Genomic DNA, 126,427 nt, shown 5'->3' on the forward strand with positions numbered 1-126,427 from the left:
AATATTTAATGCACCCAAGAAAGCATTTTGTCTATGTTGTCTATTCAGAAATAAAAATGTTGTAATTTATTATGTTTGTTATGTTCTATTATGTTAGAAATAATCAGCTGCTGCAGTACAGTAGCAGCCCCACCATGCCATATCCTGTCTGTCTATTGACAGCAGTAGGCATTAGCGGTAGTGTATGATTGTATGGCCTGGTAGTTGGTAGTAGTAGATAATGACCTCATGTACACTGACTTTGATAGATGGCTAGAAGCATGAGCGGATTCAAGGGATTCCCTGGTATTCTCAGGAATACCCAACATTTTTGGGACACCTTTAAGTATATATGTGTATTTGTAATGTTTTTGGTATTGCTGCTTGAGTGAGAATCATATATTCCTTATTGTTTTTTGTAGGAAAGAACTAGTGTGGCCAGAGTTAGATCAATTGCTCCGCGACGAGGATGACACAACTGGCGCATCGACTCCATATACTGCTGCTATTCCTGAATACAGAGTTGTTTTCATTGATAAATCTGACCTGTCATTCCAAGATAGATCATGGACACTAGCCAACGGTACTGGTGTGATTGATATTCAACACCCTTGCAGGTATTTGGATGCCAGAACAATTTGCTAACAACATCCTGTTTGCCATTATAAATTTTCTTTACAATAATATTATTAATTGCTAGGGCTAATGTTGCTGTTCGGAAGGAGCTGCACAAACCAGCTTCAGATCGCTCTTGTATCCATCTTGAGTTCGACATTTCTGGCACTGGTCTTGTGTAAGTTTCCTGATCTGCATATTCCTTTTCCTCTTATATTCCTTTATTTCAGTCTTGATCCTATCTACTCTCTCCACAAATTGTAAGTCATTCCAAGAATCTTGGAGAGTCAAACCATCTTAATTTTGACCAAACATGTGATAAGATAATAACATTTACGATGTCAAATAAATATCATTAGATTCTTCATTAACTATATTTGCATAGTATACTTATTTGATGTCATAAATGTTTTTAATTTTCTCTAAAATTTTGGTCAAACACTTGAGATGCTTTGACTCTCCAAGATTCTTGGGATGTCTTATAATTTGGAATGGAGAGAGTATGTTCCACTGGTTCCCTTGTGAAAAGGATGTTCATTTTTTTCCTTTGCTAGGGACATGCTACATTTCCATTGGGTATTATTCAATATATTCATAGTATTAAATCTTGTACTTATGTACTTAGCTTAGCCTACTAATGGGGTGTTTGGTTTGATGAATGGAGTGATCCATCACCGAACTCATGATATTATTGCTTGGTTTGGGAATGGAATGGGTTGATCAATCACCACCTCATGGCTCATATACACTTCATTGGGATTGAGTCCTCTCATCACATTTTACGGGACAAACTCATGCTGAACCCCTCTCCATTTAGGATGAGGTGATCCCTCTAGCCAAACACCCCGAGTACAGGTCCTATGCCAGAATATCCATTATGACTTGTGAGCATGATTCAGGCCACTGCAGATAACCTAAATAATTTGCACTACAACACATCAGCAGAACCTCACTTGGTCCTTTGATATTTTTCACCAATAAACTAGGAAATCTTTCGGTTTCATGAATTGGGAACGACTCAGAGGAATTTGTGGTACCATAGGGATGACATATTCCATGTATTGAGATTAATGATAAGTAGGGATGCAAGTTCCACTCGTTTTAGGTCGATCCAGAACTTGCTAAAATGAACTAAAGGGCTGGGATGCCACCTAATTAGTTTAGGGGAAGAAATGAATTAATTTAGGCCTTAGGGTACCCACTTGCACCCTTGGAGATAAAAGGTTGCTAAACAGAGCATTTATTCATGTTAATCTTCAATCTCTCATACTTAGGAATGACTTGGATCAAAGTGCAAAATATAGCATGAATAGCTTGTTACCATCAAACTTCTGCCTTATTTTTGTAACTGGACTAGGATATCGGCCAGCCAAGGATGGAATTAATGTACCTTCATGGTTTCTGGCATCATTTACACAATCAAGTAGCAAAGGAACATACTGGATTCTGGTAGTTTGGCGATTGGTTTAAGCGCCAAACTGTGGCATGATTAGGATGAGCTCTAATCATGTGAACAATGTTGTTATTTGGTATCATGGCAGTCAGGTTGATGTTGACATGACAAAAAGGAGATTAGTAGATCCTATAATGTTTTCAGTTGGTTGACTAACTTATTAACTGGCTTATTAAATCATTTTATTTTCTTCTGTTTGATTGCATTGAGGTGACAGTTCAGTCACAATTGTTCCGCAAAACTCAAGATGAAAGAAACAGCCATGTACTCATTTGAGTACAAGAAGAATGTCTTTTAGTCTTAGGCAAGTTGGGGTAGGATGGAAATGAATTGCCCATGTACTTTGATTACTGTTCAACAGGACAGAACTCAAAACCCAGTACTTGTGCTACATCAAACAGTTTACCTTTGTACTGATTGTTGCATAATGCTTTGTATTCTAAATTTATTATCGACATTGTCCAGAGAATTCTGTTCAAGGTGTGAGTACTAGAATCCCCCCCTAATCTATAAAGACTACAACATATCTGACATTTCTCAAATGCTTGTTTCAGGTATGAAACCGGAGATCATGTTGGTGTATATGCAGAAAATTCTGTTGAGACTGTGGAGGAGGCTGAAAGGCTACTTGACCTTTCTCCAGATACGTTCTTCTCCATCCATGCAGATGCAGAAGATGGATCTCCTCGTAAAGGAGGAGGTTCCTTGGCCCCACCTTTCCCATCTCCATGTACCTTGCGGACTGCGCTTCTACGATACGCTGATCTACTCAATCCACCGAAGAAGGTCCACATGATTTTTAAGAATTTTCCTTCTTTCTATTGTTCTTGTGATTGTTTGACCAATCTTTGAATGACATAATCATCTCAGGCTGCTTTGCTTGCTTTAGCTTCTCATGCATCTGATCCAGCTGAAGCTGAACGACTTAGATTCTTGGCTTCTCCCGCTGGAAAGGTTGTCATCCTTTCAGAATCCCTATATTATGCATTTAAAGTGGATTTTTCTCCTTTGTTGACTAATAGAATTGTATGTAGGATGAGTACTCTCAATGGATAACTGCTAGTCAGAGGAGCCTTATTGAAGTTATGGCTGCATTCCCTTCAGCTAAGCCACCACTGGGAGTGTTTTTTGCAGCAATAGCTCCTCGTCTGCAACCACGATACTACTCAATTTCATCATCTCCAATGTAAGTATACATTTTTTTAACTATCAGTGTTCATTTCCTCTATTTTCAGCCTTTACCTACGAGTTTCAAACAATACATCTGCATTACCCCCCCCCCCCCCCCCTTTTGGACCTGGGGTCCATGAAATTATTTAAATTTTAAACTTCAGGCACCAGCTAAGCTTAAGACGGCGTGAGTTTCCATATGTTATAATATTGGACTGTCTTGTTCATATTGGTGTGGCGTGCTTGAGGTGGTGGTATGTACCTTCCATTAGGGAGGCCTCTTGACAGCTTATAAATGTTTCTGTAGGATGGCTCCCTCCAGAATTCATGTAACATGTGCATTAGTTTATGGGCCTTCACCAACAGGAAGGATCCACCAAGGAGTTTGTTCAACATGGATGAAGGTATGCTCTAAAAAAAAATCCTTTTGGGGGCGTTAATCTCCTGAACTACCAGCAATAATGAAGTTTCCGACAGTCTGATTTATTATTTCTGTGATTTAATCAATGCTTGGCAGAATACAATTCCTCTGGAATATAGTGAAGAAAGCAGCTGGGCTCCCATCTTTGTGAGGCAGTCAAATTTCAAATTACCTGCTGACCCATCCACTCCGATTATCATGATTGGTCCTGGGACAGGACTGGCCCCTTTTAGAGGCTTCTTGCAGGTTTGTTTTGCCAAGAATCCAGTGGGTGTATATTTGCAAGTCTGCTTGAGAGTACCTCGACCCTAGTTTAACTTATCCTTCCACTCCCTCCCTCTTGGCAGGAAAGGTTAGCACTGAAACAATCTGGAACAGAACTGGGCACTTCAATCCTTTTCTTTGGATGCAGGAACCGTAATATGGTAAGGAATTAAGGATTGCTGGTTAAGACACAGTTCCTTGTGTTATTGTTGTGTTTCTCAGCAAATATTGATGGAATTCAATCTGAATTACCACCCTTCAGGACTACATATATGAAGATGAGTTGCAAACTTTCCTTGAGGAGGGGGCTCTTTCTGAGCTAATTATTGCATTCTCTCGGGAAGGGCCAACGAAAGAATATGTGCAGCATAAGATGGTAGAGAAGGTCAGCTTCAACATAGACTCTTGCTTAATATGCTGTTACTTCTCGAGTGTTTCAAATATTCAATGTCCACTAGAAGGTTTGCTCAACTACATTTACTTCTTTCTGTTACCAGGCCACAGAAATTTGGAACATCATCTCACATGGTGGTTACTTATATGTATGCGGTGATGCCAAGGGAATGGCTAGAGACGTACACAGAATGCTTCATACAATAGTCCAAGAGCAGGTAGATAACCGCAATTGATTGTCTAATAGATGGCTATAAACTTTACTATGTTGTTTGTAACATCTCATTTGTGTTTCACTTCAGGGATCTTTGGATAGCTCCAAAACCGAGAGCTATGTAAAGAGCCTGCAGATGGAAGGCAGGTACCTCCGTGATGTATGGTGACACATCACCCCCAATCAGCCATAGCTTCTAGCGTGTGGAATTAAAGCTGGCTTTGCGTGTATATGCCAATCCAGTCGTCAGCTTTGGAAATGAAGCGTGCCATTGATTATATACTGAAATGAGTTGATCAGTGTAATTCTTTGACATCTAACTATTTATTATTATATGAGATGGGAGGAACTGAGGGAGAGAATAAGTGCTGTTGTAGATTTGTAGAACTTAAAAATTTATGTATCCCTGACAAGTTTGTAGCCAAGGGGATACATCATACAGTTTGAGATGAGGACATTATGTATACTGTTTGAGACGAGGACATTATGTATACTAAGTACTTTAGAAGGCCACCTAAAACAAATTTTGCATCTGTTTTTTTAAAGGCTTGTGTTTGTCATGCTATCCAAGCTTGTTCGCTTGTTTGAAAAGCCGTGACTGAAGTACTATTATCGCTGATTTATTATGAGAGAACAATATTGATGGCTGATAGAAAAAGTATGTTTTATAAGACAAGCGAATGGATGTATATGCAAGTAGGGATGCAATGCAAGTTCTAGTTGTTGGGTCGACCAAAAAAGTTGCAGAAATGAATTAGATTGGTATTTCACGTATTTTGATTGAGAAAATAAATAAAATCATATTTGACAGTAAAGTTGGCTAATTACTAAAAAAACACGATTGGATACCACTTGCATAAACACCAAAGGTATCTGGTTTGGCAACTCTGATTCTATCGGTGCTTCGAACCCGCAAAATTGGATAGAATCAAACCGAGACGGAGTAAAAAGGGGTCATTCTAATTCTATTATAAGCCAAATTATTTTTAAGTTTGACCAAGTTTATATAAAAAATAATATTGAAAAAATACATTTGTCAATAAATGTAATGATACTTATTCGTTATATTAAATACTGATATATTTCTTGTAAACTTGGTGACTTTTTTTTTTGACTTGGAACAAAATGATAGTGTTTTTTTTTCCTTTTCGTTTTTCTTTCGGAAGAAGTAGTCCACAATGTGCTTTGTTAGAGCAGTGAGCTTGCCATGGGCCGACTGCATCCGGATCCACACACACCAAGCCCTCGGAAATATCTAGTGGGCTTTTCTGTGATTAGTCTTGTGGGCTCGATTAGAGAAATGGGCTTTGCACGACACTGGATTGGCAATGACCACGGCACGTAACACCGTCCATGCCGCACACTGATAGTCTGTGTGTCAGGCTGCCCAGCACGAACCGTAATTGGTTGCTCCGAGGCTCCGAGCCATTTGTTTTTGGACAAATTTTGGTCCCTGCTGCCGACCAAGTTCTTTATACGGGCAAACCGTATGCACTGACTTGGTTCAAGAAGGATGCGTATTGTCTGTGTCAGCACCCAGCACTCTGCACTGGCGCTTGCCGAGTCCGTCCTTCCACATGGTGAGAAAAATAGGGTGCACGACTACAGAGTACAGACCAACAACGCAAGGCCAGTGTGATGCATGCGCTGATGCCGCTGCCGCCGATGGAGACACTTGTGTAGCCGCACTTGTGACTTGTGAGAATCGGCTCTGTTCCAAGAAAGTCATAGCCGGCCGTTACAGTGCCTGCCAGGATGAGCTCGATGCAGAGACTAGTTTTTTTTTTCCCTTGTCATGCGTTGACATTCGTTGGCACGGTGCAGGTGCCTCATCAAAGCCTGAAACCTTGGCTTAGTTCAGGGTTCAGAGTTCAGATACAGAGAAAATCTAAGCAACTAGTCATTGCCCTCTTTTATTGATCATATATTATAACTAAGGCCTTGTTTAGTTCCCTCCAAAAAAAAAAAATCAAGATTCCTAGTAACATCGAATCTTGCGGCACATATATAATGCACTAAATATAAACGAAAATAAAAACTAATTACACAGTTTACCTGTAAATTGTGAGATGAATTTGTTAAGTCTAATTGATTCATAATTAAACAATAATTATTAAATAAAAACGAAATCGCTCCAGTACCGAAAACCAAAAAAAATTCAGAACTAAATAAAGCCTAACTGTATAACAGGTGCTTGGTACACGCGCTTGACCAATGACCACCACTCCTCGCATTTTCCCCTCCCTATAGTTTCTTCTACAAGGCAGCCCGCAGGCATGTGAGTGTTACTTTGTGAGGTACGGGAGATGTCGCAATAGGACTAGTGGAATATACGTACGTGCCTGGCATGCATGGCGTCCATCGATGCCCGCAAACGTGCAGCACACTTCACGCGCGCGCACGCACGCACGGTCAAAGACTGGCAGATTGTTTATGTCAAAACTTAACAGACCTGAAGCTACACAATCGTTGACTGTCGGCGCTGCCGTTTACTTTCGCCTTCAGACGGGACCAATCGATCGAGATGTGTTTTGATCACCTCCGAGCTTTTATTCATACTCCAGATGGTTGTGGCAAAAAGAATCATACGCATGTGTGTTTATATATACTATACCTAGCAAAATTAAAGGAATATAATACTAGGCTAGTGTTCATCTACACCCATTTTGTCGCCCTCCATCTTCACATGCGTCGTCTCGAGCATCGAAGCTAGCTACCAAAAAAATCGTCCCGAGTCAGCTTGCAAGCTTGTTCTTATCATACTTAGGACCCATTGAAATATACTGTACTTTCTTGACTTAATAATAGGACAAACGTGTAGTATATCAATAATAATTATGATGATTTTGTTAATCTTAAAATCTATCGACCGGTTTAGCCATTTAAAGGTGCTCACGTACATAAAGCCTGTATTTTGCGTAAAGGTTAAGTATATACATGCATGTATATTATAAGTGTAACTAAAAGCAAAAGAATCCGTATTCGAAACGGCCCATCATTATATAGTTTCCATTCGCTTCCTCTCGCGCAGCACATGCAACGAGCATGCATGCGAGAGCACACACATTTGACGACACACTGTTTTGGCCTCCAAAGTCTCGGCTTCCCGGAGGATTCTGCCGTAGTTTTGTGACCGTACTGTAGTTACATAAACTTTACCAAAAAAAAGAAGAAGAAGCATATCCACTTAAAAACCTGGCAAGTTGTGGCCGGCGCGCCCTGCAGCTAGCAGATGTTGGTGTTCAGTACGCTGTAGCTACATGCATATACAGCGGCGTGGAGCGGAGCGTAACGGGAGGGAGGCTTCGCTAGTCTGTGATGCTGGGCCTGGGCATCACGTGCAGGCGCTGGGCTTTCTTCCGTCCGCGCGGCAAGCATGAGGTGTGAGCTCGGTTGGCACGTACGGGAAGCAAAGGCGATCAGGCTGCTGAGGTGTTGCGTTGCGAGTGCGAGCATATCCCCTTGGCCTTCTTCGCTTGAGGATCACACACTCGCGCGCGGATCAGAATCGGGAGTAGTTAATTAAACGCCCCGCCGGCAAGCTGGAATGATCGGCCGCCACCGCCATGAGAGAGTACACTGTATTAGTGTATTGGCAGGCAGCTTTAGCTTTATCTAGCTCCATCCGTGATCCGTCCCTATCTTCTGCGGGTCGATCATTCCCTTGTGACGTGCCCCTGTTAGAGGATTTGTGTCTGTGGTTTATCCGCCCGTATAGGACACCTACTTTAGCCTTTTTAGGCTATATGCCCACGCAGCCACGCTTGGATAGTGTGGCTTCATCATTCCAAGCACAAACAAAACATAGTACTCTCCCTCTGTCTCGTCAAATTATATATGATTTTAACTTTCTATCAAAGTCAAAAACATCTAAAGTTTAACTAGATTTATATAATAAAATAATAAATTTATGATACCAACACTACTAGAAAACTGTACTTTGCCGAGTGCCTCAGACTTTGCCGAGTGCAAAATTTTATGCCACTCGGCAAAGCAATGTTTTGCCAAATATAGCACTTGGCAAAATTTTGCACCCAGGTGCTCGGTAAAGTAGGGCACTCGATAAATCTAGACTTTGCCGAGTGCCAGGCACTCGGCAAAATTTTGGCGAACCGTGATGACGGCCATCTACCGTTAACTTCTGACGAACCGTCAAACACTCGGCAAAAAATTTATTATTATTTTTTTAATAAACTTTGTCGAGTGTCATCCTTAGACACTCGGCAAAGTTTTTTTATTATTCCGAAAAACAACTTTGTCGAGTGTTTTCTGTCATAGGCACTCGGTAATTTTTTTTGAATTTTTGAGCAAACTTTGCCGAGTGCCGATCATGGGCACTTTGCCGAGTGTTAACTTGCACCGGCATTTGCCGACTGTTCCCCTTTGCACCCAACAATTTTTTGATTTTTGATCCAATTTTTTTTTGTGTAGCCTTATGACAGTATTTGAAGCTCTAATCTAAAATTTAGTGAAATTTTAATTTTTTGGTATATTTGGTTAATTTATTTTGTTTGATTTATTTTTTTAGTGTATTTCAAATTTGAACTGCATGTCAAATAATGAAATTTGGTCATCCAAAAAATGATATTCATAATATTTAGCGTATGTTAAGGCCATATCCAAAGAATTACATGAAATCTCGCGTATCTTGTTGACGTAACATGTCGAATTAGTTGCGGGAAAAGTAATTTTAAATTATATGAAATTCAAAAGACCTCCGAAAATTACAAAACTTGTGGACGTGTTTTGTTATCGCATGCCGAGGTTGTGGTAAAAATTTGAAATGATTTAGATCAAGTTGCGACGCACGATGTCTAAAACTCAGTCTCCACATGTGAGAACTTTGTATGAACATTTGCCATACTATAAAAGATAATATATTTTGCTATCAGCTTAATAAAAATACTTTAATGTAAAAATCTTAGTGTACTTTTTTTGGAAACTTAGTTAAAACTTTAAAATATATTTCAGAATAAACCTAAAAATGAACTTATATTTTGGAACGACAGAGCAAGTATTACAGGACGTGATCAGAAGATTGTACATCCGCGCTAAAAAAAAACGCAGACCTGCGTCTGCGTTGTTGAGTGGAATGCCGCGGCGCGCCGATGTGAAACTGAGCTCGTACACCGAGCGAATTCCGCGTGTAGGCCGGGCGCTTAAAAGACGGCCACGCCCACGTGACGCCCACCCCCTTCTGCGCTATCGCTGTGGCTGTGTGGTAGTAGCAGAGACAGAGAGTGCATACATTATCCCAGCCGGGCGTGGCGTGGCCATGCGTTTTGTTTGACCAGATTCCCCGTACGTACGCCCACCCTTCCGGTAGAGGATTCGCTGCGGCAACGGCGGGGGCACTGCACCTGCACGGTGGCGCCGCTCCTCACGTGCGCCCTTGGAACACGTGTCAGAGAGCATCGCCGCGGCCAGGGCAGCCCCCAAGAAGGCTGCAAGGCACCGGCACCGCCGCACCCGCACGCGCCCCCTGCCGACGTGCTCGCGCGCCGGGGTCGGTCGGTCGCCCAAGCAAAAATAGAAATAGCCGACACTGTGCGCGACACTGATATGATTTGGCCCCTCGGCAACGGCAAGTAGTTCCGCGTTCCACGACCCGAGAACATGTAGCGGGAACACGGCGTTCCCACGGGGAGAAACAACTGATTCTGACGGACGAGCAGGCGAGCTGGTGGATCGCCGATTGCCGATCGATGGAGCCGCGGTGGCCGGGGAGCGCTTCGCGGGGGCAGGGCCAGGCGTGCGGGGCAGCGCATGATTAGCGATTGGCCACGCGGGGGCGGCAGGGGCGGTCCATGTCGTCCATGCATGGATCTGCCCAACAAAGCGAGAGGCGCCAAACAAAGGCACGTCGGCGGGGGGTCTCCCTGCTGTGCTGGTGCCTCCCCTGCTGCTTCCTTGCTTCCTCCACGCGATGCATAAAGCCCCCGACCATGCGCTCTTTAATCAGTCTTGTTGTGGGTATATTAGCCAGCGTGTATAGCCTGTCAGAGAGCTGAGAGCTACACGACGACGTACGGCCGGCTGCCTGGCGACTGGAAAGTTTTGTTGCCTCCACTACGCCATGTTTTGAGGCTGCGATGCTATCACGCGTTATTAGGCTATCTCCAACAGGGAGATCCATTTGGCAACCCAAACCTAAAATGAATCTCCAACACAATACCTATAGCCTCCAATAGAGTACCCATACAGAAGACCTATTTTGGGTATCAGGAGAGACATAACCCAAATTTGGGTATCCTCTCTCCTCGAGACCCATTTGCAGATAGTGTTGTCTTTTAGGTCTTGTTGTTGGAGAAGACTAAAAATAGGTATGAAACCTTTTACCTGTAGCGCTACCCAAAGGACAAATGGGTCTTGTATTTTGGGTGACGATTGTTGGAGATAGTCTTAAGCAACTCCAAAAGCTCGGTTAAAATTAGTAACCAAATTCTATTATTTAGTATTTTTTAAAATAGATTTTTTTTTAAGAAAAGAAGAAGTCTACAATAACTTTGTTATTTTTACAAAGTCAGATATGGTTAGCTATATATAGCCACCAAAAATCAAGAGATAGTTAACCTTTTATTTTATAAAAAACAGATAGCATATATGTTGGATTATACTTTTTGCTAGGCAAATTCTAAATTAACCTCCAAGAATAGTCAAGCTCTTCAACCGTGTGTTTGGTTGGGGGTTGAGTGAGTTGGGTTGGATCCAACCCAGTTTTTGGGGACGGAGTCAACCCATCCAGTGTTTGGTTGCACTTCTGCTTTTGGGGACGGAGCCAACCCATTTTAGTGTTTGGTTGAAGGATTGGGGACAGAGCGGCTCCATCCAGTGTTTGGATGAAGGAATTCAGTGTTTGGTGGGAGCCGACCCGGTTGGAGCGGCTCCGTCCGCCAGATTTTGAGGGACGGGTCCAACCCGCATCTGAGAGGAATATTCTACCCTGAAGCCAACCCAACCCTCCTATCCTCCAACCAAACAGCCACGAGAATAGGTTCGCTCCGACCCAGCTTGCTCCGCTCTCCGACAAACACACGGCAAGTTGCTCTATCCTACTACGTGTGTGTCGTCAACGCATATGCAACCTTGCTTGCTGATGTCCGATCCGAAAAAGGTGCATACTTATATGCAACATATGCGCGCCAAAAGAAAAGGAGTAAATTGATATTAATAGAAAGGAGTAAATTGAGGGAAAAAAACAGAGACCAAATGATATGATTCTATATATGGTCCACTGGCTAGCTAGGCTGAAGTGAACTTGGCCGGTACTCCCTCCGTCTCTGAAAGCTGCAATTTCTAGAGTTGTTCTAAGTCAAACTTTTACAACTTTGACCAAATTTATAGAAAAAAATGCTAAGATTTATAGTACCAAATTAATACCATTAAATTTATTATAGAATATATTTTTGTAAGATATTTATTTTATGTTATAGATATTGATACTCTTTTTTATAAAGTTGGTCAAAGTTAGAAAAGTTTGACTGGCACGGATTCTAGGAGTTGAAGCTTTCGGAAACGGAAGGAGTACTGGCATGTCAAGATTGAGACGACAATATTAGCGCCTCCCCGTAATCTCGGCGTTCGTTGCAATTGATGAAGCGAGAGAGGACCAGCGACGAGCTAGGCGGCCGGCCAGTCGCCTATGTGCATAGTGCGCCACCTTTTGGTCGCCGCTAGCTTTACGATCGATGCCCAGCGTATACAACTTTTATCACTCCTGTCATCTTTGACTGTTTGCCCCGTCCCGTTAGATACGGAAAAACTGTGCGATAACGACGCTGCTGATCCATCGTCTGGAGTTCCTGGACGCAGGACGACGCCCCACGACCTAGCTTGGAGTACAACGCACACGTACGGCGTGGTGTGTGATCAACGGCAGTTGGTTCATTCATTCATCCAGAAGAGAGGACATGCTGCAGATAAACACGAGCTGACTGACACTTGATTGCACATTCTAGCTAGCATTGTCTCAGCGGCCAGCCAGCACTTTTTCTGCATATGCTAGCTGCACGCAGCATGTCGTCGTACCTAGCCATGCATCTCTGGAGGTTTCCTTTCCTGGGCCGGAGTTGTTCAGTATACCCCCTGTGCTTGTGCATGTGCCACGCGACCATGCATGCATGTTGCTACGTTGCGTACGTAGCGAGCATATATATATTTGACTTTTCGAGTCTTGTCGTTTTCGTCCTCTATCTACTACGGCGTCTTTGCTTACCCAACCGGTACGGTAGTGAGTAGTCACGCCCACGGCACGGCTGTGAGAGACTCAGAAGGATGGATAGCAAAGCCCTTTTTCAAGCACCATGATCATTGAGCCGGGACGCAAATGCTTCACTTGTGTAATCTACACATGGCGCCAATGCAAGCTACCTATATAGCAAGTAAAAAAAAAAACCGAGTAGCCTAGTAGCGATGGTACCAGCAAAAGGCAGAGGAGAGAGGAGACGAAAGCAGGCCGCCCCCCTAGCAGCATGCATGGCATCGGGCGCCTGGCAGAGCCGGAACGGAGGGCAGCAGCCACAGTCCAGAGACATGATCCGATCCGTGAGGGAGGCAGAGGCAGAGCAGGGGGCTGCCATGGCTTGCGCAAGCACAGCACAACAGGCCACAGGCGGCCTACCCCTTTGCTTCCAATGCGGTCAAGGATACCGCCCCGGTCGCCCACTGCCACGCCTCCACCTGTAAAACGCCCGCACCGCTGCGGCGCCACCCGCGCCGCGGTACGCAGCAAACAGAAACGCCCAAAAACCAAACGCCCACTGTAGACAGAGCCGAGCCGCGGGCGGACGGCGGCCGGAGTCGGGAGGGGGAGTCCTGGAGTGAAAGCATCTCTCTCTCTCCTCGAAACCAGCATATTAAATATACCGCGCCTCGTTCCCCGTGCACGCTCTCTCTCTCTCACACACTCTCTCATTCTCTCTCCTCCGTGTGCGAGCGCCGCGCGCGGAGCCAGAGCCAGCTGCCGTGTCATCTCCTTCCTCTATTTTATCACCCTCCTACGCTTCCCCATTCTTCACCACCCGAGAAATCCTCTCCCCCCTGGTGGTAGTACCACTACTCTAGTAGCACCGTCGGTTTCTCACCTTCCCCGACCCCGAGCTCGGACAAGAAACTCACCTCGACAGCCACAAGTTACCGCGTCGCCGGTTCCCCTGCTTCGATTCTCACCGCGCGTCGACATGGACACCTCGCACCACTATCCATGGCTCAACTTCTCCCTCGCTCACCACGGTCAGTATCTCCCCCGTACCTCTCCTTCCTTCCTCCCTCCGTCCATCCATGCATCTCAATCTCCCCGCACCTGTGTTCCTTGTAATTTTCTTTGTAAGATAAGATTTATTGTTTCTGCCATGAACGAGCTCGATCGAGGTGTTCTAACTTCGTTCTATCTGCTGCATGTGTATGTGTTTGTGATCGATCGAGCAGGTGATCTCGAGGAGGAGGAGAGGGGCGCAGCCGCCGAGCTGGCCGCGATAGCCGGCGCCGCGCCGCCGCCGAAGCTGGAGGACTTCCTCGGCGGAGGCGTCATCAACGGAGAGAGCGCCAGAAGCGGCGGCGGTGTTCCGGTGGCCGCGCCGGAGGTGTCGGCGCCCGCGGAGATGTACGACTCGGACCTCAAGTTCATAGCCGCCGCCGGGTTCCTGGGCGGCGGCTCGGCTGCTGGACCGGTGGCGACGTCGCCCCTGTCTTCCCTCGACCAGGCCGACCCCAAGCTGGCCTTGCCTGCGGCCGCCGCGGCGGCGCCGGCGCCGGAGCAGAGGAAGGCCGTCGACTCTTTTGGGCAGCGCACGTCCATCTACCGCGGCGTCACACGGTAAGCTAGCTGTCGCAGATCGATCTAATCCGTGTGGTGATGTAAACTTTAAAAAAAAGGTGTGTACTCCGTATTTGTGTTTGGGTGTTTCTTGTCATGGACTGATACTGCTAGTACCATGATGCTATCTGCATGACTGCATGCAAAGGGGTGCACCTGGTGTTACTTTGGTGTGTGGCGTATTGTCCATATCACAGGCATGCCTAGTTCATACTTCCATGGATTAGTAGATGCAGAAAAGTTGGGGTTTGTTCTTGAAAAAACCATTGTTGTGTCGTACTCGTTACCTGCTAATTTTCTCAAGCCTTTTGTTTGATCATATAATAATAGGGCAGAAGCAAGTGATTGGTGATTGTATAAATATACTAGGACTATCGAAGTTGGTGATTGTTGAGTAGGTTTATCTTCAGTTTCTCAACATTTGGAGAGTTTTGCCAATGTTTCTGCTGTTTTTTAAACAAGCAGTCAAGCACCATAAATGACGAGTTTTTCGCTCTGTCTAAAATCTTCGGTGACGTTTACTTTTGGTGATTTCTAGGCACCGGTGGACTGGCAGGTACGAGGCACATCTATGGGACAACAGCTGCCGGCGTGAAGGGCAGAGCCGCAAGGGCCGCCAAGGTACATAGTTGGTCTGTTCCATATGCCTCTGCTATAGATTTGTGTAGCAACTAACTCTCGTTTTTGCATGTTGGCTTGGTGCCAATACTTGCTGGCTCATATATATGATGCTTCTGGTGTTCAGTGTATTTGGGTAAGAAAGATTAATTAAACTTCAGGTTTTCATTTTCCATGTATGTAGCATCTCGTCAAGAAGCATCATATTGATGGTGATTTCTTTTTCATGAAACTGAAGGTGGCTATGATAAGGAGGAGAAGGCAGCCAGGGCGTATGATCTTGCAGCTTTGAAGTACTGGGGTTCTAGTACCACCACCAACTTTCCGGTAAGCACATAGATAGACCTACCATTCAAAACTATAAAAAAAACTGAGGCAAGTGTGCAGCAAAGCACCAAGATAGATATCTATGTGCAGGATGTGTCGTCTTTATGGGGTAAGCATTCTTTCTCAGGTTGCTGAGTATGAAAAGGAGCTCGAAGAGATGAAGACCATGACTCGGCAAGAGTTTGTTGCTTCCCTTCGAAGGTGATCACTATTCTCTGATGCTGTAACAATATAATACTCCTTGCAGATTTCATTTTCAGATTCAATGCATGCTCTAGATTTATATAGCTTTATCAGTAAGTGTTTTTTTTGACCAAAAAACATACATGTTTTATGCAGGAAGAGCAGTGGATTCTCCAGGGGTGCTTCTATTTACAGAGGTGTAACCAGGTGAAAACGCCTGCTTGCTCTCATCTTTCAATTGCAGTCATGTTTCAGTCTGTCCTTTTACATGTTGTCTAAAGTCTCCATGTCCATGCAATCGGCAGACATCACCAGCATGGGCGGTGGCAAGCAAGGATCGGAAGGGTGGCCGGTAACAAGGACCTCTACCTTGGAACATTCAGTGAGTATATGCATACCCTTAGGCCTTTGCATCTGCCAAACAATAAAGATTTCTCAGATATATCGACTTATTCAATCTGGAAACTCCGTGAAATCCACAATGCCAAAATCTTATCGTTTCAGCATGTTACTGATAGAAATACAATGATGAGCTTTTGTGTATGCATGCATATGATCGTCATATACATATATGAATAAAAAATCTGTGCATGCATGCAGTTTCCTTTTTCAAAATGAGACAAGTTGTTGGGACCATTCAGTCAAAACTATTTTCTTGGTTTCCACATTACAATATACACTAACACCTTGCACGTAGGTCCCCGGCCCTCTTTTTCAATGATTTGTACGTACAATCCTTGTAGCTAGATTCGCCTACATAATTTATGTAGGTCAAGAACATCTACTTTGACCAGATGTACGCATGTGTAGCGCCGGGTTTGATTTGAGTTTGTCATCTTTTGCCCCCATGCATGATGGGTTTGGGGGCTTTATGCAGAGGAAAAAGAGGGACCGTGCATGCATTTTGCTTGATTGCATTGCAACCCTGAACACTTCCTTTTCTTTGTGCTCTGCGTGCAGTAACCTGTGTTGGATATTTTGTTTAGTGTTGCCTCTCGGTTTTCCATGTAAAGCATGTGGTTGTGGTTAAAGTAATTGTACGTTCTGAACCTGCCATTACTGCCCTCAATTTTTTTTTACTAAGCTGCTGTCCCACGCATGGTTCTGTCAGCTTATATTGGTCAAAACATCTAAGATCTAACTAGATGCTGGTGCTGTAGTTGCATCCATTGCTTTATTTGCTAAGCTCAGCTAGTCCATTTCATCTTTTTTTCAGTTCTTTTGGTTGGGATAGATGATACGTCAGACACCTTGTCCCATCTGTTTCACAAAAATGATTTCTTTTTTTCTTTACGTCGGAATAGCAGAAATGTTCCAGGACTGATGTTGCCTTCTATGCTATTCATTTAGGCACCGAGGAGGAAGCTGCGGAGGCCTATGACATAGCGGCCATCAAGTTCAGAGGCCTGAACGCTGTTACAAACTTTGAGATCAGCCGGTATAACGTTGAGAGCATAATGAACAGCAACATTCCAATGGGGAGCATGTCGGCCGGTGGCCGGAGCAACAAGGCACTGGAGTCCCCTCCATCGGGCTCACCTGACGCCATGCCCGTCGAAGCCAGCACGGCGCCCCTGTTTGCCGCTCTTCCGGTGAAGTATGACCAGCAGCAGCAGGACTACCTGTCGATGCTCGCGTTGCAGCACCACCAGCAAGGGAACCTGCAGGGGCTAGGGTTCGGCCTGTACTCATCCGGAGTGAACCTGGATTTCGCAAACTCCCATAGCACTGCTTCGTCGATGACCCACTGCTATGTCAATGGCGGCACGGTCTCCTCACATGAGCAGCACCAGCACCACCAGCAGCTGCAGGATCATCAGCAGCAGGGCGAGAGTGAGACGCAACAGAGCTCCAACAGCTGCTCCTCCCTCCCATTCGCCACACCGATCGCTTTCAATGGGTCCTATGAAAGCTCCATGACGGCGGCAGGCCCCTTTGGATACTCCTACCCAAATGTGGCAGCCTTTCAGACGCCGATCTATGGAATGGAATGATTCGGTGTCGTGGCTACTGGCCCTGCTGGCGTTTCGCATGTGCAAAAGGGTAGAAGCCATGAGACCAAAGATTCAAGCACAAAAAACATAAAGGGACTGAAAGAGAGATTACCAGTAGAGACAGTAGTATGATGGAGACATAGGAAGCAGCGAGCAGTGTGCTGCAGGATACATCACTGACGATCGAGCCAGAGACGGAGAAGGAACAAGACTCGATCTTGCTAACAACAAAATGGTCGTTGCAGCTAGCTATAGCATATTTGCGCTTTTCCCTTTCGTAGCTTTGGTCTTTTTTCAGCTTTGTTTGCCCCCTAGCGCCGTGCATGGTGCATGCCTTTGAAGCTTTCTCTTTCTACTGACATGATTCTGCAAGTGCCATCATAGCTTTAGTCAGCCCTGTACAATGGAAACAGGAACGTCGTCTTTGATCTGTAGCTTTCTTTCAACTTTGTTGTTTTTTTTTCTTTTTGTGCTTTACTTTCTGGTCACTTTAGTTTGGCCCCCTGTTCTACCACTATGCTTCAGAGGGGATAAATGTTCAAAGCTCCTGTCTTGTACTGAACAAGTTCAGCAAACAGATATAGCAGCATGTAACTCTAAAATCAATGTCAGCCTTTCGTATTTGATGAATCTCTCCCATTTACTATCTAAATAATGCATTCATACTACCACCATTTTGTCTACCTCGAATCTACAATTTTCCATTCTGCTGTTGATTTCTCATTTGTAGCATTCTGTGTACATACTGAATCTCTAAATAATGGCTGTATGCCTTGCCTTTAGAGCATCTCCAACAACTTGGTATTTCAACATGCTATCCTACCAAATTTGCTAAAAGCATAAAAATCCTCCTCCAACAACTCCTTATCTCAACTTGCTAAATTTCTCAAGTTGCTATCCAGAGATTTCTACTGCCGAGATTTGTTAAGTTGCTATCCCAAGTTGTTATCCCGAGCGCAACTTGTTGGAGACACATATTCTTTTACCAAGTGAGCGGGTCCTATCTGTCATCCTCTATTTTTACCAAGTGAGAATAGCAACTTATTGGAGACACATCCTTTTTTCTTTTGCTAAACAAATTAGCAACTTGCTATAACTCAAGATTTGACAAGTGAATTTTACCAAGTTGTTGGAGATGCTCTTAGTACTGAACGTCATTTTGCTGTCGATTTCTCATTTCCATCATTCTGCATGCCTTGCCTTGGAGTACTGAAGAATCTATGGACTGGACCTATATGAACAAAGGTCATCGTATATGTCCACAGTAACTTTTTCAAGCATCTATCTAAGCACTAAACCAGCCCTGATTTTCTTGAGAAGAAAAAGAGGGAACAATTCAAAACAATGGACTGCTACTCTGTGTCATCTTACTAGAGGGAGTTCTTCATCGAAAGGGCATCAAAAGAACAGATGAAAGAAGTGTGAAACTTCAATCTTTCAGACAAGCCGTCTCCGTGGACGTACGACGACGCAATCATTGGTGTCATCCTTTGCCTCATGCTCATGCGAGGAAGCAAACATTCCGCATTTCCGCTCCATTCTTCGTTGCGTGTCTGCAGGGAGTTTGTGAGGAAGTCTCCTCCGATCCGGCTTGCCGGTGCCGGCCGTACGTCGGCAGGGAGCCAGGGACACTCTACAGCTTGCAACCATTCAGGCCTTTTGCCCTCGGCTTTTTCTTCCTATATGCTATGCTCCGGTCGAGTGGTCGACCATGCTGCCTTCAGCTGTAGAACAAGCAAGGACGGTGTCGCGTAGCGCTCGCCGCTCGGTTCGCTGATACTCTACTACGTGGTGGTAGGCGGGCAGGTGGCAGCGGTGTCGACCTGCATGCAGCAGCACGTGGCTAGAGTGCACGCGACGCGTCGCGTTGGGCCTCAGGCCCATCAGTAGCCCAACTCGGATCACACATTTTGGTTTGGACTTTGGAACCAATCGTCCGTGGTCGGAAGTTGGGCACCGAAAGACCCAATGGGCCTTGCTAACGTATCGTCGGCCGTGGCGCCGGAACAGACGTTCCATCCTCCTCTCCGTGCACCGCGCTTCCGCTTGTTCCAGGCAGGCCTCCAGCTAGTCTCGTGGGCTCGCGAACAGTGCACCGCGGCCCACGGCCTTTGACGCACTTCTTCATTCGCAAAAAGTTCAATTTAACTACCTTACTAATTATGAACGATTTTTCTTTCTGATATATATAAAAAGTTTTATTTAACCTTTCTCCACTTTTGAAAATCGTTTTTTGCACCCTAGTGGTAAATTTTTAGGAATTAATAAAATTATATAAATATATTTTTTATTAGGAATCCTAAGCTATTTGTAAATCCATGCAAAATTTTCTCTCAATGGTTCGCGTTAAAGAATAACACCATTTACGCAGCACGCACGAGGTCTATCCGTTCGGTCCACGGACTAGTTGAAGCGCGGGCACACGTCTACGGGCGACAGATCGAGTGGGGCGAGCGTTCGGAGTGCAATTCCCTTTGATATCTTTTATTTAGGTGTAAATAGATTGTCATGGACCATTTTTTTTGGCTTCACTCGTCGCTTTGTGAAAACAAAGAAAAAAAAGTAGGAACAAGGATCAGAGACTCATACATCTAGTACTTTTTTTTTTAAAAAAAAAGGAGGACATCTAGAGTGTTTTAGAAGAGAGAAATGAGAGCCCTTCGTCCCTTGGAACGGGGATGATGGAGTGACGAAGCGTGTCGGGCGCAGCTGAACAGTGAGTAGCACCGCAACGGCCGTGTGAGAGCACGCCAGGCCAGCTGGTTCGCCAACTGCTCGCACCTGCCCAGTAGCTAGATAGGGCGCTCATTTTCCTTCCCTCCCGGTCCCGGCGGCTCCCGGGCCTTCTTATTCCCCTCCATGTCGCCTGTTAGCTCCACCTTTCACAACCGCAGCATGGAAAAGCCCATCTCAACTCTAGCACGCTAGTGTTATCCTCGCCCGAGTGTTCTCTCCGGGCCTTGTTTATTTTCACCCTAAAACTCAAAATTTTTCAAAATTCTCTATCACATCGAATGTTTAGACGCATACATATAGTATTAAATATAAATATAAATAAAAACTAATTATATAGTTTAGTCGAAATTTACAAGACAAATCTTTTGAGGCTAGTTAGTCTATGGTTGAATAATAATTATTATAAACAAATAAAAGTGCTATAGTGTCACGAAATTTTTTCTATCAGAAAGTAAACACGGCCCCGGTGGAAGTGAAAATGGTGAGCTGGTGCACACTGACACAGTGCAACGACGCATCATCGTTCTACTTGTACACCCCGGCCCCCTAGTCCCCTACCCCGGGGGTCACGTGTGCACATGACACGGCACGGCGCCATGAAAGCCCGCCGGCCAAGCCAAGCCACGCCGCGCCCGGGACGCGAGTACGCGACAGACGGTTGACATGTCACGCTCAGCCCAGAGCACCCCCACACCACACACACAGACGCGGTGGCAGTCGCGAAGTCACAGGACTCGCAGTCACAGCGCAGCGCACGCGACACGCACGCGCGAACGCAGCCGGCCGCATTCATTGGCGCGCGGATGGACGGATCGCTCGGGGGCGATCGCTCGGCAATGGAGGGCACACGGCAATCATCAGCGACGACAGGCCGCCAGCGAAGGAACACACGGGCGAGACGAGACGAGAGACCCCGACGACGAGGCCAGCCCAGACAACCACAGGACAGGCCGCGCTCCCGTCCCGTGCCCCCGGACCCAGAACTACAAGACGGCACGCACGTCCCCTCCTCCTCTTCCTCCGTTGGCGGCTGGACCCCGACCCGTGTCCCTCCCGCGCCAGGACCGGATAAAAAGGGGGCCGGGGCCGGCTTCGTTTGCGCTGTTGCCTGCCGCCCGGAGCCCTCCTGCTTGTGCTTTGCTCGCTGCGGCTTAACGGGGGCGGGCACTGGCATCGACAGTGACATCCCCGCTCGCTCCCGCGTGCAGTTGAGATTGAGAGCAGCGCAGCGTGCGCGGACACGGCAGCGCGGCACTCTCTCTCGCTCGCGCTCGCTGCTCGGCGTCCAATTCATCAATGCGCTCCTGCCCAACGGAGCAGAGCAGAGAGCAGTGAGCAGCGACCTCCTCCCCTCGCTTCTCCACCATTGGGGTTGAGTTGAGCTCAGCCATTCAATGCCCGCCCGCTCTTGACTGAAGAAACGCCCCCCTCTTTTCTCTTCTTTAACCGCCCCGTGTCATCACTGTTACTCGTACGCGCTCGCGCACGCCGGTTTCAATACGGCCGCTGCGCGCGACGTCTCGTCACGCAGCAACAGGAGAGGGGGATTGAATTGATTCATCGACTTGTTCCGCTGAGGGACCTCCTCCGCTCGCCGTTTCAGTCTTCTAGCTGGAGGTCGGCACTGCCATTGCTGGGCTCCTGTTCCGCTTGGTGGACTGCGAGATGAATTACCTCCGGAGCCGGAGCCTGAAGCGGCTCCTGTCCCTCGGCCGCCGGAGCAACGCCGACGAGTGCGCCGAGGAGTGCGTCGACGTCGACCCGCCGCCCAATAAGCCCACCTGGAGGTGCTTCTCCTACGAGGAGCTCGACCACGCCACCAATGGCTTCCACAAAGGTACAGTAAACCATCGCCTCGCCTGCCTCTGTTTGTTTGTCCTATCCTATGCTGCCTGTGTTCACGCCGCCGCCGCGTACCCTTAATTTTGATTCGGCAACTGACATTGCCTTTTCCACACGCACTACCGCAGACAACATGGTGGGCAAGGGCGGGTACGGCGAGGTCTACCGCGGGGTCCTCGACGACGGCCGCGCCGTCGCCGTGAAGCGCCTGGCGCCCACGGCCGCGGCGGACGAGAAGAAGGAGAAGGACTTCCTCACGGAGCTGGGCACGGTGGGACACGTCCGCCACCCCAACGTGTCCGCGCTCCTGGGATGCTGCGTCGACCGCGGCCTCCACCTCGTCTTCGACTTCTCCACACGCGGCTCCGTCTCCGCCAACCTCCACGGCAAGTAGCTCATCCTGTCCATGTCCTGATGTCCGTCCACCTAGCGACCATGCATGACACTGGCAGACACCGCCTTGTTCGTTCCACCCGTACGTGCTATTGCTCTGCTCTGTGCCGCCGTTCACCATGAATGAATCGTGCGCAGACCTGAAGCTGCCGGCCATGTCGTGGAAGCAGCGGCACGGGATCGCCGTCGGCACCGCGCGCGGGCTGCGCTACCTCCACAAGGGCTGCGCGCGCAGGATCATCCACCGCGACATCAAGGCGTCCAACATCCTCCTCACCGCCGACTACGAGCCTCAGATTTCGGACTTCGGCCTCGCGCGCTGGTTGCCGTCGGAGTGGACGCACCACGCCATCGCGCCCATCGAGGGCACCTTCGGGTGAGCGCGCGACGCTTGCTTTTCACGTACCCTCTTCTGTTCTCTTCATTGGACTTTGTGAGAACAATGCAATGCAAGCTGGCGAAGAAGACACGCTGACACGCCACCTCCGCTGTACGTACGTGATGACAGGTGCCTGGCGCCGGAGTACTTCACGCACGGCATCGTGGACGAGAAGACGGACGTGTTCGCCTTCGGCGTCTTCCTCCTCGAGCTCATCTCCGGCCGGAAGCCGGTGGACGGCTCCCACAAGAGCCTCATCGCGTGGGTGAGTGTCCAGCCGTTTCCTCCTACAGTAACCGTGCCGTGACATTTCTACAGTTTACTCATGTCGCTGTGGCTTGATGGCTTGATGCAGGCCAAGCCTTACCTTAGCGACGGCGTCGTGCAAGGGCTCGTGGACCCGCGGCTCGGCGACAGCTACGACGCCGGGCAGCTGAGGCGGCTCATGTTCGTCGCGTCCCTCTGCGTCAGGGCCGCCGCGGTGTGGCGCCCGACCATGACACAGGTGCGCTTTGCTCTTCTGTTCTGGCTGAAACTACTGCACAAGCTTCAGATTTGTTTTACTGGTTTGAAATGACAAGAAAACAAAGAAGTGTCCTTATTGTCACTGCAACAAGTAAATGCACATTGCTCTTTGCCTTCAAAAATTACTATGACTCAACCAGTGTAGACAGTAGCTTTGGACAGTGGGTGGCCTACTTGTTCTAGAGGAATATGATCCAGCTAAAAATATTTGTTCTAAAGGGTGGTACAATGCCATGCCTTGGGTAGGGTGGGTCTGACTGACAGAGCCTAGCATCCCGGTCGTTGAAACGCCTGGGCCACCACCAAGAAAATCTGCATCTGTGACCTCTTCTTTTCTCGTCTTTGAAAGATCAAAATCTCCAACCATCGCCTCCTTTTTCTCTGTCTTTTGAAAAAGATGAAAATCCCCAACCATCATCACAGAGGACAAAAGCCAGGGACATCTTAATTCCCTTCTGGTGGTCTAATTGACCTGTTGCTTGATCTGGTAACTAAACGATGGAATTCTCTGGGTTTCAGCAAAGGACAATAATGATACCATTACCCTGAAAATGGGCAACAACTAACAACTTTAGGTTTCTTCAAGTATAGCGCTGATCATACACCAGAAAAGATCAATAATTCTTCCTTTATTTTTATGTAAGGTTGTGGCCAAGATTTTCCTGGAAGTTTTCTTCTCACTTCTAGCATTACCCTGAAAATGGACAACAACTAACAACTTTAGGTTTCTTCAGGTATAGCGTTGATCATACACCAGAAAAGGTCAACAATTCTTCCTTTATTTTTATGTAAGGTTGTGGCCAAGATTTTCCTAGAGGTTTTCTTTCTCACTTCAAGCAAAGCCGAAACACATATGGTTAGGTCCAACAGTTCTATTTTAGTACTGCCATATAAAACCGGGTGAACACGCCACAACGGCAACACAGAAGAGGTTAACAGCTGGTGCAGAAAATGTTCCAAGTATGTGGTCTGAGAAGTATCCAGTATTTTATTTTATGAATTGGAAGTTATACAATCAGATGAGGTAATGGTTCAGTTATAGATTCTGATGAAAACATTAGTTTGTTATGTCTGGTGCTAGGTAGCTATCCCACTTAGGCATAATTCTGCCTAGTCTGTTTGAGCTTATTAAACCAGATTATCCGTATATGCTTCGTCTAACCAGACAGCTGAGAGCAGACTAAAAACAGCAGCAGCATATACTAGTACTGTATCTATATCATCCACTTGTTGGCTGCTACGGTTGTTAAATACCGCCATCCATCGCGTGCCATGTCTGTTGTGACAGCAGGGACTTGGTTCTTGTTTAGCACACTGGCATTGGCATCTACCGACCAGTTGGCAAGTAACACTACACCCAACCTGATTGCATAGGGCTTGTCCTACTCTATCACAGTGTGGTGAGATCTCAATTTTTAATGTAGAGCTGCTTCACTTGGATCCCACAGTGCACTACTGTATTCTTTGTGGGCGCTCACATACTGATAATGTATAGTACCAAACAAAAACATAGCATCAACAGATCAACTTGTGGATGAGCAAAATCATGCATGCACCGATTGAGTTGAACTTGTGGGATTGGGATTTGGGATGGTGGCTTGAACACATCAGTACATATCAATCAGTATTGACCTTGTCTGAATAATGTTTCCCAAATTGCCTAGAAAGATTTCTTAGTTTCCTCTTTTCAGTTTGGGCCCTAGACGTATTAAGCATACCAAATAAAAATTTTAAGCACGCATTCTTCACATTCTGTATGACAAACTAATTTAGGAATATTAGGAATAGAGTAGACCATTGGAACCTTATTATTTTACTGAACTTCAGAAGCAGACAAGGGTTTGGTCACATCTGCAGCATGGCCGGTTTCTTGGTTGTAGGAGGGGCATAGGATGCTCTGTTGCCTCCTACCTTCTCCCCTACCATTTCTTTCTCTCCATTTGATTTGGTTCACGGGAAGCCCAAGGGCGAGGTGAAGTGGGGGATGCAGGACAGCTCAAGAACACAAGCCTTGGGGCAAACGTACAAAACATGCCACCCCAACAGCTATATAAAAGACCAAGTCTACCCTAATCAAAGTTTAATCATGCATTACTTTATTCATAATTCATTGTGCCATCAGCACATAAACAATCGCCCCACTGAACTGATGACTGGTCACTGCTACTCTCGTTACAACCATCAGAATCAGATAGATGCCTTGCTTCAGAAGCTGGTTATAGTGTATATAAGCAGTGCGTAGGTAGCACATCAGTATGATTAATCGAGATGTTCAGGGACTTATCCAAGCTGAACGATTTTGCTGTAAAATCCTATGTACTGTAATAAACAAGCATCTGTCTGCATAAAAACTTCATTTTTTCACGCAACAAAAATGTCTAAACACGCATTAGTATTTCAGTTATGCAATTGCACTGTAAGGCTGGCATTTTTTACTGTAAAAAAGTCGTGTGTAAAATCCAATGGGCTGTATCAGCGGCTCGCTGCTCTTGCCAGAGAGGTTACTCCTGGACCTGGACCTGGACCGGTCAATTGAAGCTCCAGTGCTCTTTATTAATTTGCCACTGTTAGTACTTAACTGACTGGGTTCACATGGCCATGGGCAGGTGCTTGAGTTATTGGAGTCCGGTGAGATTTCTCAAGATCAATGGCAGATGCCCGAGAAGGAGGAGCAAGACGAGCTGTGGGACTTTGACGATCTCGACGACTTCGAGGACGACGACGATGACAACTACGACGATGAATCCGATTCCCCCTCGATCTCCTCGTCGGCGTGCAGCATCCACCCCAATGATTAGCCCTAAAATATTTGCATCTGTCAGTAGATTACTATTATTATTCAACCTGCTGATACGATCCTTGCGATTATATCAGTGTGTACATACACCATCCATCCCTAGTTGAGAATAGTAATGAAAATCCGGGAGGAAAAAGAGAGAGAAGAGGATTCAGATTTCAGGCCCGTGGTTTTCAGTTTTGGTGTCACCATCTCAGCTCAGCAGGAATCTTGCCCATCCATAATACGCCGTCCGTCCGTCTTAATTCCAGCAGCCGATCTGATCAGCTCCTGACAACGACGGATGCATGCTGGTTTCTTCCCAAACCAGTTGACAGTTTGGCATGCCGGGTGGGCAGAGCCGTGCGTCCCCAAGAAACATGAAACTGTCTCTGGTTCTTGGCTTTATTTCTGTGGGCGAGCCATGGATGATGCAGAGACTGATGAGAGACCGCTGCCCTGAATTGCAGGAGCCAGGAGTAGTTTGGCTACGAGCTATTAGCTAGCAGCCACATGCTCAGAGGCAAGTCAGGTGGTGGGTTTCGGGTTCGGCTCGGTTGCCGTTGGTTAGCTTGCCCAAGTGCAGTTGGGCGGTCCTACCCTGCTACTGCTACTGCCCTGCTGTTCAGGATCGCGTCTGAAAGTGAGGTGATCAGTGAGCTAACCACGGGATCAATCGATCATTGTGCAAACTTGAGACAGGACGAAGCAAGTCGCTCTGTCAGACAAGAGACAACAGACCATTTGCCTATTCAGTCGTGTGGCGCGTGTGTTAATTCCCAGTGAAATCCTGCATCATCGCCATACATAGCACGACTGGAACTGGCCAGATCGGAGAAATTTATCCGTTTCTTAGGAAATTTGTAACTACTACTATACTATTAATGGTGTTGTGATCTAAGTATCCTAACGACCGTCAGTTTGTCAGCTTCGTCAGGAACAATGAACAGGTGATGATTCAGTCACACATTCGCCAACCATGGCTTGCAAACAGCACCATCCGATCAGCTTGTTAACTAATACGGCTACCATAAAATCCACAATATACAGTAGGCTATGATGACTACGTACTCCTTCTAATTAAAGCCGGCCGTCTTCTAAAGCACACGCTGGTCTAAAAAAAAGTCTTCTGCAAAAAACTCTGCTCCACAAACTCCACCATGGAGCAGCTTCACAAAAAACTGGAGTTCGTGGAGTACCTCTTGAGGTGCTCTCACAACTCCACCTTTTTTTTCTCGAACTGAGTGCGTGGAGCTGAAACTGTTTGGCTAAAAAACGTGGAGCGGAGCTGAAAACATGGAGCAAAGCAGTCCCAAACACACTCACTCTTAGTAGTGTGTTTGTGTGTGCGAGAGACACGCACAACATTCTTCTAGCCTAGGTCCACCACAAAACGCCTTTTATCCACGAATGCAGTTTTTTTACTTCTAAGAGCATATGGCCTCACAATATAAACCACAACATTCACTTTAAGATTTATGACAACCAGAAAGAAAATTGTTGCTGGACATAAATAAGTGAATCATGTGGTCCACGATGTGAAGGCATGTGCCCTTAGAAATATAAACCATAAGATTTATGGCCAATAGGAGAGAGACAATAGAAAATTGTTTCTTTTCTACTGGGCACAAATCTTAGAGCGAATCCTGTGATCCATAACGTGAGTGGTCTCTCTAGCTGCATCATGAGTTGATGACCCCAATTCTTTGCATGGGATGGACCTGCTCGGCGCCCTGCTACTAGCTGTATGACTCGCTGGTCGCTGCTATGCTAACCTAGACCACTCGTTCGTTGCCAGCAGCTCCGGCTCCGCCCAGATCTACGCGCATACCTTCTCCCACACTGTAGCTCACTGACACCAGCCGAGGACCAGCACCAGCTCGAAAGCTCCATCGCGATCGGCCACGCAACTCGTCAACACGGGATGGGCGCATAAACACGCAGCACATGAGCAGGACGAAGCTCTGGACTGCTGGAGGACCAATGCCGCGTTTCCATGCAGTGAAGGCCCGGGGGCATCGATCGACCGGCATCGGCTGGCGGCTGCGTGCGTACTGCAGACGATGCCACACCTACAGTCCCCAGTGAGGCATGAACAGGAAAACAGTTGCGCCTGCTTGGGCAATCGTGGTGTACAGACAAACACACATCCATGGCCATGATCCATCAGGGTTCAGGCCGAGGATTGAGCCTATCCAACAGCGCATCTGCATTGCACGGTGCCATGGTCCTCGACTCTTGCAACACCTAACGTTTCCATGATGCAGAGACGCGGTGCTCATTGGCCTGCACTCTGGCGCTCATCGGCCATGATCAGCGCGATGGACCAAGGCATTAGTGTAGTGCCGTCAGTGTCGAGTTATACCCATTGTTATTACCAGGACCAGCATGCACCAGCCTATCTTAAACAGTCAGTAGCGATGAATAATGCTGATAGCACTGTGTACCAGTACCATGCATACATATATGTATGTAATGTACCAGGCTGCATGGCTTCTAGGTTACAGCTAGCCTCGTATCGTTTCATATCTCACTTGGATTTTCATACAGAAAATGCAGTACAGAGTACACCGAATAAAACTTGCGACAGTCCGATGCCGAACTAACTCGTTGCAGGCTCACGAACATTATGAGCATGGGCAATGCAGCCTTGCCGCTCGTCCGTGAGTCCTGGGCGTACATGTACAGTGGTGACTGTGACAGAATGGCCAAAAAACAGAGTTGCACAACGAACGGTTTCATGCTGGTGGTTACCTGAAGGACAGACAGTGGTGTAGATGCATGGGGGCCTAAGCTGAAAAGGATGCTGGCTAGAATAATACAGTACTGCAACGCTGCTAGCACGCACAACAGAGATGACTGCTGATGGATTCTCATTCTTCTTGATAGATTTGTTTATGTGATGGAATCTGACCTATATGCTGCTCTTCATAAATTTTCTTGTCCTTCTTGGAAATAAATGTAAGTATGAATGATTGATTGATTGATTAGTAGTTGAATCCAGTATTAAACTTCTTATACAAATATGACATGTTCGAATTCAATACGGCTTAGAATACCTCACCTTTTTAATTAATATATAAACCGCAGTTCCAGTTTACTTAAACATTTACAGCTTGGAATAACGATATATAACAATTCTACTATATTAGTTATTAAAAGAAGCCCATGTTTAGGACTTTAGGAGGGCAGGACTTAAGATGATTTCTTTGATGTCTGAACCTGCATGTGAATGGAAACGAAATTAACAATCAAACCCAGATTGTCATTTAGTTTTTGAGAAAAAATAATGCAGATCGGCCGACCATGCCAAGCACGGATATGAAAATGCTTTTAAAAAAAGCATGGACATGAAAGATTCCCGAGTCGCAGGGCGATGTGTTCATGCACTTCCAATTTTCAGATGCTGAACAAAACATGCAACGCATTGTGTGAAGAGATAATCAAGTTCAGTGCAGGCAACCTGCACTGCACAACGACAATAGCCACCGATCGACCATGCAGCGTACAGTATCCAGGCAAACTGATCCTGTCGGTAATTAGCAAATCAGCACGCATGGAAAGATTCTTCAGATAAGACAGCAGAGAGTTTATTAACTGACGGGCGGGGTATGTGCATTGTTCCTTACCACTGGGATTAGCTGTAACACATGTGCGCTTAAACACACAGGAGGGTAGGAGACATGAACAGATAACCCAGTAGAGTAAGCGAGTAACTGACGACCAATGATAGAAATTTTGCTGACACAGATGCAGCGATGGCTACAGGCCGACATTGTGTTTCAACACCGTTGCTCTGAAAGAATGTGTTAGTCGCACGGTATTTTAGTCCAGGCACATACATCGTGTTGGTACATGTATCAACTCACCCTCATTTCATCCATCCATATGGCTTGATGTGTGATTTGAGTTGTAGAAACAAAAGGAAAATCAGGCAAGATGCATCTCTTTATAAAAAATAAAACTATGGCTGTTATTTATAATTGCAACGATGGTTATCTGACTTCGAATTTGAGTAAAACGGGGCAAGTTATGATTGTAATCTCATCGATCTCAAAAACAAAACGTCCTATCTCCTACAACTAAAAAGAATAAAAATAAGACCACCTTATTACAACTAAAAAGAATAAAAATAAGACCACCAGATGGTGCGATTTTTTTAGGTCGCTCCCCCGTTCCCCTACTTGAGAATCAGTCGATCCCGTAGCTATAGTAGGAGGTGGAAGGGTATAAATTGAAAAAGAAAACAGGAAAGGATTCCTGATGCAAATTTACAATACATAAGGATGTGGAAGGGTGTGAAATGAAATAAGGAAAAATACAGGATTCCTGGTATGAAATTGCATCTCTTTCCAATCCTACGTAGTCTTCAGTAAGGAAAGAAACCGCAATCAGCGACGTCCTGGAGCCCCCTCGACGTCGTCACCCTCGCCCGATGCTCGACCACCGACGCTCGACCTGCGTTGCCAGGACTGGAGAGTCACCCTCGCCCTCGCCCCCGATGCCCGACCTGCGTTGCCAGGTCTGGAGAGTCACCCTCGCCCCCGACGCCCGACGCCCGACTTACGTTGCCTGGTCTGGATAGTCGCCCTCACCCTTGCCCTCGTCGTCGGCCTCGCCCTCGCCCCCGGCGCCGCAGCCCGACGCCCGACCTGCGTTGCCAGATCGCCCTCGCCCGACGCCCGACGCCCGACGCCGTCGCCCGACCTGCGTTGCCAGGTCCTGGAGTTTTCCTCGCCCTCGCTCGCCTGTCCTTGAAGCCGACGAGGACATCGCACCTCAGCCCTGCGAGCGTCCTTGAAGCCGTCAATCCTGCGTTTTGCCAGGTTCTGGAGTCGCTCTCGCCCTTGCGTTTCCTGGCCAATCCACAACCCTAAAACAAGGTGAGTTAGACAACTCAAATCATGTTATATTATAATTTATAAGTACTAAACCATTTATGTGACGCAAAATATAAGTACTATGCATTTATATTATACACATCATTTTGTTTCAAAAGTAACAAATATATTATCTTGTAAAATTTTAGACTGGGGGTACAGCTATTGAAAATAAAAAATTTAAAACAGCTCTTTATTTGACAGCTTGCAGGCAGAGAAAAATATGATGTAATAATGGTTGGTAGACAAGGGAATAAATTGTCAGTTACAAATAAACTTCTAAAATAATGCTCAGTACATGTTCTCTGTTTTGTTTTCGGATCGGTACATAGTTTTGTTCCCTATAAATTAGCGACCAAAATAGACATGCTAATTCTTGTAATTTATGGTTTTTTTCTTTGATTCTTCATTTCACATGCTGCCACCTAGCAGTCACTATTTTCCTTTGAATATATTATACACATCATTTTGTTTCAAAAGTAACAAATATATCTTGTAAAATTTTAGAATGGGGGTACAATTATTGAAAATAAAAATTTTAAAACAGCTCTTCATTTGACAGCTTGCAGGTAGAGAAAAATATGATGTAATAATGGTTGGTAGACAAGGGAATAAATTGTCAGTTACAAATAAACTTCTAAAATAATGGTCAGTACATGTTTTCTGTTTTGTTTTCGAATCGATACATAGTTCTGTTCCCTATAAATTAGCGACCAAAATAGACAGGCTAATTCCTGTAATTTATGGTTTTTTTCTTTGATTCTTTATTTCACATGCTGCCACCTAGCAGTCACTATTTTCCTTTGAATCAGCGGGACACGTAGTTGGGATGGACACACCAATGGCAAATAGTGATCGCGTACCTCTAGGGACCTTACAAATACAACATGTCGAGGTATATAAACTTTCAACTGCGTCCCTATAGGTTCTAAGTTTTTATGTTGTCAACTAGTTATATGTACCCATTCAGGGTTGGTGCCACCAGATGGGGGTCATAAAAATCAGAAGAGACAGAGAGAACGATATGCCATGAGTTTTCATGAAAAGGGAGGTGAAAGAAACAAAAAAACATATCAGTTGAGTAACCAAGAGAATGTTGAGCTTGGAAAAACTATGGCTACAACTGCCGATATTAAACATTATCTTGGTCGTATCACGGAAAGGTCTATAAAGTAGAAATTATGAGGCTATAACGTCATGCTCTACGTGACTATGTTTGATTTCAGAAACTTTGTTTCTTTAAGTTAAATGTAACTTTATAGCTGGTATTTAAATTTTATTATAATATTATTATCTTATCGTGCAATACATGTATTTTTAATAAAAAATGTTAGCTATCCCGTAGCAACGCACGGGCACGTTACATAGTAAAATAAAAAGGAAAAAAAAAACAAAACGTGACTATACGCAAAGAAGTGTTGACAAACCCTTCGCTGATGGGCCCATAAAGCCCAACAGTAACTTTCCTCCACACGTTGTGGGCTTGCTGCAAACCACGGCACCACGCGCTTGCGTCTCGGCCCATATAGCCGCAAAGCCGAACGAACCAGAGAGAGGCAGACCCTCGAAGTTCCAACAAGTTCCAAACCCCTCCTCGACCTCGCCCTCTCCTCTTCGTCCTCCGCTCCCAATCCTAGGGTTTTGCTCGCCGCGGCGCCGCATCGCACCGCAGCGCGATGGAGCCCACCTCGTCGGCGTCGATCGCGCGGCAGACGTGGGAGCTGGAGAATAACATCCCCGCGGCGGCCACCGACCCGGACGCGATGGACGCGATCTACCGCTACGACGACTCGGTGCAGGCGAGAGCGCAGCAGGAGAAGCCCTGGGCCAACGACCCGCACCACTTCCGCCGCACCAAGATCTCCGCGCTCGCGCTGCTCAAGATGGTCGTCCACGCCCGCGCCGGGGGCACCATCGAGGTCATGGGGCTCATGCAGGGCAAGTGCGAGGGCGACGCCATCATCGTCATGGACGCCTTCGCGCTCCCCGTCGAGGGCACCGAGACCAGGGTCAATGCCCAGGCCGATGCCTACGAGTACATGGTTGAGTACTCAACCATCAACAAGCAGGTGAGCCCTCCCCGCTTCCTCTGCTAACCTTAACCAGTTCATTGATGTTTCCGATCTGAATAAAGTAGCTACCAATGTGGTATGGTATCTATGTGTCTTTTTGCACAATTTGCTTAGATGAAATTGACTTTGCTTGCCATGGATTTCGCCATGTGCTAATCTGGAACTTATCTGCCTTGACTGTGCTAGCACCACATAGCCCTTGAATATTACACAATGATAACTGACTTTGATTACTGAAAAATGCGACTCCTACATGTTGCTGACGAACGAGCTGATACTTTTTTTTTAAAAAAAACTTCATTATATGGTTACATGGAATATATTATATTCTTGAAATCTAAATTGAGCCATGTTTGTTCAGATTCATTACTTAATAATCAACAGAGAAAAACAGGTCTGTTGAATTGGAAGCCCCTGTGTTCAAATTAGATGTACTGTACTGTGGTTTCCGAAGGAAGTAACTTCAAACAGGAGTATGATAATATTGCTGTCGTATTGCTGTCCAAATCCGGCATTTGATGGCTTTGTAACACATAAATTGCATAATTCTTTTTGATGCATTCTTCTTAGTTTGGTTGTTTTGATGTGTTAGTTTGCTATTGTCAAACTAGACTGATAATACCATGCTGCCCAAATCAGCATTTGATGGGCTTTGTAACATGCACATTGCTTTTTTTCTGCTATATCATTCTTTTGTTTGGTCTTCTTGATGTGTTAGTGTGTGCATTGATAAGAGTAAAATAAAAGTAGGTTACATAAGACCGGTGGCAAACTATAGTCCTTTTTGGCTGTTTCTTAGTACACATGTAAACTTGTGGAAGTATCGAATGCATACTCTTTTCCTTTATATATATCTAATTCCCTGTTTGCTCACACCAATGGAGTGCGAAATTTGTTTGGAAAGCACCTTGAATATAGTTCACACATTCTGTCATCCTCCAATTTATGTTAAATCTAACTTCATTTGCTCTTCATTTACATAGGCTGGGAGGTTGGAGAATGTGGTTGGCTGGTATCACTCACACCCTGGTTATGGATGCTGGCTGTCAGGAATCGACGTGTCAACTCAGATGCTTAACCAACAATTCACAGAACCATTCTTGGCTGTTGTGATAGACCCCACAAGGACTGTTTCTGCTGGTAAAGTGGAGATTGGAGCTTTTAGGACATACCCAAAAGATTACAAGCCACCAGATGAGCCTGTGTCTGAGTACCAGACTATTCCACTCAACAAGATAGAAGATTTTGGAGTCCATTGCAAATCGGTACCTTTCTCCCACTTCTTTGTTTGGCTCACATATGTGGTTTAGTTCTGTTCTAACTGGATTTCTTGCAGTACTATGCTTTGGATATAACTTATTTCAAGTCATCCCTGGACTCTCACCTCCTTGATCTGCTCTGGAACAAATACTGGGTCAACACACTATCTTCATCACCACTTCTAGGCAACAGGGATTATGTTGCTGGGCAGATCTTTGATTTAGGCAGGCATTTTGTTTACAATGATATCCATTTTCTATATTCAAATTATTATATTTGTTCTGTCCAGATAATATTTTGTACCATTTTACCCCTTTGCAGCTGATAAACTAGAGCAAGCTGAAGGCCAGCTGGCACACAGTCGATTTGGTGGTATGATTATGCCATCACAACGAAAGAAAGAGGTCAGTTTCTTCATCCGTGTTCTCTAAGCTAACTGGTGTGCCCATTGATGGCCAATACTTCTGTTTTCCCTTTACAAGGATGACACTGCTTAATTTTGCATATCTATTGCCATTTGTCACCAAACAATTTCTAGTTTTTTTCCCTTCTATGTTATTTTCAATAAACCAATAATAATGGGTTTGTGTCTGCTAACAAGTGACTCGGTGGGCAAATAAATTAATGAGTCGAGCTGCCGATGTTCTAATGATCAAGTCCCTATGAAAGGCTGTTTCTATTTTATGCTTCAATTACACAGATATACCAAAATATCTTGTGATGTTGAACTTGTTTCAGTTACTTTACTGGGAGGACACTTCTGACCAATCTGTTCAAGTCATAAAGTTGAGTCAGGCAGGATTAGTTGGTTTTCTAGTTGAACCTAGTTCGACAATAAGTCAGTTGTCTGTACCTGACTATAAATCAAATTAACCCATAGGCATTAATGTCTTGCATAGCATGGAATATAGACTAGAAAGAATCTCGAGAGCACAAAAAGATTGGGGCTAGCCGGCTAGGTCAAAAACTGAGCTGCGATGTGCATATATTGACATAGGAAGATCTGACAAATGGTCCCTTAAATTTTGATATTTCCACATCAGCGTATGTTATACTCAGTAGACCTTAATACAGCTCTTTTGTTTTTTTCTAATATGTTGTTCACTGCTGTCTTCAGCAAGAGGAGTCTCCACTGGCTAAGGTAACACGAGATAGCTCCAAAATCACAGCTGAGCAGGTTCATGGTCTCATGTCACAGGTGATCATTCATTTTTTCTTTTTTTTGGTCTTACTCAAGATTAGGTTAATACCGTTTGGATCTTTGAATGTTGCCTTGATACTTATGAGTTATGATATGATGTCTTCAGGTCATAAAAGACATCCTCTTCAACTCTGTCCACCCCTCAATCAAGGCAAGCACAAGTGCTCCAGATTCATCAAGTGCTCCGGATTCATCAAGTGCTCCAGATTCATCCGGTCCTGAGCCTATGGTTGAAGCCTAAGAGTTCCAGCGAAAGGCAACATTGAATATTTGTGTTATGCCATCACTAAGATAGTTGCAATCATAGCTATCTGATTCAGAACGTGCAAGACAAGTTAAATTATGTGAAAAGAATCATTATGTAATTATGAGTTGCCTTCAGCTTGGGCTGCCACTGAGAGGGGGGGTGTGATTTAGGGCCTTTTTGGTTGCTGACCTGGCAAAATTGCTTGGGCCAGGCGATCTCAGGCATTGGATTTTGGAGGCCTGAGGCCTGGTCACCTGGATGTGGTTGCCTGGACAGGCAGGAGTTGGTTCGCTTATTTCACTAGGTTTCATGGTATGTAGATCTCTATGTTAGTCTGCACGTTTATCTGGTTCATGGTGAAATATTTTGCTCCCATTAGACTATATACTAGTGAAATATTAGAAATTATTCGTTGGAGACCATGTGTCCGATCGATCGGTATTTGAATCTTTCATAACGAGGAATCATCATCTAGGAATCATCTTAATTTAGTTGTTTGTTTGACTTGCCATTTAGTTATTGGAAGTCTTAATAACCGAGTTCTGTGCGAGCTTAATGGATGTCGGTCACTCGGAAGAACTATCGTTCTGGGCAGTTAGACAGTTACACTCGTGGAGAGTATTAGCACACGGAAGAACTATCGTACTGGGCAGTTGTACTTACGGTATTACTTTTTTTTTCTGTTTAGGCCCTGTTTAGTTTGCCCTCTAATTTTTTTTCATCCATCCCATCGAATCTTTGGACACATGTATGGAACATTAAATGTACATAAAAAAATAAACTAATTACACAGTTTGGTTGAAAATCGTGAGACGAATCTTTTAAGTCTAGTTATTCTATAATTAGCCTTAAATGCTACAGTAACCCACGTATAATTAATTATGCTTAATAGATTTGTCTTGTAGTTTTCTGACGAGCTATGTAATTTGTTTTTTATTCGTTTCTAAAAACTCCTCCCGACATCCTTTCGACAAATCCGATGTGACACCCAAAAACAGCAATCTAAACAGGGCCTAGCTGGTCCCTCGATGCCTACACGTTCCGGCTTCTACAATGTGCCCACGAACACCTACACGTTTTACAAGGACGGCCATCGGCCAACCGCGACGACCCCGTGGCCACGTCAAACGGCAAGGGCTCGCAGCGCAAGGGCATATTACAATTCCAATCCATTTGCTTTTAACCAGCATTTATCCTTGCATTATATCACATCTGTAATTTGTGATGAAACATCTGTGATTTCTGATGAACAGAGCACCGAATAGAAATATTTATCACCGGCATGTACACGCAGATCCTGATATAAGGCAGCAAACAAATCGAGTTTCTTGCATCCCTTAATGAAACAAAACATAAATATACATCTATACTGTGAGCTGAACTCATCTTCCATCCTTGCCCTTGCCAGCTACATTCCTCTTTATCTTAAAAAAAGCTCCATTCCTGCCATCATGATCTCATCTTTCTCAGCCTTCTCTGCAACGCCTTACGCCTATAATTGAGATGACGAGATGGTAAGCTGATCACTGCAAGAAGAAAGACAAATTTGCCGGAGTTCAAACGAATGTCACTGAAGCTTGGCTGCACACTGTGAAAACATAGCTCAAGCTAACACTGTGCAAAACATTAATCTGAAACGTGTGGTTACTCAAGCAGTTGAGCTATCCTCAAACCTTTCAATGATGAACTTAAAAGCTCTGAGATACTAAATTTGTACTGCTTTTCATCACAAATTCCAGGCTTATGTAAGAACTGATTGCATTTCAGCACAGGTTAACTATTTACAACACTACAAGATCATTAATCAGTAACTAGGCTAGGCATACCACAAGGCTTTGAACTGCACCTGTGTGCGATGCTGACTGTGTTCAGATTTTGAACAAGAGGAGGCCCGTTCGAACTGTACGTATATATCTTTTCTTTTCCTAATGGTGAGAAAACATCAACTACAACACCGATCTCATGGCCTCTGCACTTCTTTCATGGACACACATTTGCCATTTCACGCTTTCAACTCACAGGGTGTGGACGCAACACACAGATCCACACAAGTAGTAAGAAAAATCCCAAGAACTACTGCAACAGACAAAACAGTTTGATGCTCTTGTTGCTCTAAGAGATATATTAACTAACAGGTCACCGTGTCTATATATTCTTTTTCAAAATTTAAATTACTAATGCAGTAATTAAAGTTGTGTGGCCTTGATTGTGAGTGCATGTACCTTGTTCAGGTGGCCACTGCTTCTGCTTTGATCAGAATGTTTGCATTCATACAATCTTGACTGAACATCTGCAGTAATGAGAGGAGTGCAAAATAAATTATTTCTGAAGGAATGCAGATCTATACAAGGTTCCAGATATTTGAGATAGTAAAAGTCTGATTTTCCTCCCTGGTCCTAACTACAGATAGTTTACATTAGTGATTAAAAATACCGGCGCCTACAAACATTTAGTTTCTGGGTAACATAAAAACAGTAGGTCAAAAGAAAAGTACCTGCTACAATTCAGTATTTCAATTTCTACGCTTTCTGTATGATAAACCAGTTTCTGATGAAAATATAAAACCCAAATATGTTGAAGCTAGTAACCATAAATCAAAGTAGTAGAGCACCAAAACAGCTTAGTAACCATAAATATGTTGAAGCCTCCTTGAAGCTCTCCACAGCCTCAACCCTCTTCCCATGCTGCAGGTGCTGCGAGCACCACTCTACGCGCCTTGCCTTTTCCCTCGAGGGAGGCTTCAGGGCAACTAGCCAGGAGGCATCCTTGAGGTGACGACGAGGCATGCTTGCTTAGTGCTACAAGTCATCAAATGGGTGTCCTTACCCATTTTGAAAATGAGAGGGATAAAATTGGTCACTAGCCCTACCTACTTAATGCTCGCCCACAGCCTGAAAGCTCGGACATCTTCAATCCTTTTACTTTGAGCTTCTGTTTTGTCATGCAATGAATTCAAATTCCTATACAGGTTCTTGTGTAGCTTCAGGAAGGCATGCCTGTATTTCCACTTGTCACAGTAAATGTTATGTTTTGACATGTAACTAATGATCTCCATCACCCTCGAAAAATATCCACCTTTAAGAAAATTCAAAACCAAGCAATCAAGCAAGTCCCTATCCAAATCTAGCTCTCCATATTCAAGTCTGCGCTTTATTTCTCCCCACAGCATGGTGATCTCCCTATGCATGTCCATTGAAGAATAACCACGCAATATATGGCAAAAAGTATGAGACGTGGGTCTGATATTTTGCTCTCTCATACGCTTATATGTGCAAAGAGCGTCTTCCATCATTTTTGCCTTGCAGAAGAAAAGGACCGAATTATTGAACTCTAATGTCAAGTGCTCTTCAGGCTTGTAATGTTTAATTTCATCAGCCAAAGCAGCAAACAAAGATGAACTACTGAGGGGTATTTCATATTTCACTACTTTGGCAATATTCTTGATGGTAAATGGTGAATTAGTATGAATATCATCCATGGTAGATGCTATCTTTTGTATCTGTTGAAGAAGGCAATTGAATTCTTCTGACTTATTCTCCTTCTCATATGCTCTCAGAAGAGAAATGTAACCAGTAATCCCAACTGGAATCCCGGCTGACTCCAAATCATCTATAATATCATGAGCAGAATGCAACCATCCCATTTGAATGCATGCATTAACCACATCTTGAGGAGAAATTAGCTCTAGACCATCTTTACGTGACGTAATAAAAAAGCTAGACAGTATATGCATATTCCTTGATTTCACACAGCCTATAACAAGTTTAGCAAGAGCCTTTTCAGTATGAAGAAGGTTTCCATCAGTAAGAACAACAAGGCCGAATTGGCTTTCTGTACCCAAAACAAAGCCCCTGTCAACTTTTTCAGGATCAAACATTATTCTATATCCGCTTTTCATATTTCCAGAGCCAATTTGTATGATACTTTGTTTCTGTAAACCACCGCAAAAGAAAACACCAGGTTTCCGTTCCTGATGCAGATCTATTAAAAACTTTGCAGCAGCATCCATGTCATTATATTTGAAATGCAGGCTCAATAGACTGTCATAAAAATGCTGGTAGTACTGAAGAAATGTCAAAGATGTTAAAGAGTCGATGCTTCTTTTCATGTGTATCAACTCATCTCGTTGCCCAACCATCTCAAAGACACGGCTAGCCATCACCACTGTATTTACATCACCCACAACTCCAATCAATGACATCAGTTCCATTACTTTCTGGGCCATGATAATGCATTTAAAGTTCACACATGACTCCAAAACCATATTGAACAAGGTGGCATTGTTTTTTATTGGATCCAGTTTTTTCATCTCCCGCCTATCTGTAACTTGGTCCAAGAAACTCTCGCAAGTCTCAATGAGAACATCAGTGGCAAGGTAGGATCCTACCTGTGACTTCAACATATGCAGAAACGAAATGCTAAGCATATCAACATCAGGAAGCTTTCTACTCTCCATTATGATCCTCAGGACCGTGGAGGCCGGGACAGGCATCTGATCTCTCGCAAGCGCCAACGCTAGCCTCATCAGTGAGCCACAATTAAGAAGATTTCTGTTAATTTGATAAACTGAGAGAACCATGTCAAATGCCCTCTGAAGCCACCTCCGACTAGACATGTAGGACAGCGACACGATCATACTATTCAGTACCCGTGGCTCAGGAAGACCATGAAGCTTCTTGTAATTGCTGAAAGATTGCAGCGCCTCTTCAACATTTCCATCCTTCATAGCACAGTCTATCTTCCTCAGCAGGGTTTCACGGGATGGCGCCTCCCATGGTAGAACCTTACTGGAGCTAATGCTTGTGGAAATATACCTCCTCCCTGGCCCATAGACATTGTTGGCCTGGAACAAGAACAGAAGAATTCATATTATTGGCCACTAAAGCAAAGCCAACCGTGCACAAGAATGTATACCTCAAACTGTTTCCAAGCAGTGTGTTCTTACAGGTGAGTTAGCTCCGATAGCATGAGGGACAGCCGTGATACGCAGGTAGCGGCAGCACGCCAGAAATAACCTCCTCATTCGAGGCAGCGTGCTCCAGTGGGGCGAAACGACAGAAGGGCGGCCAGTGGCAGATCCAAGGAAATTATACAGGGGATGAAACAAAGCGCTCTACAACAAGTGAACAACATAAGTCCATCACATTCCATACAAGTCAAAATGTACTAGTTTAAGGTGGTATAATTCAATACATAATTCAGTAGACGGTCGGTATACAGCTACAAAATTCATTTGGTTTGGTATATAAGTAGAAAATGGCCAAAACACAAAGGTCTCATAATACCTTAAGTTTAACGCTCTGATTTGATGTCAGGATAACATAAGCGAATCCCTCGCCACTGCCTAAAGAAACAATGAATATATCCCTCCCCACACGCATATCAATGTAACACACCAATTCCAAGCTAAGATAAAACTTCTAAACAAAATACAGAGATTCTACACTAAACTCATCAGAGACGCAGAGATGTTTTTTTTTTTCCAACGAGAGAGACATGGAGATTGTTAAGCAAACGTACACTTGAAATCACCACATGAGAGCAGCGCAGATGTAGAGGACCGAGGACGGCGCTGGACGATTAGCGCTACAGCCTACAGGTACAGCCGTGAACGACAGAGACGGCGACAGAGGCACGGAGGTAGAGAGACAGGGACGCGACGGCGCTGGATTGCGGCGCCGGCGCGCGGGACTGGTCGAGCGCTGGCGTGTGTCGGCGGCTCGGCGCGCGCTGCTCGGTGGTTGGGTCGGTCGTCGGCCGCCGCCGCCGCTCGGTCGAGTCGAGACGCCGCCTGAGACCGAGCTGGGAAATAGCACCGCCGCAGGGACTTACAGGGAGCGCCTCGCGTTGGGCTTTCTCCAGTTTCGGCCTTCAGTTCCAGTGTCCAAGTAGTAAAAAAGTTTTGGGCCAAATTGGGCTGCTTCTGGGCCTATACAGTATCTTTTGGTCCGCCCCTGAGTATAGGGCACCTGCTCTCGAGTCTCGACTGGGCTCCTGCTGAGCGCTGACGCCGCCACAAACCGCTGCCTGCCCGCCGGCCACCGCCCCGCTGGATCCCTGATCCCTCCGCCGGTCTGACGCCCTCGGCCCTCGGGAGGCGGAAGCTCATCTCAAGTGCGCCCTTCTCGCCCACGGCCGTGCTCGCATAGCCCGGCCGGCGTCACCACGGAAAGGCGTACGCGGAGCAGCGGCGCCGTGCTGCACCGCCCCGGGCCCCGGCTGTCTTGCGCCACCACCCACTGCTTGTAGGGCGCAGGCTGGTGGCCGGAGCTCCGTTCCGGCGGTCGGGCCTTTAAGGTTGTGCTCCTTTTCACCTCTGCTCTGGTACAACTGCAACCTACAATTTGATACATTTCTCTACTGTCTATTCGCTAATTTCCAAGTCCAAATAGCTGTAGTATCTATTAAATTGCATTGAAAATTTAAAGTAGAGCCATCATTCTAAAATTAAAATTAACAGAATGTTGACAACGAAAAGGACCAAAATTGTGTTTGGCATCTTATTTTTCCCTCAGGCTGCTATCAAACAACCGACGGTATTTGTTTTTGTGTGTACCATGTAATGTTTATCGCACAAAACATGTAGTTAAACCATCATGAGTAAAGTCCACCACCGGTCCCTAAACTTGTACTGTCGTGTCATCCCGGTCCCTAAACTTACAAATCGATCGTTTAGGTCCTCGAACTTGTTCGTCTGTGTCATCTCGGTCCCTAAACTTGTTCAGTTGTGTCATTCCGGTCCCTAAACTTAGAAATCACCCATTTAGGTCCTTAAATTTGTTCAGCTGTGTCATCCCGGTCCCTAAACTTGGTTAGCGATTTAAAAACTCTATATAAAAAATAATTCATAACTTTTTCATATAAACTCGAATAAAGACAAACTTTATACCAAAGTTGTAGTCCTCAGCACAATCTACAACTTTGTAGTTGAAAAGTTTTTTATTTGAAGTTGTTTAGTGTTATAAAATTTAATTTTAAATTTTAAATTTCAAAATCTATAAACTTATAAAAAATATTTTAGGACCCTAAATGATTTTAATTTAAAAAATTTTCAACTGCAAAGTTGTAGATCACGTCGATGCCTACAATTTTGATATAAAGTTTATCTTTATTTGAGTTAATATGAAAAAGTTATGAGTTATTTTTTAATATAAAGTTTTTAGATTCGTCCTGTTTTGATCCAGATGAGACTTAAAAACAAGTTTAGGGACCGGGATGACACAATTGAACAAGTTTGAGGACCTATATGGGAGATTTTTAAGTTTAGAGACCAGAATGATACAACCGAACAAGTTTAGGTACCTAAACAGTCGTTTTGCGAGTTTAAGGACCGGGATGACACACCCAAACAAGTTTAGGGACCGCTGATGGACTTTACTCAACCATCATCTCGACTTGAAATTTTCTTTCATTTTATTTGATTCTCTATGTAATATACATGGAGTAGTTTTCTACAGTTGGAAGTGGGCCTAGTCTTGAACAAATTCTGGGTCCTCCACTGGTGGCACTCCAACTCCAGTCATTAATGAGGGCACAAGTCAACCAAAGAAACCTAGGGCAGGGTTTATGCACTCAAACATAATTGATTATCCAGGAAATCTTCAAACCAATTGAAGATCATCCACTTGAAATTAGACACCAAATAAGGAGGCATATGCTTGGAGTGGTCCAACCCAACCTCGTAGTCATACATTTCCTAGTATGTTAGTGCCTAAAATCATCAAATGGTTTGAAGATCTGTAAGATTGTCGTATGTTAGTACCTAAAAAGACTTCAGTGGTATACACCATCCTTTTCTATTCTACTTTTAAATTTTTTGTTAACATTTGTGTCATTCATTAATTTTTTTTTGTATAGATTGATCCTTAAGAAGAATAATGGGTGTCACCTATCATGCCTTCATCTATTAGTTTGGTATGGAAAAACTAGTTCGTTTTGACTTGTATGGAATATGATGGACTTATGTTGTTTACTTGTTCTAGAACGCTTTATTTCAGCCCCCCCCCCCCCCCCCCCCCCCAATATATTTTTCATGGATCCGCCACTACCTACAAACATCGAATAGCCTGAGGAATTTGTGTTGTATCAATTACACTGGTTGCTTTCATAATTTAGGCTTCTGGAAAACGTGATGTCACCTTTCTACTTTTCTTTTCCTCTTATGAAACAAAGAGTCATCTTTTCCAATGTTGGAATAATTAAAGGGCAATGAGGTCCATATACTTCTTCTCATGTACAAGTCTCAACACAACATATATTTCGACTAGAGGTAGTGTGTGATATTCCAATGGCACTGTCTGCTCCAGTTCATTAACCTTTATGTATGATGGTGCAAATAGTTCCATAGGTGTACTCATCAGGATTCTGTTAAGAATGTCTATAAAATTAGTGACACATCTGCTCTATTTTCAGTCTGACTTGCAAACTTTGGAACCGATGGAAGAGGAAGAGTATAGCTCTGAAACATCCAATGAAGAAGATGGCGAAAAAGAAGGAAATTCTGCTGAAGTCTTCAGACCAGTTGATGTAGATCCAGCATGTTTACCAAAAGTAGGGATGATATTTGACTCGGAGGAAGATGCCTTTCAGTTTTATGTGACATATGGCTGTCACGCAGGTTTTGGTATTACAAGAAGATCTAACAATACCTTTGATGGTTTCCGCTATCGCTCTACATTCATATGTTCTAAGGGAGGGCAGTCTAGACTGAGATCTGGTGTGACAAGACCTGCAAGAAAACGAGGCATGAAGACTGGCTGCAAGGCCAAGATGATTGTGAAGGATGCCCATTTTCAAAATCGCTGGGAAGTAATTGTTCTTGAGTTGGAGCACAACCATCCGTTGGATCCGAGCTTGCTCAAGTTTAAGAGACATTTGAAGAACTCCCCTTTTTTGATAAATCCACCTCAAATTTGTGAGTCTGAGGGACAACAGAGCAACTCAGCTCTTGTACATTCAAGCAGAGTTGGTGATACTGGTGTAACTTCGTCTTCTACACAGATTGAATTCAAAGCCAAAATAGACAGAAATAGGAAATTGAAGCTCGCAGAAGGAGACTTAGATGCCCTGTTGGATTTTCTCAACAAAATGCAAGACCAAAACCCTTGTTTCTTTTACAGTTTAGATATGAATGAGCAAGGGCAGCTAAGGAATGTCTTTTGGGCTGATGCTAAATCACGCAGTTCATACAATTACTTTGGTGATGTTGTTGCTATTAATGTCACAAACTTTAGTGATCAGTATGACATGCAGTTTGTGTCATTCATGGGCACTAACCACCATGCACAGCCAGTGTTACTAGGTTGTGGCCTGCTTGCTGGTAGATCTCTTGGAGCTTATGTGTGGCTTTTTGGTACATGGTTAAGATGTATGAATGCCAAGCCACCACATTCAATAATTACAAACTACTGTCATGATGTAGCGATAGCTATTAAAAAGGTTTTCCCTAATGCAAGGCACCGTTTTTGCCTTGCAAACATCTTAAATGTTCTTCCTGAAAAGTTAGAAGAAATGGAGAACAAGGATGAAATTATTTCCACATTCACCACACTGGCCTATGATTATGTTACTGTGCCTGACTTTGACAGAGAGTGGCAAGATACCATCCAACATTTCCGTTTAGAGGGAAATGAATGGCTGTCCAAACTATATGAGGTCAGGGTGCAGTGGGCTCCTGTTTATGTTAAGGATTCGTTTTGGGCAGGAATGTCTGTCACAGACAGAAGTGATAGTGTAACTGACTATTTTGATGGCTGGTTGATGTCAGGAACCTCTTTGAAAATGTTTGTAGAGCAATATGAGGAAGCTGTTAAAGGCAAGTTAGAAAAGGAATCTTATGAAGATTTACGATCAGCTCAGATGAGGCCACCAATGGTGACAGGGTTGCCTGTGGAAGATCAAGCAGCAAAGGTGTACACTGCAGAAATCTTTCAGAAGTTCTTCAATGAAATAGGACATTCATTTCATTGCAATTATAGTATACTTGAACGGAATGATTCAATGGTTACATACATAGTTTCGGAGCATGTTGATCAAACAAACAAGGTAGACTACAAGGTTGCTTATGATAATGTTCAAGGTGACATATGGTGCCTTTGCCGTTTGTACCAATCCAAAGGAATATTGTGCAGGCATGCACTCACTGTACTGAGACAGGAGCTTGTGCCGATGATTCCACAAAAATACATCATTCATCGCTGGTGCAAGGACTGTAAACAAACCTGTGCTTCCATATCCCAGCCTGTGTCAGCAGGTAATCAGGAACTGGGAAGCTATGATGATCTGTACAAACTTGGCCACCAATACTTTGCAGAAGTTGTGGAATTTGGTTCCATGAACTCAGAATCAAAAGAATATGCTTTGTCAATCATGAGGGAAATCAGGGATAAAGTGATTTCATATGAGAAGTCACTAAGAGATCAAAGGGTTGACAGCCATGTTTCAACAGCCAACTTTGCATACAATCCTGTGAACGAGGATTTTACTGATGATGCTTTGCCCATCTCTCTTAGTACAAAGGGCTGGGATCTTACCCAAGGCCAATCCAAGCGTTCCCGAAAGAAGAAGCTGGCGACCCCAACTGTTCTTGATACTTTGAAAAAGAAAACTAAAAGGGCATATAACAAAAGGAGGAATGCCACTGCAAACACCCTGAACACAGCTGCCACTGTAACTGACTGCGTAACTGATGGCACAAATGTATGATGTTATTAGATTTGTACATTTGGCTAAAAATTATTGTTTTGGTTATTTTTGAAATAATTTTTGTCTCTTATTTTTATTAGGTTCAGCAGAATCCTGTAAATGAGGGATGGCCGTTAACGTCAACTAGTGCTCCGGAAACTTTCCCTTATGGAGTAATCCCTGTTATAACCTTTCCATTTTTGTCGTCTCTTTGCTCTTTCAGGAGTTGGTAGAATTCACGCATATACTAAGTAACATTCAATTTTGCAGGTGGAGAACATTTCATTTGATTTGTCACAATACAACAATGCCCCAAGCTTCCACTGGCCTGAAAGCAGCAGCAGGTCTCAGCTCCAGTGAGAGTAGGCAGCAACGCAATTGTGGATGCCTTCCAATAGACTAAGTTCTGACAGCCTTGTAATTTGGAAAAACTAGGGTGATGGATCACTACTGGATCAGGTTTGATCTTTCTATTCCTGCGTGGGGACTCTGGGAGTCGGTGACTACCTGAACAAAGATGAAAAGAAAGGAGATCAAATGTGGTGACGTGAAATCTACCATCTTTTAACCAATTTAGTCGAACAGGTTCTGTACATAATCATTTCTTTTTTCTTTCTCTCATGGATATTTGCTGCTCCCAATAGGTTTTATCTGAACCATGTATGTTAGGTCAGATGCCCTGAATCGATTTCAAATAAGGACCTGATGTTTCCCTGTGTATCCCTCGTGAAATCGTATGCCCTTCTCTGATGAAGCTAGCTGTTTGTAACCAGATGTTTATTGCTTCATCAATTTTCTTCATCTGTGTTCTCTCATATTTGGTTTTGGTCTGTCCAGATAATATTTTGTATTTTATCCTTTGCAACTGATAAACTTGAGCAAGCTGAAGGCCAGCTCGTTCACATTCGATTTGGTTGTATGCTGATGCCATCACAACGAAAGAAAGAAAGAGGTCAGTTTCTTCATCTATGCAAGCTAACTTTTGTGTCCATTGATGCCAACACAGTTCAACGCCTCCGACATGGGCGAGGAGGGCGTCATGAGGCGCCTGAAGCTGGACTACGACGGCAACCTACGACTGTACAGCCTCGACGATGCCACCGGGAGCTGGCGCGCCACGTGGGCCGCGCTCCCGCAGCAGTGCGACGTGCACAGCGTCTGCGGCCGCTACGGCGTGTGCGCGTACCAGCCGCTGCCCGGGGCGGGGCCGACGCTGGCGTGCTCGTGCTCAGAGGGGTTCGTGGCCCGCCAGGTGCGGCGAGCCTGTCTACTTGGCGAAGATGCCCAGCTTCGACTTCTGGGGCTTCGACTTCATCAACTACACCCCCGGGGTATCCATGCTGACGTGCCGGAAGTGTGCCTCGACGACACTGCGAGTGCTACCCCAAGATCGCTTTGTGGAACGGCTGGGCTCCGGACATTAGCAAGCAGAACATCTTCCTCAAGGTCCCGACGCGTCTCAAGGTCAAGGGCCTGAACCTGACGGTGCTGGACTTCCATGGCCATGCCTGCGCGGTGCAGGAGCGGAACGCCAGCGTCGTCGGCTGCTCCTACTTCCATGTCATTGGAAACAGGAGAAAGTTCGCCTACTTCTACTCGTTCCTTGCGGTGATCTTCGTCGTGGAAGCCATTTTCATCGTCGTCGGGTGCATGTTCGTGTTCCGAGCTGGGTCGGCCACTGCCAGCAGACGGGTGCACAGCGAAGAAAGGGTACGCGCTGCTGTTCAGCCATTTCAGGAGGTTCACCTACGACCAGCTGTCGGACGCGACCGGCAGGTTCTCCGAGAGGCTAGGAAGGGGCGCATCGGGGACCGTGTACAGGGGTGTGCTGGACGACGGCCGCAGCATCGCGGTGAAGCGGCTCGACGACCTGTCGCAGGCCGATGAGGTGTTCCGGTCGGAGCTGAGCGTGATGAGCGGATCAACCACATGAACCTGGTCAGGATGTGGGGGTTCTGCTCCGAACACTCGAACCGGCTGCTGGTCTCAGAGTTCGTGGAGAACGGCTCGCTGGACAATGCCCTCTTCGTCTCGGACGGCGGCGAGAGCACGCTGGGGTGGCGCTCGAGGTGCAAGATCGCCGCCGGCGTCGCCAAGGGGCTGGCGCACCTGCACCACGAGTGCCTGGAGTGGATCGTGCACTGCGACATGAAGCCGGAGAACATACTTGGTGAAGCTGTTCAGCCGGGACGCTTACTTTTTCTGCGAGTCAGCAGTTTTTCTCTCACAGTAAATCAGTAAAATATTACTTTCAGCCATGTCTTTATAGATAAGCGAACGGGCTAATGGTTCCTGGGTAAAAAGTGTGTGGGTGTCAGATGTTTTATGGAATGTTGAAAGAGGTATTTGGATACGAAAAATATTGGGATCGCCTCTAATTCCAAGACGCAGGCAGTTTTGATAATGAGCTAACACAGTAGTTAGCCTGATGCTCGACAAGAATTGCAATGTTCAACTCAACTCCCCGTGTGTGAGCGACAACATTTGGTTTGGGCATCTGAAAATCCAGAAACCAAGAATTAAGTGTTGTACTTCATGTGTTTGATAAATATTTTCATATACATGACCTTAAATAATAATTTTAATAATTATTTATTCCCACAAAATCAATTTGCTCTTTTCTACACTAATCTTATTCTAATTTATTACTAACAAATTAATAGTAGCATGTTTAGTGTTAAAGGCCTTAGGACACTCACAATGTGGACTTAGAGTCTAAATAAGACTTGGAGTCTTATTTTTTCTACCTCTTTCTTCAATAAATATGCTGCCACATCAGCAAAATACCATAAATAATATGTAATTAATTATCTTGGACTCTGTGATAGAGTCTTGCATCGTGAGATCGCGGTACTAGGAACGTCGGATTACATTGAATGGCCAATTTATGTTAACCGCTGTGGTTAAAAAGTCAATAAGTAAATAAAAAAATCAGGTGGAGTTCTCAATTATTTTTTGTCTAGGATCTGTTTTTAATTAAAAATAATCTATGAATGAATGATGTTTCATTCATCATTCATATTTCAAACACAAAACCTATATACTAGGAAAAAACAAAATGAGAACTTCTTACTCAGATTGGAAATTAACTATGAGGATTCGGTGCATCATCATCATCATCATATCATAATAATAATAAACAGGAAATCATGAGTATGTAAAAATATGTAACATTTGGATGATTAGATCCGATATGGTTTGCACAAGAACATTTGATCCGACAGCACGAATTCCCATCGACTCATATCACGATTTCATTTTTTTTCATCACAAAATAAAAAACCCGTGAACACAATTCACAGTGGCATGCAGTACACGCGAATCACATGGCCGATATAGAAACAGAATTAAACAAGAGGTCAACCACCGCAACCGCCGCCACAACCGCCACCGCAGCCGCCGCCTCCGCAACCACCACCGCCACCGCAGCCACCACCGCCGGAGTCGAGAGCCGAGCCGATGATCGCGCCGGCGGCCAGCCCTCCGACGGCGCCGACGGCGAGCCCCGCGGCCCCCGATCCGAGCCCGCTGCGGCCGGGCCTCTGCTGCTGCTGCGGGTACGCGTACCCGGGTGGTGGCGGCTGCTGCGCCGGGTAGCCGTACGCGCCCGCGGGCGGCGGCGGGTAGCCCTGGCCGTAGTAGTAGGCGTTGTTGTTGTTCTGCCGGGGCGGCTTCTTGACGCCCTGCGCGCACCCGAACGCCGCGATGGCCGCCACGGCCACCGTCGCGGCCACCGCGAGGACCACGATCGCCACGGGACCGAGCGCGTGCTGGGCGGCGGCGTTGTGCTGCGTGGCCGCCGCACCGCCGACCGCTAGCGCCCCGCGAACGGTGAGAAGACTCGCCCGCACCATGGCTCCTTGATGATGACGATGATGGTGGTGGGCAAGTGCTGATGGAGACGGGGAGGGTGGAAGGGCAGATAAGAAGGGAGGCTTCGCCCTGATTGGCTCGCTTGGTCAAAGTCTTCTCGTAGTAGTAGTAGTAGGAGTAGTATTCAAAATGCACTTGCTCTATATTTCCCACGTAGTTGCAGCGAACTCGCGAAGAAAAATTCGTAGGCTCTGGTTGTGTATATATACGGAGTAGGCATGAATTCGTATGATTTTTTTTGGAAGGATAACCACTAAGAATTTAGGAAATTGCTTGGATAAGGGTCGGTGTATTTTCTTCGGTGGTAAGCTTCCTCGTTCGTTGAATTGAATAGTATTAAGCGGCACAAACAACGTAGAGTTTGTTGTTGTTTTTGCAAAAAAAAAAATGTCAACTCGGGCGGAGGTAGCTATGGTAATGAAATTTTAACGACAGGCATGTGTGATCGAAAAGTATATGGCTCTATCGTTGCGAATCTAGGGAAACTATTTTCTGTCTTTTATCTTGTTTGGAAAAGAAAAACCATGTATGGACATTGTGCCGTGTAGTGCCGACCGCTTTTCCCTCGAGACGATGGACTAAACAACGCTGCATGATGTAGACAACAATGGGCCTTGCGTAGCTCAGAAAGAATATACTGCTGCCGTGGCATGTCACCATCGGAAATTGCTGCTCTTTGCGGGCCAGAAGAGGATAGAGACACAGAGATATTTTTCGCGGCGGGGAGACACGTTTCGCAGATCATTCATATACATACGCATTTGGGCCAAGCGTGGTACACTCCCCGGATAACTAAACTGAACTGAATTCGTACATGGATCTAAGTGGGCTACAAAATGGGCTTCGTGTGTTATTGCATGCGTCCTGAGGCCCACGCGTACAAGTTGTATCGGCCCAATGCCCAATCCAACTGGGAAGATGTGTCTTGAACTCTTTTCCGTCGATGGTGATTGTGAATTGTGATGATGGATTGATGGAACGGAAGAAGATTCCGAGGATTCGCGTTTGTCGCTGTCAGAAGAAGAAGCCTTCTCAGATTAGTCAGCAGTGGACCCATCGCGCAGTCAACGTCTCTGATTAGTCAGCAATGGCTGCCCGCGTGTGCCTGCCCTGGCCTTTCATAAGTCGTTGCTGCTAATCCGATAAATCAGTATTTTTCCCTCATAATAAATTTGTCAACAATACTGTCATTATCAGCCAAACAAAGTCATCAGCTAGACCGGTCTCTCATCAGCTCAGTAATTTAGCCCTGCCACTGCGGGCAGCAGCTGACCGCCAGCGAGCAAAGGCCGCGAACACGGAGTGGCTAAGGCTATCCACACAGGTTAGCTTTTCTTCTTCTCTAGTCAGTTTCCTCTGTTTTGAAGCTCTTGGTGTCGATCGGTATTCGGGGGTTCGCCGGATTGTGAATTCATTCAGGAGATAGTAACCTCATGCAGTCATCCTCGTGCTCCTTTCTTCTGTAGATTGATGGAATGATCAGGCACTCTTATCCATTCAGAGATTTGTTCAGAAAGCTAAATTTTCTTCAGAGATTTTATCAGTAACTCTTATCCATCTAGAGATTTTGTTGAGAAAACTAGAATTGCTTGTTGGGAACTTTTCGAAAGATTTTAATTTTTTTTTTCGAAAGATGCTTGTTGGGAACTTGGGATTGCAAGCTCATTACTTGGTTTTGACTGTACTGTATATTCAACTACCTTGCTTATGTGACGCATGCCATGACACAGATTCTAAACAAACTTACAGCCCGGAAGCGTCGCAGAGACATGGGGAATGCAGCAGTTGCAATCGGTACGATTCATCGATCTGACACCGTGTATCTTGATTCTTGTCCTTATTAACTTGCAGTAGTACTAACAACTTGCTAATTGGCTGTGTTCATTTCGATGTTCTTCAGCATCTTCAGTCGGGGGAACTGCGACAGTAGTAGTAATGATCGTCCTCATCAGAAGATGCCGCGCCGTCAGGAAGAAGATAAAGAAGAAAATCGTAAAGAAAGTCTTGGAGGAGCTTGACCGCAAGAATCGCGAGCTGCAGCTGGCCTGCGACCCCGCGGAAGATGTGGTGATCGAGATCGGCCCCGTGGAGAAGTTCCTCAACGAGATCCTCAGCGAGAAGCCGATGCGTTTCAGCTCCGAGCAGCTGGCGGTCTACACCAAGAACTACTCGTGCGAACTTGGGTCCGGCGGCTACGGCGTGGTGTACAAGGGTGAGCTCCCGAACGGCCTGTTGGTCGCCGCGAAGGTCCTCAAGGTGTCCATGAACAGGAAGGTGCAGGAGGCGTTCATGGCGGAGATCGGCACCATCGGCCGGACGTACCACGTCCACCTCGTCCGGCTCTATGGCTTCTGCTTCGACGCGAACACGAAGGCACTAGTCTACGAGTACTTGGAGAACGGCTCGCTCGAGAAGTATCTTTACGGCGACGAGGGCTGCACGACCACGCGGCTGGAGTGGGGGACGCTGCACAGCATCGCCGTCGGCACGGCGAAGGGGATCAGGTACCTGCACGAAGAGTGCCAGCAGCGGATCGTGCACTACGACATCAAGCCGGCCAACATCCTCCTCACCGCCGACTACACCCCGAAGGTGGCCGACTTTGGGTTAGCACGGCTGGGCGAGCGCGAGAACACGCACATGTCGCTGACCGGCGGCGGCCGTGGGACGCCCGGGTACGCGGCGCCGGAGCTGTGGATGGCGCTGCCGGCGTCGGAGAAGTGCGACGTGTACAGCTTCGGGATGGTGCTGTTCGAGATCCTGGGGCGGCGGCGGAACTACGACCCATGCCGGGGCGAGAGCAAGGAGTGGTTCCCGAGGTGGGCGTGGGAGAAGTACGAGCAGGGGGAGATCGAGGACGTCGTGTGCTGCGACGGGATCGTCGGAGAGGCGGACAGAAACAAGGCGGAGATGATGTGCAAGGTGGCGTTGTGGTGCGTGCAGTTTCAGCCGTCGGCGAGGCCGACGATGAGCAGCGTGGTGCGGATGCTGGAGGGGGAGATGGCCATTGTCCCGCCCGTGAACCCCTTCCACTACATCATGGACATCAGTAGTGGCTCAACCAGCTCGGGAATGTGGAGCGGCACATACCAGAGCAGCAGAGACACCACTGCTAGAGATAGTGAGCTGTCGATTATTAGCTCTGCTGCCAAGTCGACTGGCGCCATGGTTGAAGATGTTGAGCGGACTCTTGCGTCAGTGTTGAGGAAACAAAGCTTGTAGTCTTGTACACATTAGTTAATGTTTTTACTCACTAGAGTTACTGTAAACAGTGAAGGTTGAGGTTTGTAAATTAGGATTATGCATTGGAGGACTATAAAGATATACGTGGGTTCAGTGAATTGTACCGCTACGAGTGCGACATAGTTAGGCTATCCCTACCTGCTAAGCTAGGCACCAAAAGATTTTAGAGAAAAAAAAAATCTAAAATCGGTTTCATATTTGTTGAGTTAAAACAAATTTTGTAAGGTGAAATGACATTTTAGGAATTATAATTGTTATGTAAATTTTTCAGAAACTTTTTTTTGGATGATTATTGAAAACAAACTATTTTTACAATTGTTCCTTGGTAAAATCTTTTTGACCCCTGAACTTTTAATGTAATCCATTTTACCCTCTCACAGTTGGCGTGGCAACGTGTAGGCTAAACCTCCATCCAAATCATACAGTTGGATTTGCACATTGACATGTAGGTAAAACCTGCATTTAAATCTTCCAGGGTGAAAAAACAAACAATTTTTAAAATTTAGAGGAGGAACAACATTTTGTTTTAAGGTGTTAGACAGAAATTAGACTTCGACCTCAAAGGATTTTTGTCCAAACTCACCACCCAATCCAACAAAAACAGCTGTCTGCCCGAGCTTGATTCTCGAACTCTTTCAGTGTGGGGCCACCGCCCGATCAGCTGTCTGCCCGAGCTTGCCATCGGCACACCAAGATGCATATAGCTAGGGCCTTGTTTAGTTCTAAAAAAATTTACAAAATTTTTTAGATTTTCTGTCACATCAAATCTTTAGACACATGCATGAAGTATTAAATATAGACAAAAATAAAAACTAATTGCACAGTTTGGTCGGAATTGACGAGACGAATCTTTTGAGCCTAGTTAGTCTATGATTGGACAATATTTGTCAAATACAAACGAAAAAGCTACAGTGTAGATTTTGCAAAATATTTTGGAACTAAACAAGGCCTAGGAAGGTCTACAAATTACGAACGAAGTGGCTCTAAAGCATTTTCATAGGTGTGGAACCGTTTTAGAAGGAGCAGAGCCAAAGCGCCAGATAAGAGGATCTCGGACTTTTTCAAACCAGACAACAACATTGACATCAGAGCCATATATAAAATGCTCAAGGCTAAGGGCCAAACCTCAGACCCCAAGGCAGTCTTCATCGGGAAAACTTGGGCACCCCCTCGAGTTCAACTGTTCATATGGCTACTGCTGCAAAGAAGAATCCAATGCAGAGCGGTGTTGCTCACGAAGCACATTGTGGACTCAGCAACCTGTGAAATCTGCAATGCCGCGGTCGAAACTCCGGAGCACATCATCCACGGCTACTCGCTTGGAAGGAAAGTCTCGAGGAGACTCAACCTACAGTCCATGATCTCAATGGACATGGGTCAACTGCACACACTCACAAGCTCCACATCCGTCGTGATCCCTGGACTCCCCTCTTTCATTGCGTTGGTCTGCTGGCAGGTTTGGAAGGCCCGAAACGCGAAGGTCTTTAGAAATGAAGACCACACTGTTGATCGTGTCCTAATGGACTGCAAAGCGGCCGCTGACTATAACAGTACCGGATACCAAGAGCGAAGAGACAAACAGCAACACAGTGGTGCACCATCCTACAGATGGCAACACAGGAACGCCTCCCCCGTCGACCGTCAAAAAAAAAAAGTGGCTCTAAAGTTTCGTGATACTAGAGTTTCTTATAGCCGAATTATGCAAACATGACCTTAACGTCTTAATTAGTCAGCAACGGCTGCGTGTGCCTGCCCGTCTCCTACTCTCCTGCTCCTCCGGTCAGAGCGGTCTCTCATGACCTCAACTATATATTTAGCCCGCCAGCGGGCAGCGTAGCAGTTGCTCGCCAGCGAGCGCAGGGCGTTAGAAAGAGGATCGAACTCGGTGAGGGTATCCATACAGTAATACAGGTGAGCTCTTCTTCCTCAGCTAGTTTCCGTTTTGTTCTGAAGATTTTCTCGATCGGTTGGGTAAATGGGCCAGTCAGTTTCTCAGTTTGTTAGTTCTGTCTTCTGTCAGTCATATGTTATAGGAGTGTTTCTGTGCGTTCGCAGCTGGAGATACTTACTAGCTTCATCCTTGTGCCCCTTGCTTCCTTCTATAGTTGAGCGATTGATGGAACGACAAGAACTTTGTTCCATTCAGAAATTTTGTTCAGAAGCAAAATTTTGATTCCTCCTCCATGTTTTTGGCATTAGATATCTCAGGAAGAAAATATCAGTATGTTTCTAGTTGGGATTGCAAGTTCATTCCTGGTTTTGACTGAACTGTTCATTCACATAACTTTCTTATGTGACGCATGCCATGACGCAGACTCTAATCAAGCTTACGGCCCCGGAAGCGTCATAGACATAGACATGGGGAACGCAGTTGCAATCAGTACGATACATCGATCTCTGGCACCTTCTTCTCATTATTGACTTGTACAGTGGCGACTTGCTATCTACTACTAATTAATTGGCTGCTTCATTTCGTTGTTCAGTATCTACAATTGTCGTGAACAAGAAGATGAAGAAGAAAATTGTAGAGAAAGTCTTGGAGGAGATGAAAAAGAACCGCGAGATGCAAGTCAGCAACAACGTGGAAGATGTGGTGATCGAGGTCGGGCCAGTTGAGACGTTCCTCAACCAGATCCTCAACGAGAAGCCGATGCGTTTCAGCTCCCAACAGCTAGCGGCCTGCACCCGGAACTACTCGTCGGAGCTGGGATCCGGCGGCTACGGCGTTGTCTACAAGGGTGAGCTGCCGAACGGCCTGCCGGTGGCCGTGAAGGTCCTGAAGGTGTCCATGAACAAGAGGGTTCAAGAGGCGTTCATGGCGGAGATCGGCACTATAGGCCGGACGTACCACGTGCACCTCGTCCGCCTCTACGGCTTCTGCTTCGACGCGAACACGAAGGCATTAGTCTACGAGTACTTGGAGAATGGCTCGCTCGAGAAGTATCTTTACGGCGATGTGGAGGGCAGCACAGCCACGAGGCTGGAGTGGGAGGCGCTGCACGGCATCGCCGTCGGCACGGCGAAGGGGATCAGGTACCTGCACGAGGAGTGCCAGCAGCGGATCGTCCACTACGACATCAAGCCGGCCAACATCCTCCTCACCGCCGATTACACCCCGAAGGTGGCCGACTTCGGGCTGGCGCGGCTGGGCGAGCGCGAGAACACGCACATGTCGCTGACCGGCGGCGGCCGCGGGACGCCCGGGTACGCGGCGCCGGAGCTGTGGTTGGCGCTGCCGGCGTCGGAGAAGTGCGACGTGTACAGCTTTGGAATGGTTTTGTTCGAGATCCTGGGGCGGCGCCGGAACTTTGACCCCTGCCACGGCGAGAGCAAAGAGTGGTTCCCGAGATGGGTGTGGGAGAAGTACGAACAGGGAGAGATCGACTGCGTCGTGTCCTGCGACGGGGTCGTCGGAGAGGCGGACAGGCAGAAGGCGGAGATGATGTGCAAAGTAGCGTTGTGGTGCGTGCAATTCCAGCCGGCAGCGAGGCCGACGATGAGCAGCGTGGTGCGGATGCTGGAGGGCGAGATGGCCATCGTCCCGCCTGCGAACCCATTCCACTACGTCATGGACAGCAACATTGGCTCAACTAACTCGGGGTTCTGGAGTGACACATACCAAAGTAGCAGAGAGACCATTGGCAGAGACAGCGAGCTATCGGTAATTAGGGCTGTTGTCAAGTCGACTTGATCGTCGGTGTTTATGAAATGAAGCTTAAAGTCTTGTACTGTTTTTTTACTTATTATATTAAAAACAATAAAGGCTGAGGTTTGTAAATTAACATCATGCATTGGAGGACTAAAAAAATAAAGATACTCCCTCCGTCCCTGAAAGCTATAACTTCTAGAGTTGTTCTAAGTCAAACTTTTAAAACTTTGACCAAATTTATAGAAAAAAACTAAGATTTATAGTACCAAATTAATACCATTAGATTTATCATTGAATATATTTTCATAAGATACTCATTTTATGTTATACATATTGATACTCTTTTCTATAAAGTTGGTCAAAGTTAAACAAGTTTGACTGGCACGGATTCTAGGAATTGAAGCTTTCAGGGACAGAGGGAGTATGTGAGTTGAGTGAATCGTACCGCTGTCCCTACCAACTACTCCCTCCATACTAAATTGTAAGTCATTCCAAAATTTTAGAGAGTTAAACCATCTCAAGTTTGACTAAATTTATATGATAGGGTAACAATATTTATGATATCAACTAAGTATCATTAAGTTCTTCAATAACTATATTTTCATAGTATATCTATTTGATGCTACAAAACTTTATAATTTTTTCTATAATTTTGGTCAAACTTGATATGTTTTGACTCTCTAAGATTCTTGGAATGACTTATAATTTGGGATGGAGGGAGTAGCTAGGTACCAAAAGATAGAACATTATTTTAGAGAAAAAATGAAACTGGTTTATTTTTTGTTGAGCTAAAACAAAATTTCTAAAGGTGAAAAGAGATTTTAGGAATTATAATTGTGTAACTTTTCTAGATAAAAGTATTTTGATATTTTTCAAAATAAAGTATTTGTATAATTGTTCCTTGGTAAAAAAAATTGCCCAGAACTCACGTAGTTCATTACCTCCTCACAGCTGGCATGGGGGCATGTTGGCTAAAATCTCCATCTAAATTGCTTAAGGTGAAAAAAATAGTTTTAAAAATTGTGGGAGGAACAACATTTGGTTTTTTAGGTGTTAGAGGGAACATGTACTTTGAACATAGTTGGGGGGGGGGGGGGGTTTGTCAAAAGACTGTCGAATTATGTTCAACTACCCAAGCGTAAGTTGCGTTAGTCTATAGCTCAATCTAACACAAGAGATGTGTCTTAACTCTAAAATTCCTAGTTTAGTTTTGGTAATTAATGAAGTGATAACCTTAGATGGACTAATGCCTTTTATGTGATATGAATAGGTACTTGGTCCACACACACCAAATTGATCAAGCAATGATAGGTATGGAGGAGAGATGATTTGTGCATGTGATGCATGTGCTCAATGAGTGAAGATGAACATGACAGTCATATATGGCTAGGTGCAGAAGATCAAGACGATGCTTGGCTGTGACAGATCGGTTACAAGAGTTAAGGGCAAGCTAGGGGCTCAGATATGATCATATGATAGACCATCGAGGTGACGAAGCACAAATGTGATGGACCGTAGAGGGCTTAGTGCCGATAGGGCAATGATGAAGAGCAAGCAAGGCTACAACTGATGGACCATTAAGGCCATGTGAAGCTATGAAATGGACCATATAGTTCCAAGGTGATCAAGTGAAGTGTTGATTTGTGTTGATGATCAAGTGGCTTGATGGAGGAGCTTCATGTTATGGGCAATAGTCAAGGTAGCTCTTCTATGTTTTTATTAATTTTTATTTTTTCTGATTTAAAGTAACTCTACCTATTGGTATAGAGATAAAACTAAATAATAAATACGGGTCTAAGATATTCAAATTACATGAAAGTTATGGACTTGATATCTAACTCTACCAATATATGAGTAGTATGAAGATTAAAATTATAGTACATTTGCAAGTAACCATTTGTGCCTTACAATGAAAGAAAGAAATTTATCAAGGTTGTATTTTAGTTCAATACAGAATCATACTACTGCTGATGTTAACTTATATAATGGATATCATAGTCATCCAAAAATAAAGTATAGATTTTAAATTTTATAAAAGATAAAAAATGGGTTACGTGCTAGATAAAGATGTCAACATTTGACCATTTATTTAAAAGAATATATTTCATATTTGATCTAATAAATATTTATTTGATATCATAAATCTTTATAGTCTTTAGTCTATAATTGGTCAGATATGATATACTAAAACATGCTATTGTGCTAGAATTGCATGTTTTCATGGACTGAAGGAGTACACAACATAACGAGCTCGTTTTCATGGACAGAGGGAGTATGTAAAACATTAACGACATTGTTTGTTTTGGATTACTGTAGTAACCATTCAGAAATCAAAAGTAGCACCTTTACAAATTAAGTTGTTGTAACCGCTGCAGTAGTGCAATAAAATGAGGTGAAAATACTTTTGATAATTTTGTTCTCCCGTTATAATGCATGGAGATGTTTGCTAGTAAAAAGTTTATGAGCTGAGTTATAAATCCTGTTGAGCTTTCTATTTAAATATTACCTCCACCGGAGCTCCTATGGAAAAAAGCTATGATTTTCTTTCCAATATATGTTGAATAGACAAGATAATCTTGCGGATTCAAATGGTGTAAAAGGGAATTCTAGGGTTTTCAATGGCAAAATTTAGGGCGTGTTTAGATTGTGCCCGTGAGTGCCCTGCCAATGGCGTTGGCCGGCCAAAATTAGGCTCTGTTTTTGGGTGCGTCTGTGCAGTTTAGGCATGAGCTTATATGCCTATCCATTATATTTTAGGAAACAAAAGAAATTTGACTAACATTTAGGACAAGACATACGCAGTTATCGCAAGATCGAACAAGAAACTATGGTGATAATAATTACACGATTCGTAGACCGGGACAATTTACATCTACCTAGCACTAAGCACATGGTCTGAGGAACCATATGAACCCGCGGTGTTGGTGGTGTCTCCGGACAACTGAATCGCACCAGAGTTGTATGGCGCCAGATGGATTGCGCGGCGCCGCGATCTGGTCCGCCCCTTCCAGCATCCTCACGACGCTGCCCATGGACGGCCTGTCCTCCGGCCGGTACTGCACGCACCACAGCGCCACCTTGCACACCCTCTCCGCCGCCTCCCTATCTTTCTTGTCCCCCGTCCCCGTGGCCGCGGCGCGCGCCACCACGGCGTCCGTGTCCCCGGCCTCGAACCGGTGCCACACCCACCGCGGGTACCACTCCTGGCTCTCGCGCGCGTGCAGCCCCAGCTCCAGGTTGCGGCGCCTCCCCAGCGTCTCGAACAGCAGCATCCCGTAGCTGTAGACGTCGCACTTGTGCGTCACCGGCAGCGGCATCCACAGCTCGGGCGCCGCGTACCCGGGCGTGCCCCTCGCGCCGGTGATGGTCAGGTGCGTGTCCTCCCTGTCGCACAGCCTGGCCAGCCCGAAGTCGGACACCTTGGGCGCCAGGCCGGCGCCCAGGAGCACGTTCTCCGGCTTGATGTCGTAGTGGATGATCCGCTGCGCGCACTCCTCGTGCAGGTACCGCAGCGCCTTGGCCGTGCCGACGGCGATCTCGTAGAGCTTGCCGAAGCCGACCGTCTTCTCCGGCGGCGGGTCGAACAGGTACCCGTCCAGCGAGCCGTTCTCCATGTGCTCGTACACGAGCGCCTTCACCGTGGCGTCGAAGCAGAAGCCGTAGAGGCGGACGAGGTTGATGTGGTAGGTCCGGCCGATGGTGCCGACCTCCGCCATGAACTGCTCCTCGGCGCGCTTGCCCAGCGTGCTGTTGAGCACCTTCACGGCCACCGCCGCGCCGTTCGGGAACCGGCCCTTGTACACCACGCCGAAGCCGCCGGAGCCGACCTTGTGGGCGTAGTTCCGGGTGAAGGTGCGCAGCTGCTGCGAGCTGAACCGCACCGGACGCTCCTTCTGGATGTCCTCGAAGAAGTAGCTCATGCTCCCCATCTCCACGTCGTCGTCGTCGGCGGCGGCGGCGGCCTCGTCCGTGCTGCCGCGCTCGCCGTCGCGGGTGATGGACGCCTCGGCCTCGCGGTCGCGGCTGCCTCCGCTTCGTTGTCCCAGATACGTCTTCACGCCGAATTTGGCACACTTGTACATCGCGATTATGGTGACGACGCCCACTACGCCAGTCGTGATAATCCCAACTGCAGAGCCGGCAAGGATTAGGGACGACGACGTGATGGAGCCATGGAATGGAGGCGAAGCTAATACTAATGCATGGTGATTACCGATTGCTATGGCGAGAATGCCACTGTTGATCGCCATCTTGTGTTGATGAGAAACAACACGACTTCGATGCAGGGAGGATTATTGGAGCTCAACTGTTGAAGGAAGGCAGAGAGTGAAAGGTTTGTTCCACCAACTAATTGTGTGCCTTTCAACTAATGGTGTTCAGCTATTTCAGTGGCTCGTGTCATGTATCATGTTATATCTGCAACATTAGCCGTTTTATTTATCCTGTTGTCAACCGTACATTGCTAAGCCTGACGCGCGTACCTTGACAGCGTGTGCCCTGACAATCTTCGCATGATAACGTTAAGAATTTGCACGAGTTTTTTTTTCCTATGAGAAGGACAGTTTCATATGCTTGCCAACTACTACTGTATATACTACCTCTGTCCCCTAAAATAATGTAATTACGAGTTACGTGCCAATTAAAATAATTCACATTTGATCAAGTTTTAATAAATAATATTCATATTTATAGCTCCAAATCAATTTATTACAAAAATACATTTTGTAATCAATCTAATGATATTTATTTCATATTGTAAATATTTATATTTTTTATCAATACAAATTTGATGTCTTAAAACGTGACACTGTTTCACAATTACATTCTTTTAGGAAAGGGGGAGTACAAATACAATACCATGCATTGTTTGGTCTCCCGAACAAGATAAATTTTATTAGGAAACTACACTAAGCCTCCTCCATTATTATGACTCTTTCTCGCTATTTGACGTTTTTTTTCTGAATAAACTATTTGACATGGTTGGGCAAGGAAAGTAGGAAACCAAACATACGGTCCCAGCAACGCAGTTCAGTTTCTTTGTAAAGATAAGAAGTGTTCACACTGTATGTGATCAACAAATATTTATCTCAGTTTTTTTTAAAAATATTTTTAGAGTTCGAAAAACAATATTTATCTCCACTTCTCCAGCTTTCATCTTCGGAACAGCTAGACATGTATCGAAGCCATGTGTATCTGCGGTTGGCTTTTAAAATTGTTCCAATACAAAACTGGATGTTTTTTCCAATCAGAAAGTACATGCAAAAAATTCATTCTAAAAATCTAACAGATTTTTTATGTGTTGGGAAATCCTTTGAGGAGAAGTTTTTGTTCACTCCAATTGGCCCTCATATAATAAGTGTAGTTTACGTCAGTCTCAGTAGGAGTTTCGTGTCCCCGTTTCTAAGACTCATAGGTGTTGAAAATAGTATAAACAAGTTTTATTTTCATAAAACTAATTTCATCACAAGAAACTTTTTCATCTCTTTCTCTATTTATACTATACCATGTCAGCTTATTTAATACCCGTGAAACTCTCATGAAATTCTCATTGAGGCTAACCTTAAGAAAGTAGTGCATCATTTACGAGTACTCACGGGGCTTGTTTTGTCACTATTGTGATAGACATTAGGCTAAAGAACTTGAAATTAATAGGACCTAGATATTGCTGCTAGCTAGACAAAGTTAACTAGACAACAAACCAAACAGGCTCTATAGTGGAAGCCACTAATAATTGAACCTTTGTGAGAAGAACCGGCTAGAATAGATGGTTCAAAAGAGAAGAAAAAGAAGAGGGTCCGGTGAATCGAGAGGATTCTTCTCAAGGTCGTGAAGTTCTATATCAAAAACAAATTTGGTGCTTCCAATATACTCTTATACTATATTTTGTGAGGTCATTCTATACCCCATGGCTTTTACTCTGATTTGGAGGTTTTCACGTTAAATCTTCCTTTTTTTGGTTTGATGTGGTTGTTGTTGCCTATTCGCTCTGTCTCACAAAGAATGATATTCCCACTTCCCAAGTCAAACAATTGTGAAATTGACCATGTAAGATGTTAATATTTATAGTGCATAATTAGTATCATTAGATGAATAACTGAATATTTTATAATAAACTGATTTAGAGATATAAATATTGTTAATATTTTCTAAAAAAATCAGTCAAAATTAAGAAAGGTTGACCAACACGAACTTGATAACGATACTATTTTGGGACATATGGAGTATATCTCTATATATCTGTTATGCATATTTTCTTCCACGAATATGTTGATTATATATGGTTATTTGCCACCACTATCACTAGCAAGTTTGTTAGTTTGGTTTTCTCAACATTATTGATACCAAATGTAGCGTTAGACGATATAATTGGGTGTACCATAGCTGGCTACATTCATTTGTGTCGTTGGAGTACCCGGGTATGAGTTTGAATCTCGTACTTAAGAGTCAAAGGTTGTTAGTATTTTTTGTTAGAATGAATGAATGGTGGTAACGTGATGCCTGTTGAGGCTCACGGTTGTGTGTTAAGTAAAGGTGGGAAAAGCCCCCACCGTGGCTTACAGGAGATGAGTTGTTACAACCGTACAAAGCCCAAAGACAAGGATCTAGTCTATGACTAATGCTCTATGTTTAGTACAACACATATGCATGATCACGTATGAAGAGGCCTACCACTAATACTAGTCAAATGCATATGCATGATCACGTATGAAGAGGCCTACCACTAATACTAGTCAAATGCTGAATATTTCTAACACCCACCGTCAATCACAACTGTCTTGACAAGTTGAGATTGTTCCTGAATTTAATCATCAAATTTTCTGGAAGTGCCTTAGTGAAACCATCAGCAAGTTGATCCGTAGTGCTGATAAATCTGATGTCAAGTAGTTTTGCTGCAACTTGTTCTCTCACAAAATGATAGTCAATTTCGATACGTTTTGTTCGAGCATGGAATACTGGATTTGCTGACAAGTATGTGGCACCAATGTTATCACACCACAGACACGCAGCTCGAGGATGTGGAATACCTAGTTCATCCAATAGTTTACGTACCCACATAACTTCAGCTGTCGCATTAGCCAATGACTTGTATTCTGCTTCTGTACTCGAACGTGACACCGTAGCTTGTTTCCTTGCACACCAAGAGATCAAGTTGCCACCAAGAAATACAGCAAATCCTCCTGTGGACCTTCTATCATCAAGACAGCCAGCCCAATCTACATCTGAGAAAGCACTGACTAACATAGAGTTAGATTTTGTGATTTTTATACCTAGACTGATAGTACCTTGGACATATCTCAAAATTCTTTTAACTGCCTCCCAGTGTACTATGGTTGGAGAGTGAAGAAACTGACACACTTTGTTGACTGCGAATGATAAGTCTGGTCGTGTGAGTGTAAGGTATTGAAGTGCACCAACAATGCTTCTATACCTTGTGGAGTCTTCAACTCCCAATCTAGTGCCACTTGTGATAGACAACTTTTCAGTTGTACATAATGGTGTCTTCACAGGTTTACATAGTTGCATATTGACTCTTTGCAAAATTTCAGATGCATACCGTTCTTGTGTCATTAGCAATTCATCCTTTTTTCTTTGAACTTGAATACCCAAGAAGTAGTGCAACTTACCAAGATCTTTGATTGCAAACTCCTTCTCTAGATCTCGAATAAGTGCATCCACGGCTTCCTGAGAAGAACTAGCCACTATAATGTCATCAACATACACAAGCATAAAGATCACATAATTCCCTTTTTTGTAAAAGAATAGTGATGTGTCAGCTTTGGAAGGAACAAAACTGAGACTCTGCAATTTCTTACATAGCCGAGAGTACCATGCCCAGGGTGCTTGTTTCAATCCATATAGGGCTTTATCAAGTTTACACAAGTAGTGAGGTTTGGTTTTGTCTTCATATCCTGGAGGTTGTTTCATATATACTTCTTCTTCAAGATAACCGTGTAGGAAGGCATTTGTAACATCTAATTGCCTTAAACACCAACTTCGTGACATGGCAAGAGATAGCACAAGCCTAATTGTAGCTACCTTGACAACAGGACTGAAGGTATCTTCATAATTAATACCATACCTTTGCTTGAAGCCTTTTGCCACTAATCGAGCCTTATATCTATCAATCGTACCATCTGATCTTCTTTTTATTTTATAGACCCATTTGCAATCTATTACATTCCTATTCTTTTGAGGAGGTACTAGGTGCCAAGTTTTGTTCTTATGTAATGCATCAAACTCAGTGTCCATGGCATGTTTCCAATTTTTATCAGCTAAAGCATATTTCAACGTTGGTGGTTCCTCAGGTGAGACAGCTAACTGACCATATCGAATTGTGCCATCAGTGTATACCTTTGGTTTCCGTATTCCATGTTGTAGGTGAGTGACACGTTGATGTGTAGGACCTACATGATCTGTAGGGGTAGCAGATCTAGCCTCTTGTGGTGACAGAGGTTGGTCGGGAGCACCAGCAGTAGCGCCCAATTCAGCAGCAGATTCAACAGCGCCCTGCTCCCCCATCTGCAACGCACCACCTGGCGAAAGTGGAGGCAGAGTGGACGCGTGCTGCTGATCTGATGCTGATCCGCCTGCAGGTTCTGCTGCGTGCGCTGGGTGATCACCTCCAGGATCTGCACCTGTCGTTGCCAAAAATGGAAAGACGGAGGGAGCATTTTGGATGATATTTCCACCATTTTGTGTCTGGTTTTCAGCAGCTCCTGCATTCTCATCAGCCATATTAGTGTGCATAGAATCAATGCCATTAGTATCAACAGTATTGTTATCCCCAAAAGTAGAACAAGGATTTCGAAGTGAGGTAGGAAGGAGAAGTATTTCTGATCTCAATCGAGCTCCTGCATTTGGGTGGAGCTTGGCAAAAGGATAGACATCATCATCAAAGACAACATCTCTTGATATGTAGATGCGACCCTCAGCTATATCAAGACACTTGAACCCTTTGTGCATATTGCTATAACCAAGGAAGACACATTCTTTTGAGCGAAATTGTAGTTTGTGAGTATTATATGGACGTAGGTTAGGCCAACATGCACAACCGAAAGTTCTAAGTGTAAGATAGTCTGGTTTTTGTTGGAAAAGACGTTCAAGTGGGGTTTGCTCTTGTATGACTTTGCTAGGGAGTCTATTGATTAAGTATGTGGCAGTAAGGAACGCCTCGTCCCAAAATTTCAGCGGCATAGAGGCATGTGCAAGTAAGGACAAACCAACTTCTACTATATGACGATGTTTTCTTTCAGCAGATCCATTTTGCTGATGTGCATAAGGACATGAAACATGATGAGATAATCCTATACGTTGGAAGAATGTATTTAGTTTATGATATTCTCCTCCCCAATCGGTTTGGATAGCAAGAATTTTTTTGTTAAATTGGCGTTCTACCATGGATTGAAAATCATGAAATTTTTGAAAGACTTCAGATTTGTGTTTCAACAAGTAAACCCATGTAAATTTACTGAAATCATCGATGAAACTGACATAATAATTGTTTCTTCCAACAGAGGTGGGAGCTGGTCCCCATACATCTGAAAATACAAGTTCAAAAGAAGATGCTGAAATGCTTGTCGATTTTGGATATGGTAACTGGTGGCTTTTTCCCTTTTGACAAGCATCACAAATAGAAGGTTTATTTGGCTCAGAAATAAAGGAAATTTGATTCTTGCTAAGGACCTGATGTACTACTGTAGAGGATGGATGGCCAAGGCGGTTGTACCACCTAGATGATGACGGCTTGGTGGCAGCATGTATTGTTTTATTTGTTGAAGATGGACCGGATGTGGATGGCAACTTTAGTGGATACAATCCACCCTTGCATTCCCCTCTAAGCAGTATGTTCTTCGTGACCTGATCCTTGATCAAGAAATAATTTGGATGATATTCAATAAAAGCATTGTTATCAGATGTAAGGCGATGAACTGAGGCCAAATTTTTGTTAGCCTCAGGGACATAAAGAACATTGTTTAAGATAAGATTGCATTTTGGGGTTTTAACAATACTTTGACCTATTTGGTTGATTCTCATACCTGCACCGCTGGCCGTGTGTACTTGATCATTGCCATGATACTTGTCTCTCACAGTGAGTTTGTCCAACTCGCCTGTGATATGATCGGTAGCACCGGTGTCGGTGTACCAATTTGTGTCGATGCCATAAGATGTGGTTGCAGCTGAGGCCGAGCGTCGCTCCGGTGGTGGCCTGAAGGAGGTTTCAAAACGCTTGTAGCACCGGTAGGCGCTGTGTCCGCCGTCTCCGCAGAGTTGACATGTAGTGATGTAGTCGCGGTTGTCGTGGTTGTCGCGGTTGTTGTTGTGGTTGCCACGGCCGCGGTTACGGCCACCTCCTCGCTGGAAGCCGCCACCGCGACCGCCTCCGCCGCCGCGCTGGGAGCCTCGGCGACCACCTCGAGTGGCGGTGTTCACGGAGGTGCCTGAGTTGTTGGGTTGGCGCAGATCCATCCTTTGTTCCCAGCTGACGAGATGCGTGTAGAGCTCCCCGAGGGTGAGAGACTCCACACGCGACGACATGGACGAGACAACCGGATCAAAATCCGTGTCTAGCCCGGCGAGAATGTACGAAGCCACCTCCTCGTCGTCAAGTTTCTTCCCGGCCGCCGCCATGTCGTTGGCGAGACCTTTCATCTTGCTGAAAAATTCAGCAACAGTGGACGATCCCTTCTGCGCGTGTGCTAGCGCCATGCGGGTATTGATTACCCTGCCGCGGGATTGAGCGGCGTTCATGTCTTGAATGACCTTCCACATCTCGGCAGAGGTTGTGCAGTTGGACACCTGTACTTGCACATCCTTGGACACAAATGAGTAGAGATAATTGAATATTGTCTGATCCTTACCAACCCATTCATCATAGTCAGGATTGGGGATCAACTCTTCTGGCTTGTCCGCAGCTTTAGCCACCATCCTGGCCGGCATGCCTGCGGTCTTGGCGTCGAGGAAATGTGCCAATCGCGCACCGCGAATGGCAGATAGGACGTGGGTGCTCATGTGGAGTAGTTGTTCTTGGCAAGTTTCTCTGTAACTGGGCAGCCGATCAAGGAAAAGGCTGTGGGCTGAATGGAGGAAGAGGCCATTGGAGATTCTTGCGAATTGGCTTAATATTTCGTGGATTGGTTTACCTAAGCTCTGATTACCATGTTAGAATGAATGAATGGTGGTAACGTGATGCCTGTTGAGGCTCACGGTTGCGTGTTAAGTAAAGGTGGGAAAAGCCCCCACCGTGGCTTACAGGAGATGAGTTGTTACAACCGTACAAAGCCCAAAAACAAGGATCTAGTCTATGACTAATGCTCTATGTTTAGTACAACACATATGCATGATCACGTATGAAGAGGCCTACCACTAATACTAGTCAAATGCATATGCATGATCACGTATGAAGAGGCCTACCACTAATACTAGTCAAATGCTGAATATTTCTAACATTTTTGCTATTTTTTTACGATAGACGATATCATCAAATTGTACCTATATCTCTTATAAAGATAGCCCACTAGTTATTTTTCTTATCATGCAAAGTATTCACATCAGCATCTATTAGAACATCTCCCACTAGCTCATTCAACTATCTCGCCATGCAAAGTGCCTACATCAGCATCCACTAACACATCCAACTAACACATGTCATTATGTCTTCATTCAAGCTATTCACATTAGCAAACTGTATCATTTATTAACATATGTTGCTGCATTACCAACATCATACATATACATCTCCTGATTCTTAATTACTAACATTCTAAGCTATTTATATTTCTTCTTCATACCTGTGGCAACGCGTGGAGAATCCTCGTAATTATTGTGGTGTTTCATAAATTCTAATAGCTAGTGTGTTTCACTAAAGAAAAAAAAACATCTTTTGTCCCTGAAGGCCTGAATAAATCAATTCGTGGAGTTATCTGGAGACTTCACCAGCGACACCGTAAACTAGCATTATCCTGGTTCCTGAAAGCTCATTGCGCCATGGTGAGTGGTGACCCCATTGCAGCTCTGAGCTATCGTTACGTGGTTATGCTACAGTAGTGTCCACCTCTTCGGATCGGATGACAACAACCTGCTATGCTAAGAAGGCGTGTGTCCCCTGGTCTAAGTCGATTAACGCGTTGAATCCTTTTTAAAACAGGACTAATGTATGTCAACTCCACGTTCACCATTTTTCTACGTAGTAGTCAAATATGATGCCATCTCTATGTACTTGGGCCTTGTGTTGTGTCAACACCTCACCAACTGCTCTCGTCGATTGAATGGTAAACGCTTACTCATGATTCAGAGAACATCAAAACAGTACGTCTTTGCTCTGGTTAGGCACTGTTTGGTTTAGTTTAGATGTTAAATTGTTAAATTTTAACATCTATCACATTGAATGTTTGGACACATATATAAAATATTAAATATATACTATTTAAGAAATTAAAAATATAACTAGAGAATAATTTACGAGACGAATCTTTGGAGCCTAATTAATTCATAATTGGACACTAATTGCTAAATAAAATAAAAATATTATGATACTTGTTAAATTTTAATACCCCCAACTAAACACCCCTTAGATACGAGTACAGACCAAGCTAGACACCTGTTCACACTTCGACTACGACGTGCAAAGGTTTTTCAATTCCGGCAAGGGATATCATGGTGAACTGGACATGTCCGCAGTCCAAAGTACATTTCTGATCAAGATCAAGGCAAACACCAGAGAGGTACGTCTACGTCCGAAGTGTAGAACATCTCGAACTCGTTCGTTGGGTCTTGTTTTCCTTTGCAGGTACTAGTTGGCAATCAAAGCTTATCAAGCAGAAGTTTTTCCCCTCGAAGGAAATTTCTTGTTTTCGAAAGGAATCAAGCAGAAATTAAAGTATCATATTCATATATAGCAACTTGATGAACTCTCTCGCTTTAGGTAGGTGGCATGCTGTCTCCAATGCTTCTTCAAATTTGTGACACCCGTACTCAACTTTAGCCTCTTCAATCCTGATGATGATGCAGCTGGGATCATAATCAGTGCCATTGTCATCATCCTGGCCCTGAAATTTATCCTCAGATGGATCGAGGTGAAACGAGAATGGCAGATGGAGCGCGCGCGGCTGCAGGGCATACAGGTGCAGGCAGCGGCAGGCGCACCAATAACCCAGCCGGCGGCGAACGGCTCGCCGTCGCCGCCTTACGCTATTGCTAACCACGTCGTGGAGATGGGAGCCGTGAACCGGTTCTTGGACGACATACTGCGGGAGAAGCCCGCGCGGTTCACTCCGGAGAACCTCCGCGAGTTCACCCGCAACTACGCGGAGCGGCTCGGGTCCGGCGGCTTCGGCGTGGTGTACCGCGGCGCGTTCCCGAACGGCGTGCAGGTGGCCGTCAAGATCCTCAACAGCACGCTGGACCGGCGCGCCGAGGAGCAGTTCATGGCGGAGGTCGGCACCGCGGGCCGCACCTACCACATCAACCTCGTCCGCCTCTACGGCTTCTGCTTCGACGCCACCGCCAAGGCGCTCGTGTACGAGTACCTCGAGAAAAGCTCGCTCGACCGCGTGCTGTTCGAGCACGAGCAGCGGCAAGACACGGACGACCTGGGCGACGCGCTCGGCTTCGAGACGCTCTATGGCATCGTCGTCGGCACGGCGCGCGGGGTGAGGTACCTGCACGAGGAGTGCCAGCACCGGATCATCCACTACGACATCAAGCCCGGCAACGTGCTGCTCACCGCGGACTACACCCCGAAGGTGGCCGACTTCGGCCTCGCCAGGCTCTGCAACCGCGACAACACCCACCTGACGATGACCGGCGCGCGGGGCACGCCCGGGTACGCGGCGCCGGAGCTGTGGCTGCCGCTGCCGGTGACGCACAAGTGCGACGTCTACAGCTTCGGCATGCTGGTGTTCGAGATCCTCGGGAGGCGGCGCAACCTGGAGCTGCAGCACCCCGCAATGAGCCAGGAGTGGTACCCCAAGTGGGTGTGGCAGCGGTTCGACCAGGGGAAGTTCGACGACGTCATGGCAGCGTCGGGGATCCATGCCAAGGACAGGGAGAAGGCGGAGAGGATGTGCAAGGTGGCGCTGTGGTGCGTGCAGTACCAGCCGGAGGCGAGGCCGTCCATGAGCAGCGTGGTCAGGATGCTGGAAGGCGAGGAGGAGATTGCGCGGCCCGTGAATCCATTCGCGTACATGGCGAGCCTGCACATGATGTCCAGCTCGAGCAGTGGCGACGGCGATAGCGCTGCCGCCTCCAGCAATTCGTCCAAAGAATTTCGAGGCACCAGGAGTCGCGTTAATAATCAGAGCAGATCAACGGTACTTCGTCTTAAGCCTGAACTTCATTTTTGCAATTTTCACCGAATTGGGATATGGTAGCTCAAAAAATCCTCAATGCTTTTCAGATGATACAGATGCGCTTAAAGACTGCTTCATTTTGATGTTACTGTCAAAGAACATCAGTTGCTTAGCCTGAACCGTCCATTATAAATACAGCTTGAAATCTCGAGGCCTCTGTAGTCTGCACTCTGTCAAGCAATTATATTACCAGTGTGAAAAGCATTGAAAGGAAAGTACCTGTCAAGCAAGGAGAGAGGTCCATTGGGGAAACACTATGATCACAAGATGGTTAGTAGATTGAAAAAGGCTGTGATGGTTTGTATGGCATAGAGTCTGCTTCTTTTTCAGGTGGTTCTTGGTTTTCATTTTTCTTTTGACTAATCTCAACACACTGTTAACTCTTTTTTTTAGAGGAACCACAGCACATGATTGGTGACCTGAACACTAGATTGAAATTCTGTCAAGGTCAGAGCATATAAGATTTGCTAAAGGGGAGAGAGTTTGAAACAAAACGCCAATAGCTAACACTGTTAATTACCATAACAAAGAAGCTATTCCTGGTCCGCATCAATGCTTCAAATGCTTTTATATCTGCATTGTTTCAGTTAAGGAAGCTTCTAATGCTTATTTCTGCTTATGTGCATTTTAGACCACACATCCTGTTGAGTACAAAGAACACTTATCTTTCAAGTTCATGTAATACTACAGGATGTTTGCCATCTTTTCATGTATATATGCTTATACATGAGTGCTAAAACTGCATGGTCTTCTTTATCTGAAACTGTAATTTTGTTCTCGCTGTTTCCATAGCCAACAGCTTCCAAACCTCACCAATTTACTATAATAGTAGTACGGCATGATGATAGAACTAAATACGCTAAGGCACTACTTTTCTTTTAGGAAAAATGGTAGGTGCTTACTAAGCAGAAGCAGGGAAAGGATATTTACATACAGGGTTGTTCCACTTCCAACTGGAACCAAACAAACAAAAGAAAAAAAATAAAGGGACAAAAACTGCAGACCGCAACATGTCTGCTCATGCATCAAGTGGTGAAACCGAGAAAGTGAGTATTGTCTGTCGCCCGTTGTATTCTAGAGTCAGGTGAACTGTTGATTCGTCTTAGCTGGTATCCCAGCCCCTTCTGATCATTTAGCTGCCGTGAGCAGCTGGTGTTATAGTGCTAACTGTAGATGAAATTACTTGTTTTATGCCTTTATTTTCCAAACTGGGTTACAGTTGAATGGCGTAATCCTGAAAAGTGCACTTCTTATGCGCTCTTGGCCATGTCGGTTTCCGATCCTTGTGCTGTGCAGAAAATTTCATCCGGCTAGCGTACTTCGAAGACAGCAGATCATGCATAGCTTGACGAATTGAGTGATTGGTAGTCATTCACCACATGCGTTGCCTTCCAGCAGATCATACTTTGTTTGTATCTGTTCTATAGGTCGTTGGGTTTTCAGTTACTTTGTTTGTGAGGTGGAGAGGATTATGTTTCGACAGATGTTAAGAACCTTGTTTCTAATTTGTAAGCTGGCATCCCCAGCAAACTCTATGCTTTCAATATAAGCAGGGCCAAGGCCTTTGGCCAAAAAGGAAAAATAAAAATAAATCCTGGTTTTTCCTCCACGCGGTTGAAACATGCGGAGTACAATTTCTTTTGGTGATAATCTCCCTTTCAGCCATCTGTCATGCCAGAAGGAGATTTTGTTGCCTTTTGCCGTTTCCTACCTTATCGAGGTGCAAGTTCAGAACAGATTTTTATCACTGTCCGCAGCCTTTCATCCAATCCATGTTAAATCACTGGTGACGATGTACACAGTACACATGTTTATTTTCAAGTGCTGTTATGATAAGTATGGTGCTATTTTCTTAAGAATGCTGTCAACTCTGCTTCAATCATAAGGGATAATGTGATTCAGTCGAGTGTGCATTGTTTGACCTCTTGACTGAATGGTTCTACTTTTGTTGGCTGGGCTCTATTAATTCATGTGGATGGATATGTAGAGAAATGGTCAAACTTGTAGTTCAGTGCGCAAAGCTCGAATTGTGTGATGGTATGTAATGTAAAGAATGAAAAAAAACAGTTATTCTGGAGCATTCTGAGAACTTTCTTAAATTAAAATTTGTTTTCCTTCTCATAATAGTTAGCTAGCTCAGTAGGTACATGTTCTGAGATTTCAAACATGAGAAGAGAATCAGGGCATAGCAAAATCCAAAATTCAAGAGCTGGAATCTTGACTTTTTTTTTTGACAAGTGAAAATCTTGACTTTGTCACAAAAGGAGCTCGGGGGGGGGGGGGGGCAATGTTTACTTTGTCAAACGACGCCCTCTGCCAAACAAAGTCACATAAGACTGCCCGCCCTGCATTGTTTCTCTGTAGAAGCTGCAAGCTATATAGATGTGTTGCACTTCCTTCTCTCATCACACAAACATTTCATCGCCTCATAAAGCAGCATCAGCTACTACCACCGACTCTTGCTCACACAGCTCGTTCTGTACAGCAGACAGCTAGTCAACAACCATGGCGTCCCAGGCCATCGAGAGCCACCGTGCCGGCGCTGAAGTCGTCACCGGAGGAGACGCTATCTGCAGGAAGAAGTCAATCGAGCTGTTGGAGGAGCTCGGTCCTGCTCGACAGTCTGTCGTGCGGGGGACGCGCTCCTCGTGCGAATGTTGTAAACTCTATCCTTATTATTAATATTTATGCCGGGTAACCGGATCTTAAAAAAAAAGAAGATCAAGCAGACCGTGTCGTACGCCGCTGAGGTGACGGCATTCGCCGAGAAGGGTAAGCTGAGGCAGATCACTGGCGTGAAGACAAAGGAGCTCATGCTCTGGCTCAGCGTCGTTGAGGTATATGTCCCCGAGGCCTCGCCAGAAAAGGTTACCTTCAAGACCGGCACTGGCCTCTCTGACACCTTCAATGCCTCTGCCTTTGCGCTGGGAGGGTAAGTAGTAGTTACAGAAATGGTTGGCTTAAAAGAATGTTGAGTGTATAATCTTTCTTTGCATTTGTAAGCTTTCATGTATGCATCACATATATGTGACGTTTGTACTCCCTCCGTCCACGAAAGAGTCAATTTCTAGAGTTGTCCTAAGTCAATCTTTTTAAACTTTGACCAAATTTCTAGAAAAAAATGCTAAGATTTATAGTATCAAATTAGTATTATTAGATTCATCATAGAATATATTTTCATATAATGTGCATTTTATATTATAGATGTTGTTACTCTTTTCTATAAAGTTAGTCAAACTTTAAAAAGTTTGACTGGCGCGGATCCTAGGAATTGATTCTTTCGTGGACGGAGGGAGTACATCAGAGTATTCATACTCATTCATGGGCTAGGCTCATTGCAAACCTTTCTACGCAATTTTCTGGTTTCACGAATTGAGTGATTGGTAGTCATTCACCGCATGCGTTGCCTTCCATCCAGCTCCCATCGCCTCATTTTCTTTTTCACCGTCTATCACATCGAATTTTTGGACATATGCATGAAGTATTAAATATAGACTATTTACAAAACTAAAATCATAGCTAAAGAATAATTTGTGAGATGAATCTTTTAAGTCTAATTAGTCTATGATTGGACATTAATTGCTAAATAAAACGAAAAGCTAAGTCTTTAGCTTATCTTTATGGCTAGATGGGGAATCACCCTTGATTTTTTTTCCACACAAGGCGAACCCCATTTCCATTTCAGAACAGAAATACAGGAGTTTAGTTTATAGCAACAGAAAAGAAAGAAACAAGCTAACATCCCTAGCTTATCTAATCTCTGTCTCATCAGAGATAGATAGCTTCCCGGAGCAACAGTTTAAGAGACTTGCGGCCTGAGAAAGTAAAGGTCGCCCTATTACAGACCATTCAGGCCAGATCACCAGAACATCCAGAAAACCCAGAAGCCAGAACCATGCAAAACAACCATGCAAACTTTGTTCTCCTTGCTGCAAGCGCTTCCTGTTCTCAACTTTGTTGTTAGGAGTGAGGATCTTAGCCGGCACTCGAAGCATGATGTTGACTGCCTGTCCACTTTCGTATAAAACCTATCCAAAAACACATTAGGGCACAGGCATTACAAATGATTTCGATAGGATTATTGATCTTCTTCCCATTAAAGCAACTTCGATCTGTTCCTAGCTTTCCAAATGGCCCAACATATAGCAGCAACCCCCCACAAATGATATTTCTTCACCTTGGGTAACCAATGCTCACACCAAGCCCCACACTGATTTGAGGATGTAGGAACATTGATTCCTTGTGAAATTTCTGCCATCTCTAGATCTCGGGCAAGGCAAATGGCATTTAGCTCCTCCATAACGCTAGGGCAACTCTGAGCTAAATACTCAAAATCTTCGGTTTCTGTGATCACAAGCGGATCTGTCGAATACCTAAGGAACTTGAAGCATGCCTCCTTCAGACCAGTGCAGTTATGCTTCTCCGCTAGTGCCAGGACAATTGCTACAGATGCTGCATTGATGTGGCTTTGCAGCCTAGATTCGCAAATCAGTTTTAACCTTTGCATACAATACTTATCAGCTGCAACAAGCAAATGCTGAGCCATTATAGACTCGTCTTCCTGCTCCATCTCTGGCCACGAATCAGTGTATATAAAATTGAGCATGGCCTTGAACACTTGTGCCTCCATGTCATCTATGCGTACGGTGTTGGTAGCAATGCCTTCGTCCATCGAGCTATAAAGCTCCGCGTTGAAGACCGGCGACCGTGCTGCGAGCACCAGCCGGTGTGCAACGAAAATCTCCCCGCCAACCTGGAACCTAACGTCGGCGCCCTCCATTGATAGGAGGCTACCTAGATGTTGTTGTATGTCAGATGGTGGCACCAGGATAGATGGTGTTTTCTTGACAACGTGTATCTGGACCCTGACGGTGAAGCAGTCGTCCTTCAGGTGCTCTGATGCCTCCAAGGTTGTTCTTTTGATGAATTCCTCGAATCCAGCCATCCTTCCCGGCACCGAGAAATGATATGTCCTGCTGGTAATGCAATAGCATGGCAGCGGATTTTTGTCCTGGTCTAGGAGACTGAAAGTAAACTTCGCCAGCACACCGCCCTCGTCAATAATGTCATCAAGAGCAAGAAAGAATGAGATATAATCGGAGTTGCCGTCGTACCCTTTGGGTCGATAAATGATATGCCATCTACGACATCCTGCACGGAACGGTAAAGAACTGAAGAACAGCCCACAACTATCCGTGTCTAAAGATCTCCTGTACCCGTTTATTTTGAGATCATGGTAGTCTCGTAGGGAGAAGATTGTGGTGGTAGAGCCTGTCGGGAGGACGGTTCTCATTGCGGAGAGCAACCTAGCTGGTGCCGGATCTCGACGTCGCCGGGCAAAGGAAGCAACGGACGACGGAGCGACTTCGAGCAGTTGCAGGAGACCGATCGTGGCGTCGTGAAGAGCAAGGTCACAACTCACGAGACGGCCTTCTACATCTACTTATATAGACCTAAAAAAGCAGCTCTAATACGACTCCAGCATCGCCACTGCCCCCCTGCTAAACCAATCACATAATCAGAGTCCGAGTCCGAGTCCGAGTCAGAGTCATGCACGACCTGCGTCTGGCGCCCAGGCCCACTCGCGTCCTCGTCGTCACTGAGACCGGCCGCCGCGTCGACCGATCGAGGGCTCAAATCGAATCTGCAGAGCTCGGAGTGGCGGCTCCAGCTGCCGGCGACACGCTTGGTGGCTTTGGTGCCGTGCTCGAATCGAATCTGCTGTGTACTGCCCTCGTAGGCTCGTAGTGGCTGCTGCTCGTGCAACTCTCGAACCATTGGTCTGCCACACGCCCACACGGCGAAGCAGCGGCGAGCTTGCGCCATGCCATGCCATGCCAATCAATTAAAATGCAATTAGGAAGAATAATTCGAGTGATAAAAACTAATTCTTATATACGAATATATCTCTCCAAGAAGCAAATATATATAAAAAAATGTTTAGAAAAAACGACCACATAAAATAAAAAAGAAATATGCCACGTACGTCCACACTGGTTGAACCACATGTATATCATTTTCTATCAGTACTCCCTCCATATCTATAAAGAAAGTCGTTTTGAATAAGTTTTAAGTCAAACATTTAGAATATAAATCATGAATAACTTTTAAGTTATTAAGTTTTAAAAATATAAAAAACATATGAATATATTTGTCTTGGAAAATACTTTTATAAAAATATACATATACCACTTTTTGATAAATATTTTTATAAAGAACAAGAAGTCAAAGTCAAGCTTTGGAGATCATGTCATTGTCTTTAGCGAATTTCTTTATGGGTACGGAGGGAGTATTGCATAACAATTTTATCCTAATTGGTAATTCAGTAAATCATATATATAATCAAAACAAAAACACATTAGAAGAATTTTTGTTCCAATTGTTTATATAATTCACCATACATCATATATATAATATAAACACAAAATGGTAGAAAACATGTAATCACCTTGTGTTCATTTTCTACAAATAAACTACTAAAGTACTACTAGTATCGGACAAATAAAAAATAGATGCATCAAGGAATAAGAATAACCTGCTCCGTGAGTGTATTGCTTTGTTGCATCGCACCTGATAAATGGACCAACCTGCTCCGTAACTGTGTCTGGCCGGTGTGAATGTCAAAATGGCCCTTGGGATATTAACTATTGGGCCACACACACTGCACTTAGGCCCATTTTGCGCGGCCCAACAAGAAGTGTCCTTTAGCCAGGACCTTCGTCTTCCTCGCTCGACACAGCCACGGGACACCGCCGCTGGCTCTCCTCGACCTCGACAGAAAGAAAATCCGCCGGCTAGGAACTAGGAGTAGGAAGTTGTTCGACCTTAAGGCAGTCTATATGTCTATCGGTGGGTCCGTCCGCCTACTGCAGCCATTCGTCTCGGTGCGGTGGCTAAGCGCGCGCGCGAGGGGATGTGGCTGGCTCCGTGCTTTGATTTGCACGCCGCGGCCAAGCTTCCGCCCCGGCCAGGGCTCCGACGCGCCACTCTCACTGTCATGGGCTGACGGGTGGGCCCATCAGCGCATAGGCGGTTGGCGTTTGCCCATCTGGCAACAGCCGTCGATGAGAATGTAACTGAATCGTCAGGCCTCCAACTGAAATACAAATTCCCCCGCGCTCCCTCTCTGTTCTTCTTCCCCATTCTTGGTGATCGCAATCCCTCGCCTCCGACGCCACACCCATAACCCAACTCTCGCCTCCGACGTGATGGCGCCGCTCTTCCCTCCGCCCAAACCCAAGCAGGAGCGGCGCAAGAGCAGTTCGCTGCCCTTCTCCCGTATCTTCTGTCGAGCCCCACTCCGAGCGGGGAAGACCACGCCGATAGAGGCGGTGTCCGCCGCCCCAGTCCTGACACCTGGCGACGAGGAGCGGGATGGGAAGCACCCGGAGGCGGACTTCCCCCTCGGCAACTTGGCCGCGCTGGCGGACGCGGCGCTCAAGCAGGCGCGCGTCGGCATCGTGGAAGAGGGTGAAGCTGGCGCACCCGCCCCGCAGCCTGTCGTTGCGCACGAGGTACAAGAAGAAGAGCCTGCACTCCTTGACCCTGCACACCTCCACGCGGGCTAGGTAGAAGACCGGCAACCTCAAGACAGCTGACGCGGATTCGACAACAAGAAGAGCGGTGACGGTGTCAGGGCGTTGTTAGAACCTGCAGTGGGTTCGCCTGAGTACAAAGGCGCGTTCTAACGAACTCTCTTTCCACGCATCAGGCAATAACAGAATCCTAAACTGATCCCCAATTCTGCTATCTCGTTCTCATTCTGTTCTTATTATCTCTGCTCTAATTCTGTTCTTCAATGTTTGGGCTGCTGTGTTCTTGTCTCGAATCATAAGCTCCGCCATGGCCCCCTCCACCCTTCCCACCTGACTGCGCCGCCTCGCGTCCAAGGTCAAGGTGCGTCGGGCCGGTTTTCGCCGCCGTGACCGTTATTGTAACTTCTGGTTGCTGATGTTAAGTCCTTGTTAGGACCAGTTCAATCCAAGAAATGTCAATTTTGTGTGTGCTATCCTGATTAACCAAAAAGTGATGAACCTTTTATATATGTGCTGAAAATGGCTGCATGTTTAATATGATCTGTTGTGAGAATGTTTTCATGGTGAAAATGGTGTTTGTTGTAAATCTTGTCAATAGCAGAGTTGTAGATAACTTACTGACCTGTGTTTTCCTAAAATTTCATGATTTTACACCTGGGTTTGGGAGTTCTAAATTTTACAAGTTTCCTGTCAGGTTTTGCTTGAGTTCAGTGTAGTTATGAAACATTGCTTTGTTTGACTTTGTTAGCTGACGAATCATCTTAGGATGATAATAATAAAGTTGTAGAATATTTCATAATCTTTCTTGAAAGCTAAAGATTTTTTTTTGTTGGATGCTTATAACTCCAGTTATGGTAAAAACAAGTGATTGTTATGCTGCAATTAAAAAAATGCTTATCTTAAGCTTATGGCTTGTTTCGTTATGAGTTGCTATGTGTTTGATTACTCCACAAACGAGTGTCTAATAAAATGAGTTCAAAGTTTAGCACCACCATGTCCCTAGGTATTTGTGTGTTTGTTAAGTTATCTATGTTGCTGTGATACGGTGTCGCACTTAGCTAAAGTAAACTATAATATGTGCTTGCAAGATGTATGACCATGCAAGATGTTTTGGTTACCCATGCCTATAATACAGTCGAAACTATGATGCACACAAGATATTTTCTTTATGTATTAGCTGAAATTTTTATATAGAAGTACGTAGATTTTAAAACCCGTAGCAATACATGGGCAATGATCCTAGTAATAATAAGAATATGTTTCAAGATCTAAGACCGAACAAAATAAGCAAGTCGTCGACATCATGAGGGATGGAGGCTTGCACAGCATCAGCGGCAGTGCCAAAATCTGAGGAGTGCTATAATATATGGATGGATTTTAGGATGGCTACGATCGAGCATATGATGATAGAGAAGCGAATCAAGTTGCTCATGAGCTAGCTCGGCAAGCTTTAGTTTCAAAAGTTGTATATGGGCTGATTCACAGCTACATTTATTACTGCACTTTTAGCAAATGATGTAATGTTATTATCTGATGAATAGAGCTTGATGTTTTGGCTTTGTCAAAAAAAAAGAAGACATGCATAGGTACACGCACGTGCATTCTCGAGTACATTGGATATGACTATATATGAAACCATATGGGATTACTCAATGTCTAAAGTTATGTTGATGCCTCTAATAACACTGTTGCGGTCCGGTTCATGATCAAGGACATTGAAAATCTTGTCCTTTGTAATAGTAGGGCAAAGTGAGACGAGGCGATTAAACCGAAGTTCTTGGCTTCTCCTAAGTGTAAGCATACTTTCTCGAGCTGAAAGCAGAGTCGCCGTGGAGCCAATGAAATCAAAGCATGCCTCCTTGAGAGCTGCACACTGATGCTTCTCTGCTAGAAGCAATATGTCTTCCACAGAGTCGAGATCAATACGTTTGCACAGCTTGTATTCACACATCGATTTTAGTCTTTGCAGGCCATACCGATCTGCCGCGACAAGCAACTGTTGAGCCATTGCTGAATCTTTTTGAAGCTTTGGCCATGTGTCTGTGTATATGAAAGTAAGCATAGCCCTGAACACTTGTGGATCCATATCATCTACTTGTATGACCCTTGTGGTTTTGCGATCGCCAGCAGAGAGCTCCGCCTTGAAGATCGCTGATCGAGCCCCAAGCAATAGTCGGTGTGCTGCAAATGTCTCTTCGCCGACATGGAACTCAACATCAGTGTGCTCTTTGCTTGACAGGAGATCGCCGAGATGAAGGTGCATGTCAGATGGTGGCAGCGCTATAGATGATGATGGCTCCCCCTCCTCCTTGATAATAAGTAGATCGACCCTAAGGGCAAAGCAGTCGTGTTTGAGACACTTATTAGCCAACGCTGTCTTTGCGACGAGTGTTTGGTATCCATGCCATCCTAGTTGTTCCGAGAAGGTAAACGTAGTGGGCGGGCGGCTATATAGTTTCAATTTCATGTCATGGTCGAGAAAACTGAATGTAGCCCTAACTTTCACGGATTGATCAGCAACGGGATCAACAAGATAGAGACAGAAAGAGATGAAGCCTTTGTAGGTTGGTCCCGAGTAGCTTCGTCCCCTGGGGTAGTAGCCGATTATCCAAGTATGGCCTCCCACGCGGAAGGGACCTGACTCAAAGCCGGGGGCGACGCTGTACTTGGAGATGCTTCTTGTTCTTGAGTATCCGTCGACCTTGAGGATGTGGTAGCCTCTCACGGACGGATCACAAGCCATGGAGGCAGTACGTACGCGTTGCGACCGAAATAAAGAACTCGATTATATATATATCGCGACGTGAGAGAGGTTGGATTGGAATTGTTTCCTTTTCCTTTTCAAGTTTTTTTTTGTGACTTTTCCTTTTCAAGTTCGGTTCCTTTTCTTTATACGTTTTCAAGTTCGGTTCCTTTCTGTCCCGCAAGCGGATTGGTCCAAATTTCATGAACTCAAGGGCAAAAACATCAGTTTAACTATGTTTGAAACCAAGACCGTGTTTAGTTGGTGAAGGAAAAAAAATCGCGATACTGTAGCACTTTCGTTTGTTTGTGGTAATTATTGTCCAACCGTAGACTAACTAGACTCAAAAGATTCGTCTCGTAAATTTCGACCAAACTGTGTAATTAGTTTTTTATTTTCATCTATATTTAATACTCTATGCATGTGTCTAAAGATTCGATGTGATGGGGAATCTTGAAAATTTTTGGATTTTAGGGTAAAAATAAACAGGGCACAAAATTGAGGGGCAAACTAACATTTATTCGTATCCATATGTATTTACTATATAAAAGTTTAAGAAGCGTAAACCTAGGCCTTGTTTAGTTCTAATTTTTTTTGCAAAATAGCTACTATAGCATTTCTTTTGTATTTAACAAATATTGTTCAATCATAGACTATCTAGGCTCAAAAGATCTGTCTCGTAAATTACATACAAACTGTACAATTAGTTATTATTTTTATCTATATTTAATGCTTCATGCATGCGCCGCAAGATTCGATGTGACGGAGAATTTAAATTTTTTTGCAAAAATTTCTGGAAACTAAGGCCTTGTTTAGTTCCAAAAAAATTTATAAAATTTTCCAAATTCTCTGTCACATCAAATCTTGCGGCACATACATGGACAACTAAATATAGATAAAAACAATAACTAATTACACAGTTTGCTTGTAGTTTGCGAGACAAATCTTTAGAGCCTAGTTAATCCATAATTAGATAATATTTATCAAATACAAACAAAAGTGTTATATTGCTTATTTTACCAAAAAATTTGGAACTAAACAAGGCCTAAACAAGACTCTAATTCGCTACAAAGCACACTCATTCACTCACCTCTCTCAAGAGTTGAGACGCACTTGGCCCACTTGTGACCAAGGTTTTTAATTTCGTTATCGCAAAAATTTCGGCCACCACCGAAATTACCGAATTTCGCGAAATTCGGCCGAAATTTCGCCGAAATTTTGTTAGAGACTAGCACATGAAGTATGCTTTTATTTTTAAAAAAATTAGATATAAACAAGTATCAATATGATTTATGATTACACATCTATTGAATAGAAGAATATGCAATATAAACAATAAAAAATATGAGTTTAAAGTTATATAGCACATGTATTAGTATATAATAAAATTTCAGATTTTTCTTTCGGCCACCACCGAAATTACCGAAATTCGCGAAATTTCGACGAAATTTCGCCGAAATTTTGAACCATGCTTGTGACAAAGCTATACATGCGGGCCACAAGTTTATCCACTGCGAAAACCCGAGCCGACTGGTCGTTGAATGAGCGGCTCGAACACCTATCCGGACACCGGCGGTTACCAGTAAAAATGTCCACGCGATCAGACTGGGACGCTGAAGACTCGCACGCTGGACAATGCACAGACACCTGGGCCCGAGTTAACCAAAAACGGAGTGGATCCCACTCCTCATTCTACTGCCACAAGTGTTGAAAGGGCGGTTCACAGGCAGCCCCACGTCACCCGGACAAGGCAACGGTCTAAGGCTATCTCCAACAACAGGACCTAAATATGAGACCCATTAGATAGTTTGGGTCACACACAGTAAAAGGGTCATGGACCTAAAACATTGCCTATTCCAACAGCCAACCCAAAAGAAAGACCTACAAACTGTGTGGCCAGTTTTTCCTCTTTCTTCTACCTTGTGTCGCTTGCTCCTCCCGAACAAGCACTCCCGCTCCTCCAACGGTGGCACAGGCTCCTAGCTCTTCTCAACGACGGCGTTCCCAGCTCCTCACAATAGCCTAGAACAGATCCCTTCCTCACGATAGCCTGGAGCAGATCCCTTCACACAGCTCCCCTGGTGAGTCCCTGCTCGAGACTCGAGAGCACGCTGCGGCCTCTTTGCGTGGACGAGCTCCAGCAGCATCCCCAGCGTGGTCCCTCCGTTCACCGCCGTGCTCGAGCCGCCTCCATCCCCACCGTGAACAACACCTTGCCATGGACCCACCACCAAAGATTTGCGTCGTCTGTCTCTCGAGACACTTATTTGCGTCTCGCCTCAGCTGGTATGCAAAATGAGTTCTCTATTTGGGTCTTCTGTTGGAGCATGTTTTATGGTATGCAAAACACTGTGAGCAACCTATTTTGCGTTTGCATTGTGCTATTGGAGATAGTCTAACGAGCGGCCCTCTGCTGGGTGGGCTCCGAACACACAAGTAAAGACAGTGGTCCCACTTGTCACTGGCAGTATTACCGCCACGCTCCCGCTAAAGGAAGTGGCCGTAGCAGTTCGCGGCGCCTCTTCCAAAAATCGCCTCACGCTTCCGTTTCGAACTCTTCGTCGCCTCACACTGCTCCTCCTCCCCATCCCTCCGCCCCTCCCATGGCGTCCCTCTTCGGTGCTCGCCGCCGGCGATCGCCGGAGGACGACGGCGAGGACGATAGATCCGGCAGCGGGAGGGCCCAGCGCCGCCGCCTCTCACCGGAGGATGCCGCCGCGTCGCCGGCGGAGGCGGGCGCGGCGACGGGGACTAGCCCCGGTTGGCTCTCCGGCTTCGTCTCCGGAGCGAAGAGGGTCTTTTCTTCCGTTTTACTGTTCTCCTCGCCCGAGGAGACCGGCTCGGGGGAGGATGAGGAGGAGGAGGACGACGACGAAGAAGAAGAAGAGGGCGTCGGCTTGAGTAATTTCTCCTTCCTTCCTCGCGTCCACGCTCTCCTTCTCTCGCCCCCTTGCTCCGTCGTTCAGTTCAGCGAGCCGCTTGGCTGTCTGACTGTGCGTTTGTAGCTTCGAGTACCCTGCACGAGTTGCTGCTCTGCTTCGACTTCGCGACCTAGGGTTTCGTCTTGACTTGCTCAAATTAGGCCAGGAGATTTCGAATCTTAGTTAATTCGGTGTCACAGTTGGCTAAAGGGTGGGTTGGGTCATCTGAATTGCGCATAGAATTTTACTCCAGTAGAGTAGAATTTCCATAGGTGCCATCAGGGGCAAGCATGGATTGGTATGAAATGCCGAGTTACTATATCTTTGTAGTGCATACTATAGATTAAATGGATTTCATTGAAGTGGCATATGGCTTCTATCAACCAAAGTTCAGTATTAGTACTACTAATCCATCTGGTACATATCACATCAGTCAATATGTGCCCGAAATCAGAATTGAAGTCATGAATTCAATGACCTGGCACCATGCTAATTACTCCTTGAAATTCAGGATAAGTGAGCAGAGTTTTTTTTTTACTTTCAGAGTGAACATAATTTGGGAGCTTCAGGTACTTGGATGGAAATTGTGTGATTTTCTCTATGTATTCTTCAGTGTAGAATTTCCGTACCTCCTATTTTTTTTCCAAGTAAAGTGGTTAGAGGATCTCAGTCTTCACCTTAGTAATGCTGGACAATATTTTAGCTAATAAGCAGGATCTTAATAATGTTGTACTTCCTTTTAGGCTTGTACCATCATGATATTAATTACGACGCCTTATTACAGACAATTTTTTGCTCTCTGTGTCATCTGATCATTGCCTTTTGTGTACTGCTGACTATTAATTGTGTCCTCACATCACTATATATGCTGTCCACACTCAGATGAAAATGAAGATATTCATGACACTCAGGGAGCAATAGTTCCTTTTAGTGAGTCAAAGCTTGCTATTGAGCAAATGGTTATGAAGGAAACATTCTCAAGGTAATCATATTGCTATCGCCCTTTTATATGTGGGCTAACATGTATAGTGTCATTTTTTTTCTGGACAACCTACCACAATTAAGTGTGGCACTAAAATAATTCTTTCTATTGACATCTCGTTCATCAAGTCTGTTGATGGTGCATCCTTAGATTCATTAAGGTTAAGTTCTTTGTAATCCTTGTTGTGTATACTGTGCAATGGATTATAATGGACAAACTTTAAAATTCATACTCATCTTGCAGCTGATAATGTAGATGTATGTAGGGACCCTTAAATACCTCAAGGCTAACAAAAGCTTGCACTGTAAATCATTACATATGTTATGCTACCTTACCCTTATGTAAATGTAACTGCTCTAGATGCTATTTATTGGCAAGTGTTGTGATTTTTATGCTGGGTAGATCCATCAGTATTTTAAACCTGATTTATTGGTGATATCTTCAGCAGATGCACTACCCCTTGGAACAATTAGTGTTTTCTTTTTCTTTTTGCAGGGATGAATGTGATAGGATGGTAGAGCTAATAAAATCAAGAGTTAGAGATTCTACTTTTCCTGAAGCCCATGAGTATGGAAAGCCAGAAGAAATCCCAAGTAGGAATGCAGGCATTGCGCATGACTTTACAGGAACATGGCGCTCCTTGAGCCGTGACCGGAATTTCCCTGAATCAGTTCCACTCTCTAGTATGAGAATGGGACCTGGTAGTTTTTCTCCAGGTTCTCCACTCCAAGCATCACCTGAGCTATGCAGTGCAGCAGTTACGGAAGCAAAAAAATGGTTGGAAGAGAAAAGGCAGGGACTGGGCTTAAAGCCTGAAGACAATGGGCCGTGCACATTAAATACTGATATGTTTAGTTCTGTGAGTATAACCTTCTATTCTTTGTAAACCTATTTGTTTTTGGTGATTCACGAACTTACTACTGGTTATGGTTGGATAAATTGTTTGTTACCTTTTATGTATGGCCATCTCATGCAGCACGATGACTCTGACATGGGTACTCCAGTTGATTTAGCGAAATCATACATGCAGTCGTTACCTCCTTGGCAATCCCCATTCTTAGGACGTCAGAAGTTTGACACATCACCCTCCAAATACTCTATCTCGTCAACAAAGGTAATAAAAGTAATTTATGTTGGGTCAAGGTCACTGATTGGAATTTGGCATTATTTTGTGGCAATATTTTGATCATCTGTGAGATATTCTTAGTTTTACAAAATGTTACTCTCTTATAAGGGCAGTTCCATTGTAAAATTTATTTGAGAATGTAAAGGCGATCCATGGCAGTTCGGTGACTCTAGCGTGGACATCGTTTTGATGGCCCCATACATGAAATATAGATCAATTTCGCTCTGCCCTCCTCTCTCTCATAGCACTCATGAAATGAGCTCCTGGGTTATTTTATTCTCTCGGTTCGGCTCGTGTTTGGGCGTTGATTTTAGCTAACACATAGTAGTCGAATGCTACAATGTGTGAAGTGCTGTACACAGATAGGGTTTTGCTCACACTAGAGCTTTTCTAAGATTGATGAACTTCACAACTTTATATGACCATCAGCACTTGAACTACTGATGATTTGTTATATTGATCTGTATTCCATGGTCTTGAATGAGATGTGATGGAGCTGCTACTGGTCACTTTCAACCGTCTTAAATTTATACCATGAAATTACTGCATTCTATATGAACTGTATAAATTCTCAACATTTCTAAGAAAATAAAAACCAACTTCACTGAAGTTGGTAAGAACAAAACTCATGTTACTAGGCAGGGAAACGGTGTGTTACATGCTATATTGCTATAGGCTTTCCTTTTCTTAATCACTATCTTGCTTGACACAATGACACCTGTCTGGTTAAGTGATGCCTCAGTTGTGCTTGCATATTCACTGCTAACCAAGTATTTTACCTTGTAAAGGTAACCACAAAGGAAGACTACCTTTCCAGCTTTTGGACAAAATTGGAAGAATCACGAAGAGCTCACATTGGATCATCTGGAGGTTCTGCTGATGCTCCTAAATTCTGGAATTATGGTTCTGGTTCCAGATTATTTGAGAATAACACCTCTATATTCTCATTGGGCACTGATGAGAAAGTTGGAGATCTTACCGAAACCCATAATGGTGAAATTTCTTTACACTTATGGGCTCTTTTTTTACTCCAAATTCACTCAGGCTGCATACTTGGATATTTATTCTTTTCTACTGATGCCTCACTTTCTTTATTTAGTTGCACTTTTTACTGTGAAAATCTAATTTGTTGTATATTGGCTACAGGGTCTGAGAAAGTTGCAGCAACAGAACCAGTCAGTGGATGCTCCTTACTTATTACACCAACTGAAGATATAACTGATGTGAGTAATTCATGATTTTTGTTTTATGTTTGTTGCATTATACTTGTATACATTTGGGCTCAGTTTAGCACAGTACTCTGTTGTCAGTAGCAACACTATTTACATAGCAAGTGGCTTGTACATTTATTGATAAGAGCACATGATGCCTTTTTAATCTTCCAAAAATAGTAAATTCTGGTCAATGTGCATACCAACCTTTTTGATACATTGTGCACTAAGCTGTTGCCCCTAGCTGCTCCTATTAAACAATACATGATCACTTATGTTACCTCTGCCTGTATTTTACTTTTCTCAGTTTGCCTGTATTTTACTTCTCTCAGTTTGTAGTATAAAATCTACTTGCCTCTGTTTGTTGAAAATGTGGATATGAATTCAGGAAAAAAAAAATTATTCATTGACATGTGTCCTCAAAACCTTTTTCTGTAGTTTGTTTCACAAGTATTATTTTGTATTTATCAGTGCATTTTTGTTGTACTAAGGGTATTACTGAGCCCGTGGACCTTGCAAAGGACAATGGGAATGCGCTCCAAGAATACCAAGTTGCATCTGAAATTCTCCCCGGTAAAATCTCCTTATCCAGTTGTCCTTGACTCTTCACCCTGGTTATCTCATGATATTCTACCCAGTTTTTAGCCATGTATAATGATTATAGAATTTGTGAATATCATGTTCTAAAATATTGTATTGTGGTACATGTGCAGATAAAGTTGCAGAGGGTAACGATGTGTCTTCCACAGGGTCAGTTTTTGCATTAGAAAATTCTTACTGCTTAATTTAGTTTTTGCTGCAATTGCACCATCATTTATAAGCTTACTGATTAAGTCATATATATGTAGCTGTAAATTCGACTTACAGTTACATTAGCCTGAACTTATTTGAGAAACTGATTTTGTACTTTAGTTCTGCATAGATGTTTCTCTATGTAATATCTAATTCCAACTTTGAAGTTTAAACATATAATAACTTTTCGCAAAAGTTGTGTAATTAACCTAAATAATGATGCTTATGTGATTACATGGTCGATGCCACTATCAGTCACGTATCGTATCACTCTTTTACTGTTCTTCATATTGGAAAGTTTTGCACTCGTGAAGTCATGTAATCCTCAGTTCCATGATATTGATAGCATTAGCTTCATATCGTCGTTCTGGATTATTTTATACTTATGTTATTTTGGTTTATCTACCGTAAACTAACATAGTGTCATTTATTCCTTGAATTTCTCATGTTTGGTGTCTCAGAATTACTAAGGATACTACTGCCCATAGTGGAGATGTTAAAGCTCCCACATCAGAACCACATATAGGGGAAACACATGTCAACTCAGCTTCAGGTATTTAGGGATATTCCTTGCTTATACAGTCAAACAAATCTTGATTATAGTTTGTCTTTTACTCCACTCATATTTTTTTATGGGGTTAAATCAGCTTGGCTTTGTCTAGACTCTGAGCTCGCATCAGATTTTCTCTAATGAACTGATAACTGATGCATGTAGAGAAGTTTCTGAGTTTCAGCAATTTTTGAGCCACATTAGGCCAACATTTTTTTTTGGTTCGAATAATGGTCACAAGTCTCAACCACTGTGTTGCATAGGTTTTGCAAATGCGAAGGCTAGACATAACTAGCTAAATATCAACCTTAACCATTTGTGTAGCCATTGCTAGCATTTGGTTGGTTTAGTGGTACTTAGGAGTATCATTCATTAGTTAGATGATTTCTAACTTAATCATCAGCCACCCACAATTTGCCAAATTAGCCTGCTGGTTGTCCAGCTGCAATAACTTTTATTGGCTGGAAGTCCAGTAGTCTACTTAGATTATCCAATTGAGAGCAGGGAACCATTGGCCAGAAATCATGGACAACCTTGCCTGCAAGGCTCAGGAAAGACATAATTGCTGTTGCTAGCCAGTAAATCCTGGCTTCAGTTGGAATGCCACTACACACACATGCTTGGGGCGACCTATGTTGAAAAAAAAATAATTACAACTCCTGGTTCCAGGTTTATATGGGTTTTACAACCATTCTGAGGATGGTTGATAAAAAAAACATTGTGAGGCTTTATGCTGTTTGAGGTTTGGTGAAAGCTTAAACATTGGTATAAACCATATAGGTAGTTCTTTTTATGATGTGTGGTTATACCGCTGTAGCCTACTGCCTGTAGGTACAACGAATTTGTTAGATATCCCAAATGCTTCTGGATGCTACTTGTTTTTATTAATTAAAGGGCGCCATCTTTTGGTTAGTAAATAATCTTTTGGTATGAATTCTGAAAGTGCTACAGCAGAAGCAGAATCCAAGCGATTGTTTATCACTTTATCTTAGTAAATCTCTACTATATTTTGGAAGAGGGGGTACTGTGCTTATAATGCTTACTGGTTTTATGCAAACTTTTCCAGAATCCATACCAAATGATGCAGATCCCCCAACCCAGACCAAAATGAATGGGTCGACCAAGAAAACATTAGTCAACGGGTAACCACAACTTTGCCGATTCTCTTTTTTTTCTTTCACCTTTTTTGTTTGGCAGTTGCATTTATGTAACCAAGTTCCCTGGGCAATGCAGTCTTTTGGATCAATCAAATGGCAACTCAGGGCTACAATCTTCAGGAAATGATAATCCTAGCTACACTAACTCGAGCAGTGCTATGCCACCCTCTAGTACCGAACTAACTGAGTCTACAGCCCCTGCTACAGATGTTGATTCTGTTAAGAATGGCCCAGGTACAAAACCAGAACAACCAGCTAAGCGGGCCTTGAGATCATCCAATGTTCAACAAGGACGGAAAAGGGTGTTGCGAAGCACAGCAAGAGGAAGAGCGACGTAGGGTCATTGCTGCACTATATTGTTGTATACTAGTATTAACGGCCCAAAAGGGCAACATGATACCTAGGTTAATTAGATCTAGTGCCGACTGGTCGTTTCCACGGTACGGTGCATTGTGCATCAACCTGTATCCATGTTGTATTATCTTAGGCCTTATGATGACCACGTGTACTAGTTAGAGTTGATCATTAGGACCAGAAGCTGTTTGATTTTGTTTCAGTATCTAGCTTTGGTTAAGTCTCTGGTAGTTTGTGCAGTCGGAAAAGAGAATTTGTTGGTTGTATTGCAGCAGACAACTAAAGTGTTCTAGTCATCAGGTACGTGTACTGTGTAGTGAATCCAGCAGCAGAGCTGTTCCTCTCTGTATGGTGGACGCTGGTATTTGAGGCGATGTAATCATTATGTAACCTTTGTTTTGTGCTATTGTGTTGTGGTTGCATGAGCTGCTTTTTACCACTATGGTTTCTGATCTGATACGTGACCACTGACGCGCGCCATGTTCATAGGAGGGGGGCTCGTCTTCGCATGCACAGCACAGCACAACCCAGGTTGTGGTTGTTGTGTTATGTAGCAAGCAACTTGTGTGTATGGGCCAAACAGTGGCCTCGGATCGTGCTGGGATACTGCGAAACGGATCGCTCCTGAAGGTTCGTTCGTGACGTCCTGTTAACTGCCCGCCTTGACTGTTCATACGAGCAAACACTGTGCACTGGGGGGGGGGCACAGTTGCCTTGCCTGCGTGTCTCTGAAGTCACAGTGCCTGTCGTCGTGGCCACTAGCATTGTGTCGTCTGTCGTGTGATCGATGCTGCTGATCCTATTCCTATACCTATCGATGGGAAGATGCTCGAGAGAAAATGCAAATCCACCACCATCCACTCCACCAGAATGGAAACGACAATGCGTCGGGTTCTCGCAGGAATTCGGACCAAGATCGGCATCCGATCGGTCGATCGATCGATCGACTCGCAGGCGTCACGTCATGTCAATGCATGAACCGCAACTCTCGCAGATTTGCGATGGAAAAAAGGAGCTAGAGCTCGGATGCCAAACGAGGTAGACGACAAGGCCGAGAACAAGCCTCACATCATGAACCAAATCAAGAGGCCTTATCCCGAAAGATCCTTTGGTCCCCTTCCCGTTCTGTAGTAGTACACGGCTCGCTCAACCCGAATCCCAAATCTCCAGCCCAGGAACAGGAACAGGAACGGGCCCCGGCGGCCGGGCAAACGCGACTCGCGTTCCTCCGGCTCCGGGTCGGGCCCCACCTAACGGACGGCTAATGTGCCTGCCTAGCCTACCAAAACAACACAAACGCTGTAGAATAGACGGTGACGACGACGGCTGCAGCGCCTAGCTAGCTAGCTAGCTATATCCTATAGGCAGCTAGCTCGTCAGTCAGTCACCGAATCGCCGAGCTCGAGGCGGCGGCGGCGGAGGAGGCGGACGGCGGGTGGTGCTGTTGTATCTCCACGGGGCCGTAGTAGGTGAGCTCCCTGATCATCTCCTCGATGTACTCCTCGCCGTCGGGGTCGTCGGCGTCAGGGTCGACTTTGACAGCAGCCTGCACCTCCTTGCGGCTACTACCGTCGACGTCGTCCCGACCGACACCACCACCCGTCCGCGACACGTCCGCGCCGTGCTGCGGCTCTTGCGCCGGCGCCGTGCAGCATTTCTCCAGCTTCGCGCGCAGCGTCGGGGAGAGCGTGCCCCCGCCGCCGCTGACGCTCAGGGGGAAGTTGGTGCGCGCCGCGGGGCCGCTCATCAGGCGCGCCGCCTCGTCGTACGCCCGCGCCGCGTCCTCCGCCGTCTCGTACGTGCCCAGCCAGATCCTCGTCTTCCTGCACCGTCGCCACGCGCACACAGACGACGCAGCAATAACACAACACAAATTAAGGCGCGTTCAGGCTTCAGAAACGAAGAGAAGAAAACTGCACCAGCTACAGCTAGCAGAGGAGCCTAGCCTACTACTACTGCCAGTCTGCTAGTAAAGCTCACGCAAAAGTTTCGACAAGCAACGATGCTAGCTAGTACTCCCTATATATATATACATATAACATTCTGAACATGCATGACATGAGTGACCAAGAACTTTACAGGAGTGGGTGGCGGATCTCGGAGACCCAGGAGCCCCAGTGCCTCTGCCTCACTCCTCTAAACCTCTGCAGCTTCGGCATGGCGATCGTGGCCACACTCACTCTTCTCCGCTGGCTAGTGCCCGGTGGTGGACACTCCCAGAGTCCCACTTGATAGCAAGAGATGCTTCAGGTGCCGGCCGCTTATATACTGCGCCGCGCACAAGGGGGCCGGGGCAGGGTGGGCTGCAAGTATATATCCAAGAGATAGATAGATAGATGCTAGCTACTGCTTATTAGCCATATAGATAGATGAGATCACAATCACATAGCTTGATTGATAGCTAGTAGATGCACTGCAGCTTAGCCATATAGATAGATGAGATCACAATCACATAGCTTGATAGCTAGTAGATGTACTGCAGCTTAGCCATATAGATAGATGCATGAGAGATGACAATCACATACAGAATATAGCTAGCTAGTAGATGTACGCAGATCCTGTTGGAGATGGATGCTGCTCAGCTCGCGAGATATGGCAACTTGCTTTTAGTACCATCTTGGAGCCATTTGGCATCGATCATCGATCACCCACGGTATACAAAACAAAGTACCAAGTGTACAGACATAGGGTGACGAGGACGACAGCACACTCTAGCTAGCTCGTTCCTGCAGATAGATGGAGCAAGGTCAGCTTTGGAGGTCGCAGAGACACGGCCTTGCAGGGGGACCCGCGCACGCCCGGTCTTGGTGCATGCACAGTTGCCGAACACTGGCAGTCGCTGTGACCCTTGCCAAGTCGGAACACCTGAACGGCCATTGGCCCAAGGACGACGACAGAACCACAGAGCCACAGAGGTGTAGTGTCAAGTACACGCGTCGGCAGGACGTGTAAGAGGTGGATCGGGTGGCAGGTGCAGAGAGATCCCTGTTCAGTGGGCTGGAACTTGGAAATCAGCCGAACGTGCCATCGACTGGCAGCTTTGGTTTACTATCGCATAGGGTACGTAAGCCTCCTTCGAATGTAGAGTCTCATGGCCTGGAACGGATGGCGCCAACGGGCAATGGCCCCTACCAGTTGGTGCATTCTTAGCTTGTATTAGTTGCATGTAGACGAAGACCATTGTACGTGTTCCACTACTCTTCCGCAAGCCGTCCATGTTCTGGACAAAAAAAAGAATCCCTCAGCAATGAAGCAACGACGCATTATCATGAATAGTCATGGAGATGTGACAAACCTGATCGACATTCCCCGTCAAACATGGGACTAATAGTAGTGCCCCAAAATTTGCTCAAAGACGTACTCCCTCTGTCCCAAATTATAAGTCATTTTAAGAATCTTGGAGAGTCAAAGTTTTTCAAGTTTGACCAAATTTATATAGCAAAATAATAACATTTTTGGTATCAAACAAGTATCGTTAGATTCTTTGTTAGTTATATTTTTATAGTGTACCTATTTTATGACATAAATCTTTATATTTTTCTTTATATTTTTGGTCAAACTTGAAAATGTTTTGACTCTCCAAACTTCTTAAAATGACTTATAATTTGGAACGGAGGGAGTACGTAACAGTGCAAAAAGCTAGGTTGCATTAACTGGTTAACACTGTAAATCCATGGATATTAGTTGTTGGAAGACACTATCTAGCAGCAAAGCTTTATCTTTTCTGCTAGATATACTAGATAGCATAGCAACTTCCAACAAATATCTTAACATGATAGACCAAATTTTTGTCCCTCTAGCCATAGCTATAAGGGGTATTTGGTTCAACTGGATTATAGATAATAATGAAATAAAATAATCTAAAGCTTAAATAATAACAATCCAGCTACCGAATTATTGTAATCGTCCTATGACCCATCTCTAACTAAGCTTGCTTTTTAATCTTGTATAAGTCATTGTATTACAACTCCATCCTTTCTAAATTATAAGTCACTTTGATTTTTTTTAGTATATCTATTGTGCTATATATTTAGATATATATTATATCTAGATACAAAGTAAAATGGATGTACTAAAAAAAGTCAAAGCAACTTATAATTTGGAACTTAGAGAGTAGTTCATAATCTAGGCTATATAATCTCATCTATAATCTAGAGTACTATATATATAATCCAATCAGAATCCAAATAGTAAACTTGGGATATCCAGTGGCCCTAGGAAAGTAGGGGTTTCACCAATGCAAGCATACACCAATAGTAGCTTGCCACCGAACCGAATCATGCGCTGGTCTAGATGTTCGATTGCCGAACAGAACACACGTACTACAGGCATCAAACCATGGATATCAGAACAAAAGTTACTCTTGTTTTCTTTTCGAACCCTGGGCAATAAAAAATAAAGTACAACTCCCCAAGTCACTTACACATATACAGCTGAACCAAGGCAAGTGTGTATTTTTTAATTGTTGCATGGGCTCAATTAACCGGAAGGACCGTACCATCCGCAAAGATCAATTTTCGGCAGACGTGTGTCAGCCTCGGTTTCATGACGTCAAGACCGGAGCTGACCTTAGAACAAAAGTTGAATGAACATCTTTGAAAGATTGAACCGACGTATTACGAGATTCATGAAGTCATTATACGCGTCTCGCTGTTGATAGAGACACTGCTTACCACTAAAAGTATAGCATAATTAATTTCTAGAATAAATTCAAAAGAATGAGTGCACATGTGCCAAGTTGAGTACTTAAACCTAGGTGAATAGATCCCACCACAAAAAACACAACTATCTAATACATGATCAGTTCGCTACCTCCTACACAGCACACACCCATATCATTTTCTCTCTTCCAAAGCGAATGTACTTTCTCTGTCCCATAAAAACAGACGTTGTAGCATCCGGCGAGAGTACCAAGGAGGGGAAAGAATGACCTACACACTCCTACTATTGCAAGTGGAGCAACTGCATTAATTGATGTACAAACAAGAACACTCATATCTGGTTGGCTCCAGTGGTGGAAAGGAGGCTACGATAACAGGTCTCGCACATGTGTAGTAGGCTTGACACATGTACAGACAGTACGGCACAACACTTTTTATGGGACACAATTTGAACGCTTAAAACGATTTTTTTTCAAGGACGGAGGAAGTAAACTCTGCAGAGTACTTTGAAAGCTACAATGCATATGATTTCAGCGTTGAACTTAGATTTTTTTTTTTAAAGCATGCTCACGTGCTTCATTAAGGAGTGGGAATATAAACACGTCCTGGATCACAAAACAACAATGTATCACTCGTGACTCAACTACTCAAGGCTGTTCCACTGATGGTTTTTGCGGCTGTTACTGATGTTGATTTGTTGTAAATCCTATAGTTGAAAATAAATGTTGATTCTAGCTGATAATCACCAGCTAGCGGTGGTTATACATATGTGGATTAACTGAGCAACGAAATGTGCAACCAAATCGGGGCTATGTGATGACTCACCCTGTTAAGACTATACTTAGGCACCATTTGGGTTGAACCCCTTCTCCGTCACATCATGGAGCCCAGTTTGTTGAAGAACTAGGTGTTCCTAGTTCTGACTCACCGAGCAAGCAAGAGCGACACAAAATCCGACACGTGACGATAAGCTGCATGTACGTCACGACCGGTGTCGTGCCACGATCTGTGCCGCGATCGGACGGTCGCCATCGGCCACGCGTGTCGGCACGGGACGCCTCGGCGCGTCGCGGGGCAACGGGCCCCGGGCGTCGTGCGGGGCTCAGCCGTCCTCGGCGTCCACACCCATCTCCCTGCTTAGGTCAAAAAATCCGCCGCCTGGGCGCGTTGCATTGCATGCCGAGTGGTGTGTGTGGAGTAGCAGAGATCATCAGTAGACCGGCAACAGCGCACGGCAGGGGAACGTGTTGGCGGCCGCGGTCTCGCCATGGGGTACGTGTCGGCGCCGCTCTCGCCAGTCGCCACCACGCACCACCATGGCGCCATCATATCGTCGTCGCGGAACGGCGCAAGTGCGGTGAACGATTTTGATGAACCGGCGGCCGGATCGCCGTCCGTCCTCGCGGCCGGACATGCATGCTCGATCGGTCAATGGGCATTGCATGTACATACGTACCTGAGAGCTAGCGGGTCGTACGCTCTGGCGAGCAAAGCGTACAGGTACCCACTGTATATTTTCCCTCAGCTCGTGCTCGCTAGCAGCCACTGTCAGACGAACCCACGTACATTTGTCCACGTTTTTTCGCGGACATGCATGAGGCCGGGCATGTAGCTGATGCCCGTGTGCCGTGCTTATGTGTGCATCTCGTTCGTTCTCGTGTCGATCACCTGTCCAACAGCGTACAATTACACACAACACAACACAGATCGACATGCATATGGTGGGGATCAAATAGATCTATGCAAGTGGCGGCCAGGCGCATTCATTCATTCCGCCTGGCCTGCATCTCGATCGCAAATTCGCAAGCGATCGCTCGCTCGGCCATGTGAGATCCCTCACTCGTCAACATCCTTATCCGCGGCAGGCCACGCACCCATCATTATTCATGTAGACCAAATCGCAGGACCGGCCGGATGATGCACGTAGTTAATTGCTGGACGTGACTGGCTGATTGCTAAACGATTACATTTCGTGGTGGAACTGTTCCCTCGCCGGCCACCTGATCTGATGGACTCAACGTGAGACTGCCTGCCGTGCCGGTGCTGTCATTTCATATTTCTCATCCATGTACCATGTCCAGATCATCTTTCGAAAGGTCTGTTGCCATGTGTGACTAATCTGCCGGCCTCCTTTGCCTGGCCTGTCTTTTACTAAGTTTTAGCTAGGACTAGGATGCCGATGAGATGTTTATACTTTGACAAATTAATACAGTAGTTTATCATCTTCGCACTCTATTTTTTTTTTCTTAATTTGGTTCCTGAAATAAAATAAGTTAACCCGTCCATCGTCACCTCATTTTCTACAAACTGATCATTAGAATGGATCAATTTCACAGAATTGGAGTTATTAATTATAGACTCATGACGCGTCATCTCAGTAGCATGGTGTCACCTTTCCGGTGATTGAGATTGTTATACTAATCAAGTATACGTAGGTGAGGTAAGCACTCAGTAGTACGAGGTTACTAGAAGAGATAAGTAAGATCATTAGAAAAGAATAGAGCCTAATCATTGTTTCCCTTTTCTTTTGGTCAGTGTAGCAAGCGTCAGATGTCTTTTCTTTCAGTAGTTGATCACCGTGGGGCATTCGTTTTCGCTAGAAGCGACTGTGGCTCTGGCTGTTACAGTCAATCTACAATGACATTGCATTCAAAAGTTATAAGTATAGCCACAGTTGTAGCTATAGCGAACAGGACATTCAGGGTATCTTAACTCTAAGTCAACCATTCCAATAGTGTTAGCTTTTAGCAATAACTCATAATATAATTAAGCATATGACACTCTCACATATTCTTGAAATATGTATATGAGCCTAAGAGCTTTTCTCTCTCTTCTATTCAAATATAAAAAAAAAGCTTAGAGTTGCCTTACGTGTCACCTATTGTGGATGTCCTTAGGGCATATACATCCATAGACAGGACAGGTTGCACAATCCACACTGTTTCGTAAGCTGATTAATGCTTTATATAAGCCATGATGAATCATGAATAAATTTTTGTACAGTATTGTGTTCCTCTTTGATAAAAAAATGTAGTTGTGTTGTAGAGGTTCATATGACCGTATAATGGTTAGATTATACAAAAAGTCCGTTCATAATATAATTTAATAAATTCAGTATAAAAATGAAAAATGTTATGTTGTTGTATACACCTGGATCCTTAGTATAAAAATAAAGTCCGTAATTTAATAAATTCAGTATAAAAATGTGGAAATGGATCGCGGGGTGGTGGAGTGGATGCCTACGGAGCCTTTTTTATAGTGGGGTTCACCTGGTTTGTGCAAAGGGATCAATTTTCAAATTTTGGATGGGGAACGGATGGCGCCTAACAATTCTTGGCCACAAATTTAGTCTGGCACAATTTTTTTTATTGTTTTTTTATCCACGTGTGCTATTCCTGGCCACAAGAACTATCTAGTAACCATTTGTTTATTGTTATTTGTTCTTAGTATCTTCCACATGCTCCTGGATGCATTTTAGGGCAGCGGTAAAGTTTATTACATCAAATATTTACAAACATACATAAAGTATTAAATATAGACTATTTACAAAACTAAAAATATGGCTAGAGAGTAATTTGCGAGACAAATCTTTTAAACCTAAATAGTCTATGATCAGACACTAATTATCAAATAAAACGAAAATATTACCTTACTTGTTAAACTTTAACAACTCTAACCAAACTCTCCATAAACTGAGCATGGTGTGCTCCTACCTCAATAATTATCATTTACAGCTGTCAGAATAATCTTTTTATAGGGTTAAAATTGTAATTTCTCACTAACCTTAATTTGCATGTCTAGTCCTACAAAAACGGTCTTTTTGAGATAGAGAGAGTATTTTCTACTCAATGTGCCTAGTTCTTGATCATGTAATACTAATATTCATCTAAATAGAATTAGGTATAAAATGGTTACATAAACACTTATGTTGTTGTCTGAGTCACTTGGCCTTCTAGCTATTCCAGATTGTCAACGTTGACTAGACCAGTACAGTTATAATACACAACGTGAGTATCGACTAGTAAATAAACATAAAAAAAGAGACCATAGAAGATTCAAATAACACTAATGTAGGCGCGAGAAAATAGAGTATGATTTTAGAGGGGGGGGGGGGAATTGATTGGCTTCATATATTCTTCAAGCTAAAATAAATTTTCTATAAAGTTTCTTGGATTAATTAGATTTTAGGATTTTTTTAGTTGCAATTTTATTTCTAAAATGGTATTAGGATTTTTAAATGATATTTGTATGAAATATATTTTTTTGTAAAGCCTATTTTATTACTTCTATAAACTTTTAAACATCGTGGCTGATGTGATGTCACGTAAGCTAAAACTGTCGTGAAACCACCATCAAAGTCGGATTAGGGCTGTGGTTTGTCCGATATTATAAGTTTTATTTACAGGGTGTATAACATCTGATTTTATTTTATACATCGAGAGGGGAAATCAGATAACCTCGGCAGTTTTTTTTTTTTTTTTGAGAGGAATAACCTCGGTAGTTGAAAGGGCTACAATATGGCCTGCATTATGGATCAACGGACCAAGAAGGCCTGCTACTCTGCTAGGCCCAACTAGTGGGATGCAGCCCATCTTACACCCAAGAAGAACTCGAGCCGTGCACGTGGAAGCGTGCTGGTGGCCCAGCAAATCTTCTCAACGTGTGGGCTTTTTGTTGGGAGGACGTTGGCAACCTGGCCGAATGGCCATGGGCCATGGCGTGCGCGCCTCTCGCGTCGCGTCCCGTTGCGCCGGTGCAGTAGAATCACCAGTTCTTCACTACTGTCAGGTGCGTGGTGGTCAAAATACGCGTGCGCCCATTCTCCACAGCTGTCAGTCAGTCGGTCGGTCAGTCAACAGCGACGTCAGTTTGCACGAATGGGCACGACAACGATTTGAGAATTGAAACGAGACCTACGACGACGCAGCAGGCAGCAGCACCCTGCCTGCTGGTCTCTGGGTCATCACCCCCGCCGCAGGGAAATTTCGGCCCACGAGCGCGGAGAAGTCGCCGGCGTCGAGCGTGATTTTCCACGCCAGGCCGGGACATCATCACCGGATCCACGAGCAGCGACCAATCATTGAAATAAACGTTGCCCGCCGCAGGCATTGCTCTTGCTCACGCTCCGCCGAAGACTTGGCCGACGACCATGCGATGCAATAGCCGCCGCGCACGTACCACTCAGCACCCGGTGCCCGGTTTTCTATCCTCTGCCTCTCAAGTTTCAGGTCGGCATTGCGTCCGTGCGCTGGATAATGGATATTCAGCAGCAGCCTATGAGAAAACGATGAGAAAGATCCGGCGACAGAACGTACGTACAGCCATGACTTGCGACTTGCCAGCTGCTAGTATTTTCTATGTAGATAGAGTAGTATCTGCCTCTGGGTAAAGTACAGTACTCTAACTGAAAGCGAGCACTAAGATGTAATGTAATCCAAAAGCAAGTGCATGCACTAGAGATTTTAAATCGTTCAGTTGGAGCTCCTGCGTTAGCAAACACTGAAAGAAAGGAACAAGCGCTCACTGTGCTAGCGACACATAAGGCCATTCAGCGATTAACAAACCCAGACTGAGATTATTCAGTGACGCTGAGCTAATCACACAACATGACACTGGAAAGAAACAAACACGGCGCGGTGGCACCTATGGGTCGTCCCATCTGCTTCTGGTGCCATTTGGTGAGATCATGCGTTCATTTCAGTGCAGGTGACGGCACACAAGTTCAGATATTTTTGAGCCCCATCCAACTTGACAAGGAAATGCCATGAATATAATCATCAATGGTGAGCTGTAGCTAGGTCTCAACACTTTATTTCTGTCATCAAGGCCGCCTCCAAATCTGATGTGCTGCGGCGGCCTGCAGATTATAAGTATGTTCATGTTCTTTCCTGTATCTGAAACTCATTACCACGCGAAACTCAGATTGGCAGCAGGCTGCCGGATTCATCAGAACATTAAAGGCTGTGACGTGCTCTGAAAGATAAAGAAGACTGCCTGATGGCAATGCAATCAATTCAAGTGCTCCCTTGAAAGGAACAAGTGCTTGCTGGATCCATTGTCAAAAGAAAGCAGTCCTGGTGTAGTAATGCAGAAGCAAGATATTCAAACTGCGATCTTTCGAAAAAAAGATATTCAAACTGCACGGCCATACGGCAACAAAGTTGTGATGTCGCTGCGCCGCCTAAGACCCAAAATATCAAGATTGACAACAGTACCAGTTAAGAACCCAAACTCAATCAAACCTTCTTTGATTACAAAAAAAAAATGATCTTCTCCTCGTGTTCTTGCCTCGCTCACTGACAAATCTGTATCCCAGTGGGCTTGCACGATCTGATCAGGCTGACATACCCATAGCGTCCATCCGTGCATCTGTTTGTTGCATGTCGACAGAGCCTAGCTAGCAACCTAGCACTAGTTTAAAACTAGCTCGACTACCTTTCCAACACACATAGATGGCGTAATGGTAAGGTTTATGGACTGATATGGACATATGGCGTGCCAAGTGTTTTTTATTCACGTCACAACCTTCAAATTTCTACCGAACACTTGACCTGGACTTGGAAGAAACTTTGAGCTTTTGCTTTGTTGAAACACTTTTCTACTCTCCCGTCTTATCCCAGGACTATCACGCTAGGCTTAATAATATAACTTTGTGTCAAACGTCTCCGACACGTATTTTTTTGTTATATAAAAATATAAAAACAAACGGGTTTGGACTGCAACGTATCTATAGTTAAACTATTGGTAGTCTAAAATATCTAGGAATCGACGGTTGCCAGGATTCAGTTTATTTATTCGTTTCCGTTTTCTATTTCCTTTTGATAATATAGGATTCCATGCTCTGGTGCAACGAACTCATGTGCCCATGTGGAGGGCTCAAATCATGTGGCCGGCCTGAAGCATATATAGGATGATGAGGCATCTTAGAAGGTCAACTCTGCTCAAGAATCATTGCATATACATGTCTGAAATGTCAAATACTCCGTATGTCTGAGCTTGTGTGCATTATCCCAGTACTGAAAAGTTGATTAAATGCATTCATATGTATATATGATCAGAGGTCTCTTTACCTGAAGTAGCGTCAAGTACACGTACGTATATTACTTTGACAAAATTACCGTGTTCACATGGGTAAGACGATTGGAGCCACAGAGAGATTAATCTACAAGTTTTAACACACAACAGGTACTACTAGACCGGATTATGCAATAATAGCTTGCTGAAGAACCATACTTTCACGCGCAGAGAGAGTCAACTGTGAACCACCGACCGTAGGAAATGGGCCTCCGAGAAAACAAGTGCTAATAATTGAGCCTCCCCTCTTCTCTCACGGGCCAAATTAGCTCTTTGATTGGTTCTGAGGGCAAGTGCTATGCTGAGGTCAACCTAAATATAATGCTCCTCATTACTCTGAAAGGCTATCATGATTTCAGATGAGGAAAGAAAAAAGGTTAGAATGATTCATGCATGCCTGCCTTGTTAAATCACCAAAAGTCTATCCCTTGCATAAAACAGTTCCCAAGATGGCATGGCATGTTGCCAGTATCTGAAAGGCCAATTCAGCAACAAAGCTGAAGCTTGACACAAACCTTATGTGGCCGGTGGCCCATCATCATGTGCAATAAAATACGCTGATCCTCCACGTAGCCTTTACGCCTGCAAATGGACAGCTTACAAACAACACTTCTCTCTCAAACCTTACAGTGACGATGTTGAGGACAAGGATGACATATATAGAGGCGCATACATACAAGAACAGAGTTGCTTCTGCTCTTCAAACTGATGAACACCATTGTGCAGGCAGCAGCAGCAGTTGTTTTATTTTTCGCTGAAATGATGTGTTGCTTGCGCAGTCGGGCAACCACGGTACCCTGAGTCGCAGTCGCGTAAGTACATCGCGATCCGTTGTTGTCGTGTGCGTCCGCTTCTTCCAGAGGCGTTGGCTTTGGGTAACGCGGATTAATCAGTGGCCTTTCATGCCCTTTTTGTTTCCGCGTTAGCATCGTCATCAGGGGCGGAGGATGTGCTTGCCTTTTGTGTGCATAGGTTTTTACCGTATGGATACGTGTATGGTGAAATATTGAATATAATAGTTGTTTTTCCTGATTTTTCGTCCCTGATCATGATTGAGCAAGAAAAGCGGGACAATCTCGCTGAATACACCGTGATGAACACACGTCTGGTAGTCACCTACGGCATGGAACGCGAGAAAATGAACTACGCCAATGCCGCGTTCCCTCAATCGCGACCCCAACGCTGTCCCAAGCATTGTCTTTTTTTTTTCGAATACGCAAAAGATTTCAAACACAGCCTAAAATCGCGTGCGGATGAACCGCACGCAACTTGGCTCCCGAATTGTCAGTGGCATAGTTCAGATGGTCCATGCTGGGTCGTCACTACGAGGAGTCCAAGAGGCGCGTGTGTAGTGTGTACGCGTTGATTCGCCACGCCCGATGGGCGTACTACGTCTCATGATCTATCATCGCTAGACCACGGCACCACCTAATCTGTTCTGTTCAGGGACCATGACATGTTACCGTAACATGGCGGGTCGATCAATCAGGCCACGCAGAGGAGAGGGCAGGACGACGATGAATGATCGATCTGCCGTACAATGCGTCCTGCTACGCGCAGCGGCCTGTCTACCTGGCAATCTAAAGAGTTTCTTCTATTCCAGGTGATGAACACATCATCCGGGAATTCAGAGTGCTGATAAATTCTCTTTGCAGGAAGGCAGAGAGAAACCCAACTATCTGTATGCTCTGCTGCCGATGCAGTACGTCTCCATCGGTTCCTCCATCATGCAGCATATGACGACGCTATGATTTTTAGCTGCTACGTGCTGCTAGACCGAAGCTACCAAACTACAGTAGCAGTCGTCACACTCAACAGCGCCAGCGACGTGGAAAGAAAAGTCGCGCAGCCGTAGCCCCAGCCCAGACCCCAGCGACGCCGGGATTTCCATTTCCGAGAAGAACCATCAGCAGTCGCAACATCTACTAGGAAACAGCGGCGCGAGCCACCAAAATCATTGCAGGATTTCAGCGACCAATGCAACACCGAGATGCTGCTGCTCGTCTCCTCCTCGTCCTGCTCGGATGTGGACCAACGAGCTAGCTAGCTAGCCGCCTCGTCCCTGCTCGGATTTCAGTGACCGCAAGCGGGCGTTGCCCGAGTTGACACGGAACACGGAAGGGAGAGCTGGCCCGGCCGGGCCGTCGCCACCGTACTAGTACGTCTCGCAAGTCTGCCTCGGTGACGGCATGCATCCCCCCCCAATCCAGTGACCTCTTGCTTGTGCGATTGTGCGCGCATTGCTTTCAACGCTACCATGATACGGTCCGGCACTAGAAAATGCCGGGTCTGCAGGTTCTCAGGTCACCGGCTGATTTTGGTGGCACCCCGGGTGACCTCCCAGGAATTGTCGGGGGGATCGATCGGCCGATCGTGTTGTTGGTGATTTCAACGGTTGAATCACGGGTACCCACGCAACGCAAATGGCAGAAAAATGAGCGATATGCATGATGCAGGGATCGGATTGTTAATACCGATAAGTTGACTGCAGACGGGCACGGGCCGGTCAGCCACCGGCACACTGACAGAGTGACAGTAGTGTAATTTTTCTCACGCTGATTGAAGCTTCTGCGGAACAACAGGTCGTGCTGGGATAATGTCGTGATGATGTCAGCAGTAATTTTCCACGATTTAAGTCGATTAGCCGTAGAAGAATCGGGTGAACTGAGGATTTGAAGCGTAAATGCCACCGCCACACTGACAGCGTGTAATTTTTCTCACGCTGATTCGAAGCAGCTTGAACAGGTCGTGCTGGGATAGTGTTGTGATGATGGCAGGAGTGATTTTCTGCAATTCTTTGCATCGGATAAGTGGAGTGATTCGATTGGGGTAGAAAAATCAAATGAAACTAGGGCCTTGTTTAGTTCCGAAAAGATTTCGGATTTCGCTACTGTAGCACTTTCGTTTGTTTGTGGCAAATATTGTCCAATAATAGACTAACTAGGATCAAAAGATTCGACTCGCGATTTACAGTCAAATTGTGTAATTAGTTTTTGTTTTCGTCTATATTTAATGCTTCATGCATATGCCGCAAGATTCGATGTGACGAGAAATCTTGAAAAAATTTTGGTTTTCGGAGTGAATCCTAGGGTTTGAATCGTAAACGCCTAGGAAGAATTCAAGTCTTCTTGTACTTTTTTTAAGTGCCCGGCAGTTTTACGATCAGGAGTGGTGCTTCACATTGTAAACGCTACGGAATTCTGAGAATGGATCAATTTGACTAGAAAATAAATTAGGGGATCTAGCCAGCCAATCAAACCTTCCTCCTTATAGATTTTTGTTGGAGTTTATCCACCGCCTTAATAATCAAATGTGTACATGCGAAAAATGGCTTGCGAGATCAAAATCAAGCCAAAAACGAAGCGCACTTCGAAGCCAACGCTAAAAAACATGACTTCCCCTTATCTTACTGATTTTAGAGAAGCTCAAGCCAGTCAAAGAAGACCTGAGAGTTGGACAGAGAGAGAAAATTGACTGCAGACCGGCCGGTCAGCCACCGGCACACTGACAGGTGTGTGTAATTTTTTTTTTGAGCGAAAGTTGTGTGTAATTTCGAACGACAGTGTGTAATTTTTTCTCACGCTCATTGAAGCTGCTAGAATAGGTCTCGGGCTGAGGTAATGTCGCGCGTGATGACGGCAGGAGTGATTTTCAGAAATTATTGGATCGGATAAGTGGAGTGATTCGATTGGGCGTAGAAAAAAAATCAGACGAAACTAGTAGGGTTTGAACCGTAAATGCCTTGGAAGAATTCAAGTCGTGTTGTGCTTTATTTTTTTCAAGTACTCGGCAGTTTACGGTCTGGAGTGTTGCTTCACATTGTAAACACTACTACGGAATTCTGAGAACGAATCAATTTGACTACAAAATAAATTAGGAACCTATCCAGCCAATCCTACATTTCTGATTGAAGCCCACCTTACTAGATTTTTGTTAGGGTTTATCCACCGCCTTAATGGAAAGCCCTACCAAATATGTACATGTGAAAAGCTTGTGAAACCAAACTAGACAAAAAAAAAGCTAAAATTGTTTTCACCTCGAAGCCGAAGCCACAAAAGGCTCTACCCGAACTGTGCCATTCCCTTCCTTCCCCCTTTCTTCCACCGCTCCGGCCAGCCCGCGACCACACCTGCACCCTACCGTGCCTACGCCCCCAACCAAGCTTGTCGGTGCCGTCCTCATCTCCATCTCCAGCAGCTCTATCCCTTTCTCGTCTCCAACTCCAGTGGGCTTAGAAGGAAGAGGGTCGGAGGAGGCAGAGAACTAGACGGTGGGGATGGTGGCCAGACAATTAGGGGCCTAGCGGCGGTGGCGGTGGCCATGTAAGGTTGGGGCGGGGAGCGTTTGTGGTCGCCGGCGAGCATGGCAATGGCGGTGGCGGTAGCAGAAGTAGGAGAAAAAGAGGCCATCACGGGCACGGTAGGGCCTTGGTCGCGGTGGTGGAGCCCCGACGAGATCCTATCACGCCACGGTAGGGCGAGGGCGAGGGCGAGGGCGAGGGGAGAATGAAAAATAATACTTAGGCTGTGCACGAGGCGAGCCGCGAAGATATTGGTGGGCCGAGCAAGAGAAGGTGAGGTGAGGAAAAAACAGTGTTAACGCATGCCTTCAGTCCGAACAGACGGATACTTTTAGCTAAAAAAACATACCCTTCTCTAGTTTTAAGCTCAAGCCGGTTAAAGAAGACCTGAGAGCTCTGCATAGAGAGACAAAAAAGGTCAACCTCATTTTGGCTTGATGTATGGCATGGTGACGTCTCCCTGGCGGACCTCTTCCCCGCACTCCACAGCCACTGCACAAATAAGGACGCTTCAGTCTCGGAGATACTGCAGTCAGGCCTCAGACACTTCCTTGTGCCAAGACTTTCCGCTGATGCAGTGCAACAACTTCAGCTCGTGGATGAAGCCATGGCTGAAACACAGCTAACTGATGAACCGGACTGACGTTTATCACCATTCAGCAAAGGAGATGGCAGTTTGGACAGCGGAGCCATCTACCACCTCCTCAAAGCTAGGGGCCAGCCCTGCGATGACAAAGCTAAGTTCATCTGGCAGAACTCAGCGCCTCCAAGGGTCCAGCTTTTCATGTGGCTTCTGCTCTAGCGCCGCATACAGTGCCGCACTGTCCTTAGAAGAAAGAACATACTCCATGATGCTACTTGTGAAATCTGCAATGCCGAAGAGGAGAGCCCGGAACACATTATCATTGGCTGCGTTCTGGGAAACCTGTTTTGGGAGAGGTTCAATGTCACCAATATCAGCCGCATTTCAGACCTGCTTACACTACCACCACCAGCTGGTATACCCGCTGCTGAGCTTTCAGCGTTCTTAGCCCTTTCATGCTGGCAGCTCTGGAAGGCTAGAAATGCAAGGATCTTCGGGGCTGAAACACACTCAATCTCACAAGTTCTTCGCGACTGCAAGGCTGGAGCTGAACAATGGCGCTTCAGGTTCTCTATTACGAAGAAGCACATTGTTGATCAATGGTGTCAAGCTTTTGATTTGGCAGGACAAGCTTAGTACAAAGCTTGAGGTTTCTCTCTTCTCTCAGGAGATCAACTACATCACCAACTGGGTGATGTGATGACCTCCTTGTAAATTATGCAATCTGTAAAACTATGATGGGCTATTTTGGGGCCAACAGAAGTAATAAAATTCAGGTGGGGGAACAATTCCCCCGACCTTAAAAAAAAAAAGGTTGGGATCTCCGTAAATGCCTTGGATTTCAAATATTGCTGCGCTTTTTTTTCGCCTCTCTGAAAGCTTCACGTTCTGCCGGTTCACCGTCACTGCTTGGCCCCGTTCGGATCAGCCGCTGCAGCTGCAGCAGCCAGACCAAACAGCCTGCGAGAGACGATTTCATGTTCCAGGAAAGTGTCTGCTGGTCCCCCCAAAAAAAAAACACTATCTTCTTAGGGCCTGCGGCGATCGTGAAACATGCATGTTGGCGACAATTAGCCGCCGAGATGGATCAACGATGATGGTCTGTTAATTACATCTCTCCCTAGCCGAGAGAGTCCAACACGTCCCTGTACTTGATAGTGGCTTCCTTGATGGAAAGTGATCCGGGATCCGACATCTTAACCCCAATTTTTCTACTATCGTCCAAAATTTGACGAATATAAGGAACCAATTTTTCTTCTGCAAAACAAAGTGCCTGCATGATACTGGTATCATACTAGTGCACAAAGTTACAAAAGGTAGTGGAATCTAATGGCGATAAGAAAATGCTGCGCGCGTACGGACAGTAATGCCCCATCAGAGCTCGGGCCATGTGATAAGCCTATCAGGTACTCAGGCTTGCTCGAGCTTTGAAATGGTAAACAGTACAGCTTATCTTTATCATTTGCATGTCAGGTATATGGTACTAGCTCGTCCGTCCAGAAATAATATAATTCTAAAATAATACTCGGTCAAACTTTCTAAAATTTTAAATAAACTTATATAAAAAGATATTGTATCTGTATCATTATGTTTATTATAAAATATCTTTATTTTTTTAATAATGTTTTTTATATCTTTTTAGTTAAAGCTAGAGTAGTCTGACTTACCAAACTTGGGGTATGTTGGTACTGTGAGCTATTTGTTAGCTTCTATAGTTAAAGTTGAGATAGTTTGACTTACTATGCTTAGGATATGTTCGATACTAGTATGAGCTAATTAATTGTTAGCTTCTAAAGTTAAAGCTAAGGTAGTTTCACTTACCAGACTTGTTTGATACAATGCGCTAGTTATTAACTAGCTAAATTAGCTTTAATGCATCCAAACAAGAGGACTAATAGGTGATCTAAATTTTTAGTCAAATCTTTAACTAGTGATTAGGCAACTAACTAACCAATGATATCTAATTTTAGTTAATTTTTAGTCTTACCAGTAACTAGCCATCCATAGAGCTAATAGTTAGTTGTTAATAATTAACTTCTTGGACCTAAAATGGGTCTAGTTAATAACACGCTAGTTGTTAACTGAATAACAAACTAAAGCTCAGTTTGAATTCATAGGGCTAACAATTAGTTAATTAATTTTTAGTACATAAGGATCCAAAGAAACAAACTAATGACTATTAGTTCATTACTTGTTAGTCTACATAGTATATCAACCAATAGGACAAGTTGTTAGTCTTAACTCATCTAACCAGACCATGTATCTCGATGGTAGGATCTAAGCTAGCTATTATAACTAATATTAGCTATGGACTATTTGCTAGCCAACTATTAGTGGCTAATCGATCTAAACACGTTTGGATCTATGGAGCTAATAGATAGCTGCTAGTAATTAATACTTTTGGATCTAAATAGATCTTGCTAATTGTTAGCTAATATCTAACTAACAATTATCTTACTAGTTGAGCTAAATCAACTAACAGTTGATTAGCTAGTAGTAATATTAAGGTCATATTGTTGGATCCAAGGAGCTAATGGTTCTAGCTAATAACTTAGCTAATTATTAGCTGACCATCAAACTAATAACTATTATTATCTAACGGATCCAAGCAGAATCTTAGATTTATATTTTTTTAGACAGAGGAAGTACATGCATCAAACCTTCAAGTGCATATTTCGCTTCGTGGTCAAAGACCTTCGTCGTCATGGAGTCGATTAATCTGTCTGGGAAAAAGAGACACACATCACATTTTGTCCGTTTGTTTAATAAGCCATGACAGAAAGTACTGTTGGCTAATTTATTGTGAGACTGCTGAATGACTGGCAGATTCGACTGATAAACTCAAACGAACAGACTTTCTTTCGCCACTGCCCACAATTTTGGAATAGAATACAATGCAAATGGAAAAGCAAAACATTCAGAAAAAAGATCGATACGATATCTCGTCCGTCTTGACCACTGACTCGAGGTGACGCAAGCTAATCAAGGAAACGTGACCAAATACGGACTCGGATGCCGACTGCCAAAGACTTCCAACTGCGACCAGAGAAGAAACTCTGAAACTCCTGCGTTGTCTGTTGTTCCAGAGACGTGCACCATGCCTGCACGAGTCTGATGGAAGAGCCCAAAAGTTGAGGCAGCCAGAAGGGTTTGTTCAGACATCCACCATTATTATTATTTTCTGCGAAATCGACATCGTGACAGTCATATTGAAATCATCGTTTCATCAGCATGGTTCACACTTCACACACGACACACAGTCCATGCAACATGCCTAGGCATGATCGAAAAATAATAAAAAAACACACACACACACACAGTCCATGCATGCAGACCCTTGGGAGTGCCTAACTACAACTCCTTGGGAGTGCCTTGTTTGAATGCACATCCTGATGACGATGGTCTCTGGTCTGATGGAGCTGCGCTGGGCGGCTGGGCCGGACCAGATTGTCTCACTTGTTGTGGAGCACGTGGCCCTATCCGCTGTGGTCAGTGGTCACCGAAACAAAAATATTGTGCAGCCTTGGCCCTTGAGGCCAATCCAAGAGGAAAAAGAGGATCAGGAGATGATAAAAAGGATGAGACGAATGAGATCTCCGGATTTGGACCGGGTTCAACCGGCCGCTTTCCCGTCAGAATTGACCCGTCTCAGAGCCGTACGTCTCCTTTTTGCAGGCGTGCACGCATGGATTTATTTAGGATTTTCAGTTTCACAACCATTTACAGTATAATTACATTACATTACAAACGGATCTTAAAAAGATATGGGCGTGGCAACAATCAATCGAACCTCGTATGTCCATAACGATTCGCGCGTACTTATTTGAATGATTTCATTATAATCGTTTTACGGCAGCAGTGAATATAATGAAGAACAAAGTAGCAGTCAGAAATCATCAGGGAAAAAAAAGGTGAGAAACGACAGTCACAAAAAAAAAATGCTAGATCGCCGTCAGGAACTAGGGAATGCGATTCGGTGGAAATAACAGGCAGAGCACAAAAGAGGAAAGCCCGCGATGCTGTCCAATCGTTCGGCGCAGGAAGATGCCGTGAAGCCGGACGGTGTCCCTCCGTCCCCGGACCTGCCAAGGGTAGGGTGGCCTTCAAAAATGGTGGCTTTTTATTCCGCCTCCCCAGCATCACCAGGAGGGTGAAATTGACCGCTGCAAACGGCTGCCCACGCGCACGTACTAGCTGCCACCCGGCGGATGCAACATCCAACAAGACCTTGGGCCTTGTTTAGTTCACTCCGAAAACCAAAAAGTTTTTAAGATTCCCCGTCACATCGAATCTTGTAGCATATGCATGAAATATTAAATATAGATGAAAATAAAAACTAATTACACAGTTTAGCTGTAAATCACGAGACGAATCTTTTGATTCTAGTTAGTCCGTGATTAGATAATATTTGTCACAAACAAACGAAAGTGCTACAGTACCAAAAACTTTTCACTTTTCGGAACTAAACAAGGCCCAAGAGGGACGACAGCGAAATCTAGCTATCCATGCATGCACCACCGTCCCAAGAGTCAAGTCGTCTTGGGCCTTGTTTACTTTCAAAATTTTTTATAAAATAGGAATAGTAACACTTTCGTTTGTATTTGATAAATATTGTCCAATTAGGACTAACTAGGCTCAAAAGATTCGTCTCTCAATTCCGATCAAACTGTGCAATTAGTTTTTATTTTTATCTATATTTAATACTCCATGCATACGTCTAAAGATTCGATGTGACGAAAAATCTGGAAAATTTTGCAAAATTTTTTAGAACTAAACAAGGCCTTGGAATGGAAGGCATTGCTGTGCTGTGCACGAGAGGAGACCTTGAATAGTTGAATGGATTCAGAAAGCTGCTCCGTTCCGCTGTGCTGTGCCGAGACCTGTAGGTCAGGAGAGCAGCTAGAGTAGCAGTTCCACTTTGCCTCTTCAGGCTCGTGAAGAAAAAAGAGCACAGCGAGCGGATGCTGGAGTTGGGTGGCTCCAGCTCGTGGCCACCTCCCTTTCAGTTCAGGCTTTCCATCTCACGGCTCATCAGACCTCAGAGAGCGGCTCCCGGCAAACGGCAGACGGCAGAACGGCATGGCCTCACCTGGGTGAGGTCCGACCTGTAAATTCCATGCATCGTGTGCGCATGCAATTATTGGCCACAAGAGAGAGAGAGAGAGAGAGGCATGAAATTGGAACGAGCGGCTGGGAGAAACAGTTGACCTTCTGTGTATTTATGTTTCGGTTTTTAGTTTAATTTAATCACCTGTGTTTATGACCTGAACAAGAACAGTGACGGTCCGAACCTTCTCTCCCTCTCTGTTTTTTTATGTGAAATAGAACTGTCTTATAAGAGTTTAAAACTGTACATAATTCCTGGAACGGTGACAGCTCCGTTGTTATGTTTTTTGGGGGGGATGGGTAAGGTGAACAATGATTGTGCTAAACAAACCACAATTTGGGAGGCAGCAGGTGATGCTTTGCTGCGGCTTGTATCGTGCAATTAGCATTAGAGTAATCGGTAGCAGAGATGATAGGGTCAACCTTGACCCTTGGGACTATTTTTTTTGGCTTTCTCCTTCAATTTTGGAAATTCAGTCTCACACCATCAATTATCAAAGATGCTGCACCCTCTGTCCTGAAAATGTATAGGATACTGTCTCCGTTTTTTTTGTTAGTTTTCTTTCAGCTGTTGCGGTGGTTACCTAAGCTTCTACAGTATTTCTATGGTGGTTGTTGCGTACTTGTCTAGTGATTGTTTCATTTTACTATTTAATATTTGGGGTACTCTTCTTTTTAAATATAACAGGCAACTCGTTTGTCTAATTATATTCTTTTCAATACAAAATAAGTTCTATCCAAATCAAATTTCTCTAATTTTAACTGAGTTTACAATGCGAATACCAAAAAAAAAACATTACCATTGAAGCATGAACTAAGTTGATGTTATATGTGTTGATGCATCCTTCTTTAGCATGTTGTGCACCACAAATGTAAATGATACTAGAAGAATTCCCCACGCGTTGCTGCGGGTATGAAAGAGGAATATAATATGACCTCACTATAGTCTATCAAGTCATCTATATATAGTTTTTGGTAGTCGGCTTCTGAAGAGGAAGAGAGGTCATGCAAGAGAATAATTGCTAGCAGTATGCATGCATGTGAAACTATTTGTGAGTGGGCACTTAATTGCATGCGGCAGCAGGAGAAGTGGATGATGCTGTGGTGCAAAAGAATTAGCTTAGTGAGGTTTGTCTTTATAAAATATATAGATGTTATTTTTCAAAAAAAAAAGATATATAGATGTTCCGCCAATGGGCTCATTGATGGGATACAAAGTATAAAGACTATGCACTTTGGTTGACAAAAAATGAGATTGTTTTTTATGAATACAATCCAAATACTTTTTTGCAGGTCTTATTTAGGGAGATGGGATGACCACAAGAAGTTGATCATCCAAACATGTTGCATATCAAAATTGGCGGGAACATGGTTTTTTGCTTTCCACTACGGTTTTTCTATTGACTCAGGGATGAAGCCATAACATCTTTCTATTATAATAAATTATTAGTATATTTTTTTCTATAAATATAATTAAAACTTAAAATATTCATTTTAAAATAAGACTAAAATGTACCATATTATCAAAACGGGAGGAGTAATCTCACTAATTGTTTTCCTAAGCGAATCGAGCAGGAAAGCTACCGATTATATATTAATAAAAAAGAAGACCTAGATTAGACAAATAACAGCCCCCAAAGGGTTACAAATTGAAACTACTACTACTACTACTACTACTACTACTACTACTACTACTACTACTACTACTACTACTACAACATACTGATATGATGACTAGAATCTCACTAGTTTTTTTTCTTGATTATGCAAAAGGTTTGGATGTTTTTGTATTATAAGGTACACAAGAAGTTTAATAAAGCACGCCTTAGCAGTGACCTAAGGAGCCAATATAAACTTGTACATAGACGCTTGGACCTTTCCTAGCGGCGCCCTAACTGTTGCGTTAACACATCAAATGAGTGACATTGTAAAGGTTTGAACAGCGTTAAAACGATCTTTTCATACAAAACTTTCGATCTAACTAAAACGATTGGAACCCACTGCATGGTTTTAGCTAATACTTCTAGCATCCAATTCCGGACCACGGTGGCCACAGCAATCGGATTTCGGATGTGCTGTGGCAGGACCACATTGTGCCTATTGAGCGAGAAGGACAAGCACTCGCCGCATGCGCGTGAAAGCAACACGCATTACTGGAACTCTTCCATGGAGCTACATTGTCGCCATCTTTTTTAGATCCCAAAACGACTTTTATCTTGTACCGTCCTGCCACCCATGATCTAATCATATCATGCGAGAGATCGATGCATCAGTTACCTAGCACTGAGCAAAACTATCATGCATGCTTGCCACTGAAAACAAAAATACTACTACTAAACACTAATATAAATTGTACTCCTACTACTAAACAAATCACCAAGAAGCGTACGGAGACAAGAGTCCTGGCCATTATTAGGTGTAGGTGTGAGTGTGAGTGTGAAACGAAATGCTGTACTAAAATATGCGTCATAATGGTCCAATATTATAACTCGCTGCGTGTACCAGCGCTGATGTGAATTGGCGTGGAAAATCTTGAAGCGGCACACGGCGGGAGGACTTGCGCTTGTTGTGAGGCGTCAGCATTGTTGGGCGCTTTCACTTTCAGCAGCTCGTGGGGGCTCCGCCCGCTGACCAAGCCAGCTGCAGACACAGAGCAGAGGAGAGGAGCTAGGGCCTAGGGGTGGAAGGCGGCTCGGACCAGCAGGGCTAGCTGGGCCAGGCGGCCACGTCGGCAGGCGTGACCTTTGAAGTCATCACGGATCATGCATCTCGTGGCAAGTTGTAGAGAATTTCCGGGTTGTTTAATCTATCAGTCGTCGTCTCCTCTTTGTGAATTTTTGAATGGCCGTGCAAACTGCAACTGCTCTTTTGTGGCCAACGGAAGGGCTGTAGTCTGTGCCAGCCTGCCAGGCATGGCATGCATGGCAGGCCTCGAGAGCGAAGAGACCAAAGGATCCGTCTCATCTTCCAAAGAGAGACCACCAAAACGGGCGGCGGCCGGTTTATCCGTTGCCGTTTTCGAGCTCCACGAGGAGTTTTGGTTCGTTGCTATTGCTACGCAGTGCCACCAGTGAGAGGAGGAGGAGGAAGAGGAGGGCCCAGGATGGAATGGATGATGCCTTGCCCTTGGCCTGGTCAAACAGAAATCTGAACGAGGACACCGCCGCACGGGACGTACCGTATCCGGAGCAAAATTGTTCCCCGCCTGAACCCAGCACAAGGAAGAACGCCCTGTGGCCTTGTACGGCAACGGTGGCTGGCACGCGATATTCTCTCATCTTGGCCCATCTGTGAGACCCAGCGTCATCAGGGCCTTGTTTAGTTCCAAAAAATTTTGCAAAACAGGTACTGTAGCACTTTCGTTTGTTTGTGACAAATATTGTCCAATCATGGATTAACTAGGCTCAAAAGATTCATCTCATCAATTCCGACCAAACTATGCAATTAGTTTTTATTTTTATCTATATTTAATACTCCATGCATGCGTCTAAAGATTCGATGTGACGGGGAATCTGAAAAATTTTGCAAAATTTTTTGGGAAGTAAACAAGGCCCTCCTATCCTTCGTTGCATGATTGTCCTGCCCGTAGAGAGAAATCAATCAAGTGGCATCTTCTAAAAAAAAAAGAAAGAAAAAGAATCCCACAAGTTTGTAGAGTAGGAACGGCGCGCATTTTCTTTTGGAGCCTGGAATCGTTTGTTAATTCGTCATCTAAGCCACAACAAGCTGGCCGCCGATGCTCACCTCACCTGCTCTTGCTCATTGGAACATGCCGCAGTGGCACTTGTCAACTGGGCGTCTATCTCATCTCATCTCATCTCCATGAGTCCATGTGCGTTTGAACACGATCCATGACCATGAGACGAGAACGAGGTCGCATCGCATCGCATCGCATCGCGTCCCTCCATCATATGCATGCTTGCGCGCGATCATACTACCACCGACCGGACCCAAGGAACTTGCGCTCCTGCTGCACCAAGATTAGGCGCCTTCTTCTTGTTGTTGCCGGTTCTCACTCAACAGCTGCACATGTCTGTTTGCGCTGACAACTCGCATCCTACTCATCTCATCGGACAGAGCACGAGGCGCTGTGCCTGCCGCCGGCTCTGCCTTGTTGTTGTTGCTCCCCTCCACCGCCCCGCCCCCGTCCCCGTTCCAGCCTCGGCAACGCCCAACTGCCTGCTTCAGTGCTTGTGCTACTGAAATGGGAACGAGACCCTCGTTGGGTTGCGTTCGCCGGCCTCGGGCAGTCGGGCGCACGGATCCGCCTCCCGTGCCGTACGATCGCTATCCGCACCCGTCACGGCCGCCGGCGGCTCCGCCAAGGAATCTCCGCGTCCGTCCGTTCGTTCCGTTCCGTTCCTCCCGATCGGTCCCACGCACGGCTACCGGGGCTCGTAAATTCACCCAGACTGACTGACCCCAGCCCGAAGCGAAGCCTGCGCCGTCCGCCCCGTTATCCCGTGACGGTGCGGGCCCACCACCAAGTGGCTGGCTGACAGGCGCGGAAACTCCGTTCCGTTCCTCGGGGGGGGGGGGGGCCACGCCCACGCCCGCGCCCCACCCGCCGCGGGTTGGGGTCAAACCCCCCGAAGGCCGAAGCCGTTGGTATATCTCCACGTCCACCGGCGACCGTTCGACCCGCACGCGGCTGACGCGCGGGGCCACGCGCGGTGCGGCGCAGGCTAGATCTCACCGGGTGCCAACGGGCCAGGTGCGCGCGGTCTCGGGCGGGGGCGGCCTAACTCGACGGGGGCACGCGAATAGAGACCGCGAGCGCGGGGGACCCACCTGGCGGCTCCGTGGGCCCCCACGGAGGGGGGGTGGTGGTGGTGGTGGTAGGGCTGCTAGTGCTAGGGATGGATGGATGGTGGCCTGGCCTGCGCGGCCTGCGGGTATAAAGCGGCGCGGGGCTATATAGTCCGCACCCATCTCCTCCCGTTCCACTCGACGCCCACCACCGCTACCACTCTCCACTTGCCCTTTTCTCACCGCCCCGTCCCGTTCATTGGACCCTCCTCCCCTTCCCTTCCCTTCTCGCTCGCACGACGAGAAGAGAAGCGAGGAGGCGCCGGCATATGCCCGTGCCTGCCGTCGGGCTTCTTCGCCTCTAGGCCGGGTCCGCTCCGCCGTCGTCCGCCATGGGTGGACTCGAGGAGATCAAGAATGAAGCCGTCGATCTGGTGAGGAATTACTGCTTGCTGGCTGCCGCTACCACTACTACTGCTTCCGATCCTTTTGTTTTGCTTGCGCCGCCTTGATTCAGACTGCAATATTTCTAGTACTAGTACGTTCGTACGCCGCTTTTGATTGCTAGACTAGAGGTGAGGATGATCCATGTAAACCGGCGGTCAGTTTTGCCTGCCCTTTTGACTTGCCGTTGTCTCCTCCTCCCCACGCTAGCTGCTGATCCTGGAGGTAAAAGAAAAAAGAAAAAGAGAGCAAAAATAGGCCAGAGTCTGAACTCTGAAACATGTTTACCGATTTCATTCACACGCAGGAGCAGGAGGTCCTTTCCCTGCTAAAAAGGAAACATGTTTCCTGCAAAAGGAAACAAAATCGAGGGAATCCTGTCCCTGCGAAAAGATTTTTATTTATGCCTTTATATATGTTTGTTTCCATCCTCTCTCCGCCGCATGGACGATGGAACGAAGCTGCCTTTTCACGCGCTCAATCTACTGTATCTCTCAACCGGCTTTTCAGCCAAGGGGACGGAGGGGCCGGCCACCTGGCGGTGGTCATGTTCCTCCCGTGTCTTGCTCATGTGAGCTGTTTGATTGAATGCTTACCGCTTCAGCTTTGTAGGCCGCCGCTGCCCCGCCGCCCACGCCTCCTACTATCTCTTTAGCTTGGAGAGAGACACACCCTTGACTCTGAAATCGCTCGCTCACTTATTGCTGTTCTGATGATCTGCCGTATTTAATACGTTCCCAGATTTGATCGTGGAGCAAAATCTGCTCGCTTTTCGCCATATATGGACGTTGATCTGTCCATGCTTCGATGCTTCGAAATTGTTTTGAATAGAAGCCTAAAATATCTGAATTTATGAAGTCCCGCTACCAGTCCTGGCCCCTTTGGATTTTTTTTATTAGTACGGGCATGTATTAACTTTCATATCGTAACTGAACCAATAATAATATTGGTTATACGAAATTGCACGTAGAGTCAAACTCGAAAAGTCCCTCGCCATCTAAAAAAAGGTCATTTGCGCGGGGCACGCAAATCGACAGAAATCATGCTGCTCAGATTAGGCGCTAACCACCATAGGCCTCAGAGAGAGGGGAAAATAGGAAATCCCGTGCTCCTTGAGCTGTTAGCTGTTAGCTTTTACTTATTTTATTATTTTAAATTAAATAATTTGTGTTGACCCAGTGGAGCACTACTGCACTAGAGCCACAGCCACCTGAGCATGACCGGTGGCCCCGCCTCGTCTTTTTGTTCCGTCCAATTCGGCCGGTTCACACGCGCCCGCACGCATCCCCGGGCCCGTGCTTGCTGGGTCACACGTGGGAGGGGCCACGGAAAGTGTGGAGCGGCAGTGGGGACGGGCGCCCTGCGCCAGCGGCCTCTGATCGAGATCGGACGGCCGTACTGTTGGCAATCATTGGCCCCGTACATCGCTCTGTCCTTTGGGCGCTTCCTTGTCATGTTCCAACCGCTAACTTTAGCAGGTAGTCGCTGACACCGTGGGCCCGCGGAGATTTGCTTTGCATGGAGTGTTCTTTGACAGTTCTTGCTTTTAACTGACAGTACGTGTGTTACACCGTGCAAAAGGAATTATTGTTCCCACCTCACTAACGGCCCCGTTTGTGTTTGCAGGAGAACATCCCCATCGAGGAGGTGTTCGAGCAACTGAAATGCACCCGCGAGGGGCTGAGCTCCAGCGAGGGCCAGCAGCGTCTCGAGATCTTTGGCCCCAACAAGCTCGAGGAGAAGAAGGTAACGACCGGATCAAACCTGCACACAATTTTTTTCCCTTTGGATTGAGTTTCATATATGGCACTGTCTACGATGCTGATGCTTTTGGTTGTCTTGCGTTTCACAGGAGAGCAAGATCCTCAAGTTCCTTGGGTTCATGTGGAACCCGCTGTCATGGGTCATGGAGATGGCTGCCATCATGGCCATTGCCCTTGCCAACGGTGGTGGCAAGCCCCCGGATTGGGAGGACTTCGTCGGTATCATCGTGCTCCTGGTTATCAACTCCACCATCTCATTCATTGAGGAGAACAATGCCGGCAACGCCGCTGCTGCACTCATGGCCAACCTTGCTCCCAAAACCAAGGTGAGCATAACAAGCTATACTTAACGAAATGAAACTTTTTTAAACAGGAATAAAATAGCCTTGAAAGATTATAAAGAGAAAAATACAAGAACTATTCTATAGTTAGGTAGCAATGATATTTTCATAGACAAGTTGCAATATAGTGGAAGGAGGAATCTTTCTGTACTAGCTTTTAGCTTGAAAAATCTCCACTTATGTCATGTCCAAAAACTCAAGTTCTTAATGGTCCATTGGATGGGTCATGATTGGGAATATATTCCATTATTGACGAAAAGATAGGTACACATCTTTTGGGTGCTGTTTAATTGGCATAAAGAATTGGGATAGTTTGGTGCACCTTGGCATTTGCAGCTTATTTGGATACAGGACTTACGTTTTTTCTACAGAGAAGTCAAGTTCCAGTTCCATTCATACGTAGGTTTAGTCTTATCCATGGCTGGAAGGTATCTAAGTTGGAGGATGCATTATTGTCTTGCACGTGGCATTAACTAGCTCAGAATTCTCAACTTGGGTTGCCATCCTTCACCTTTTCCGGTGTTTTTAATTAATGTTAGAGAAGAAAAACATGCCATTGCTCACAAAACATCGCTGTCATTTGAATATTGTTTTATTCATCCAACTTGTGGCGAGTCAAACAAATTGAAATGTGTTAGGTACTAATGCTTACTTAAAGTAAACTGTAATGCTGTTATTAGCTGATAATTATTTTTTAAAAAATTGCTATCAATTTCATCTCATCAGATTTGTTTACCTGTTCTAGGTTCTGAGAGATGGCCGATGGGGCGAGCAAGAGGCTGCAATCTTGGTTCCTGGTGACATCATCAGCATCAAGCTTGGTGATATCGTCCCTGCCGATGCTCGCCTCCTCGAGGGTGATCCTCTCAAGGTTGACCAGTCTGCGCTTACTGGAGAATCCCTCCCGGTTACCAGGGGCCCTGGGGACGAAGTCTTCTCGGGGTCCACTTGCAAGCAGGGTGAGATCGAGGCCGTGGTCATTGCCACAGGAGTGCACACCTTCTTCGGCAAGGCTGCTCATCTTGTGGACAGCACCAACCAGGTCGGACACTTCCAACAGGTCCTGACAGCAATTGGTAACTTCTGCATCTGCTCGATTGCGGTCGGCATCATCGTCGAGATCATCGTCATGTTCCCGATCCAGCACCGCAAATACCGCAGCGGAATCGAGAACCTGTTGGTCCTCTTGATCGGTGGTATCCCAATTGCCATGCCTACTGTGCTTTCAGTCACCATGGCCATCGGTTCGCACAAGCTGTCACAGCAGGGTGCCATCACTAAGAGGATGACTGCTATTGAGGAGATGGCTGGTATGGATGTGCTTTGCAGTGACAAGACCGGCACACTCACCCTCAACAAGCTTAGTGTCGACAAGAACCTCGTCGAGGTGTTTTGCAAAGGCGTCGACAAAGACCATGTGTTGCTGTTGGCTGCAAGGGCTTCAAGGACTGAGAACCAGGATGCCATCGATGCTGCCATGGTTGGCATGCTTGCTGATCCCAAGGAGGCCAGGGCTGGTATCAGGGAAGTCCACTTCTTGCCCTTCAACCCTGTTGATAAGAGGACTGCTCTGACATACATTGATGGCGATGGCAACTGGCACCGTGTCAGCAAGGGTGCTCCCGAGCAGGTGAGGAAATTTGTGACAATATTGCTTATTCTGGTTTCTGGAGTTGAAAAAAAATGTTCTTTCAGGGTGACTAATTAATTGCTCCTGTGATGAAACCAAACAGATTCTTGACCTGTGCCACTGCAAGGAGGATTTGAGGCGGAAGGTACACGGTATTATCGACAAGTATGCTGAGCGTGGTCTTCGTTCGCTTGCTGTTGCCAGACAGGTATCTTGCTGATGTTCTTTTTCACGTTATTTCGGTTTTGGTGATCGGTGAGCCATTTTCTCATTCAAAATGTGACCTCTACAGGAAGTGCCTGAGAAAAATAAGGAGTCCCCTGGTGGACCATGGCAATTCGTTGGTTTGTTGCCCCTGTTTGATCCACCTAGGCACGACAGTGCTGAGACAATTCGCAAGGCTCTTGTTCTTGGTGTTAATGTCAAGATGATTACTGGTACATAATCTCTTACTAACAAATGATTTTAAAATTTATTATGCTAGTATTTGTGCGATGACTAAATTTGGACATCTTCTTTGTACTTCAGGTGATCAGCTTGCTATTGGTAAGGAGACCGGAAGGAGGCTTGGTATGGGTACCAACATGTATCCTTCCTCAGCTTTGCTCGGCCAAAACAAGGATTCTACGCTTGAAGCACTTCCTGTTGATGAGCTCATTGAGAAGGCCGATGGGTTTGCTGGAGTCTTCCCTGGTGAGTCAAATACCTATAAATACTTTCTAGTTGCTATGTAAAGTATCTTTTGCTTATGGGATTTTTGTTACACAGAACACAAGTATGAGATTGTGAAGAGATTGCAAGAGAAGAAACACATTGTTGGTATGACTGGAGATGGTGTCAACGATGCCCCAGCTCTTAAGAAGGCCGACATCGGTATTGCTGTCGCGGATGCTACTGATGCTGCAAGGAGTGCTTCTGATATTGTCCTTACTGAGCCAGGTCTTAGTGTCATTATCAGCGCTGTCCTTACTAGCAGATGCATCTTCCAGAGGATGAAGAATTACACCGTTAGTTCTTTTCTAAGCATCTATTTTCCCTCTTTTTATTGTAGCATACATATGATCTACGTTCTGACTCTTTTCCCTGCTTCATCTTGTGAATCAACAGATTTATGCTGTTTCCATCACCATCCGTATAGTGGTAAGTACCTGACATATTTTCTTGTACTAAATTGGAAAGCTCACTATGTCTGCAACCTAATGTGTATTTTATTTTACAGCTTGGATTTATGCTCATTGCTTTGATCTGGAAATATGATTTCTCTCCCTTCATGGTCCTTATCATTGCCATTCTCAATGACGGTATGCATTATTGTTTTTTTTTCCTAATAGTATCATAGTATAGACATTGCTTCTCTATTTCTTACCATCTTTTCCTTTTTGCAGGTACTATCATGACCATCTCTAAGGACAGAGTTAAGCCATCTCCCTTGCCCGACAGCTGGAAGCTGAAGGAAATCTTCGCTACCGGTATCGTGCTCGGAAGCTACCTTGCTATAATGACTGTCATTTTCTTCTGGGCTATGCACAAGACCGACTTCTTCTCGGTAAATTCTCAAAATTTCCCTAAGCCTTTGTATCGATCTCCTCGATCGGTTTGTACTTTCCTGTTTGTGAAGTTTGGTCTGTCCTCACTACGGTGATATTGCACAGGACAAATTCGGTGTGAGGTCAATCAGGGACAGTGAGCATGAGATGATGTCTGCGCTGTACCTCCAAGTCAGTATTGTGAGCCAGGCTCTGATCTTCGTCACCCGTTCCCGTAGCTGGTCTTTCGTGGAGCGCCCTGGTCTGCTCCTGGTCACCGCGTTCCTGCTCGCTCAACTTGTAAGTACCGGGCTGCCTGTGAGCTGAATGGAAGTTCGTGCAAGAGAGCATATGCCTAATCTGTGCCTGTTTTTACTGATGCAGGTTGCGACCTTCCTCGCTGTCTACGCCAACTGGGGCTTCGCCAGGATCAAGGGTATCGGCTGGGGCTGGGCTGGTGTCGTCTGGCTCTACAGCATCGTGTTCTACTTCCCTCTGGACCTGATCAAGTTCTTCATCCGATTTGTGCTCAGCGGCAGGGCATGGGACAACCTCCTCGAGAACAAGGTAGGATTTCTTTTTCAATAGCCGGAGAAGCAAACAGACTCTGCGTTGTTTTCTCTCTCAAGCCATTTGCTAATGTGTATCTCTGAATCCTTGCGCAGACCGCCTTCACCACCAAGAAGGATTACGGACGGGAAGAGAGGGAGGCGCAATGGGCCACCGCGCAGAGGACGCTGCACGGTCTCCAGCCGCCGGAGGCTGCCACCAACACTCTGTTCAACGACAAGAGCAGCTACCGCGAGCTGTCGGAGATCGCTGAGCAGGCCAAGAGACGAGCTGAGATCGCGAGGCTGAGGGAGCTCAACACCCTCAAGGGCCACGTGGAGTCGGTGGTGAAGCTCAAGGGGCTGGACATCGACACCATCCAGCAGAACTACACGGTGTGAGAGCCGCCTGCTGCGATCGATGTCGACGAAAAAAACCTTTGGCGCCCGACCCCGCCTTATTGCGACGGAGTCATCTCTGATTATTACAGACAAAAAAATTTTCCGGTGATGAATTGAAAACAAAAGAACCGTGTGGCTGATCTGACTGAGCAGCCCTAGTTGTAAAGCGCTATACCACCAGATACTGCTATATGATGGTATGGTTTGGTACCCGTCTTTCTAGGGAGCTTCTTTTTTGTTCTCATATTATGTTTAAATCAATAGTGGAGTGTGCGCTTGTTGTAATCATTTTACTTGCGTTTTCCCCTAACTAGCCGGTGATCTCGTGGAAAGCGAGGTGAATGAAGAAATAATGCAACAAAAATTTTCTGCCAAGAGCATTGTGTTCCTTTCTGACTTGATTGATGCAGACAACAAAATCGTCTTCTGTGTGTTATCTAGTTCGTGTCTTGTCCCCTGGTTCTGCAATACAATGCCGTCTCTTTCTCAATGTGCGAAAGTTGGCTTGCTTTTTACTACCATATATACGCACTGGCTACAGTGAAGGCCAATATGAAAGAAATAATTTACCAAAGCAATCATAACGAGCTATGAAATTTATAGACTTATCTTGATGCTGCAAAAGGGGACAGGACTAGCCCCATAGAATTATGAAATCATAGGCTTGTGCATGAAGGACTTTCTTTCTCCGGAAAAGCTTTGTAACTACTATTGGTTTCCAAGGAGTTAGGCAAGAGGTAAAAAGACGAGTGTAGCCCTATCAGTTTTCAACTTGTGTGAGTAGTTATGAATCTACTCCCTCCGTACTAAAAAATAAAATCATTTTGGATTTTGGATAAAGTTTTTGTTGCGAAACGGTGTCTGTTGGTGAATAGACACCTTATCACTAATGATCTCATCCGTTGATACAACAAGATTAGAGAAGTGGATTAGCAGTTAATCATAGGATTAGCAGTTAGTAATCTCCGAAGGGGCATGTCCCTTCGGTGGTTCTGTAAACTGAACGGTTGTGTCCGTACGGACATGCCCCCCTTCACTTGTATATATTCTATGAGATCAATGAAAGACACTAGTTGTTTCCAAAATCACTGTTCATTTACATTCACTTTTAACACGTAATCAGACACGTTGCTCTCAGGAACTGAGGAAGAAGAACAACGAACAGAGGCAATTCATGCCTCTGTACCGACCACCGGATCAATGACTGTCAAAGAGTTTGAATTACTAGCTCTAGACGGCCACAATTATCCCACATGGGCTATAAACATAAAAGTTAGTCTTTCGTCCTGTGGACTTTATCGAGCTGTGTTACCACCCGAAGATGGGGTTGCACCGCTTGAAGATCAACACGTTTATACAACCCTATACCTTATTAGGAGCCACATTCACCCTGATTTTAAGGTTGAATATTTGTTGGAAGAAAATCCACACAATCTATGCACTTCACTTAAGCAACGCTATGAACACCAAAAGGCACTTGTCTTGCCCGCGGCCAACTATGAGTGGACGCAACTTCACTTACAGGATTTCAAAACTGTGAGTGACTACAATCATGCTGTCCATAGGATTTGCTCAAAATTGCAATTCTGCGAGAAAGAACCTACTGATGCGGATAAGATAGAAAAGACTTTGTCTACTATGCTTCCCTTTGAAAGGATTCTTCAACAACAATACCGTGAAAGACGTTTCCAGGTTTATTCGGAGCTTATCCAAACTTTACTTGAGGCCGAAAAACATTCTGAACTTATGGTTTGGAATAATCAGCAGCGCCCTGTTGGGTCTGCTCCATTGCCTGAAGTACATGCATATACTCAGAATAAACCCATGTCTAACGATAGATCTGAAAAGAACTATCAACAAGGAAACTCCAAGAAGGGTAAAAACAAGCACAGACGCAATAAGAAGCCCCAAAAAGGTGACTCCAACAAAGGTAAACCTTACAAAAAGGGTAAGAACATTTCCAAGAACAGGGATGATAAACCTGTGTGTCAAAAATGTGGTTGTTATAACCATACTACAAAGAAATGTCGTACCCCAAGTCATCTAGTTGATCTTTACTTAAAGTCTGTGGGTCGTGGACGAGCTGCACCAGGACAGAAGTATGAAGCCCATTTCAATCTTCGACCTGACACCACCAGGGAAGAGGCTGGTTGTTCGCAACAAGTTCCCGAGGAACCAAGCAACAACATCATACGAGGAGGCGAGGATCTTGCTGATACAGGGAATATGATCGTGGAATATGCATCCAACGACATTCTTAGGGAAACAAAATATTTCCAAACTCTTACTAAAAGACAAGGAAATGTTTTGACAATCGCTGGGCGCGATGCTACGATAATTGGTTCAGGTCGTGCCATTATCGTACTCCCTATGGGTA

The 126,427-nt window shown here is 45.0% G+C and overlaps 14 protein-coding genes and 2 pseudogenes across 25 annotated transcripts in view; 11 read left to right on the forward strand and 5 right to left on the reverse strand.

Moving 5' to 3' along the window:
• LOC8068503 (NADPH--cytochrome P450 reductase) overlaps positions 1-5,074 on the forward strand; it is an 8,375-nt gene extending 3,301 nt beyond the window's left edge. Inside the window, exons 8-18 of the mRNA XM_002447195.2 lie at positions 402-596; positions 680-772; positions 2,602-2,833; positions 2,918-3,001; positions 3,082-3,233; positions 3,525-3,621; positions 3,735-3,884; positions 3,986-4,063; positions 4,165-4,287; positions 4,400-4,513; positions 4,598-5,074. Coding sequence (XP_002447240.1) covers positions 402-596; positions 680-772; positions 2,602-2,833; positions 2,918-3,001; positions 3,082-3,233; positions 3,525-3,621; positions 3,735-3,884; positions 3,986-4,063; positions 4,165-4,287; positions 4,400-4,513; positions 4,598-4,678 — 1,399 coding nt within the window. The 3' untranslated portion in view covers positions 4,679-5,074. The remainder of the gene's footprint in view (positions 1-401; positions 597-679; positions 773-2,601; positions 2,834-2,917; positions 3,002-3,081; positions 3,234-3,524; positions 3,622-3,734; positions 3,885-3,985; positions 4,064-4,164; positions 4,288-4,399; positions 4,514-4,597) is intronic.
• Positions 13,274-18,075, forward strand: LOC8068504 (AP2-like ethylene-responsive transcription factor AIL5). The gene is made up of 9 exons (XM_021462480.1): positions 13,274-13,740; positions 13,936-14,323; positions 14,862-14,944; positions 15,069-15,077; positions 15,180-15,268; positions 15,396-15,469; positions 15,608-15,658; positions 15,757-15,833; positions 16,802-18,075. The coding sequence occupies exons 1-9, from the start codon at positions 13,689-13,691 to the stop codon at positions 17,443-17,445; spliced, it is 1,467 nt and encodes a 488-aa protein (XP_021318155.1). The 5' UTR covers positions 13,274-13,688; the 3' UTR covers positions 17,446-18,075.
• On the forward strand, positions 21,215-26,293 carry LOC8068505 (probable receptor-like serine/threonine-protein kinase At5g57670). The gene is made up of 6 exons (XM_002447197.2): positions 21,215-22,018; positions 22,152-22,409; positions 22,555-22,792; positions 22,925-23,060; positions 23,151-23,300; positions 25,927-26,293. Exons 1-6 carry the CDS (start codon positions 21,847-21,849, stop codon positions 26,116-26,118), a joined length of 1,146 nt encoding a protein of 381 aa, XP_002447242.1. The 5' UTR covers positions 21,215-21,846; the 3' UTR covers positions 26,119-26,293.
• LOC110436531 (COP9 signalosome complex subunit 5a-like) lies at positions 32,540-36,173 on the forward strand. Its single transcript, XM_021463732.1, has 6 exons — positions 32,540-33,045; positions 34,032-34,313; positions 34,385-34,532; positions 34,630-34,712; positions 35,426-35,506; positions 35,616-36,173. Exons 1-6 carry the CDS (start codon positions 32,653-32,655, stop codon positions 35,748-35,750), a joined length of 1,122 nt encoding a protein of 373 aa, XP_021319407.1. The 5' UTR covers positions 32,540-32,652; the 3' UTR covers positions 35,751-36,173.
• Positions 36,913-41,590, reverse strand: LOC8068506 (pentatricopeptide repeat-containing protein At4g17616). 4 transcript variants are annotated; one of them, XM_021462816.1, is made up of 5 exons: positions 41,277-41,590; positions 40,702-40,869; positions 38,626-40,599; positions 37,979-38,046; positions 36,913-37,248 (listed from the first exon to the last, which is right to left on the reverse strand). In XM_021462816.1, the coding sequence occupies exons 2-3, from the start codon at positions 40,777-40,779 to the stop codon at positions 38,626-38,628; spliced, it is 2,052 nt and encodes a 683-aa protein (XP_021318491.1). In that variant the 5' UTR covers positions 40,780-40,869; positions 41,277-41,590; the 3' UTR covers positions 36,913-37,248; positions 37,979-38,046. The 4 variants fall into 4 exon arrangements, with proteins under 4 accessions (XP_021318491.1, XP_002448667.2, XP_021318490.1 ...); XM_002448622.2 differs by having other exon boundaries at positions 36,913-37,282; XM_021462815.1 differs by having other exon boundaries at positions 38,251-40,599.
• On the forward strand, positions 41,722-47,241 carry LOC8079605 (protein FAR1-RELATED SEQUENCE 6). Of its 3 annotated transcripts, XM_021462812.1 has the most exons (5): positions 41,722-42,053; positions 43,614-43,670; positions 44,169-46,454; positions 46,541-46,612; positions 46,710-47,241. In XM_021462812.1, exons 2-5 carry the CDS (start codon positions 43,650-43,652, stop codon positions 46,797-46,799), a joined length of 2,469 nt encoding a protein of 822 aa, XP_021318487.1. In that variant the 5' UTR covers positions 41,722-42,053; positions 43,614-43,649; the 3' UTR covers positions 46,800-47,241. The 3 variants fall into 3 exon arrangements, with proteins under 3 accessions (XP_021318487.1, XP_021318488.1, XP_002447243.1); XM_021462813.1 differs by lacking the exon at positions 43,614-43,670 and having other exon boundaries at positions 41,722-42,080; XM_002447198.2 differs by lacking the exon at positions 43,614-43,670.
• On the reverse strand, positions 49,799-50,293 carry LOC8070247 (glycine-rich protein DOT1). Its single transcript, XM_002448623.2, has one exon. It carries the CDS (start codon positions 50,291-50,293, stop codon positions 49,799-49,801), a length of 495 nt encoding a protein of 164 aa, XP_002448668.1.
• LOC110436191 (G-type lectin S-receptor-like serine/threonine-protein kinase SD2-5) lies at positions 51,499-53,653 on the forward strand. 4 transcript variants are annotated; one of them, XM_021462581.1, is made up of 4 exons: positions 51,499-51,636; positions 51,779-51,855; positions 52,043-52,106; positions 52,213-53,653. In XM_021462581.1, the coding sequence occupies exons 3-4, from the start codon at positions 52,082-52,084 to the stop codon at positions 53,532-53,534; spliced, it is 1,347 nt and encodes a 448-aa protein (XP_021318256.1). In that variant the 5' UTR covers positions 51,499-51,636; positions 51,779-51,855; positions 52,043-52,081; the 3' UTR covers positions 53,535-53,653. The 4 variants fall into 4 exon arrangements, with proteins under 4 accessions (XP_021318256.1, XP_021318257.1, XP_021318255.1 ...); XM_021462582.1 differs by lacking the exon at positions 51,779-51,855 and having other exon boundaries at positions 52,062-52,106; XM_021462580.1 differs by lacking the exon at positions 51,779-51,855 and having other exon boundaries at positions 51,500-51,636.
• On the forward strand, positions 55,295-57,337 carry LOC8079606 (rust resistance kinase Lr10). 4 transcript variants are annotated; one of them, XM_021462381.1, is made up of 4 exons: positions 55,297-55,466; positions 55,611-55,776; positions 55,870-55,935; positions 56,039-57,337. In XM_021462381.1, exons 3-4 carry the CDS (start codon positions 55,914-55,916, stop codon positions 57,244-57,246), a joined length of 1,230 nt encoding a protein of 409 aa, XP_021318056.1. In that variant the 5' UTR covers positions 55,297-55,466; positions 55,611-55,776; positions 55,870-55,913; the 3' UTR covers positions 57,247-57,337. The 4 variants fall into 4 exon arrangements, with proteins under 4 accessions (XP_021318058.1, XP_021318056.1, XP_021318057.1 ...); XM_021462382.1 differs by having other exon boundaries at positions 55,661-55,776; XM_021462380.1 differs by lacking the exon at positions 55,611-55,776.
• LOC8070248 lies at positions 60,012-61,656 on the reverse strand (annotated as a pseudogene).
• Positions 69,862-72,221, forward strand: LOC8079607 (rust resistance kinase Lr10). Its single transcript, XM_021463842.1, has 3 exons — positions 69,862-70,126; positions 70,213-71,513; positions 71,600-72,221. The coding sequence occupies exons 1-3, from the start codon at positions 70,108-70,110 to the stop codon at positions 71,633-71,635; spliced, it is 1,356 nt and encodes a 451-aa protein (XP_021319517.1). The 5' UTR covers positions 69,862-70,107; the 3' UTR covers positions 71,636-72,221.
• LOC8070249 lies at positions 73,981-74,611 on the forward strand (annotated as a pseudogene).
• LOC8070250 (BTB/POZ and MATH domain-containing protein 3) lies at positions 80,733-81,830 on the reverse strand. The gene has a single exon (XM_002448625.1). The coding sequence runs from the start codon at positions 81,828-81,830 to the stop codon at positions 80,733-80,735; it is 1,098 nt and encodes a 365-aa protein (XP_002448670.1).
• On the forward strand, positions 84,302-91,359 carry LOC8079608 (protein KAKU4). The gene is made up of 11 exons (XM_002447203.2): positions 84,302-84,731; positions 85,634-85,733; positions 86,229-86,592; positions 86,710-86,847; positions 87,648-87,852; positions 88,006-88,082; positions 88,562-88,643; positions 88,784-88,820; positions 89,324-89,415; positions 90,479-90,554; positions 90,646-91,359. The coding sequence occupies exons 1-11, from the start codon at positions 84,434-84,436 to the stop codon at positions 90,905-90,907; spliced, it is 1,731 nt and encodes a 576-aa protein (XP_002447248.1). The 5' UTR covers positions 84,302-84,433; the 3' UTR covers positions 90,908-91,359.
• LOC8070251 (ethylene-responsive transcription factor ERF003) lies at positions 91,996-93,572 on the reverse strand. Its single transcript, XM_002448626.2, has 2 exons — positions 93,003-93,572; positions 91,996-92,746 (listed from the first exon to the last, which is right to left on the reverse strand). The coding sequence occupies exons 1-2, from the start codon at positions 93,080-93,082 to the stop codon at positions 92,308-92,310; spliced, it is 519 nt and encodes a 172-aa protein (XP_002448671.1). The 5' UTR covers positions 93,083-93,572; the 3' UTR covers positions 91,996-92,307.
• LOC8079609 (plasma membrane ATPase) lies at positions 117,573-124,425 on the forward strand. The gene is made up of 14 exons (XM_002447204.2): positions 117,573-117,830; positions 119,467-119,586; positions 119,693-119,929; positions 120,690-121,574; positions 121,678-121,782; positions 121,867-122,011; positions 122,103-122,267; positions 122,343-122,581; positions 122,682-122,714; positions 122,794-122,875; positions 122,960-123,120; positions 123,227-123,400; positions 123,485-123,667; positions 123,766-124,425. Exons 1-14 carry the CDS (start codon positions 117,789-117,791, stop codon positions 124,048-124,050), a joined length of 2,856 nt encoding a protein of 951 aa, XP_002447249.1. The 5' UTR covers positions 117,573-117,788; the 3' UTR covers positions 124,051-124,425.

Source organism: Sorghum bicolor, chromosome 6 (genome assembly GCF_000003195.3).
Source record: "Sorghum bicolor cultivar BTx623 chromosome 6, Sorghum_bicolor_NCBIv3, whole genome shotgun sequence".
In the NCBI taxonomy this organism is placed as follows: domain Eukaryota; kingdom Viridiplantae; phylum Streptophyta; class Magnoliopsida; order Poales; family Poaceae; genus Sorghum; species Sorghum bicolor.

Bases quoted from the DNA above. Each gene is read 5' to 3' on its own strand.
- LOC8070247 (XM_002448623.2), bottom strand. From the start codon at position 50,293: ATGGTGCGGGCGAGTCTTCTCACCGTTCGCGGGGCGCTAGCGGTCGGC.
- LOC8079606 (XM_021462381.1), top strand. From the start codon at position 55,914: ATGGGGAACGCAGTTGCAATCA. The intron at 55,936-56,038 runs GTACGATACATC...TTCGTTGTTCAG, and splicing joins GGGGAACGCAGTTGCAATCA to TATCTACAATTGTCGTGAAC.
- LOC8070251 (XM_002448626.2), bottom strand. From the start codon at position 93,082: ATGCCGAAGCTGCAGAGGTTTAGAGGAGTGAGGCAGAGGCACTGGGGC. The intron at 92,747-93,002 runs GTAAAGTTCTTG...GCGACGGTGCAG, and splicing joins GAGATCCGCCACCCACTCCT to GAAGACGAGGATCTGGCTGG.
- LOC8079609 (XM_002447204.2), top strand. From the start codon at position 117,789: ATGGGTGGACTCGAGGAGATCAAGAATGAAGCCGTCGATCTG. The intron at 117,831-119,466 runs GTGAGGAATTAC...TTGTGTTTGCAG, and splicing joins AGAATGAAGCCGTCGATCTG to GAGAACATCCCCATCGAGGA. The intron at 119,587-119,692 runs GTAACGACCGGA...TGCGTTTCACAG, and splicing joins ACAAGCTCGAGGAGAAGAAG to GAGAGCAAGATCCTCAAGTT.
- LOC8079608 (XM_002447203.2), top strand. From the start codon at position 84,434: ATGGCGTCCCTCTTCGGTGCTCGCCGCCGGCGATCGCCGGAGGACGAC. The intron at 89,416-90,478 runs GTATTTAGGGAT...AAACTTTTCCAG, and splicing joins ACATGTCAACTCAGCTTCAG to AATCCATACCAAATGATGCA. The intron at 90,555-90,645 runs GTAACCACAACT...TGGGCAATGCAG, and splicing joins AAGAAAACATTAGTCAACGG to TCTTTTGGATCAATCAAATG.
- LOC8079607 (XM_021463842.1), top strand. The intron at 71,514-71,599 runs GTACTTCGTCTT...AATGCTTTTCAG, and splicing joins ATAATCAGAGCAGATCAACG to ATGATACAGATGCGCTTAAA.
- LOC8068506 (XM_021462816.1), bottom strand. From the start codon at position 40,779: ATGAGGAGGTTATTTCTGGCGTGCTGCCGCTACCTGCGTATCACGGCT. The intron at 40,600-40,701 runs GTAAGAACACAC...TTCTTGTTCCAG, and splicing joins CTATCGGAGCTAACTCACCT to GCCAACAATGTCTATGGGCC.
- LOC8068504 (XM_021462480.1), top strand. From the start codon at position 13,689: ATGGACACCTCGCACCACTATCCATGGCTCAACTTCTCCCTCGCTCAC. The intron at 14,324-14,861 runs GTAAGCTAGCTG...GGTGATTTCTAG, and splicing joins ATCTACCGCGGCGTCACACG to GCACCGGTGGACTGGCAGGT. The intron at 15,659-15,756 runs GTGAAAACGCCT...TGCAATCGGCAG, and splicing joins ATTTACAGAGGTGTAACCAG to ACATCACCAGCATGGGCGGT.
- LOC8079605 (XM_021462812.1), top strand. From the start codon at position 43,650: ATGCCTTCATCTATTAGTTTG. The intron at 43,671-44,168 runs GTATGGAAAAAC...CTCTATTTTCAG, and splicing joins TGCCTTCATCTATTAGTTTG to TCTGACTTGCAAACTTTGGA. The intron at 46,613-46,709 runs GTAATCCCTGTT...TCAATTTTGCAG, and splicing joins CGGAAACTTTCCCTTATGGA to GTGGAGAACATTTCATTTGA.
- LOC8068505 (XM_002447197.2), top strand. From the start codon at position 21,847: ATGAATTACCTCCGGAGCCGGAGCCTGAAGCGGCTCCTGTCCCTCGGC. The intron at 22,019-22,151 runs GTACAGTAAACC...GCACTACCGCAG, and splicing joins CACCAATGGCTTCCACAAAG to ACAACATGGTGGGCAAGGGC. The intron at 23,301-25,926 runs GTGCGCTTTGCT...GGCCATGGGCAG, and splicing joins GGCGCCCGACCATGACACAG to GTGCTTGAGTTATTGGAGTC.
- LOC110436531 (XM_021463732.1), top strand. From the start codon at position 32,653: ATGGAGCCCACCTCGTCGGCGTCGATCGCGCGGCAGACGTGGGAGCTG. The intron at 34,314-34,384 runs GTACCTTTCTCC...GATTTCTTGCAG, and splicing joins TTGGAGTCCATTGCAAATCG to TACTATGCTTTGGATATAAC. The intron at 34,713-35,425 runs GTCAGTTTCTTC...TGCTGTCTTCAG, and splicing joins CATCACAACGAAAGAAAGAG to CAAGAGGAGTCTCCACTGGC.
- LOC8070250 (XM_002448625.1), bottom strand. From the start codon at position 81,830: ATGGCTTGTGATCCGTCCGTGAGAGGCTACCACATCCTCAAGGTCGAC.
- LOC110436191 (XM_021462579.1), top strand. From the start codon at position 52,034: ATGACACAGATTCTAAACAAACTTACAGCCCGGAAGCGTCGCAGAGAC. The intron at 52,107-52,212 runs GTACGATTCATC...GATGTTCTTCAG, and splicing joins GAATGCAGCAGTTGCAATCG to CATCTTCAGTCGGGGGAACT.